The sequence below is a fragment of the Carassius gibelio genome, chromosome A18 (assembly GCF_023724105.1).
Source record: "Carassius gibelio isolate Cgi1373 ecotype wild population from Czech Republic chromosome A18, carGib1.2-hapl.c, whole genome shotgun sequence".
NCBI classification, from domain to species: Eukaryota; Metazoa; Chordata; class Actinopteri; order Cypriniformes; family Cyprinidae; genus Carassius; species Carassius gibelio.
In genome coordinates, this window is record NC_068388.1 from 7342188 (window position 1) to 7464083 (window position 121896).

Below are 121896 nucleotides of genomic sequence, written 5' to 3' on the forward strand. Positions count from 1 at the left end.
CAAAATACAAGTTTCTGTGTGAAAATAAAATTGTGGATTTATGGAATTATAATGTAATATGTATTATATAATAATATTTAATATAATACATATATAATAACATAATATATATATAATATGTTGTTAATATATAGAATAACAACACTGGCAAGAAATTTGAATTTAAGTCTTTTATTTTAGTTACAACGTTTTCAACTTCCTGTTTCGTCCTGATTCAAAAGGTCACGTGACATAGTCAGCGTGGGGATTGTTTACAGGTACGTTAAAAGGACGCTCCTCAACGATTCACATTTTCGATCAAACATATCTTGCCATTTACTCAACCTTTTATGAATAATTTATGAAAAAAATAGATGTATTCTAATTAATTACTTATGCTGCATTATGGCCATTTTATAGTGAGTAGTATAAAGTAGACGTTTATCGTATATATGCAATTTAATGCTTATAATTGTTTTTAGTCTATGTAACGTTTTAGTTTAAGAAATGTATATTATCTTAACATCTGTAATTGTTGATCAGTAATGAAAGTGAAATTAAATCAGAGAAGTAAGTGGTCACGTGTTTGCGTCGTTGTATTTCCAGAGTACGTGCTACATCCGTGAACAGATGAACATGGCGCAGGGGAAACAGGCCGTCGGTGGACTGTAAACAAGAGGAAATTTTGGGATAAGGCTGGCATCGTACCATGCACGTGTGAAATGGTCTCAAAGTCGATATACTGGACCACTTGTTCTGCTTCATTGATGATTACGAGGCGACAGATTGAGTGCAACACATCCAATTGCATTCATAAACATTTCTATAGGACTTCAAACCCCTGAGCATCCAGTGTTTTGGATATTTAAACAACAAATCCTTGTTTTATTGTGGATGGCATACTTGCATGACCAAATGGCTGCAATTGGAAAAGTCAAACGGAGTAAAGATCTTCCTCAAGGCGTCGAGAGGTTGAAAGAGGAGCACAGAAAGGTCAGGAGTAACGTTAATGTTTCCTTCAAAAACCTCCAATGCATTCCTGCAGATATTAAATGTTGATGTCCATGCACGTGATTTATTAGCAGCATCGATTCATTTGTCATATATTTTATGTTGTTTGCGGTATTACGCGTTTCGTTCTCTGGAAAGTTCTTTGTGTATCACGTGTTGCCTTTGGCTAACGTTAGCTAATTGCAAATAGATATTTTGCTTCGGTGCATGTGTGTTTCTGATACTTTGCAATAAAAAGCATGTGCATATTCATATGCAATGTATCTCAGCATTGTCAACATTTAATTATTTGTGTATAGTAGTTAGCAAACAATCTTTATTCTAACACATGTGGTCCACGTTGCCAAAGCGCTTACTGTACTGTTACAGTAGGAAGAATACATGCTGTGAAATGACTCTGTGTGAAGGTAAGGGTTAACTGACCTATTTATATTTGAATGGTATTTTTAGTGACGTGATTAGTTGGAAGGCAAAGAAACGGTTTGTTTACCTATGTATTGACATTGGAGGATAAACCTTAGCTGGCCTGATATGAAAGCTACTAGTGCTTCCTTTACAGTCAGCAAATCTGGTGAATTTTCCTTTAGAAGATCTGGAAACTTCTGTGTTGGACTACACTAAGTGACATGTCTTTTTAAAAGAGAAAATAAGAAAAACAAAACACATAATGCATGCTGTTAGACATGCTTTATATTATTTTATTGGTGGGCGAATCTCTTTAAAGACAAACCTCCGTCATGTTGAACACCAATATGAAAGACAACAATTGAAAAGTAGAAAACAATCTAACTTTTAAATGATATTTAGTATTACTTTATTTTCATGACATTCAACCACATTAACCTTGAAATGTTAATTGTCCTAATGCTAAAAGAGTCTCATTATTATTATTACTCTAATATACATAAAAACATGTTTATGTATGAGTCTACAGATTTATTTTTTTTACATTGCCATAAATACACAGGTTTGCGCTTGCTCTCTCTCCATAAACATGCGTTACAGGATACCTTCTCTCTACATCTTATTAGAAATTTACAGGACTGTCATTCTGTCTCTCTCTCTCTCTATCTATATATATATATATATATATATATATATATATATATATGACCAATTCACATTACCAGAATAATACAGTCCTTTAGCAGTGATTTGTCACTGGTTGTCTGTGGCATTTTAGGAATCTCAGCGATAATGAAACGACAAATTGTCTCTGTTTCCACAACAGGTGGTGAAAGATTGCACAAGTCAAATTGAGCACTGGTGAGTGTCCTCCTGCAATTTAACAGCTCTCTGACATGCATAACATTATTATCGTTCATTGTTGCATGATAGCTTGTCATTGGTTGTTGAATGTTTAAATTTGGAATGAAAATGCTATTTATACTATGACTCACTATAAAGATGTAGATGGTTATGACAAGATTTGACAGGCTTTTGATCTATTCCTTTTAATTATTTTAAAAAGACTTTCAGTAGGTAGGACGAAAATAGAGCTTGTGTGTCAACAAACTAACAATTTCCTTTTAGAAGATTCATTTTTGTCTTTGACTGACAGGAGTAAAGTTGAAAAAGACTATGAATCTCTTCAAGACCGCCTCAGGACTTTGCCTGACAAGTTGTCTTATGATATTATGGTATGGTGTCACTTTTCAATTACTGACGCACCCAAATTAATCTTCACACGTAGATACACAAACATTTTTCTTTGCCTGAGCAAACAAAATATTAAGTTATCATCAGAGTATTATTCACGCAGGTTTAGCCTGTTTTAAGACCTGTTTACACGAAGTATGATAACTATAACCATAAAGTTTTAATAATTTTTTATTCTATGAGAATAGTAAAGTTCACAGTTCACACCCTAACTATAACAATAGTGGCATAGAATAACAATATCGTTGGAATCACAGTTTGTTTCTAGATGATGAATGATAAAAACATTAACAGTCAATTAGAGCTCGACCATTTAAAGTGACAGGCAACTTAATTTCAGTGCATGTTTATAATCGCAGAAACTTATGTGTGTTGCTGTGGTAGATGTGTAGTTATCATGATAGTTATCATTCTTGAAGTGAACAGGTCTGTCTCTATTTCTTTAAGGCCTGGTTTTGCTCATTAATGGATGTTTTTTCAACTTGATAGGTACCATTTGGTCCCTTGGCTTTCATGCCTGGAAAGCTAGTTCACACTAATGAGTTAACGGTGCTCCTTGGGGATAACTGGTTTGCAAAGTGTTCTGCCAAACAAGCCGACACTCTTGTGGAACACAGAAAGAAACGTGAGTTTGTTTCTATTCCATTCATATTTTCCATTGACCAGTTTGGAAAAATCCATACAGCTTGACCTGATATGTGTTATTTTTCCAGATGTCAAGAATGCGCTTGATGACTTGCAGAAAGTGGTGAAGAACTTTCAGAAAAGGGCCGACTTTACAGACGATCTTAAAAAATTGACTGGTGTAAGTGTCCTTAGCATGACCTCATTACATGGAAACCTAATACTGATGTTTTCTTCCCTGGAAGAAACAATCATGTCTGCTCTATTTTTTATTTTTATTTAAACAGGATACTGAAGATTTTCTAGACATTAGAGAGGAGGTAATAAATGAGGAGGAATTTACCAAAGGTAATTCTAGTTTTTCAGGTTAGCTTTTGCGTTATCAGGTTGTTTTATCTTCTGTTGATCATTTACTCACTATCTGCTTCCACAGGAAAACATCGTCTGGCTCACAAACCCAATTCTAAACCTAAGCAGGAGTATTTATTGGAGCTGGAAGAGGACAAGGAGAAGAAAGAAGGCGATGAGGAGAGAACGACAGGGCTGCTGTCAGAAGAGGAGCTGTGGGCCCGACTTGATGAACTAGAACGTGAGGAGGAACTTCAAGATGAGAGATACCGGTAAAATATTGAATTTCCACTAAAAATATCAAGCAGCACAACTGTTTTCAACATAAGAAATGTACCTTGAGCACCAATACAACATATTAGTGATTTCTAAAGGACAATGTGACACTGAAGACTGGAGTAATGGTTGCTAAAAATTCAACTTTACATCACAGGAATAAATTACATTTTAAAATGGTAACAATTTAGTAAAGGGACCCGTTAACTGCTATTAACTAGTTGATTATTAACATGCTTGTTATTAACATATTGGCTGTTTATTAGTTCTTATAAAGCACAAACAACAAAAAGTTGTATCAACCCCAAACTTTTGAACAGCAGTGTATAAGTGAGCAAATGATACTAGCTAATAATTGTTTCCTATGGGACACAAGGTGGTGTTTCTCCAGTGTAAAGTATCGGTGCATAGCATTAAAATGCAAATCAACCCCAGATATCCCAATGAAATTTTTAAAAGAAAAATCCCAGTCGTCTTATCTGGTAATCACAAACTTTACGGAAAAGTCATGGGAAATGTATTGATCTAAAAGTGTAGAAACCCTGTTTATCATACCACATATGAATACATCTCTAGGTAAACTGAAAGTGCAATACACGGAAAAAGTAGCTGTTGCACAAACTTTTTAATAGTGTGCTTATAGATTTGTTCTATTTTTTCCTCCTGTTATACTAGATTGGACAGCACAGACACTAATGGAGAAGACACCACTTCCTCCTCAGAGGAAGAGAAGGAAGCAGAAGGTGGCAGCGGTGTCCAGGTTAATGGCCATCAGAAGGAAAATGGCTGGGTACCGTCATCTATCACAAGTCAGATGAACGGCACTAATGGCTCACACCCTGAGGATGAGGAGGAGGAAGATTTTGATGAGGAAGCAGGCAGTGGTCTTCCAACTATCTATTTTTCTCATACTGCGGAATTCAAAAAGGTTAGTACAGCACTACATAAACCCCTTTTAGATAGTCCTACATAAGATAAATGCTGCTCTTCTGAAATAATAAGACATGCTTCTTGAGCAGCATCTGAAGAACCATATGAAGACTGGAGTAATGATTCTGAAAATTCAGTCTTGTTATTACAGGAATAAATTACATTTTAAAATATATAAAAACAGAACAGAATTATTTAAAATTGTAATGATATTTCACATTTTACTGTTTTTTATGGTATTGTTGGTCTTGGTACATCTTAGAAGCTTCTTTCAAAAACATATTAAAAAAAAAAAGAATAAAAAAAGTATATATATATATATATATATATATATATATATATATATATATATAATACACACTTTTTTTTTTCTTTTTTTGTGGAAACACACAGTGAAAATAAAATCTTACCAACCCAAACTTTTGAACAGTAGTGTATATCAACTTTTTTTTTTTTTTTTGCATTGAATTATTTTCTTCTGTGTGTGTTAAAAAGAAAAAGTTTGGCATAATTCTTTCTTTCCATTTTCTCTTTTCCCTGTGAAGGTCAGGATTAATACAGGAAAGAACACCACTCTGAAATTCAGCGAAAGAAATGAACAAAAGGCACAAGCCAAGCGAAAAAAGAAAAGTGGCAAAAGTAACGGCCATTCTCCTCATGAAGGTTACAAGATCACAAGCCCAACAGACATTTATAGGTAACAGCCTAATGGGAAACATCATTCGTCTATATTTCTTGATGTATTACACTGCTTGTTGGGTTTTTTTTTTTTTTAGCGCTCCAGTTTCAACACAAGTTTTTGTTTGTAGGGTGTTTGTTGATTTGGTGAATGGAGAGCCGGTACCACGCAAGTCCATTTTGAAGTCCCGCAGCCGTGAGAACAGTGTGTGTAGTGACACCAGCGAGAGCAGCACAGCTGACTTCGAAGAGCGCCGTGCTGCTTTTGGACGCTCGTGGAGCCATGATGACGCCACACACAGTGATACCAGCGATGGCATTACAGAGGAGGAAAGCCCCACCGGAACGAGCCCCCGCACTAACGGACGCTTTGAGGTACAGAAGACTTATTTCTGCATGAAATAGAAATTCACCCAATCTTAATTCTAATTGGATGTTATTGATCTTATGGTCATTTATTTATTAACTGTAGTGGAATGTGGTTTTAAAACCCACCCAAAATACTGTAGCAACACCATAGAAATGCCCTAGAAACTACACAGAATAGACTGGAAGCCTCAGCAGGTTTCACATGGAAAAGCAGCAGTCAAATTTCCTTCATAAAATCTTGACAAAATATTTTTATTTCCTTACCAGTCCAGAATTGATATTAAATGCATTGTTATTTTTATTTGTCTTGCTCAGAAACAATACTCTCACTAAATGTTTAAATTTCTTCTTGTGTTTTAGGCTTTTACAGGCACAGTGATTGAAAAGGATCCCCTGCCTTGCTCCATCCCACACCTGACCATCGTCCCTCCTGCCTTACCCACAATCCCCGAGAGAAAGCTGGAGGAGGTGGGCCCCGAAGCTCCTCAGGAGCCACCCAAGAGGATGTCCAAGTTTAAAGCTACACGGTTGCATCAGACATGAGTTCATCTCATCAACACACAACTTTTAAATTCGGTTTTGTACAAACTAAACTCTCATAGTCATACTTTCCCACTATCTGCCCTCTTTTTCTGTCCTCCACACTACTCGTATACTGTCATCAATTATTTTTATCTTTTTTTGGTTGCATGCACCCTGGACATTTTATTTGCTCTATAAGAGTAATTAAAAGAGATTACAAATTATTTCCCTGCAGTTTGCTTTTTTAAATGCCAGATGGTTTATTTAAAAGAATAGTTCACCAGAAAATCAAAACTGTCCTCATTTACTCACCTTTTTTCTTTCCTGTTTTTCTTCTGTGGAACACAAAGGAAGTTATTTTGAAGGAAGTTGGAAATCGTTGTTTCACAGAAGAATCGATCTTCATGAGATTAAGTGAGGACAGAATTTTTTTTTTTTTTTTTTTTTTGTGAACAATCTCTTTACATTATGAAGAAGCTGCACATTTAGGTATCTTTTGTGTGTATTTGTTTCAATTAATAATTATTAAAAATAAAATGAAAAAAAAATGCTAAAATGTTTTCAAGACAAACAAAATAGTAGTTTTAGTGACATCATGACTGATGACATCATTGTCATTGTTGTGATGTGGTCTATGATCTGGATGTTTTTGGAAAATGCTTTTATCAAAGTTAATTCTCATTTTGTTAATTCGTGACATTTATGTGCAACTTTGACATATGTTGGCCATGGAATAGCTGCCAGTTTCTGTCACCATTAAAAAAAAATTTCTCTCATCTCGTTTTGTATCTTGTTTACAGAGTTTTGGCTTTGTACATCAGCTTTCTTGTGACTGCTGGAAAAATGCTGAAATGTTGAACTGAAAAGGAAAAAAATAAAATGATTTTGACTGTACTGGTGTTTTAACTGTTCAGTAGGACATGGTTTGTTTGGTGTCGGTTCTACACAGGATGTTAATTTGTGCTTTAACTTCTGTTCATGAAACGAGTCGCGGTTCTGTTGATGACGCAACTCGTTTGTCATTGTGGTGTTGTTCAGTCAGAACCATTAGAGGGCGATAAAGCCTTTTACTTTATTATCTTTACAACTCAAAGCCAAAACAAGCTGCTGCCTATGGAAAGGGGAAAAAACTATAGAATTTTAGCAGCTGAATCTAGCCCTCCAAACATGAAGTAAATGTTACCATCAATTTTTTTTTAATGCTTGTCAGATTAGGTGTTTTTACATAAGCATTCTTTTTAAATGTTATGAAACTTAATAAAATAGAGTTTTAAAATATTTAGAATTAAATAATTCAATAAATTATTATGAATAAGCTTTGGGCCAACATATATATGGCAGTGTGACTTCAAGTTACTAACTTAATCGAAGGTAATTTCTACATTTGAATTCAACAAAAGTAGTTCAGCCCTCTTGAAAACAAATGTGTCCGAATAATCCAAAAACAAGATGACCCAAGAGTGCTCCATTATTACTTATGGCATTTAACGGCAAGGATGGAGTATTTCGGAGGAGGACATTTTCATACTTTTTTCCATCAGTGCCTTTGTTTGCACCGGTATCAGTCACTTTTTGACTGCAGACTTATCCATCAGCACATTGACATTTGGATGTGGACAGGTCCTGAGTCAGCAGCTGGGCTGAACACAACAGTTCATTTCTGTCTAAAAAGACTGAATGATCAACTAGAATCAATTTTTATTCAAGCACTTCGTGGTTAAAATGACTTAGAGTTGATTTTTTTATATCATTTAGCAGGTTTATTGTGAAAAAATAGAAGTCATTGGTATATTGCTTGTCATTGGTAATTTTTAACAACCTCTGTTCACGGTTGTTCACATCCATTTTACTGAAAAGACAAACATGAACTTTCAACTAAATGTCTCTCATTTTGTGAAGAAATACAGTAAAACAAGTGAGTAAATGATGACAAAATGTTCATTTTTGAAAGAACTGTCACTTTAATTCTCACTCGTGAGTCAGTGCTTTCAGATTATTTTCTGTGTCAGTAAATAATAAATCTAGAGGCACTGTGGTGCCTTCTATTTTATTCCACTGTCTCAACAGCTTTGGGCATCTGTGTTACTGAAACTGTCACTGATAAGGATCGCACTAATAATGGCTTCTGGGCCCATGAGCTGTATAATGTCCTACTGGTCTCTCATGCTGATCCATCGTTTTAGGGGTCAGAGTCTCTCCGAAGTGGCTGAGTTCAGTCTGGATGTGTCATTATATTCCAACTATTCCAAACCAGTGCCTCAGAGTGGCCATTTCACCCCATAATTAAAACATCTGTTACTCATCTCAAAGCAACGTTATTAAAGGCAATTACACACCAATTAGTTGTGTAGTTAACACATCTAATGGAGCCAGATGCTCAAGCTCGAATGACAAACCTGCCCTGGATTTTGCTCGGCTGCGATTAGTAGTATGAAAGAAGCTGAAAAGAAAGAGCTTTTCTTTTCTTTCTTTTTTTTCATGTTTGCGATGGATCCTTGTTCCTTACATTACTGTGCATGTTTTGCATCTGGGTCTAAATATATAGCCTACTCCAATTCTCAATAAAATTGTTAAGCAATTACATTCACTCTGGAGATTTGCAAAGACAGTGTTCCACGAGGCATGTGTTTGACTGGTAAAACAATAGATCACCAGGGGCAGCTGTGTTACCTCCCTTGTTTCCATGGCGATGCTGCTGATTGACAGTTGCCCTGACAACTCCATTCAGCCACCACCTGCTAGCTGTCAATCAGACCTGCCATCCTGGGGCTATTGACAGAGCTGTCAGCCTGTATGAAACGTGCCCGTCAAAGCTTTCAACTCTTGTGCTGGCAGGGAGACATCTTTTTCCTCCATTCACATTGTCTTCTCTTGCAGTTTTCTTAAAAGTCAAATTTGGTCAAAGCCATATCCTCTTAGGTTTACATTTGCATTCACATTTATATGCCTGGCACACAGGTTTTTGTTAGCAAAGTGAGAATGGTGAACATAAGACTCCATTGTGTGTTATTGCTACCTGTATTTCCTTGTCAGTGTTGTTTGAATGCTTATTTTGATGTCATGATGTCCATACAGGACTAACAGTTAAGGCATTATCTGTGTGTTTTAAAACATTCCTTCTTTCTTCCGTCCATGTTGGTAAGCAGAGCCTTGCTCACACCTGACAGATGACGAGCCTCAGCTCGGAGGCTGACACTGCAATCAAAGTTCTGTCATACCTGTCAATATCTTATTGTCATAGCAACACTTCTTGTGAATGATGATGTGAGAGAGGGTAGTGTTGGTGGGTTGGGGTCTAGCTTTACATTAACAGTCCTCCAGATGAAACGAGGTGTATGTTCTCCAGGTTTCATAACTTCAGATCTCTCTGTTAACAATGCACTTTTTATAGGACTTTTCTTCATTTAGAGTTATCTAGGGAAATGTGCATTCAACAGTAATTGTGTTTTCCGATAATGCAGAGGATAGTAAAGTTATTCTTGTAATTCACTTCCACCTTCAACTTTAGGTGGTGATATGTATCCGTACAGCATACTACTTAACCCTCATGTTTTGTTAGGGGTTTTTAATAGCTCAAAAATATGCAATATTTAATCAAATATAAAAAATATATAATACAATATTGTTGTAATTATGGTTTTTCTTTTTCTTTTCTTTTTTTGCAGCTGATGAACTATAAAAACAATGACAGCCAACAATAATGATCCTACTTTGAAGAGCTTGAGCATTCAAAGCGGCGAATGACAAACCTGCAACAAATGCTTATAATAAACAGAATGTTATTGTGCGTTGGTGTGGAGCCTAATATAGTCAGGGCCTTTTTAAAAACATAGATATTTTACTCACAGCTAAAACTAATGAAATACTTACAGCTTGGTATAATTAGAAAAAGTGTATTCGTTATAGAAATTCCCTTTGAGATTTTATCAATTTACATGACTTTTCCAGGTCTGGAAATTACACTTTTAAAATGAGACTTCCTCATATACAATGGGGGAAATATTTATTTGATCTCCTGCTGATCTTGAAAGTTACAAGTTTCAGCTCCCTCCACAGATTTACTATTGGATTGAGGTCTGGACCAAGTCTGAGTGATGGTTGTTTTGTAATTCTTCTATTTCCAAATAATCGCACCAACAGTTGTCTCCCTCTCACCAAGTTTCTTGCTGATGGTCTTGTGGCCCATTCAAACCTTGAGCAGATCTACAGTCTTGTCTCTGACGTCCTTTGACAGCTCTCAGGTCTTGCCCATGGTGGTGGGAGAGCTTGGAATGGAAGATACAGATTGTGTGGGCAGGTGTCTCATACATCTTATGAGCTGACATTAGGAGTAAGTGGCAGGACTAATCTGTTTTCCACATAACCAATCTGTGGGAGCAAGAATTCTTGCTGGTTGGTAGGGGATCAAATACTTATTTCACTCACTTAAATGCAAATCGATTTATAACATATGGGGTTTTTTTCTATATTTTTTTTCGGTTCATATTCTATCTCTATCCATTAAAATAAAACTACTATACAAATCACAGACCCTTCATTTCTATGTAAGTGGGCAAACTTAGAAAATTAGCTGGGGATCCAGTAAATATTTTCCCCACTGTATCCTTTTTTTTTTTCAAGACAATAGCATCTGTTTCATCGAAGAAAAAAAACAATTGTTAAGGAGAAGTTTGAAAATAAATAAGTAATTAAAATAAACAATGAACAATAAATGTTAGTTGTAACTTATTTTAATGCTTGATTTGTATTATTTTTAATCATTTTAAGTCATCTTGAGCCCCCCTAACAGGCCCTGGCCCCTTGGATGAGAACTGCTGCTTGACTGGCTTTTGAGATTCAATTTTTTTCTTCTTCTTAAGAGTGATTATGCTCCCAGTTAAATTTACCCCAAACAGAAACAATGTTAATTTAATGGATACCAATCACATAAAAAAAAAAAAATTGCACGTCTGTTTTTTTAAAAAGAGACGTAAAGCTTCAATAACATTGCATTTACGGTTTTCTGAGGAACTTGACTAGACAAAATTACATTCATTTAAATTAGCTTTTATTGTTCTTACACTTATACTCCAAACATGACAACAGTGAAGTTAATCTCAACAGAACATGAGGATTAAATCAAATAGCCTATTAAAGTATATGCTCCCAAAATGGACATACAGTATGCCATTTAATGACTGTCTTGCGTTTTGTTATATATCACATTTGAAATCCCATGATTGGGTCAGTGCAGGGGAGGAAGGTTCTATTAAATCTGTCTGGATGAGGCATTCACAGTTTTAAAGACTTTACAATATCCTGGCCATATTTCAAAGCCTATCATCGGCTTCAGATTAAAGCTGACGCTGATGTCTGCCAGCTCACATTAATCAGAAGAGTGTCACAATGGGTTTTGCAGCATTTGCAACAGTCAGTGCTAATGATGTCTGCATTTCATGTTTCCTCTGCAGTGGATTATTAATCATGATCTATGATATTTGCTGTCGAATTGTTGTCTAATCATCCAAAGAGTAAACGACTTTTTTTTCCCTTTGGAAATGTTTGACTTAAAAAAAGATTCCTGCCACGCAAAAGTCCAGTGAATGGAAACTCATGTCTCCTGTGTATTTACATGACATGAAATCGAGAGGGACAGGCTGGTCCTTGACAAATACACCTGTCACAGGGTCAAGTCAGATCACATTGGCATGGTCCAGCATGTTGCGCTTGCTGCTTGGGTTTGTTTATTTCAGGATACATTTGTTGTAGTTACTAGCTAGCTTCTAAAGCAACAATGAATAAAGTAAACGGTATTTTCAGATAGTTACACTATATTACATACTTTATAATAAACAGAAAATGTAAAGCGATGAGAGGAATCTTACTATCTATTCATTTACATAGCAACATTTAATCTTACTTTTTCTATATGCACATGGCAATTTACACCAGCAGCTACAGTAGACAGAATTTTCTGCAATTGTTATTCTTTATTTGTTATTCTATATATATATATATATATATAGTGATACTTTATTTCACTGTCTACATTTTTTTATTTTTTCACAAATCAAACGTCAAATTATTATATAAATACTGAAATATTTGTATTCTTGAAATTGGTAAGCAAACACATCAAAGTATTACAAGGCTGTTTGAATTCCATGAAAAATAGACAATAATGATAATATTATACAAATGGTATGACTATTCATTTAGTAATTTCTATGAGTCATTTCATTATATAAATTGCACAGTTGTTAATAAGAATTTACTCTCTTTTAAGGCAAGTTTAAGTGGAAATAAGCTGATTTGTCAGATTACTGTGCCATAAGACAAAGACCAGGTGGAATTCTTCTTGTGAATTTTTATGAAGGGATAATATGCATTTTAGATACATGCACACGTTGTATCTTGGAAATAATTTTATTCAGATTTGCAATACTGTGTTATTGTGGAAGTAAATGGTATTTTATCTTTATTTAAATGTTTAACCTTCATGTTAAACCTTCACTAACCTTATTGACTTTGTTCACACAGGGTATAACATTAACAACCACCCAAAAATGGTGTTTGGTGAGTGAACATTGACAAAATGATCACTCAGAAACTGAGGTGCATAGGCTCTGTTAAATGAGCCCTACGACCAATCAGTTAAAAAAAAATCTTCTTGATTTTCAGCACAGCACAAGGGTTAATTTGTTCAGCATTTATAAACGCACAATGAGTCATTGTCTATAAAAAAATATAACTACAGATGTTTTCCTTTGTGAATTCTTTCATAATATCCTGAAACCAAGCTGATGGACAGAGTTGACACCTCTGTCTTCCAGCTCATGTTATTATTGGGGCATTTTTTCATGAGGGAAAGACTCACCCTGCTGAGCACACAGGCTGACGTTCACAGCTTTGACAAGATTCTGCACCTCTTTGATGTCTGTCTGCGAAGATGTATGTGTGTGTGTTCTCCAACACATTATCACGTCTCTGTCATTTTTTCTGTGCTGAACTAACATGTTGAAGGTATGGGACAGCAGCTTGAGAGACTGCGGGTGGGTTTGTGTTAATGTTTATGCTGTCTGAATGATATGAGAAGGCTGCAACTAAAATTTTACTTATATGATTGATTGGTTGAAGTAATGATCAGTCACATCTTTGTCAGGATAGTGCCATATCTAATTTTTGACAGAAATGAAAACAAGACTGTGAGGAACAGTAAAGTCAGTTCATTCAGTTTGTACTGTTAACTGTAACTTACCGATTCTTCAGCTGATGAAACATATTTTAAAAAAATGGTGGTAGTACTTTATTTTACAGTCCTGCTTCTCGTGTACATACTATGTACTTATTATAGTAATTACAATAACTATGTAATAACTAGTTACTAACCCTGAACCTACCCCTAAACCTAACCCTACTACATGTAGTTACCTTGTATTACCAGAACTTTCTTAGATAAAAACACTGTAAGTACATGTTAGTACACGTAATGTAAAATAAAGTGCAACCAAAATGGTGATCTAGGACCAGTATATAGTGCGTGCCAAAGTAAAGACTAAGAGTTTGTCCACACAGAATGTTTTACAATTTCATTGCATTGCTTTTCCATTGTTTTTCTGTGTAATTGCGCTAGACGAATGTGTGAGTGTTCGCGGCTATCATCTTTTGCCATGTTCTGTGCATGACATGGTGTTCTAAAAATGTGGTACTCAACTTGTAACTTACATTTTTTTTAAAGCGTCACACGGAACATGATTTGCCATGAAAAACTTGAGATGGGAAATGAGTAAAATGCCTTAAGAGTTAAGAGTGCTTTTAAAAGTTGAACTTTAATTTAAAGGGTTACTCCACCCCCAAAATGAACATTTTATCATTAATCACTTACCCCCATGTCGCAAACTGCGTACACTATTCTGTGTCAGCTGCGACACAAGATACAATATGTTTTCTATGTATTCTATTTACAATTTGGTTTGAACGAAAACAGCGTGGCTGACACAGAATAGCGTACATAGTATGCATTCAGCGGATGTTCTCCAAAATGCTGCTACAGTGATGCAGAGAGACACAGAGAAGACGAATTGTTGAATAAAGTTTTTTTTTTTTTTTTTTTTTTTTGTTCTTTCATGTACAAAAATTATTCTCGTCGCTTCATAATGTTACGGTTGAACCACTGATGGCAGATGAGATAGACTATTCTGACAATGTCTTTCACACTTTTCTGGACCTTGATATTATAATTTACTTGTCAGTCAATGGAACAGTCTCAAGCCTCCTGGTTTTCATCCAAAATATCTTAAATTGTGTTTTAAAGTTGAACAAAGCTTTTACGGGATTGGAACGACATGGGGTTGGGATTAACGACAAAATTGTAATTTTGGGGTGGAATATCCCTTTAAGTGTAGTGGAATGGAAAATCACATTCTGTGTGAACAGACCCAAGTCTATCCCTCACAGCCTCTTTAAATTCAGTATATCGTATAATCTGACTAAAGTCATGGTTCCTACTGGTTTAGACAGATTTTAAAGTGAAGCTTTATAATGCAAATTACTTTACCACTAGACCTTGATGTTACATCCGTTTCTCAGAATTAAACAATCATTGACTCTAGGAAATAAAATTAATTAATTTGTTCTTTAAAAAAAGAAAAACTTGCTTAATTAGTATAGAAATGGCTGAGTTGGCCATTAAATGCAGTAGCACATGGCTGGTATCTGCTGCTCTGTAATGCAGATCAGAGCTGGCACTGACGTTGAATGAGAGGTGGCCAAACATCATGGCAGTCAAACAGAAAGGCCAGACAAGCAGACAGATGTCTGATCAGTGATTTTCAAAACACTGTATTTCATCTCCCTCAACGTGTGAATAAAGAGGACAGGAAGTGGCAGTTTGGCAGCTCCAACCAGGAGTGTCATACTGAATTGTGTCCCCTGCCATCTCTGGATGGCTACCGCGGTCCAGGAGGTCGCATGAAGCACTCAGCTCATGCATTTCTGGGACGTCGCATCTAAACGCCACCTATGCATATGGCTGAGACATGCGGAGACGGACGATGGACAGGGACGAGACCATTACCACATTTCCATGAGTGGATGCCTTGTCAGTTCATTCTGAATACACAATGTCAGAAGCCATGCCACCATGTCAGACAAACTCTGGCGACGGTAGAGAGCTAGCATGCTACAATGCACGGCTTCTTTCTGAAATCGTGACAAAAATGAGGTCAGTTGAAGTGAAAAAAGATAGACAAAAAAAAAAAAAAACATTTGTTTTGAGACTACTAGTAAATACTATTCTGTTAAATGTCATGAAATTATAATCTTTAATATTTATTGTTCATTTTCAAAGTTTGAACTATTTTGCAATTTTGTATTTATTTCCAGGTTTAAAGGGTCACATATGCCACCCTACAAAACCTCATATTGAATAGAAAAATTCTTGCTAAACTCTGTCAAGAGAGGTAAGAAATAATAATAATAATAAAAAGAAACTGGATGAATATAAAAACTACTGCTCAGTAAGATTTCCAACTTGGGTTCTCTTGACGGTTGTTTGGTACACTCTAGTGTATAAAAATGAAATATGTGCTCTTATTTATACACCAACAGATCTTGTTTTAGACATTACTTTTCTTGCAAATATAGCTAGATCAGCTAGTGTGTTCCTCTCAAGCGTTTTACTTGGTCAGCACTTCGCTCCTAGTCAGAAATGTTGCTTAAGGTATCACTTAAGGTGTTGGAAAACAGGATCAAATGGATTGATACACAGCTTTTGACATGCTATTTGAGCGTGTAGCTAACTATAATTGGTCGTGTCATCATGCATTAAATTAACAATGTATGGTGTAATGCCCTGAAACGAGTGTCTTTTGCAAATCTGTGATATCATGCCAAAATGCTCTTGACAGCTGTTTAGGGAAATGTTAGTGAATAGAAATTCAGCTGCTGAAAATATTCCCTGTCCGGCTGTTAAATATTTTGGACTCGTAACAACATTCTTTAGTTAAGTTTATTAGGCAGATGGATGAAATTGATGTAATGCACCATAGTTCTTCATACTGCGTAAATTTATAACTTATGACCTTCCATGACTAAAGCAATATCACATTTAAATAATATTTTAAAACATTTAAGCATAAATGTTGTCCAGCATAATTAAAACTGACTGTACTTCAGCAGTATGACAATTTTCCCATGCTTTAAGAAAAGTAAAATGACCTTAACCCGTACCCTTGTGCTGAGAATAATTCAGTCATTGTGGACTCAGTGGGCAGCTACCTCGATTCTGTCCCATGAGTGCTCTGGAGCTGTCATACACTGTCACGTCAACTCAGGGCTGGTCACAATATGAACTGACACTCAAGTTCTGGGTGAACATAACTTCCAAGAGGCCATGATGAGATGAAGATTGTGCTAGCTCAGTAAACAATTTATTTTCTAGTTAAAATTGACTCTAAAGCAACACTACAATTTATACTAAAATGGAACTCAGCTTTACAAGGTTCAATGTTGAGATATTTATAAAAATGTATGTTTGAGATATGTCCCTTTTTCAGGTTCTGACCTATATGCTATAGTTTTTAACGTCTGACAAGCTTTCAGACAAGAAATAAGGATGACGCCAGTACAATCAGTACAGAATTTCTCATCAAATTCAAGCTACTGTTTTCACGTCAACTTTTCTTTTTTTTTGGATCGACACATGTGTCAGAATTCCTGTTCAAACTTGTCTGATCAGGTTGAAGCTTATTGCACTATCAAACGTAGCACTCTTCTCATTAGTCTGGGCCCCTTCCCATCAGTGCATGCACTCAAATTAGATTGACATCCAAACTGTTCAGATACACAAAGCAATTTAGATGATATTCATTAGAGCGATGACATAGGCTGATGCGACTCTGACAGGGAGCACTTCTTTCTCTTTCTCTCTCTTATTTTATTACCACCGAGGCGTGACTACCCCACTGAATTCACGGTACCAAACGAACAAAACAAAAAGACACAAGATGACAAAGAGTCAATACAGACATAAGTATGCATTCTTGGGACAAAAAGTGTTTTTGGACTATTTTGGATGACTAATAAAAAAAATGGTTTTATTAGAATACTGATATTAGGTTGAAATTATGCAGTTTAAAAATATTAAATGTGAAATCTATTTGAAAAAAAAAAAAAGACAAAGAGGCTTTGTTTTTTTTCCTAATTGCATTTTTTTCTTTAAAAAGATTACTGATTCTGAGCCCATGACAGATTTCTTTTTTTTCATTTACATATACACATATAGATGGCATGCCTCATTCAATGTATTAACATTCAATAAAATTGATGTAAATAAATAAAAAAGTGTCAAAAATGTCTGGCTAAATAGCCTGAACAAATCTGGCTAGAATAAAAATGAACAGGTGATACAAATATTTGGAGAAAACAAAATATATGTAAAAAATAACAAGTCAAGGCAATTTACATTGACAAAACTGTAAAAATGTTTAAGACAATTAAAATATATACAGTTCTTTAGACATATCTATAAATAAATCAGATTAAGCACAAACACACTACGTATTAAGCACAGGCAATAATTTCAAAGCCATATTTTAGAAGATATGCATAACATAACATAGTTTATCTATGTACAATGTACATTCTTCTCTAATCAGAACAGAAACTTCCCCCCAAAAGCTGTTCATCATGAGCATTCAAGAATGTTCAAAATATTAAGACAGTTTTATATATATAATAGATTTCTTATACTGTGTATCTACTTGGTAAAGCTGGTGAAAGCCACCTTAACTTTAAACAGGTTTTTAAAGTTAAATGACCATTACAATATCCATGATCGAAAAGCTTAACCTACAAGGCCAATTGTGTTTGTTAATGCAACAATATATAAGTAATGGTGTATGAATCCTACTGTCTGTTCTCAACTTGGAGTACAATACATTTCCTGCCATACCATGTTAAATGTATTGTTTTATATGTTTTTATGTATGTTACAGCACTGGCACTGGTGGCAATTGCTCCTGATATCCTCTAGCTGGCAGTACAGCGGGAATCATGGGTTTTATGGGAGGGCTTTTAGAATTCTTTGTAATCCTCTGGTTTAGATCCTTAGAAGTAAGTTTGACCAAGTCTTTTATTTTAAACCCAAGGTGGGACTCAAGGTGACATATGTAAGTAGAACGAGCTTGGAACTGTGTTGCACATTCACTACAGTAGAAAACTGGGTGTCCTGAGTCAACATTCTTTATGAACTTTGTTCTGCCTGTTCGTCTGAGCTGATATTTCACATTGGCCAGCCAGTGGCTGATGGTTGTCATTGATAGACCTGTTATATGTGATATGACCATCCTTTCCTGGGAGCTCAAGTCTGATATCACATACTTTCCATCAGCTGTCTGCCTGAGGCAGGATGCGAACTGAGCTTGCAAAATCAGCAAGTGCTGGGGTTTCCAGTGCGACTGCCTTCCCTTACGTTTATGCATCACGGATGTATCCTCTGCCTCATCTGAAGTATGGGAACCCTCGATTTCTGACTGCTCTGGCCTACATAGAAGTGTCGAGGACTTCAAAACTTGAGAGTCTGAGAGATTGCGCAGCATGTCTGATATGTCAGAGAGGGCATTTTCACGCAAAGGACTCACTGGTGTTACGATTTTGGAACTAGTTGATTCACTCACAGATGCATCAGAAACACAGGAACTCAAAGCTTTGCCTGGGAGAGCGGCAGCTTTGAGACCCTGTTCACTTTTTCCTTTGGACAAGTCTATCGGTTGGTCTCCACAAATTTCATGACAGTCAGAATGCAACTGGCTACGTTTTGCCGAGTGTCCAGATGGACCGGCAAGAGCGGCCCTTTCAGCCATGCTGTTGCTCATCCTAAGAAGCATACTCATAGGGTCCTGGACAGATCTTACTGGTTTGGCAGCTTTACCCAGATGGAGGTTCATAACAGACTGAAGGGCACTTAGAGGACTGACAGAGGGTTGTTTTGGCTCAGGGAGAGCAGAGAGTAGACCACCATCATCATACAGATCTGAAGTGGAGGTGAGGTGAGTTCTTAAATCTTGTGTCTGCATCTGAATTTCCTTTTTGTTTGTGTTACACTCAGAGACATCGCTCATAGATGTTACCACGCTCTCATGACTTGGAGATTTTGACATTAGCGATATCCCTTTAGAATTCAGCAGCTGCCGGTGTGAGGATCCCTGCCTATTCAAGTCATTAAATTGACTGTCTACTTCAAAAGACTCTTCTGTTACTTTATTTTCCAGCTTGTCCACCTCCTGGAAATTAACTGTGGAAGATCTTGATGGAGTGCTTGGAGGGATCAAATGACTTTTGTCTACGGGCTGGCCTTCCTGACTACCAGCTGATTGTTTTAAAGAAGTAATAAAGCCGGAGTTGTTTAGAGCAGGTTTCAGTTGGTTTTGTAACTGATAAGCTGCATGAATGCTCTGGTAACCGCCCCAGCTCGGGGCACCCCTCTGAGCTTTGTTAATGGCCGATGTTACTGTATTTTCCAATGACTTTAGAATATCAAAATCCATTTTAGGACTCTCTTTTAGATCATCTTCAGTTAGGTAATCAGACTTTGATGATATGCTGAATTTCTGCTTAACTTCATTTATATTTGCAGACTCCTTGCAAACGCTATCTTTCTGAGAAGTAATTTCTTGTGACTTGTTCTTGCCCCTAGTTCTTACGGATGGGAGGGACGATGACTCCAAGATTCCTGTGGCTAAGAGAGGGGAAGAACATGGTGTACCAGACTTAGACTTCACAGGCTTACTTTTGTGATGAGGAGGCTTCTCTGTCTTTTGCAATGTTTGGGTGACTTTAACAAAGTGGCCGGTCAACATCATATGAGCACTCAACTGCTGCACAGAGTCATGTGAAATTCCACACTCCATACATTTGAGGTTCTCGGACTTGAACTGTACATCACGGGTTGTCTTCTGATCTGTCAAGTCATCTTTGTTGGTTTGTTCAGAATACATCTGAAAAATATCTTTGGCCTGGTCTCCGTTGGGACTTTTTGTCTGTTCTGCGGTGTGCAAAGATTTTGCAACACCCAGCTCCACTGGAACCCTCTTCCTGAATGAAGACACAATTTTAGCAGAAATTGCTGTTCTTGGCTCTCTCAGAGGAACCTTCTGGTAATGCTTAGTCTTTATCATGTGCACGCTTAGGTCTTGCAAGGATTCAAAAGAGTGTCCACAGTACATACAGCGTAGGACTTTCTGAGCATCTTCCTTTCCCTCCATCTCTAAAAGAGAGCGCTTACGTGGCTTGGACCATGACTTGGCACCCTTACTAGCACTTTCAAGGTTATCATCACGGTAGTGGTCTGTTTCATTCATGTGAACTGTGAGATCAAGCAGTGTGTCATAAGATGCACTGCAGCTTTTGCATTGGAACTTGCTAGCACCGGTAAAGATGGATCCGTAGAGTTTAGTACTTTGGCGGTGCTTGAAAATACTTGGTTCAAGTGCAGCAGGTTGTTTCTGAGAGACCTGTTGGAGTGTCTTTGCGATAGCAGACTGATGCCAGTCATAGCTGTTGCGTCCAGGACTGCTGTTGCTGCTACTGCTACCACTGCTACTGGCCGGCAGTTCGTCTCCATGTGCTTTAGGGGAATTCAAGCTCAAAAAGGACCAGTAGGGATTATTAAGGAAGCTTTTGTAAACAGCCTTCATCTGTTCTAGGCTGTCTGTAATACATGCTGAGTCCACAAAATGGTCTTTTAGAAAGTCTGTTGTGGCCTCCTCATTTTTGATCAGGGTGCTGTCTGAATCTGACGTTGGGTCACTAGATTCACTTATTTGAGATTCACTGTCAACATCATGACCTGACACCTCAGGAGTGGGGGAATCTTGTTTATCCACTAGGTTATTGAAGTCTTCTCCCAAATCAGTTTCACAGTGCAGTTTCTTCTTGGTCACTGCGCAATCACTTCCAGTGCTTTCAGTCTGTGTGGTGGTTTCCTTAACATTCTCTGAATCATAAACTAGAGGGGAGAAAAAAGAAAATAATTAATGCCACATAAATTGCACTGAATGAGGTAAACAAACAAAACAATAATTTAGCCTAATGATTATCTTCTAGAAAATAAAGTGAATGGGCCACATCCCACCAGAGGTTGAAATGGAATTGTTCAATACAGGCAAATCATCCTGGGAAATGAAGTGTTCCTCCACCCTGGCTAACAAAAGTCAAAGTCTTGTGTTCACATTTGAATTGCAATTATGTATCCTGTTGTCTACCACAATTCAAATGCAAATCAATTTCTGTAATGTAATTGGAATCTAAAAGGCATTTATTCAATTCTGAATGGCACATAAGCACTTGAAAATCCACAAACAACTTTCAGAGGACCAAGATTAGTTCTATAACCTAGATTTGTTCTATAACTACGATTGGGAACTAGTCTGGTACAGTCTATGAACATCAAAGAATTTTATATATTTGTTTACTATTAAGCACATAATCAGGCCATTTACAAGAGGCTGCACCTGCTGCCATTTGGCTCGCTTCTCCACATGTCCACATTTCAACACACCTGTGCACATATGAAGAGACAAAAAGATAAAGGGAAAAGGTGGACAGATAGATTGAGAGGTTAAGGGGAATGGCATAAGATGGCGGCACATAAGCCACCTGTCACTTTGAATCCCACCTGACGACTGTTCACCTTGGACAGGTGAAGTGTTGCGAGAAAGGTGTCTGCTCGAGCACCTCCAGATGACAGATCCAAGGGGACACGGTCGCCCTTCTCTCTGCCAGCTGCCCTCACACCCTCAAAAGAGCCCACCCACCACTGTCCTCCGGGACTGACGATCCAGTCTCCTGACAGCCTGTCCCCTGCTAGTTTGACACTGTCACTCTGACTCCGTAAGTGGAACAAATGCCCCCTTGAAAGCCATACCCCCCCCCCCCCCCCCCCAGTATCTGTTCCACTCTATTCACTCTTGTTTGTGTGTACATTTGTGATTATGTTGCCCATGTCAAAAGGAAAACGCTTGACATGATAGATGTTTGAAAATACAGCAGGCCTTGCATTACAAGCTAACATGGAGTGCCGCCACATGTGTGATTCAAATGCATTGACGCATGGTCTCTCTTCCTTTCTCTCTCTTACAAGATCCACCACAGTCTTGACAAGAACGTTAAAACACAAATAGCTCTCATTTCAAATGATAATACACAATCTCACAAACCTGCGCTTCTCTTATTTAGCCTCTCACTGGCTGTCAGCCAAGCGGACTGCAGGATTGGGTCTCTAAAGGATAACTGGCAGGTGCAGGCCAGTCTTATCCCCTCTGTAGATTTGGATTGTCACTAGGTATCCATTACTTGCCAATCTCCTCTGATCATGCCTGACAGCCTTGATCAAAAGATGTCATTTGAACGGCCTGATTTGGCATGAACTCCAAAGCAGCTCGTAAAGAGGGTGAACCAGGTGTAACTACAATGACACGATCATTTTCCTGCCCTCTCATATCCCTGAGACAATTATGCTAACACACTGAGGGTCCACAATGGCAAATAGCTTTTTTCTCGCACAAATGCCAAAAACTACAAGTGTTTACTTTTTTTTCTGTTTGTTTTTTTTGTTTTGTTTTTTTGTGGGTGGAAATGTTCAGAAGATACTCCTCAGAATGTAACCTAAGAAGAAACCATATACACTCACAAATGTGTATGTGTGTACCAAGTCCCAAGCCCATGAAATTTGAACACAATCTTTAACCTTGAATGATTTATAATCCATCTCAGGAGGCACCTACCATAACCAGTTATTCTCAAAAGGCTTGATTGACAGCCTGGGTGATTAATTAAACTAATAAAATGTGATGTGTGCAATGAGCTCTAGCAGAACAAAAATCCAGGAGACTTAAGTGGCACTTGCCTAATGTGATTAATGTAACTATATTTACTATATATATAACTATATTTGTCTCCATATGATCAATCATTAACCCCCTCCACCTTATAGACAAAAACAGCACCAATGACACTTAAATTGAAACAAAGTTCTATACATAATAACATTTGTTTAATGTGCATGCATAATTGCATACTTTAAGACTGTACATGATTATAGTTCAAAGTTGGCATATTTTGTAAATCTCATCTAGTGTGATCCTCTAAACTATCTCGTTCATCATATTTTTACATAAAGTGAAAATCAGGTAGCTCATCTTGACATCACTGCATTTAACCACTATACACTGTTCTTGTTAGGTAACTTTGCAATAGTAACCAATAAGATGATTGCTCAACTTAATATTTTGCGGTTCATAAATACTGTGGGCTTTTCATCCTTAGAACTCACATGACTCACACACAACCTCATAGCAAGATACAGATTGAGGTTGACTGAGATTTATTCTTGCTCGAGGCCATGCTTTTGTGCAACACATGACACTTTGACCAAAATAAATCAGCGTTCAGGCAACATGTTGAGATGCCCCATGCCAAACATTAGCGTGTTCTTCCTTTTCTGTATTGTTTCTCTTTCTCTGTTAGAGAAACTTAAAACTGACCATTTACAGTAAATGTGGGAAAGCAAATCAGGGTAGATGTCTCTCTAATTATCACTCCGTGTGCCTTTGATTCCTTTTCCCCCTTGACAACAGTGTGTCTGATGTGCCTCAGCTGCCAAGAGTGACTGGCAACAATTCTATGTGTATCTAAGCCAGCAGCTGCTGAGATGATGGCCCAGCATCAAAGAACTCCACGAGATGGATGGTACTCATAATTCTACTCTGCAGGGACAAGGTGGGGGAGGTTGGGGGCAAAAACCAACATCAAAAAAACCCAGACTGTAACCCACCCACCCCCAACCTTTCAAGCAAGGCTTTGTCCCTGAGTTACCTTCCTTTAATAAGCTTCCGATAACTAGGAATTGGGTTCACTGAGAATACTGGAAGCATTCGTTGGGAATGCAATACTGAACTCCCAATCTTATCCGGCAATGACCACCCGGTGGACAGATGGTGTCTCTTAAACACAGAGAGAAAGCAAAGCTATCTATCATAGAGAGGACATCCAAGACCCTGTGCTCTGTCTATGCCTCTCTAACTCTCAGGTTACAGGCTTACACAACCATCCAAATAATATTCACTGTGATAAATGGTCCTCTAAGCCGCCTACCTCTCATTAATCTCTTTCTTTAAAGGAGCATCCATCATGGAGCAGGGCTAGAGCTTTGGGAAAGAACACTAGAGTTCATTTACAGGCCAGCTGAGCTTGAGTGATGCATGTCATTTTAAGCTTGGACGGGAATGCGCTTATGAACACACAAATGTCCACATACATGAATGCCCACACACAAAGGAGGATGCATGCACAACTGTGCATTCTTGACAAATAAAGTCAGTGATTGATGGATTGATTTATTTCTATTTTACCCTAAAGTAAAAATGATCATGCATTAAGCTACATTACAACTTATTTGTTACTTTAATTGCTCAATACGCAATATATCTGTCTGTCACTGGCTGAGGTCTCTACCCAAACAGGGCTTTATGACCCAACAGCTTAACTCAGCAGTGCAACAATTTATAAAATTTTCTCGCATGTGTCACTTTATTTTAGTCTAATAACAAACACTACACAGCACCGCCTCCACTTTGCTTTTATACATTTGACCTGTATCTCTGACTTCCCAACTCTCTTCCCAGCCTTTTCTGTCTAATTCTCAAAAATATTTCTTCTTTCTTCCCTCCCTCGGCATCTCGGAAAGCCTGCGTGATAGATGACATGTGTCAGGACGCCAGAAGTAAAGGGTGGCAGTGTGATTAACGGCTCTGTTGAAAGGGTAATTGACGGTTTGGCATTGTGCTGATCTTCTCCACCAGGGTTTGGTTTCTGGACCCCTGAGGACCAGACTGACTCATTTTTCTAAAATGGACTGCCAGCTAAAAGCCACCTCCCATGAGAAAGGAGATGGATTCTTGTCTTCTTAACAGAAGATTGATTTCTTCATTGTCAACACAACAAAGTAACATTCATATAAGTTTACAACCACAATAGAGTGCTAGTTCAAATGAGAGTTTGGACAGTAGGTCAGTGTTTTGTTTTTGTGGGGGCATGTAGTGATACAACTGTTCTTATAATCACAATTAAGAAAACATTTAATTAGAAGATATATATGGCATCTTTTATTATTATTTCTAGTAAAATTAAAATATTTAGCTTTACTGTTTATTAAAAAAAAAACTTCTGTCAAGGTCAATAATTCTCTTAAAATCAAATGATAATAATAAAAAAACATTAATGATAAAGAAATATAAATTAATATGGCGTGACTCATCAGAAACTATTTATGAATTAATAATTTATAATATTTGTAAACAAGAACTTAATTCCTTGAAATATATATTTTTTATTTTTTTATGTGAAATGATGATTAAGATGACGCTTAACATGTATTCAAGGCACAAGTACGCAGGAATGTGTTTGATTACTTTGATCTTTTGTCTCAGCTGCTGTGTAAATCAATGGTGTTCTAGCAGATTTGTGTTGGCTGTGATTGCAGGCATGCCTGGTTGGAGAGGTATGTTGACACTGGTTGGGATTAGGGAATGGTGGGCCTCCTGCCCTTTCATCACCACCACAATCAAGCCCCGTTCCTGCGTCACATCCATGCATGACTGATGGCCGCTTGTTCGGATGACCTGCCTCGCACCTTAGATCTGACAGCGACTAATTTTACCCTTAGAAAGAGGGAGAAGGCAGGACCTGGAGTCGCGCCCAAAAGAGTTTGAGAAGCGAGAAGCTTTTTGGCCAGGGTGGCCTATGGGATTTGCGGAGGCGTGTCTAATTAACTCACATTATCCACCCACACACAGATGAAGAGAGATCTAACTAACAGAGTTGAGGCAAAGTACAACTCTCAAAATAGATTTGATGTCTATTCTGTCATTCCAAATATGGTTCAAAGACAGATGAAAATATTAATTTCAGAAGGACTGCGTCTCCACACGTTTGTCTTCTCAAAACAATTCGGAATCGTCTAGACTCAAGACAGACACCAGAAAGCTCATATGTCACGGAAAGGTGTTAAATTGGGTTACGGCAATAGGAAAGGCCAGCAGGAGTGACTAATATCAACTTGATTACATCAAGACAGCACAAACCTAATATGACTTGGAGACAGACGCATAGCTTGTCAACTCCAATCATTACATCTGTCAGGAATCAATCAAGTTTACAGCTAATTAGGTGTGCTCAAATTAATCAAAGCAAAAAAGAAATTTACACAGAGCTGTGCAAACCTTTAAGGCAAGAGAGAACGATGGGGAAAGAGTACATTTCACCTACAAGACGTCTTAATGAAAGATCAAGATCGCGATTGAGCTTTACATCACCTATGAGAAACAATGCATCAGAATCAATATGTTAAAAGTAACATTCTTATTTAAGTGGCTCAGTCTGTGACCACATCACTAAATGTGTTGTTCATACCTGTAAACCATAAACTCATACTTGTAAACCACACGGTCACCACTCTGCACAGCGCCCATGAGTGAAGTTTGGATGAGCATACTGATGAAATAAAAGCTCAGGCAAGCTTATGGGAAAAAGAAGGAGAGCACTCACATGGCCCTGCTCTGATTGACCATTAAAGCCTTTGATGGATGAGGCTGTCACAAGGATAACAATTAAATCCAACATGAGACAAAGCTGTTCTGACAGGCCAGTCTAACAGAGCAAGCCATACCCCTCCATTAAACTCCACATCATCTCTGCCTCAAACACACACACACACACACACACACACACATACACGAACAGTGAAGAATATATAATAATGGTTTGTATCTCTGTTTCAAAGAGCTCTGCTATAAATATAAAAATGCCCTAGAACATAGCATAGGATCTATTTTATTAGGCGGACAGATAATATTTTAGTTAACATTAATGCCGTTTCAGTAGTTCCCATCTCTTTACAGAAGTTAAAAGTCTGAAATGGTTACATGTATGTATGTGTCAGTGATGATGCATAAAGACACAGATCTGAGCTGATAAAAAGGACACATTAAAAAAAATCTTTTTTAATTATTTTAATAATTACTATTTATTTTATATCTACTTTTCTATCATGCATGTTGAGTTCCAAACATTAAGTTTTATTAGGGTTAGTCCATTTGTCCTGTTCAAACAACAAACTTTTCACAACAAATATCCAAAGGAACAACAACTTAATGTCCTTAATATGCAGATGAGAGTCTAAATGGGTCCTTTCTCGTTTATGTTTTTCTTGTCACATGACAACAAAATGGCTTCCTGGCTGTTTGTCATGCCACAGAGTTTTTCAAATATGAATATTTTTTAAACAAAACTGCTTTGCCCCATTAAAACAAAAAAAAAAAAAGTCAAATAACTTATAACAGGACTTCAGGATCTCTCTCAGCAAATTTCTTTAAAATATATTTTTATTTTCTTTCTTTCTCAGTGTCTAAGTATTTATTTTTTTTTTTTACAGTATCCAGGGTTACACCTTAGACACACAAATTCAATCAAAATGACTTGTAATTAAAAATGTAAAGCATGGTCATAATTCAAAAGCTGTATTCAAGTATCTTTTTAGAAAATGGATTTTGTGGCGAAAAAGTATCCATCAACACTGAAAAAAGGGAAATTAGTTATACACGAAAATAAAAATCCATGCAAATACGATTACGAGTCTATATAACCTAGACCAACCCAGATAATGTTCTTTATGGTAGTTTGTAATTGCAGTGCACTAAAAACCAAATGTAGCCTACATAACAGTTTAAAGAGAATAAACTCAAGAGGACAGATGCAAACGAGCATCTTAATAAAATCAGTTAAGATAAACTTACCTGTCGCTCGTTTTGGCGCCTGTTGTTTTCTCCTCGGCATACTTGCGCGCAGATTGTGTGTCTATAAACGCAACCTGAAACACTATTCAAAGATAGCTATATGCTCCCAACCAGATGTATCACCATTAAAGAACAGTGCGGCGCAGTCACAAAAGCTACAACACTTCGCATTAGGAATAGAGGAAAGCAAAGGTGCTCCGTGTTCATCTGTAGTCTTTGTTTAAAGCCCGTCTGTTGGAATGATGAGGAAAACTGCACAGCAGGACAGTAACGCCTAGCCGCTCGCATGCTACGAGTTTGTCACGTCACTCAAAAGTCCGCGGCAACCGATCCCCTCAAAACACAAAAAGTGAAGAGGCGTCCACACGTCCGGCTGCGTTCAAAACAGCTAGATGTTGTGAAACGGACTGGCGATGAACACAGCATTTTAAATCGAAATTAGAAGTAAATAGAAATTACACGCCTTTAAACTCGACAACGCGAATGGCTATGAGACATAAGAGAGACACAACCAACCAAAGACATCATGTGTGGATTTAAAAAAAAAAACTAAACAATAACTGACGCGTCCTGTACCCTACTCCTATCGGTCACTCCCGTGCTCACAAAACGCCCAAAATGCAGTCTAAGTAGGCAGCTCATACGGTTTTGAGACACTGCCAATATGTCACTTAAGAGGACATTAACAATACCGCTTACACTGTCAGGAAGGAAGGATGTGACTTAACTCTTTAATGGACACAAGCAGGGAACAACATTTTTTTGGGGGGACATTAACAACCAGCAGTATTTAGTGTTTTTAAGCATAGGCTATACCAAATGAATGATATGTCGGTTAATGGTTAACATGTATTTTTCATAATTATCCATTGACTTTAATTATTTACATCGAAATAAGACGTTTATTTTATAATCATTAGGCTACACTATTTTAAAACTGATTTGAAAGTGCACTTTAACTAGATATCTCAAATATATTTTATCAAATTTACTAAAGAGAAGACCTCATGCTGTTGCTGTGTAGTTAATTGGATCCGCCCAGCAAACCCTCTGAAATTAAATTACATGAAAATATGATTTCCACACAAACAAAAACGATCCCACTAGCTATGATTGATCTCAGTATTCTATGATGCTTGTGAAAACAGTGTATTCTTTCAATTCTATTCTACAATTGTTTTCATAAATCAAAGAGTGGTTAAAGGGTTAATTAACCTTCCCTGATTATACCCTGATTAAACTGTTAAAAATAAAATAAAATAAAAAGCTGTAAAAATATTGCATCTTTTATATTCGTTCAGATATTTATAAATTATTACAAATTTTGATTTAGGCCATGTTATCAGATGTTCATATTTAAATGTACATGAACTGACCTATAAAACATTTAGAACTTTATAGTTATTATAAAGCGTTTAAGAAAACGTTGAAATATTTGCCACTCATACTTCCGTAAGAATATGCATGATTATCCTTATTATTCCATAAATAATAGTTCTTTTATGTTTTGAGAGAAAAAAATAGAAAACAAATCTAATTAATGACTGCCGTTTTAATATTTTAATGTGTTAGACATATTTGTAGAAATCAAACAAATGAGCAACAAAATAATTCAAAATGTGAATTTCTTTCTCAATGTTTTGCTGTTCTGTAAGCCTCTCAATGTTGAATTCTACTGAAAACCAATAAAAGAAGTTTGTTGTGAGTGTCTCCATTGTATTTTCTGCAAACAGTCTCTTGAGTAATCAAAACTGCATGACCGAAACTGTTTGCCCTGAGGACTTTCTTTACAAATCAGCACTGTCTGAGGATGTCTTTTTAAGTACTGTAAAGTCATTCAGATGTGGGGTCAGAGTTCTGACCGTGCCATTAAAACGCAGGCAGAGACATAGTGCTCTCATTTAACTGCTCGGCTGCATCATATATCATCCCACTGCCACAGAGCTGCATTAGAGAGGATCTTTGATTTTTACTTTTAGAGCAACATAAATCAAATGCAAGGCGAGGTCTGCCAGTGACATCCTTGTATTGGTCCTCACGGAATGGGATGGAGAGGGTTTGTTGATTGAGGTCAGGAGCAAACGGATATGTTGTGCTAAACACAAAACAGTTGCAAATGAGCAAAAGAAAATACTGCATAATAAATCAAAATTGGTTAGTTTTCATGAAGTGTAATGGTTGTTACATTTTTAAATGTAGCAAACGTTATTTAATAGCTCATTTTCAGATTTCTGTTACTTTGGTAAGTTCATTCTGTTTAGCACTCAAAAGGCCTTAACTAGTCAAAAATGTCTTCTTGTGTTTGTGCTTGTGCAACGATGTCAGAGCAAACATTAAGGAAGCAACTGTCTCATTACCCAGACTGCTTTGGTCTTCCCCACCTCAGAGCAATCTTGTCAAGCAGCATCTGAAATTAGAAGGGACATCTGCCAGCAGGACACCCACCCTCCCTACAGCTCACAGGAGGGTGTATTTGAGCCACATGTCCATCAGTCCTGTTGTGAAGATTTCATTTTATCTCCTCCTGCCCGCTCTCCTCCACTGTTTTGAGAGGTGCTGTCCTCCACTTTGATCTATGATGAACAGATGACCTTTTTCCCAAGTCAGGTGTCTGACTCTGTAACATCATGTTCTAACATTGTGTCAAAACAGCACAGCTCACCTTCTCCAACTCCCCTTATTTGTCTCGGATAGACTCACAAATCTGTTTTGAAGAGATCTATGGTGAGGTGAATGTGTTGGGGATGGCAGCACAAGGGTATATAATAAATGTTAAAAAAAATAAATAAATAACAGAGGGAAGGTGATGATGTTGATTAAATCAAACTGGACAAAGAATCTGCAAATACTTGTTTTAGCAATTCATTCTGACTCGGTATTGATCAGGTAGAGAAATTACAACCCTTATCTTCTGAAAAGTTTTGATCACTCCTTAATCAGTGACACAGTCAGGATGTTTACTCTTAACCCTGCAATAATTCAGTGTATTGTTTTAGTAGGCTGTAAAATGAAACAAGTATTGCCTCCAATACAGCAACATGAATATCTTTAGGAACATAATTGAGTGGCCAATTTATGCAACAGGTAAGACTGGGGTTTCTATCTTTGTTACTAAAAGGTATGGAGTTACACAAATGTTGGTTTCATACATCTGGTTCATAAACCTATTGCATAATACTTGGATAATTCTATGCTACTGTAGAGACAATATTTCTCATTCTCAGTGGGAAAAAGCCCACTGAGCTGGATCGACATGGAACAGCACAGTTTCCCATCGAGAACTGTTGGAGGGAATAACAATGGAAATGCACTTTTGGAGCTTTTTGAAAGACAATAAGCTGTGCTAAAACAGCATTCTATATGTGTGCTTTCTTCTGCACTGGAAGCTCTTGTCACCAAGTCAAATTCCTTGTGTGTGTAAACATACTTGGTAATAAAGCTCCTTCTGATTCTGATTAATTTAGAAAGATTTTTAAAACTATACTGTTTTCGTCCCTGGTGTGAATGGGCCTATAAGATGCATATACAGATATAAAATATACCTAGCCTGAGAAATATTCACTAAATATTCTGTATAAATTATTCAATATGACTGTGACAACTTGCCCCAGTCTTCCCTATTAAAAGACATTTCATTTATGCAGTTATCGCTGAGAAATGTTTCATTAATATGACCACACCACATTCACATTTCCACTAATCCAACTTCCTCTCCGGGATGACAGCAGAGGGACGGTCATAGGCCGCTCTGAATAGATAATTAAGCCTTGATCTTAAAATATAAATGTACAGATGGAGCTTATGGCAAAAATGGAAATTTTTCACCTTTAACCACCATTAGTTTGACAGTGACGCAGTTTCCCCTCAGCGAGAGATTACAGTGGGCCGAGTTCAGTCAGGTGAGAGGTGACAGGGCCGTATGGTGGATCTCCTGCCAGTGACAGGCTGTCATTTGGAGATGTGTGCCATGTGGCTGTCTCTCAGCCTGTCTTTGAGCTGAAGGATGACCCCTGCTCATTGGGGCTTCACTGGCCATGCCCATTCCTGTCTCTCAGCTCAAACATCTGACAGGAGACATGACATCAGAGACACATCGACTCCATCTTCAGGTAAGCCTGTCTTGTGATTTCTGTGATAGTTCAGGAAAAGAGAAAATGAGAGAGTGTATTGTGCTTAAGTCTAAACGAGCTATGGCATTATGCTTTAGAAATTTGCATACTGAAAGGTATTGTGTCTTTCAAGCAAGTCTGAAGTGTTTTGATTAAGGTGAAAGATATACTTATTAACATTGGGAAGATATTATTATTTTACCAAAAATCCATCATCAGTGACATAAATGCATTTTTGTAATTAACTGTCCTTGCTGATGGAGTAATTTCACTTGATTTGTAGCTACTGGCAGGATGGAAAAATGAGTATCAATTCTTCAATAACAAATACATCACAAATGTAATTTTATCACAAACTGTTTAGTAAATATATAAACATATCCAAGGACATTTATGGATCTCATATTATATTGTGTGTAATGTACACAAGCATACATTATATATTTGTGTTTTGGGTCTGTCAGTGTAATATAGCATAATGATAAAAGACAGGAAAGATTCAAGCTACCAATTATCACATACTGCACATCTTCAAATAATACCCATCTCAAACTCAATCTACCCAACCAGCTCTCGAGAACTTCCTGAGAGCTTTCTGACCTGCTGCATCACAGTCTGCTGACAGCTGCACATCCTCAGACGAGAAAGCCCTTCAGCGGGTAGTCAAAACTGCCCATCGCGTCACTAAACTCGGCTACTGGCCATCGAAGATCTGAACAACAGTCGCTGCCTGTAAAGGGCTCTCCATATCATCATTATGGATTCCATCCACCACAGCTACAGTCTGTTTTCTTCCCTGCCATCTGGAAGCCACATAGACACAAACACAGACCACAACATTTTCATCCCTTGAGGTGTTGCATAAGCTACTTTGATCTCTTTTTCACTGTCATCTGACTTAAACAAATCCTCTATACAAACCTAGTACCAAACCACAAAATACAGATGCTTTATTTTATTAAAGCATCATATATCACCCCACTGCCACAGAGCTGCATTAGAGAGGATCTTTGATGTTTACTGTAATTGCAAAACACACACACACTATATACTGCATAAATAAATCTTCATCCCACTTTTTTAACTAGCTGAAAGTTAAAAGTAATAGAATAATAAGTTGCTAAATGCTTTTGAAATGGAATTAGCCTAATCATTTTCGAGACAAATGTGAATTTGTTTTTCTTTGCATATGGTCCTATAGCAACAGCCATGAAAAAAAAAAAACATAGCGGAAGTGCTCTTTATTAGATAAGCTTTCTCTCAAATGAATTGCTTTTTAAACTATATTCTAGACTTAATTAATTGACAAGAGACACAAAAGCAAATGGGTTAAGAAGGATAGTGAGAAACAGGAAAATAAGATCATACAGGAAACTGCTGCCTATAAACTATAATAATAACTACTACTTTTAATATTATATTGTAGGGGAATTTACAGTTAAAACCCAAGGACCAGATATGTCGCAATGAAGACCAGGACTCAGAGATGAGTTCAATTAATAATAATAATTTTACTTGAAGAAAATAGTTTGCAATTTCATCAGCAGAAGTCAGCTTCAACACTCTCGAAGGAGTTCGCAGGCCGCCCCCAGTACAATACAAAATCAAGCACAGTTATACCCTGACAGAGGATACTAATTGCGTCAATACATGAGTCAACAAAATTCTGATTGGTTCCAAAACCTAGATAAAACTCTCCAAAGACGTAGATCTGATACGCTGGACACTGGCAGTTGATTGTTTGTCCTGGGACTGTCTGAGCTTCTCCCTGTACAGACAGATACTAACACACATACACAGAGAACTTATCTAAAATTCAAGGCTTTCTAGCACTGGCAAGTGTCTTATCATTACGGTTGGATACACACACATAATATGTGGACATTAATCTTGAGGAAAAGAAATACAGCACACATAAGGTTACACATTTCACTCTTGCTATAACTTGATTAATAGTCAAACAAGAAATCATGTATAATATAATATAATATCAGTATGAAGCAGACATGGGGACTTGGTCCCATCTCTGGTATGAAGGATATGGCAACTCGGCATCCACTCCTTCAGTCCCCCGTTTTAGATCAATGTGGGGTCTAATACCCCACATCTGGTCTAATAAATGAGGTCAGGTGTCGTTGTGATGCATGCTAAGAATGCAGACTGTTGGTCAACTTAAACATGTGCATACTTAAAATCTCTGGTACTGGCTGACATTTCTAGTAATAAACACATTATTTTGTACAAAATACTTCCCATATACATTCTTATTTCCCATATACATTAATCTACTTACTTAATCCCACAATATCGGCACTTGCACTAGTCTTTCTTCACATAATGTCTTTTCCAGTGAATCATTCTGTGTGTCCCTCTACCTGGAAAAGTGTCCTCACTTTCATCAACATCTCTTTGTAAATACCTCTCTTCCTACTACAGCTACTTCACACTTACCCTCTAAAACCAAACATTTATCCAACAGCCTTAAGACTAAATTTGCATATTCATTAACCAGATTTAACAAATCATTAAAGAAAACCGCATACACTATAACCAATTCAAAAAAAAATTTAACCCTTAAGAAGGATATTTGTCTTATTTGTTTTCTTTTAACATGTCTTATACAACTATGATGAATTTTAGTTAATTTGGTCATATAGTAAAATAAACTCATTACAATAAACGTATATATATTATTCTCTGGAAGCCGGGCTAAATGAATAACCACTGTTATTGCATTCCTGACATATGTCAGACCCTCAGTCACCTCACAGATACCAAATACAGACATTGCTTATAACCTAAATCCCAGTAAAGATACCCTTATTTTATGAAAATCTATCATTTTCCCGATCAATGGTACAATTATAGAGATTGAATATCCATTTTACCCTTTCATTCCAAACTTGGTGTTAAAAACACAAAAATAAACAAACCAAAAATAAGTATCTTTAAAAATAAAAATAATCATAATCATTATTTCCTCGAAAACCTAGAGCAGTTCCTAGTTTATTACTTAATAGCCCTTTTATTAAGCTTTACTTTCACCACACATCCATTTGCAGTCATCATAGTTCACATGCTGTTTAAACATACATGAACCATTAACCTTGTCATTGTTAACACATTTGGTTAAAATTACATTTTAAGTATCGAAGTGTCTAACTTTTAAAATACAACTAACCTATCCACTTATTGTCATGCATGTATTTATTTTATACCATGACATTACTGTTAACCATACTCATTGCCTTATTATTACCTTTTTTTTTTAAATGCAAATCTTGTCAATTATCATACCATATTACTGTACTCAGACTATATTAGCGACACATTCAGAAGCAAATCCTCAATACTTAGTATAAAGTCAATTTAGTTCTCACTGTTTTGTCAGTGATAAATGCTTACAGGTCAGCTACTTGATCAATGTCTTAAAAACCCTCGTTCATGTTTGTCATTTGGCAGTGATATTAATTTACTCAAAATTATTATAAACTGAAAAAGAGCAGACAGATTTCCCAATATTATTACTAAATGAACAATACTATTACTTAGTTCTAAACAGCCAAATATTTATTAAAGAGACATCCTCAGTTTCTGTAAATCTGTATTGAAACAGTATACATTATCAAAAAGACCTGTCAGTGTTCACAATATTAATTTGACTTGACAAGTGTTCATAAGCAGCTCCATAGAGCCTATTACAATTGTGTTGTTTAAACAAAATTTATTATTATAATTTTTTTTTTTGCTGTGCTATTTCAATTAATTCAAACCTCTTGTTATGGATTTGCTCCATTAAGGGGCCATCCACACGTTTTTGTTCAACTTATCTCTGTTCTACATAAACCACTACATAAAGCTTTTGCACTATATTACACAAGCAGGATTCACTCCTTTGTTTTCCCACCAGGCTTCTTTATGTGAGGGTGCTCTCTGGATAATTTGGTTAGTGACTTGGCCAATCTGTCACTGTTTTTCTGCCGTCAAGTCTAAAATATTTACCTTCACCATTCAAACAACAAAGTGTTAACTTGTTAAAATTTAGACCCTCATTTAAATTTAGGCATGGATTTTAAACCCATTTTGGACGGCAAACTTAAATTTCACAAATCCAATCATATAAACACTCTTTAACATATTAATCCAGAGAGTGATTTAAATCAGTATTATAAAAGACCAAATAAGTCATTATTACCAGTAGCAGACAGAGCTGGATAACCAATCCTCTTAAAGCTTGTCCCATGTTCGGCATTGTCTTTTCATTAGTTTCACTCAGAATTATCGACTTCTGTAAAGTAATTTCACTCAACACATCTGTAATGATAAAACACTCTTTCCAGAGGTTAGTAACTCAATTGAAACAAAACAGGAACAGAATTGTCCCCCAAAAATTTATAGTAGCCATCCTTGTGCATGCACATACTTAACACATTAATATTTTAACAGCTCATATTTAAGGTTTGCTTTTGCAATTAAATCAGAAGGATTTAAACTTAAACATTGTCTGTGCATTTTACCTAGTTTGAACCTAGTCTCTTATCTAATCTCAAAGTTTGCCTGTTCATTAATGATTTTTATTTAGAGTAAAATCAGCTTGGTTGTTTTGGTCTTCAAATCATTGCTGTCTTGGTTACTCTGACTTAGCAGGCCAATAAAAGAAGAAGAGCACCATCCCTGCCTCCACTCAAGCACTCTCTCTCTCTCTCTTACTGTGCAAAATATTATTTATTTATTTTGACAATTTTTGCCAAACTTTAACTTAGACTATAATATCAAATTCATTACAACATATAACCCTAAATCATTCAAATAGGTTAAAAATGTCAAAGTTTCTATATCTCAAATCTCAGTTTAAACTGTTTAAAATACATAATGCTAGGAAAATTTCTTTAAAATTATTTTTACCTTACATGCTTAATTCCCTTAACCTGTGTTATCTAAACCATCTCTTGATTAAGCAGAAGCAGTCTTCATTTTTAGCCACCACCATATCTTGTAATCATCTTATGCCATGCCTAATGACCTGCATGAGTAAAGACTATGATATTGACATATTAGTTCAATATAATTTTAGCCTCATAAGAAATTTTGTCTCAAAATAATGACTGTCATCACATGGTCTCAGATGGTTCTTGACAGCCCATTGCCATTAACTCTTTATAAATAAGCCTCTTTTCCTCAGGGTTTGATCCACTGGCATAGTTGCATCAAGTTGTGGATGCTTGTCACAACAATCAGTCAAGGAATGCGGTTGCTGGTGATCAGGTCTGGAGGAGCTCACATTTTGAGGCAGATTGCTGTACTTCATACAGTTCCCCTCTTAATGATGCTCTAGGCCTATCAAGCATCCGCTCAACTCCACTACCATCTCACATATAACACCTCCCTTCAGGGCAGGTGCCCAGTGGCGGTGACCCCCTGCCTTAGGTTGTCCCCTATTGGCCAGAAGAGGATCTTACCCGTCATTGAGAAATCACCTCATGCACACTGGTAACCACTCTTTCCCGTTGCAACATCCTCGACAGTCTTCTTCCAGAATCCAGTATTTCCTGCAGCTTAGGAAAGGTGCACTCAAGAACCATGAGAGCCATTGACAGCACCTACTAGTGTTAAAACATTGAAAAAGGTTAATCAAACTAATATTTAATCGCTAAACTCAATTGGATACCTCCAAACTATCATGCTGAGATTACTCAGTGAATTTATTTTTCGCACCCGTCCATTCATTGTAATTTTCTGTTGCTTCTGTAGCTGGAGCCATCAGGCCCTGTATGATGGTGAAGACTAAAAATAAGACAGATAAGTTACTGGTCATAGAACAAATAGCAATACAACTGTTTAACTATTCAAAATTATTTACATCTATAGCTCAGGGTCTGTATTATGATTTTAAAGACCTCATGTCTCTTCAACAATTGCTCCTAAATTGTTATTCATTATTTTAATAATCTCTTATTTCTTACATGCATTGGGCAGTTGAACATTTAACTACCAATTGCCCTCTTAATGCATTAAATCTGAACTCGTTTTATCATGTCCTTTAGCATCTCAGTGCCTATGATTTGACTGAAACACTGTGCTGTACTATAAATATCTTATCACTTAAACACAGGCTCAGATAATGGCATTTTAGCTTACTTTGAATGAGAGAGAGAGAACTCTGAGGGATTCAGGACTCGTAACAATGCATTTTCATTCATTTTTAACAATTTCATCGTACTATCATTTTACTCTAGCCCAGTTTAAAACTTGTCAGAAATTATATGCATTTTAAAAATAAACATCTTTATATTTGTATTTTTACTTTATTTTCGCAACTCAAATGTTTCTCAAAGTTCTTTGCAGTCATTGTCATTACTTTTACATCAACTTGTATTTATCCATTCACTTAATTCTGGCCATTGCTTCTGAATTTCAACATTGGTTTTAAATCTGTCAGAGGTTATCTGACCCAGGTATATTACTTTGGGTCTTGCTAGCATGCTGTCTTCAAAGTTACTTTGAAACCCCCGTTTATGTTACTTGTTTACAACTTTATCATCTCATAAACAAAAAATAATTTTCTTTTCTCTTCTTTTTTCTTTTTTTTATGATGCTGCGTGACTACAATTTTGCAATCCAACAATAAAATTACTCTTTTGGCCAAACATTAGTAAATATAGGAATTACATTTTTTTTTTTTTTTACTCAGAACATGTCTCTGGTACTTTTAAAGCTTAAGCCAGAGTCATGGTGGGGGCCAGCATGAGATAAAACAACGGCTTCATTGTAGTCAAAGTAATTTTATCTTTTTTAAAGCAAAACATAAGCTTCTAAGTTTTTCCAAAATGCCACTGCCAATTTGTGTGCCTTCAGTTGTTTTTTTTCACTAACCCAGGATTCTGTTCAGTATTCCTTGTCAGGACTTTCAACAATTATATAGCACTCAGTTACTTCGGGGATTATTTTTAACAAATCGGCACATACATTTATAAATGTTTATTTCTCTGGTTCTGTCTTTGTTTAAAGCCAATAAATTTTTTAGTTTTAACTTTCCAATCAGAATCAAAGCTCAGACTGACCATTCTTTCAATGAATTCAGAGAATATTTTTAAAGTCAGAGCTTCAGAGCCAAACTGTTTACAGCATTTGCTCTCTTCTGTTTCATTATTTCTATCAGGGCTTACCAGGTTACCTAATTTGTCAGTCATATTTCTATCATAAACCAAAAACATATTGAGGCGGCGATCTTACCAACAGCACTTGACTTCTGCGTGATGAAACTGCAAAGTATATTCCAGAATTTCCATATACTGGTCCAATCCAATCAGGGTCATGAAAACTACATTTTAGCTCTTTTGGGGTTGTTCCTGAGGCATCCCAGATCAATCAATACTTTCCCTTTGCATATATCCCTATATTTTTTATAGGTGCACATATGAATTATCACTATTTATTTTTAAACACTAATTTTGGATACTCTGTTCCCTAACCACTGACCTGGCCTATTTCTAAGCTCGGGGCGCCCCCGTCTGTAATGGTGGGTGATCGAGAGTTGGAAGAGCGAGATACGACTAGAACCCCCGTCTAGCGTCTTACATTCTTCTCGGGATTTCCCATACCCCTACTTTGGCTTCCCTGGCCGTAAATGCACTGCCCTTTATGGCCTCTCGTGCTTTTCGGCTTTCTGTGCTTGACCCAGCACTGCCTATTTACGGCTCTATGTGTCCCTTGTCCCTCGGTGCTTGACCCAGCACTGCCCTTTACGGGTTCACATGCCTGTTAAGAATGCGTTTTTGTCCCCCCCTGGACTGTGCACACCTAGAAAATTTTTACGTCTCTCTCTAAGACCTATAGGTGTGCACCTGTTCCCTCTGTAACTGTACACATCTCTAAATATCTTATATCAAGACCTACCGATGTGTACTTGTACCCCTTATACTCACAAGGTTACTTATTTACAGGTATATTGTGACACCAATTTACCTTACTCCACCCTGGAGCTGGTGTCTACCCCCTCACGTCTGAGTGAGTCTATCGTTCCTCCTTCTCTCGACCCCCTCCACTTACAGACAGTCCCTAACCAATAATATTAAATCTAAAATCTTTCCTACCTTGGTTTGATGATTGATCAGGGATGTCACCAAAGAACTATTGCCCGCCGATCCTCCACCATTAACTGTAGGGGAATTTACAGTTAAAACCCAAGGACCAGATATGTCGCAATGAAGACCAGGACTCAGAGATGAGTTCAATTAATAATAATAATTTTACTTGAAGAAAATAGTTTGCAATTTCATCAGCAGAAGTCAGCTTCAACACTCTCGAAGGAGTTCGCAGGCCGCCCCCAGTACAATACAAAATCAAGCACAGTTATACCCTGACAGAGGATACTAATTGCGTCAATACATGAGTCAACAAAATTCTGATTGGTTCCAAAACCTAGATAAAACTCTCCAAAGACGTAGATCTGATACGCTGGACACTGGCAGTTGATTGTTTGTCCTGGGACTGTCTGAGCTTCTCCCTGTACAGACAGATACTAACACACATACACAGAGAACTTATCTAAAATTCAAGGCTTTCTAGCACTGGCAAGTGTCTTATCATTACGGTTGGATACACACACATAATATGTGGACATTAATCTTGAGGAAAAGAAATACAGCACACATAAGGTTACACATTTCACTCTTGCTATAACTTGATTAATAGTCAAACAAGAAATCATGTATAATATAATATAATATCAGTATGAAGCAGACATGGGGACTTGGTCCCATCTCTGGTATGAAGGATATGGCAACTCGGCATCCACTCCTTCAATATAATATGTGTATAGAAATATATATAGCTTATATGTATGGTGAATTAAACATTAATGAGACAAATTATTAATCATCATGAACAAAATGAATGCAGAGCGAGATAGTCAAACAGGGTGTCTTTTTTTAAAAGATGTAAGCGCATTGTCCTCCCCTGCTGCAATATCAGAGTAGCTGGACATATTTGCATGCTCAGCGCTGTGTGTCTGCAGTAATTCATCATTGGTCTCTGAGGTATTGAAAGCATCAGCATCCGTCAGCAAGCTTATGTCAATGGCTCTGTTTTTAAAAGAACAAAAGAATTATTTCTCATCAGTAGAGCACTAGATTTTAAATAGCCCGTTTTATGTGTCTCCAAAAATATCCCCAACTGCAATGTAGGAAAAAAAAACATACCTAATGGCCTGTAAGATTACAATATTGACAAAATAATTAGAAAAATAATCAATGGTCAAACTGTGTAACTGTGGAATGAGATTGTAGCCTTTGCCTATTGCTACAACAGATCTGCTCTAAAATCCTATTGACAAGCAAAGGTTTATAGAAATAGATAAAAATTACAACAAAAGACCATTTATGCTCTAAAACCCTAGTTATAAATATAAAAATATTATTACACTAATATTCTAAGATCTAAAATGCATGTTTTAACAAGTGATTGTGAATAAATGATAACTTTATGTGCTCTAAAAAAAGAAATCACAGAATTTATATACTGGCACAATGACATGCACCGTTACTGAAGACTTAACTTAGGCTTTTGTTTTTTTATTGCACATGATGTGTGGGTTTTAAGTCTGATTTTCTATTCAGTTTAATGTACTTTATTGACATAGTTTGTGTCTAATATTTCATATTATTACCTTGTATATATGATCGCAATTATTCATTTTGTGACATGCTTTAATGTAGACACAAACTATTTTAATAAAGTACATTAAACTATATTGCTGTCTGGGTTGGGTCTGAGCTATAAAATGCTCAGGTGTGGCTCAGTTTTGGGGATTCAGGTTTACTTAAGGCTGAGAATTGGCACCAATAATAAAACCTGTTTTGGCCCAGATCAGGGCCAGCTAAGGCTGATAAACTGGCTGAGATTCTGGCCGGTTATGGCCCATGTGTGGCCCGAGTCTTTAATCCAGTTCTGGGCCAATTCCGGGCCGTCATTCTTTGCGGTACTTGGGCCAAGGGAAAAGTCATTGTGTGGCAGACAGACAGCCTTAAAACATTAGATTCATCTGCGCTGAGGAGCCGTGCCGATGCACAACCCACGTAAAGAAGATAATTCCGCAAATAACTGCAATTCCAAGTTTCAAACAGAGATGGCAACAAAGAGGCATAATTTATGGACTTCAGCTTAAAGACATAGTTCAACCAAAAATGTTAATTCTGTCGTTAAATACTCACCCTCATGTCATTTCAAATCCATAAAACCTTTGTTCGTCTTCAGAACATAAATTAAGTTATTTTGGATGAGATCTAAGAGCTATCTGACCCTACATAGACAGCAAGGTAACCACCACAGTGAAGGCCCAGAAAGGCACCAAGAAGATCGACAAAATGGTTGATGTGACATCAGTGGTTCAACTGTAATTCAACTGTAATTTTACGAAGCTATATATGATAATAGCTATATTCTTTGTGTGCAAAAATAAATAAATAAAAATAAAACAACAACAACAATGACATTTTATTTATGGGTGAACTATACCTTTAACTTCCACGTTCTTGAGGTAGTTCTAGTTCGTCGCAGTAAGTTGGTGCTTCTAGAGCAGTTAGCGCTACACCTACTTGTTTGTTTTCGACAGAAGACAAAAGGCTTTTTTGCCTTTTATTATTTTTTTTAAATGTGTAATTCAATAATCCAAAATGATTACTTTTATGAATACTATTATTTAGTTTATTAAGTTTAATTTATTTTAGCACATTGTGACCAAAGACCACATATATTAGCCTACCTTTAAAGGGACTTTGACTGATTAACTTAATCTAACTTTAGTGAAATTGCAGGACTGTTAAAATGTGCATTCAGTAAAAATAAAAAAATAAAAAATGACATCGTGGATAATCACAGTTCCTTTCTAAAACCCCAAATTACCCCATTTAGTTTATCATATAGCACGGGATAAAATCTCATCCCAAACGTCCAGTATTGCAGAAAAGGGTAAAAACCAAGCTGTTACTCAAGTGTCCCTGTGCATAAGTGCTCTCTGTCCCTCTCTAAACACCCCCCATCCTCCAGATCAGATCAGATTGCTCAAGATGTGTTTATTTCTGCTGCGCTGTCTTGTTTGCAGCGTGGCTCCATCAGTATACAGTCATGTCCCGCATTTGCAGCGGCGGAGGGTGGTAGGCAGACGAGCGCGTCTGTCAGTGAAAATGACACGCGTGCCACTTTTGCAGCGCGACTGACAGCGGGATGCGCACCAGTGTCACATCCCTGTATGTGTAGCCCAGAGCGGAGTGTGGGGGTCCCGTCCGTCAGAAAGGGGGAGGATGACCGAGACGGGGATGTGATGAGTGAGTGAGTGAATGAGTGACTGGAGCCGAGGCTTTTGCCTCTCCTCATTCTCACGATCTCCAGCTGCCACATCAAACGCCTCCTTCAGCCCACGTCCGGCTCTTTATCCCATCAATTAGATTTAATCGCAAGGATGGGTCACATAAACCCTACATGCGGGTAATCTCTGGCCCTGCTGAACAAAAGTACAAAAGATCAAAAGAGCCATTGGTAAGCACACCTTACCATACCAGTTCTGTGAATACAAAGTGCACTAGTAGTAAGTTTACTACCCTGGCCTGACAAATGACAGAAGTGTCATAGTAAAGTATGTATCAGATGCTGCTTTGATATGTGCTACAGCATATGATTAGCACTTTATTTTATTATAGCCTGCATAGCCTAATTAGATGCAGTAAACCAAACCCTAATCCTAACCCTATAAGTACATCTTAATTTAAAAGTACATTTAAATTAAAGCAGCCTACAAAAGAAATCTGATTGCCATTGTAATATTAAACTGTATTTACATAGTATCCCATTACATAATGAAAGTAAACCACAGTATTACCATGATACTGCATGTAAGAAACATGCCAATACTATGGTACTTTGATAAATAGACTACCATAGTATACTATTGTATGACTGACATTTTCATATGCTACATAAATTAAGCAACTTACACCACCTGCTGGACAATTCTGAAATAGAACCCACGCCTTTAAAATCGCTCACTAGTAATTTATTCAACAAGAAAAAAAAATTCTGGTCTAGTGGCTACAAATGATTTGCTTTATTTGGCAGTTTACAGCATGTGCAGAGATTCCATTGCATGGTCCATCTGAGACTGAGCTGCGGTATAAGCTGTTTTGTGCATCTTTTCAGCTGAGAACAAGACTTTGGCTTTTTACAATAGTTACACGTGGGAAGAGAAATGTCTCAAAAACATAGCAGTTACATAGAAGTAACACGATCATAGTCATCACAAACTGCAACTCCAAAAAGGAACAAGTGGCATAACCAGCATGTTAATACACATCTTAAACATTACATTCTCATCCTTCAGGCCATAATTTGTCCATCATAATATGTCTGTCAGAGATATTAGTCCAAATCTGGTGAATATAATTACACAATAATAGGCCGGATGAGTATTGTGTCCATACGCACAAAACAGGTAACACTGACACTGGCCTTTAGTTGTTAGATGGCAGATTTTAACACTAAATTATAAAAAAAAAATACGATCTTATATTTCCACATAATATATTGCTCTTCTTTATTCTGAGAGTCTGTAGCAATAGACTTAGCAGGGTAAGCGGTACTAAACTATCCCAAAATCCTCGGTGCTGATCTGTCATTGCAGGTTGCTTTCCTGAGTCGCACTCCTCTGCGGATGGTCTTCAACATGTCTTCTCCTTCCTGCTCATGCCCTTGATCTTGCTGGTGGCCCTGGCTGGCCTGAGAATCCGTGGGAAATGGGAACTGGCCGTCACAGAGTGCGTGAGCATTAGCGACCAGCTCTCCAATCTTCTCCACCAGACTATGGCGATTGGCGGCAAGCATCTGCTCTTCTTCTGAAGTGAATCCCGCAGCTCCAGTTTGCTGGGCGTAGACACTTCCACCACCAGCTCCCCACGTTGGTAAACTCATTCGCTTGGGAGAAGCTTTGTAGTCCAGAATTTCGAACGCTTCATCACTGTACAGGTTTTCCTCACTTCCATTGTGCACAAGAGGAGAGCTGGGGAATCCAGGTGAGTCTGGGACAGTCGGGGTCTTTACAGGGACAATAGGCGGTCGAATAGGGATGGGACCCACACTGGATGGGGTGCGTCTCGCATTGGTTTTAGATGAAGGGGTTCTACGAATGGTGGCTGTTCCTGAGGCTATGACACCACTTCCTCTCCCTTTCCCATTGGTTGTTGGGGCTCCCTGGGCAGCCAGTGCTCCATGCAGCCCTGCGGTGCTGGCGGGCCGCTTGGTCTGGATCATACGGCGGTAGTTCTGAGCCAGGTTGCTATGCCGAGGGACGGTGCAGGACTTGTCAAAGTCTGTGTGGGCATCGTTATAAGCATCCCCATTCATGGAATAACAATCATATTCGGATCCTGCAAAGAGAAAATGGGAAGAGTACTCAACTCTCTCTGCCTTACAAACACTGTCTTCATGCAGTGGATTGTTTTTGTGTCTGTTATAGGTCTCTAATTAATTGATAACAGTTTAATAAATTGCTAAAAATGTGGCTGTTTCAAAACATGAGTGAGATTTGTGGCCTATTTTGGCGCGATTTTAAAGCATCATAAGCACACTCCAAAACTCAACAGCTGTTCCAGAAAATAAGATACCTTGTTTTGGTGAAATTGTACACTACCGATGGCTTTAGTACGGTTTTAAAGTTAAAAAAAAAAAAAAGTCTCTTTTGCTATCAAAAATACAGTAAAATGGTACAATTCTGAACTATTTTTACAATTTAAAATACCTGTTTTCTATTTTAATATTTTTAAAAAAAGTTATTTATTCCTGTGCTGGCAAAGTTAAATTTTCAGCAGTCATTATTGCATTCTTCAGTGTCACATGATCCTTCAGAAACCTTTCTAAAATGTGTTGTTGTTCAAGAAAGACACGTTTCTTATAATCAATGTAAAAAAAAAAAAAAAAAAAAAAAAAGTTGTGCCGCCTTACAGTATTATGGACAATGATTATTTTCAGGATGAAGCTCAATAGAACAAGCATTTATTTGAGAAGGAAATCTTTTGTAATATTATAAACCTTTTTGCTGTCACTTTTTAACTACTTAATGCATCCTTACTGAAATAACTGATCCCAAACTTTCGATACGTACTTATAGTTCATTCATACTAAAAATATCAACAGAAATTGTTATATCTATTTAAAATGGTTCATTTCATTTTTTATGATTAGATTAAATAGCATTTTGTGTTTATTACAGTATTGTTTCATTAGCCATTTGCATCTAGTGAAGGGCATTATTTGTAAGCTGTATAGAGTTGTTGCCTTTTACAGCAATCCAAATTGGTCACTTTTGTTGTTTAGTTCTAACTAGTTTTTGAACAAGAGCCTGTTGGAAATCTTAGCTTTTGTAAGTATGTATTTTTCTCTAAATGAAATGGACAAGTGTTGTAAATGCTGTACCTACTGTGCACCTGTATTTAAAGTGTTTGTCTGTGTGTGTTTATTACCCTGTGAAGGGATAGTGTCCTCTGAACATGATGGTGTCGTGTTCTGTGTGCTGTATCCGCTGGAGTACTGCAGAGAGTCACAGCTGCTCTTCTGCTGCTGTTCTATACTAAGCCCACGAGTCAGAACCATAGCCAGCTCACTAGCAGCGGATGACACTGGCTTACCATGCTAAGAGAAAAAGAGAGAAAGAAGTCAAGTATTTTTGTGGATACCATGATATACTACCATTCAACAGTTTGGGATTATTAAGATAAAAAAACATCATAATTTTATTCAGCAATGATGTATTCAATTGATCACAGAGGTGACAGTTAAGACATGTATAATGTTCCAAAAGATTTCAATTTCGAATAATTGTTCTTCTTTTGAATCTTCAGTTTATCAAAAATCCTAAAATTTCCACAAAAATATTAAACAGCACAGTTTCAACACTGACAATCCTAATAATCACAGGAATGATTATTAATAATTGAGTACCAATAATAACTGGCAACAAATCAGTGTATTAGAATGATTTCTGAAGGATCATGTGACACTAAAGACTGGAGTAATGGAAATTCAGCTTTGCCGTAACGGGATGAATTACATTTTAATTTATATTAAAATCGAAAACAGGTATTTTAAAATGGTAATGATATTTCACATTCACAATATTATTTTATATTTGTAATCAAATAAGTGTAGCCTTGGTGAGAATAAGAGGCTCCTTTAAACGCATTTGAAAAAGCAGAACTTTTGGTAGTGTATATAAGTATATTTATAAAACAAAGAAAATAATAAAATCATAAAGTTCTCAATTTTATATTAAAAATCAATTCTCAATACCTTGGCAGTGATGTCTTTAGAATTCATCCTAGCCAGCATATAAGGATCCTCAGGGTGAATTATTCCATTTCCTCCCGCTCCAGCAGAGGGCTCTGCTGCCTCCGTCCTGCGCTGCCCGGTCACAACCGTCTGCTCATAGTGACCTGCCATCGACCAGTCCTGCTGCAAGAGGAAATAGCTTTTTTTTTAAGGTTATGGAAATATAATCAGAATAGGACACAGCCTGCTTTTTTTTAGTAGATGTTTTTTTTTTTTTATCAGCAAAAATAACCAGCAAATGTAAGGATGTTGGTTAATAGTGAAAAGGAGATGATAAACAAATTAAATGGGAGATTAAAAAAACAAATTAAAACTAATCATGTTTTGTAAAGAATAACAGAACATAATAAAGCAAATAAAGGCTGACCGAATGGTCAAAATGAAAAACAGACCTTCCAGTAAGGAATCTTTGATGTGGGTGAAGGGGAATTTGATCCTGGGGATTGATTATAAGAAGGGGACGCAGGAAGTAAGTAAGAGTGAGGCCTGATGGAGTCAATAAAACAGTGAGCAGGACGGAAGGTAGCAAAGGATGAGCTGAACTGTGGAAACGGAATGACAGGACGGCCCAATCAAATACAGAGATCATTACAAAAGCTTCAGTAAATACCCACACCAAATAACAGTGCAATATTATATTTAAAAAAATCGTTTTTTATGCATTCTATACATACATACATAAACACACATATATATATATATATATATCATATATATATCATATATTGACATTTTGCTTAAAAGTGTTAAGTGTTAAATCAAAGGAATATGTTAAGTGCAAATTATGAAAAATAAATAAATAATGACAGAAAACAGAATTCTGTCAATTTAACAAAAATATAACAGAGCTCATTCATGAAAGTTTAAGATGTTGGGGGCAAGGAGATTAATTAATCAAATAATGTATTAATGACATTTCCTGACTGATATTAATACTTACTATTGTGGGAGAGCCGCACTCACTGACTGACTGGCAGGTTTCTGAAGCCTCTGAGGATGCAGAACTGGTTGACTTCTGTTTACCAAAGATAGTTACAGATCAGTGAAATGGATGTGGAAATAAGCATGAAATGAAACAGTCAAAAACAAAACACCAGATGAACTAATAAAGACCTGGCTAGTGATGTCAGACGGCATGGGGGAGGGAGGTTTGGAGTGCACATTGGCATCTTGAGAGACAAAACCAGAATCATGAGAAGAGATGCTGCTCAAACGATGTCCGCTGCCTGGTGGCAGATGCACCAAACTGAGACGAAAACAAAGAACTCATTAGTGTTATTCTTGAAACTAGCAAATAACCAAATAAGAATATCCAAATGCAACTAAAATTGTTGAGACTACATATGGCATAATAATATCATTATAAAATGGTAGTAACTTTAACTTTAGTAAATGCAAAATCTTAATTCTGTTAAAAATGATGAGACAAGCACCTGCAAAGGCTGCTCTTCCTGGATCCAACACTACTGGGAGAAGAAGGTGGGGTCTGGTAGGACCAGTTGTAGTCAGACCCCTTAAGATCCAAAATCACCTAGTGAAATCAAAATAATATGTCATTATTATCATCTGTTCGTGCATGTTTGTTAAATGCTTTTCATAAATGTGTTTAAGCACCTGTTCACTGGCCTCTGGGAGTTTATGAGGGTCAGTGGTCAACACAGTGAGGTCATCAATAATGGCCTGGAGGTGAGTGACCTCTCCCAGCATGGCAATTTCACCGATCTATGGAAAGATAATGCCACTTTATTGTAAATAGCACTAAGCACTCCTCTCTTTCATTCACATACATAGGGGAGACCAGGGCTTGTTTTTTATTTTTTTATTTTATTTTTTACATTTTTTTACAAGTTAATACATTTTTATAAATAAATTAAAATATATTATCTAGAAGTAACTTCAGACCCAGAGCCTTTCATTCTTACCACTACAGGCTGCAGGAAGCTGATGAAGGTGCAGTAGCGCCCCCTTTCCTCCAGGAGGGCTCGGCGCACAGCCTGCTTCTCGGTCTCCTCCATCAGAAGGTACATGTCACTCACATCCTGCATGGCACTGTCCAGCTGTGGCTTCAGTCCTCCTCGACCTGAGATGAAGAGAAAGAGGCTATAAAGCAGCGTGTGGATGAACAATTCATGAAAGGAAAATTACACTACTCTTCAAAATCTGGGGTAAGAAAGATTAAAAAATTAAAAATTAAAAAAGAATTATTCAGCAATGATACATTAAATTGATCAAAAGATACATTTAATACAAAAGAGACTTTTACAATGCTACCAAAAAAGTCTGTTTCAAATAAAGGCTGTTCTTTTTAACTTCCTGAAAAAAAGATATCATGATTTCGACAAAACATTAAACAACATAACTGTTTTCAGCACTAATAATAATGTTTCTAGAGCACCAAATCATCACGTTCGAATGATTTCTGAAGGATCATGTGACACTGACGCCTGAAGTAACAACATCATCAGCAATAAATTACATTTTAACATTTCTTAAAGATTTTTAAATAGCAATTTTGCTTTTAACAGGATTTTTGATCAAATAAATGCAGCCTTGGTGAGCATAAGATAATTCTTTTAAAAACATTAAAAAATGGTACTTTCCCCAAAGTTTTGAACAGTTGTTTACACCAATATTAAAAAACGGGATAATCTGAGAAGGCTCAATTTAGCATTTTTAACACATGAAATGTTTAATGTAGATGTCAACACAGATGTCCCATGGGGCAACACAACCAAAGACGGATTAGGGTGGATAATGTCAACACAGCAACCTGGCATTGTCAGACTTCATGCAAGGAAACCTTCATGACCATATAATGAAAATAAATGACAGAGTTGATGCTACGAACCTAAACACACTTCACATATTGCATGATTGTACATTGTGATTTCACAACACAGATGTTATTATGTCTGATGGAAAGAATGACAATGAGATGAACACATTTGGCAAACGATCTAATTTTGTGTTTGTAAAGGAAACTAAAACAATCTCTTTAAAACACACGCAAAACGCCTCGGACGAAATTAAATCTATGTTAGTCATGCTGAACGTTATGAACTATGATGGAACTGCCTGAATACATACCTGATAGTTCTACAGTTTATAAGCAGAAGCCAAGCCAATCACAGTATGAAAGACAGAGAGAAAAATAGAATTGCCTTGAAGAAATTGCAAAGGTGTGAGGGAATGCAAAGGAACGTAAATCACAGGCAAGTCTGTTGCCTCACAATATTTATGATACATTGCGTAATTATACACTTTTTCATTCAACATTCTTCAAAATATCTTCTTTTTATGTCCCACATTAGAAAGAATGTCAGAGAGTAAGTAAATAATGACAGAATATTCATTTTTGGGTGAACTATTCCTTTAAAATCAAGTGAACACTATGGAAGTATTCTTCATTTGGATAGTAGTAGAGTTCACCATCATCTGATTCAATAGGGCTACCATGACATTTTGATCCAACTCTTGAATTTTATAATCTGTATTTGACCTAATTAATCTTGGCATCAGAAAAAGTAAGCATGCAAGTGAAGTGGGTGAGTAAGAAAAGATCCCAGCACGACACAATTTCACAAATTATTAAACATGCAGTAATCCTCTGATAATAACACAGAGAGAGAGTGTGATAAGGAGAAGGAATCACTGTGCTACAGAGAGAACAAAAAGACTGACCTTTTCTGGCTTTCTTCTGCAGCTTTATTGTGTCAGATGACTTCTTCTTGATTTCCTGCCTAGAGCGCTTGTACTCTGGTGAACAGAAGGAAGGTTTAGGTTTACAGACATTACCGGTAGTAGTGCATTGACAGCGAGTATAACCAGGTTTGCATATTGACAACTCTGATGAGTCAGTTCCACCTTTGGCATGGTCTTTATCAAGCAGCGCGGCTGTTTTCTTCCACTCTTCTATCTTGTCTTGGAGTGGGGCAATCATTTTTTCCATTAGAGCACTGAGTGTAAATTTAAAAATGGCAAGCAATTAAACAACAGAAATAATACAGTATTTAAAATGGTCATCCAACATTATTTAAAGAAGAAAAAAAATAATAATAATGAAACATGCAGAACTCTATGATTATATGCGAAATATACATGAATTATGATTATACTACTGGTCAAATTTTAGAATAATTAAAATGTTTCAATGTTTTTGGAAAAATTCTCATGCTCAAGACGCCATTTTTTTGTATAAAACAATACAGGAAAAACCATAATATTGTGATATTACAAATATTGACATATATACATGCATACAGGTGCTGGTCATATAATTAGAATATCATCAAAAAGTTTATTTATTTCACTAATTCCATTCAAAAAGTGAAACTTGTATATTATATTCATTCATTACACACAGACTGATATATTTCAAATGTTTATTTCTTTTAATTTTGATGATTATAACTGACAATTAAGGAAAATCCCAAATTCAGTATCTTAGAAAATTAGAATATAACTTAAGACCAATACAAAGAAAGGATTTTTAGAAATATTGGCCAACTGAAAAGTCTGAACATGAAAAGTATGAGCATGTACAGCACTCAATACTTAGTTGGGGCTCCTTTTGCCTGAATTACTGCAGCAATGCGGCGTGGCTTGGAGTCGATCAGTCTGTGGCACTGCTCAGGTGTTATGAGAGCCCAGGTTGCTCTGATAGTGGACTTCAGCTCTTCTGCATTCTTGGGTCTGGCATACCACATCTTCCTCTTCCCAATACCCTTCCTCTTCCCTGTACAAGGTCAGGCGAGTTTGCTGGCCAATTACGAACAGGGATACCATGGTACTTATACCAGCTACTGGAAGCTTTGGCACTGTGTGCAGGTGCCAAGTCCTGTTGGAAAATGAAATCTGCATCTCCATAAAGTTGGTCAGCAGCAGGAAGCATGAAGTGCTCTGAAACTTCCTGGTAAACAGCTGTGTTGACCTTGGACCTCAGAAAACACAGTGGACCAGCACCAGCAGATGACATGGCACAACAAACCATCACTGACTGTGGAAACTTTACACTGGACCTCAAGCAACGTGGATTGTGTGCCTCTCCTCTCTTCCTCCAGACTCTGGGACCCTGATATCCAAAGGAAATGCAAAATGTACTTTAATCGGAGCACATAACTTTGGACTACTCAGCAGCAGTCCAGTCCTTTTTGAGGCGAGACACTCCTGACGCTGTCTGTTGTTCAAGAGTGGCTTGAAACAAGGAATGCGACATCTGAAACCCATGTCTCACATACGTCTGTGCGTAGTGGTTCTTGAAGCACTGACTCCAGCTGCAGTCCACTCTTTGTGAATCTCCCCCACATTTTTCAATGGGTTTTGTTGCGGCTATCCCTATTGCTTGTGCACTTTTTTCTACCACATCTTTTCCTTCCCTTTGTTTCTCTATTAATGTGCTTGGACAAGAGCCAGCCTCTTTTGCAATGACCTTTTGTGTCTTGCCCTCCTTGTGCAAGGAGTCAATGGTCGTCTTTTGGACAACTGTCAAGTCAGCAGTCTTCCCCATGATTGTGTACCCTACAGAACTACACTGAGAGACCATTTAATGGCTTTGCAGGTGTTTTGAGTTAATTAGCTGATTAGAGTGTGGCACCAGGTTTCTTCAATATTGAACCTTTTCACAATATTCTAATTTTCTGAGATACTGAATTTGGGATTTTCCTTAGTTGTCAGTTATAATCATCAAAATTAAAAGAAATATATCAGCCTGTGTGTAATCAATGAATATAATATACAAGTTTCACTTTTTGAATGGAATTAGTGAAATAAATCAACTTTTTGATGATATTCTAATTATATGACCAGCACCTGTACATATACATTTACATATATATATATATATACACATCTAGAGATATTTATTATTAATTAATATTAATTATTAATAAAATTAATTATTAAAGTTTTTGCAGAAACCATTAAACATTTTGTTTCTGGATTCTTTGATGGATTGAAAGATCAAAAGAACAGAATTTATTTGAAAACATAACTTAACCCAACATTTAAATTGCAGCCTTAATTAGCATAAGAGACTTCTTTAAAAAACATACAAAATTGTCAATTACTTTCAATTTTGACCAGTAGTGTACAAACACACACACACACATACAGTATGTACAACAAAAACAGAACTATATTGTTCCTGTATGAATTAAAAATTTAGAAAAAAGGAGCAGTGTAAAGATTTTGCTTGATATCTCCTTTTGTGTTCCACAAAATAAAGAAAATTATATCAGTAGTTTGGAAAGAAAAGAGGGTGAGTATGATATAAGGAAATGTTAACTTTTTGGTAAACTATTCCTTTAAGGTCAGCATTTGAAATCTATGAGCTGTGAGCTAATTTGGTATCTCTGAAGACAACACATTAAAGCCTTAGAGCAGGCTGATTGAGCTATGAATGTTTGCTTATCTCCACAGTGGAAAATCAATTTTAAATCCTGTCTGTGCCGTCTGACTGGCTGGGAGCAAAGCATGAAGTAATCACGCCATGGATAGGTCGATCACTCACTTGGAGAAGTAGCGCAGTTTGGCTTCGATGCTGCGGTGTCGCATGCACATCCGGGTCAAAGCTGAGCCAATATCCCTGGTGGCACCTAACAACAAGACAAATCAATGTTAAAAGAAGAGGTGGATATCAAAAAAGAACATTTTGTAAGCTGAGTGTAACTTGAGCATTAACATCATGAGCCAATATTTTTGAAAACATTAGACAAACTTGTCCACATATAGATTTAAATCGCACATATAAAAATGGCCACAAGAGGGCAACCTAATCAGGAACACAAAAGCAGGCCCATAAAAGGGAAAAAGTATGTGCTTAGTAATAAATGCAAGACAAATGCACCATATTCCCAAGAGACAAAACTTCAAATAGCACAAATTGAACATTTGCCTAAAAGAATGGCTCTGATCCATAAAGAAGTGCTCACTCGCTTGGTGACCTTGAACACAATTACTTAGTGGTGTTAACTTTCCTCTCCTGCCAAGTGTAATTAAAGTGGGGTCTTAAGCTATAAAGCCTTGCCTGCCCGGGCCTTAACACAACCAGCTCAGCCAAGATTTCCCCCAATCTCACAGCCAGATCTGATGAGATTGAACTCTGTCAGTATGAGGGCCAGTAGGTTACACAGGCTAGATGGGACAAAGTCTCCACTTACAGAGTTCAAGGGGCCAGTGGATATAAGGGGACATCTGATTGATTATGATAAATAGGAATTGGAAACATAAAGAACTAAATGATTCTGGTTCTGGTTATGATCCTCCAATGATTTGTTTAATATGTGGATAAAAGAAATGCATTTTTATTGGCAAATAATAAGAAGATTATGAATATAAAACTTTTTTTTTTTAATCTTACAAAAGATGTGATTGCACAGATCTTAATGCATATTCAATGTTATTGTGAACAATTATTCCATGCATGTTATAGTTATGCAACCAGTTGCTCAACCTCCCAAATAATTTTCATTCTCAGATGATGTCTCCAAGATCAATGTCAAAGTGAAAGTGTTGCCATCATTTATTGACCTTCATATTGTTCCAAACTGTATGTCTTACTTACTTTTGCAGTAGTCATAGACTGTTTTTTGTACACCAAATATAAATTTGTGTGTGTGCAATAAGACAGGAGTAGATCTTCATCCAGCCAGGTCCAAAGGGAAAAGGAGGGAACCCGGTAAAGGGATATCCCTCCATTCTTCCACTCTGTATCTGCCTTTCCTGTCTGCTCATGTTTCCTAAACACCATTATTACAGGAGAGAATGGGAGAGGCCGGCAATAACCTGCTCTCCTGTAACCACACAAATACACACAACAACACACACACACACACACACACACACACACACACAGCTACTGAAAACCTTCAAAACAAACAGCCTCCTACATAAGAGTTCATTGCAAAGAGGGATGTCAGTTCTTCTGAGACTTCAAATATGAGTAAAGTACAAAGATTTGAAGATTCTTGAGTTATTCAAACCAGTGTTATTTTAGTATCATTGATATACTATTATAGTTTTTTTTTTTTTTTTTTTTTTTACATTTTTCTGATTTAATTTTTAATTTCAGTTCATTCTTTAGTAATTCTGTTGTGTTTTTGTAATTTTTCATCTTCTTTTATATATTATGTATATATATTATATTATATTAATAAATGTTTAGTAGGTAAGTAATGGAAATGTTTTTTATGGTTTTAGTTAATGATAATAACCCTGCTTCAAATTTAATCCATTTGACATATACTGTATGACATTTACATAGATACATGATATTATGATATTTTTTGCTATTGATATATGTTATCAAATCAGCATTATAAAAAGCACCTATGCTCACATGACAAGTTGTTTTCCTTCTTTCAAACTGGAGCAAATGCAGTTTTCATTGGGTGGGACACTGACAGATTGAACGGTGGCCAAACCAGGTGACAGTTAGAGGGAAGGAAGGTTAAAGATCAGCCATCTGATCTTCAGTATAAATGGTTGTACTTAGGAAAAGATACTGCAAAAAAATAAAAAATAAAAACCTGTGTGCAATTTGGCTCTTACCCACAGGTCCATCCTATACGTATATGTCTGAGAGAAAGGCCTACTGCTAGTACACAGTGTGCTTGTCCAAGAGCATGCACGTCTCACATTCTATTCTCAAAGGCCTTTGGAAAGGCAAATCAAGTTCAATGCCACTGGCGTTGAGACTTAAACAGAGCTGTTCCTGAATTGACCTGTGCACACACACACATCTATTTGCATGGCTCAGTGCAAAGCTCACAGCTGCACTTTCGCTCAAATGCGAACGCTTTTCTATTTCAAAAACAGATCTTCCGAACGTCATGGTTACAGTCAGAATGATATGCAACACAAACACACTCACACACCTGGCAGCATCCTCTTCCCTTCCCTTGAGGGATCAGCTGGCAGCTCCATCCTGAAAGCGTTCACAGATTTCCTGTATCCAGGAGTCCCCTGGCCTCCTACCCTGACCGGACACTCACGACTCCCACAGCCTTCCTTCAGATCATGTGACCCAGAGGCTTCAGATGCTCCATTCAGCCAGACTCTCACTGCCTCCAACACCTGCCCACAACTGGGAAGCTATTTAGCAGATCTGTGAACCCTTGAGGAACTGCTCATGTGATCAGAGACTGTTTAAAGGGATAGTACATCCAAATATGAAGACTTTATCATCATTTACTCCACCTCAAGTTTCAAATAACTGTTTTTGTTCATACAATAAAAAAAAAAACATTTGACTTTCCCTATAGGAACAAGAACAGACACATTTTTTCAAAATATATTCTTTTATGTACTGCAGAAGTAAGACATACAGGTTTGGAACAACATGAAGGTGAGTAAATGATGACAACATTTTCACTTTGACTTTAAACTTGGAGACATCTGAGAATGAAAATTGTTTGTAAGGTTGAGCAACGCGTTGCATAACTATAACATGCATGAAATAATTGTTCACAATAACATTGAATATGCATTATGATCAAATTTTCATGTTCAATTTAAAAAGAACTGGTTTGTGATTACAAGTGGTAGGAGATGAGAAAAATAATTTATCTTCACAAAGAGATTTTGTTCTAGGCACCTTGAATGTGACATTATTTCAGTCAAAATATTTGATTGATTAACAGCCTTTACATCCATCTGAACTGAGAAGTAGTTTCCACGGGTCTCTGACTCTCACATGTGCCCTTTCTCTCTCTGAAAAGATATGTGTGCAGGTGCAGAAGTAGTTGGCAGGCTTTGTTTGAATGGCTGGCAATGCAACAGTTTGTGCAACAGACTGTCCCCTGAAAAGACTTTCATTTTCAACTAATGTCACTTAGGCTGCACTATAATGTTAGCTAATTCATTACAGCCAAATATATTTTTTTTTTCTCAAATTATATTTATGGTTTGGTTTAAAAATTTTATTTAAAATTTTTATTTAATATTATTTTTATTTTTATTATTTTTATTTAATATACTTTTCCAAAGACAAAAATATGCATACAAGGTAAAAAGATTATTTATTTTAAAGACCATACTATACTATACAATACATAAGCCAAAATATCACTTAATGTAAGTCATACTTTTTATAACTGATTTTCACCATAAACTAAATTTGCTATAAAATAACACATTTATTAGTCAATGTTTAATTTAGTTTAATTACTGTAAATAATGTTTGAAAGACAGTAATGTTTATCGTGATGTCTTTTTAATTTAAATATGTATCATATTTTATTTTATGTTCTACAACACCAAAAATGAATAAAACCCACAATAATTTCTGCAGCTAGTAAAGCTAGCCAGAAAGTGTTCTCCACATCAACACTTTGGGGTCAAACGAAAATACTATTTAAACAACATTGTTTATTTAAAAGAAAAATCTGTTGGGATGTTTATTTGCTTTTAGACAAATGGAACAAAACATATTTAAACCAGAATTAACAACATGTTTGTTTGACTTTTTCTTCAGTGTAGGAATTGTTTTAGTAAACTCATATTTGGTCTGGTTCCATTCTGGTATCAAATGGGGACTCTCCAATCAAGTCTTGATGGATAAAATAAAGCCTTGCCCTACCTTTCACTTGGAAATGCATCACATTAGAAAAGTGTGTTACCAATGAGGATTCACTTTACATTTAAGAAATATCTCTTTGGTGCCATTGTAGTGTGGGATCATACAGAACATGAAGTGCTGACATACACAATTCTTTTAATGTAAACACTCTCACGCAACCCAACGCTAACCTCAAACCTAACTGCACACGAGCAAAAACAAACACATGCATAGCTCTTTCCCTCTTCTCACGTTTGTAGCTGCAAATCATGTTTTTTCTGAAGAAAGTTTCTGAGGGCTAGCCTACATAATGATCTAATAAACCAGCAGACTAATAAACAGAAGGACTCAATGTATGTATAAAAAATACAATTAAAAAAACGCTCTCACGTGTTCATTTTAGCACGAATTACGTGAAACGATAGGCAGAGACGGAGACAGGAAGGCCAGTGATAGCAAAGTTGAGTTTGGCCCACTGCCCTAACTCTATCTGTTCTCAATTACTCCAGATTTCCCAGGACTCTCTCTGGCATGAGGAGGGGACATTAAGAATGCCTATGTGTGTATGGCTTAGTGTGCGTGCGTGCGAGCGTGCGTGCGTGTGTGTTTACAGCCTCTAAGACTTCCTGTCTGGGGGACAGAGCACTGCTGCTAAAAATACTCCTCAGTCCTTCTCACCAGATGTGCTTCATATTCCAGCTTCAGCAAAAACACACTCACACATTTGACTAAAACAGACATAATATGGACCCCTCCTCTCCCTTTCTCTCTGTCCATCTGTCTCTCTATTAAGGGCGACAGTAGTTCGGTCAGGCGTGAGTTCAAGATAATCAGTTACTTTTCCCTGACTGCTATTCATCATCTTCTTTTCCTTTACATCACAGATTCCCAAGGTACTTCTGGGGGTACTGGGACACATGTGGATTTTGAACCTATTTAATGGTAATGTCCTTTCCATTATGACGTAGAACATAGTGTTCTGCTCTTTTAATGCTCTATATTGTTTTGAAGCGTCTGTGCTTGTCTCACGCAACTGAACATAACTTATTCCACACTAAATGTGTTGATTCTGGAAAATTCTCAATGCACTCCAGGTTTCCTTTCTATTGTGAATAATATTTGTGGTAAAGACTGTTATAAGAGCCACTCAGGGATATAAAACGTGTGGTTGCTTTTACTAAATACAAATAATGAAAAGCAGTTAGCTTAACAACTGTTAGTTCTTCATTTTGTCTAACTTTAAAGCTTCCCCTCATCACAGTACATTAAAAATAATACCATAATTTATTGTATATTGCATCTTACTCAATATTAACATTTTCATGGACCATGATGCAGTTTAATAAAACCATTAAGCACCACGTTAACAAAATCATACACAATACATATACAAAAACAATGTTTAGCCATTGATAAATTCTTCGCAGTATTGAAAATAAAACCATCATGGATAAATAATATCATCATAAAATAAAATTGCCATGGTAAATTATATGTAAAAATTGATAAAAAAAAATTTATAGCCTCAATGCACTGTAAGTCGCTTTGGATAAAATTGTCTGCTAAATGCATAAATTTAATTTAATTTAATTTACTGAATCATCATGTCAATAAAACCATGGTATTACCATCTCAGATAATAACATGACACCATGTTGACAAAACCATGGTGCTGGCATTTTACATATCCAAAAAAAATATATATATATGGTAAGCCATTGAAAAATATATAAATAAAAATTGTGTTGTCATGGTACATGTCCAAAATCCAAAGTACAGTTTTTGTTTCTAAATTATGGTACTCCAAGGTTAAGAATCCATCTTTATGCTACCTGCTAATATTTATACAGCACTATTTTATTATATAAGTTACAGTAATAGGATAAATCTATATTACACCAACATACAATGTAAACACATCAAGTCTAATTTAAGGCCACATATAACCTTCTTAAGTGCTTTAATAAATCAGTTGGGAGTTGTTTGGTGACCCACAGACCTGACAAAAAGGTACGTTAATAGAAATGGGTGAAATGTGGCAAGTGTGAATCTGACAGTTTAATCTCCGGTGCCAAGTAAGGCAAATTCTTGCCCATGCCCCACACTCCAGATGGCTGGAACGGATACATGCCATCTGCCAGTCCAGAGCTGCAGGGAAGATTAGCAGCCCACTGCGTCCCACTGACACTAACATGCACAAACTCAGTCTGTGTGTTTCACAACAAGGTAAAGAGGATTACACATCTCTACCTCGCCACTGCAAGCCGGGTGAAATCGCTTCCAAGCTCCTTCCATGTAAAGACATATACACTCATACATACACTGAGAAGAGCCTGTCATCAGCATAGATGGAGAAAAACACAAATACATACAGACCCAAGAGCCATCATTAAAACACACCTCGCTCCAATCCCATGACAGAGAGGTTTGTGACCCTCTCCCATGGTGCATCTCTCACAACATAAGAAATTACCTGCGGGATCCAACTATACACTTCCACAACTAAATCACTAAGGGGACGGTGCAATGCATAGTGCAAGCACTGACATCATATGACATCATTGACTTAGATGTGTTTATAAAGATCTAGATGAACAACGCATGTATCATTACGTTTGTTTTCCAGTAAATATCCCTCCTCTAGCATTCATCACTGGAAGTGAATGCAAGCAAATGCTGTTATTTTTGGAGGCCAGACATCAAAATGCAAGTCAAACACAGACATCAAACACTTCCATGCCTGTCTAACACGTGCACTAATAGACTGCCCACATCTGCTCTATAAAAAACCTGACCATGACGCCATGACTATAAACATCACAAACAAGCCAGACTGCTGGACTCCTTTGCTATCAAAGGAAGAGAGTCATAATAGAAGAGAGAGTTATGAGAGAGAGAGAGAGAGAGAGAGAGAGAGAGAGAGAGACTATATAATTTTCTTCCATATTGAAGTTCCCTGTATTGATATTCCCAAGCCTACTCATACTTAACTTAAACTGACCTTAGCATGACAAATACTTCAATCCTTTGCAAGTATAGAAAAACAAGTTTCTCCAATGAAACTTTAATACTGCTCAAACTGACACATCCAGGTAGTCGTGAAGATGAATGAACAAGGTTGTACATTTGTAAATGTTCCTAATGTTCAATCACAGCATTTATTAATCTCATTTAATGGTTATTTATACAAATAGTGAGGCATATACAGCCATATAAATTAACATTAGTACTAATGTATTATGAATAAACATGAATTAACAATAGTATGTTTGATTTTTTTTACATTATGATTTAATTTATTATTATTATTGCATTATAACATTTATATAATAATACATTTGCATTAATCTAGAGTAAAACAATAATAATTAGTTAGTAAAAATGCTGTATTATATTATATTATATTATATTATATTATATTATATTATATTATATTATATTATATTATATTATATTATATTATATATATTTTTTATGAACATTAACCAATTGTTGTTCATTTTTTTCAAGATACAGTTCCTGGATCAAAAAGGTAAAACTCCCATTCAAACACTTTAAACATTCAGGCCACTGAAAGGCTGTGCTTGTTATGTGACTGTCTGGAGTGTGTGTCATTATGGGCCTGCTAACTGGGGTGATGGGGGGGAAGAATGTGTGTCACTGGAAGCCAGTGAGACGAGAATCCGTCTGATGTCAGTGTTTTAGTGAGATCCCCAGCTGTGTCAGTGCCCCCAGCCTGTCCCTAATTCACAGAAAACGCATTGCCTACTGTTGCTGACACTTAATACTGGGGATTATATACTGCCCTCTCATTGGTGTACAGTGGATATCATTTTAGTGTGGCGCTACTGGAGGAGAAATAAAAAAATTAAATAAAAACCAAGGCCATCACAAAAAATAAAAACATAAAAGTAAGAATCTGGTAATGAATTATTTTCTTAAAAAATAGGACATTACCCAAAGTTTCTTTGATACACTACAGTGTATAGCGTAACTACTTGCAACTCTTATATCAATGCAAAGTGATAAACAACAGCCAGTCCAGATGTCAGAGGTGAAAATGCTGCAGTGACAGCCATCCACTAAAAGTATTGACAGTTCACTGAACTAATTTATGGCAATGCTGTATGTTTGGAGTCCTGAACAGAACAAAGCGCTCCCGCAGGACAAATGGAATCAGTCTGGTTCACTGGCATCTGGTAATGATTCTGAACTGAGCAGAAGGGTGAAGGTGGATAGGTAGCTGTGTTTTTGGGTAAAGACTTTTGCTATTAGCCTTTACTAGACAGATACAAACCGAAACATGATATAGTCTGTCTCTATAGACTCTATATTGTTTCTGTCTCTAAATTTCTTGATACTGCAAGTATGCTAAATTTCAATTTTGGGGGTAATGCATTACATGTAACGCAAGTACCCTAATCAGATTACTTTCCCTAAGTAACAAGTAAAGTAATGCATTACTTTTAAATTTACCACAAAATATCTGAATTACTTCTTTTTAATATGTAAGTTGCTTTGTTTTCCCATTTATTCACTGACAGCTCTCTTGTGCCCGTGTTAAGAGACAAAAAAACTATTTATGAATATATTGAAAAAATCATATTTATCTAAGAAATAGATATTGGACAGGATCATTACCCTGATTGGGCCTGCCCAAAGCTTTTCATGTGTGTCTGGTCTCTAGTTACTGTAGATTCTGTGCAAGTGCTGTAACCTTTCAGATTTTGGTAGCCAATAGCAACCGGTCCCTTTGTCTACAGTAGCTGGTTGGCGCTAAGACACAAAAACCCACGCACACTACACAGGATGCAAAGATCCAGTGCATTCAGCGCTTGTGTATATGTGGAACAATTTACAAGACCGATACAAATGAGTGATTCAGCTCTAGGCCGAAAGCTATGCCTGACCCACACCCTTTAAGCATGTCGATGAAGACTAGATTTCTTTAGCCTTGTCTGGTCCCTGCAGGCAGTAACTAGAGGATTTGAATGGCACCAGAAGGATTCGGTTTCAGAGACTCTACAGCAGCCAGCTAGAAGCAGAATTAAACTATGATGAAATATGACTCTCAAGCCATTTCCTAGTTATCAGAAAAAACCCAAAGTGACCTTTCTGATGTAATCATAAGAAAGTAAACTAGAGCTGCATGATTAATCAAAATAAAATGGAAATATAGTCCACAAAGTCACAAAGGCTGCAAATTAATTAAATAAATACATGCGCTTTGTGTTTCAGACTAAAGTGCGACACACTGTGCTTACAACTCATTATCTGCCAATGTTTGAAACGTCTCAGAGCATCTTGATTTGCAGTAAATGCTGCTCCACACAAACTCCATCTCGAGTTTGGGGGGTTTTAACTTAGAAATGCCAACCATATTCCTGCACATGTAATAAGCACTACTCAAAAGAGAAGCTAAGATAAATATAATTTTTCTATTATATTTGTAATTTTATATTTATTATTTTGCATTAATATTTGTATTATAATTTTCCAGCTGAAATTATTATTACATAATTTTTTCTTAACTACTATTTTTTTATTTAACATTTTTATATATATATATATTTTAGTATTAGTAGCAGCAGCAGTAGTAGTAATTATTATTTTCATTATTATTATTATTATTATTATTATTATTATTATTATTATTATTTTATAACCACATTGATTTATAATCATGAAAATGTGTCCAAATCATATCATACAGCCCTTGAAACAAGCACAGCAAACTTGTTTTTTTTTTATTATTATCAGATTTTAAATCAAAATTGCAATTTAGCTGAACAATCACATTTTATTCCCAAAATCATGCAGCCCCACTTCCAACTTCCTTCCAAATGCATACATAGGGATGAAATTGTGCAATTTGACTATGCAAATGTTTATTACAGCAACCCAAAAACTGTTGATCATTGTGATCTCAACATTTGAAATGTACCTCTCGTGTTGGTTGCCATGTCTGCCACCTTCTGAAAAGCATCAAGAAATGCTGCAGCCGCAAACACTGTGGTTCTGTGAAGGAGTAAACAGCAAAACATTTAGAGTCATCAGCACCAGTGCTGATTAGGAACAGTGACAGGACTCCTGAAAAACAATCTGATTCACATCTTGAGAATGCAGATTAAGGCCCTGTCCCGAATTAAGTGCTTGACATGAACTGACCATGAGACCTTAGGGTGTCTCATTTGTCATTTTATAATTCAGAAGGGTGCTCATCTGGCCTTCTGTCAATCCCACACTGATGCAGAATATTATCCAACAGTCCATGCAGCAAAATGTAGACTGCACAGATAGACCGCATGGGTTGAGAGTGACATTTGGAACAAGGCCTAAGGCAAGTATCAGTATCTCCAAAAAAGGTGAAAGAAATAACTAATAAAAGACTTCTGAAGTGTTAAATTACCTTAGCTGGGAGTGTAGTTTTGTGGCCTTTGCAATGAAATCTTCCCACACTGGGTATGAGAACTAAAGGAATGAAAAAAGACATATGAGAGTGTTAGTAAGGAGATAAACTACAACATTAAACTGCACACATATAGGTAACCCAAAACAGACACATTCAGAGCTCCAAAGAACTCTAAAGAGAGCAAAGCACTTCAGATGAGGACCAGATGTCTCGCTTAATACAGACGCTCATGACACACTTCCATCTGTTTTAGAAGAACATTCTCTACACAGGAACACCAGCAAAGTTTTGTCCAGGTGTGCTGACCCTGTCTGTCATCATGACTTTATATACTGTTGAAATTACCAGCATATGCTGTTCCTCAATTTAGGATTCTGGTGTCTTCACAACAGGTTTCTTCTTTGAAACCTAAATGAAGACATTTTGAAATGTCTCCGTGTGGCACCAGTCAATGGGCATCAGAACTGTTTGGTTACCAACATTCTTCAGAATATCTAAGAAATACAGATTTGGAACAACATGAGGGTGGGTAAATGACGACAAACGTTTAATTTGTGGGTGAACTATCCCTTTAGTTTAACCAGAAATACTTCCTTGGTCAAGTAGAACCTTTGTAAACAGTAAACCCTAAAAGAAGTTTAATTCCAAAATAATTATTTATATTCACACACGAGACGCATCTTTTATACAAAACAACTGAAAAATTCATCATTATGGGCTTTCTCACTGGATCAATTCAAGAGAATGTCTGTTTTTAATAAACTGAAATTCCTAGGGACATTTAAAAAAATGACAGCTGACAGCTCTTGTTAAAGGGGATGGAGAGGTTGGAATAAGGTTGTTGTTGCATGGTCTCTGATGATCGTGAACAAATGATCTTTCAGGCAGAGGTTTAGAAATGCATGTGTTTTAAAATTCTTTGGCTTTATACACATTTTTGTAAAACAAATTGGTCAAAAACCACTGAATAAGCGCATTCTGGCATCAGCTTTGCTGACACAAATGCTAAATAGGGAGACAATAGGCATCTGGTAGAAAAATTACAGTAAACAGTAGTTTGTTATTATCTCATAAATAAACAAAACAATGCATGAGAGTCTGAAATATTTTGTTTGTTGATGTTGGAATAGGTTTTCTTGTGTTTTGGAAGAAAATGTAATTTTGCTCTGCAGCTCAATGTGCAGCTAAAATTACAACCTCTCTTTCTACTCTGTTAAGAGGTCTATCTTTGGCTTATGAAAGATAATGTTTAAACATAAACATATGACTAGAGTAAAAACAAACATAGGACCACATAGAAATATAGTGCCATTCTAAATTTGTAGGTCATATAAGTCTCTTATGCTCACCAAGGCTGCATTTAAATTTAAATTAAATTAAATTAAATTAAAAATTAAAATTATGCATTTACCAGTCGCTTTTATCCAAAGCGACTTTCAGTGCATTCAGGCTATCAATTTTTACATATCATGTGTTCCCGGGGAATCGAGCCCCCAACCTTGCGCTTGCTTGCTTGCTTGCTAGCGCAGTGCTCTACCAGTTGAACTACAGGAACACTATTATGCATTTATTTGATCAAAAAGTTAAAACAGTGAAATCGTCAAATGAATACAATTGACAAATGATCCATTAGAAATCATCAAGAACCATTTCTTATTATTATCAATGTTGATAAAAAAAATTAAAAAAGTTCTGCTGCTTAATATTTTTATGCATACTGTTAAACACCGGAAAAAAAATTGATACAAAAACAACATTTACTTAACACTGTAAAGGTCTTTACTGTCATTTTTGATCAATTTAAAATGTCCATGCCGGATAAAAGTATAATTTAAAAATAAACATAAATAAATACAAAAATCTTACTGACCCCAAACTCGTAAAAGGTACTATACAGAAATCATTCAATACAAAAACAAACTCTTCTAAACAGTCAAAGCTGGTATATTTAAAACCCACAGGTGGTTAATTAGCTTTCAAGTAACAAGGACAAGAAGGACACGAGGAGATTGAGTCTAAAACAGATGAACAAAGAAGGTTGTTGCAGGTTAAGAGGTTAAGAACAGTCTGCAGTTGCTGAGATCAGTTCGCTTATTGGCCGTAACCAACAACAGCTTAATTCAATAATATGATAATTTTTATAGACAGAATATTCTAGAGTAATGTTAAACATGTTTTTCATTTTCATTTTAGATTAACAAAAACATATTTCCATCATCACAGTTTTAAACATTTAATAAATCTGATCTGCTTTAAAATATAATGCAATAATGTAATGAAATATTTAAAAATGAACTGATATCCAGTCATTTCAAAATCAAATCAGATCGTATTAGTTAGTTAGAATTAAAAACAGGTATTTCCTGCTAAACATTAAAATATCATTAAAATGACATGCATTTTGATGATGAAAGATGAAAAAATTTCTGGTATTATGATTGGAATCAGTGACAAAGCAAGATAAGACTTTGAAGATAAAAATCATTTTGTGGTTATTTCCTAGGCTCCATGCTAGTTTGTGGCAGAAGTGCAGTCCTTGTGTGGCCAGTAAACACCTTCAACAAGATGACAACAAGTCCTTACATTTCAACTCAACTGTGACCTTAAAGATCTTATGTGTATGGTCAATTTTCATATCAGCCATTGAGCCAATCTGTAGTCATAAAAGCTATCACAGTTAAAAGCTTGCAAACACCAAAAAATTTGAACATGCTGAAAATAAATTCAAAATGCTTTTAAAATTTGTACAGACAGGAATTTTAACACTGAATTATTAAAAAAAGATATACACATTACCTGTGATTAATATAATTACTATTTCTTATTTAATTTAACATTAGTTTTATTCCATTTTATTTTATTTTTAAAGTGAAAGCAGCATATGTTTGCTGTGTTTTGTATCATATTATGCAAACAAAAATAGCTGTGCTAAACCTTTGACTGCGGCTCTAAAGTCTTTTATACATCTTGGTCTGCCAAGTGAAATCACAGAGTAGAGAAATTCTACAATATGCAAATTTTTTGGAAGAGGAGATTGCCCTACCCACTCGCATCATCTGTGACATTACGACTCTCTCCAGCTGCACCCTCTTTATGAGTGTTGATATACTGCGTGTCAAACAAGCTGAACCTTGCCAGGGTTGGACCTGAGCCAAGTCTGGAGCCGTTCACAATATATGAACTCCAGATCTGGCATCTGGCCAGTGAACTTCACTCAAACGCCAACTTTCAGCAATACATTCACTGCTGGAGCCGCAAGAGAACATGGAAACCATTTATGGAACAGTACGTTCAACCACAGGGTTCTGCTCCAGCAACTCAACAGGCTGGAAAGCGCTCCAAAAAAATCACAAACAGCTAGGAAAAACAGATCATATCTGAGAGATGGCCACGAGATGTTTAAATGTTACAGGTTAACATAAATAAACGTCACTATTATCACTTATGCTTTCTTATATGTATGAATACCAATATTTTAAATACTGTATTCTGTACAAAAAGCTGTATTAAAGCTGTTTTTTTATTTCTTACTTCACTGAAAAGGGCTTTGAGCAAATGAGAGTTTAGTTGAGCTCCACATTTAAGATCACTCTGATGGATTTCTATCTGTTTTTGAGCCATGCGTAATCCCTGCACATTAACATCGCATTCAGTCAATATGAGGGTCAACCTGAGAGATGTTCTGACTGGAGTCCAAAATAAAGGTAAATGTCTTTTGCTCATTAGACAGCTTTGAGCTAGGCAGACTTTTAGTGCACCATTTTCAAATTTGTGACTATGTCAAGTACAATGAATTAGGTTAAAATGGGATTAGACATGAGTCTCTCTGTGAAATAACAGATAGCGAATACAGCACAAGACTTGACTATCAAAACAATTTCCCAAAAAGTGGGTGTTGCCCATGCTTCATATAAAACCCCTCTGTTTTGGATAAAAAAATATTTCTGAAGGATTCTGAACATTTCTAAGCTACTAACTAGATCTATATTATTCAGTGAAAAAAAATAATTATCTCTCTCTTTACTCTATCTTCTACATATTGCTTGTATGTTTATCTAAAAAAAAAGCACAATAAAAATACTTTACTAAATAGCAGGTTTTACTAACATCTACCAAAGAGTCCAATTCTCATTTCACAACAAAGCCCTCTATGCTGAGACCCCCATGCCATTAATCACAGCATCAGTGGTGCAGGCAGCTGGACCCCTGATGAAAACAAAGGCAGTAAAACACAACCATCTTTTTTTGCTAAATATCTGCATCAATAAAACAGTCGTGGTACCTTCATATCGTTGACGATCGCCTGAAACAATCCACCTAGAGCACCGCACTCCTTCTCCACACTCTCCATCATGTCACACCAGGCTCTTGATTGTTACAATACTCTTTCAGTAAATATATATTAAAAAAAAAAAAAAAAGATGAAATGTTCTGTTCCAAATAAACTGATTTCGTCTTCAGGAATTGGTATGAAAGTGGTCCATCACCATCCTAATACAGAGCTCTTGTTGCATCGGATGCAAATGTGAGAAACATGCAGCAGATGTCGGCGAGAGGAAACAACAGTTGAGGCTGTAGAGTAGTAGAGTGGCTCTGTGCCCGTTATCCTGGGAATGATGGCTGGGGTCAAAAGATTTGATTATCCCCTCCCAACCCCCGGCTTAGGATACAGAGGACGATTTGTGTATCATACTAACAATCTGTGCTGTCAGATCCACGTGGACGAGAGGCTTCAGCTTAAACAGTGCCGCGATTTTTGGATGAAAAACGGAATCGAGTGATACAGCGAAAGACAGACGTGATATTCGATCCTCCGGGTTGGTGGGCGGGATCATAGGGATGGGGGCGTGGCTTACGGGTAGACATATGGCAAGTTGGTGTGTGTAAAGGGAGAGGACAATTGAATGGTAGACCTTTAAAGTAGCTTTAACGTGTCTTTGTGTGGCAGGGACAAAGTTAACAGCACAGCTGCCACTGCATGCCATTAAATGGACAGTGCACTTTTTTAACCCCTTTAACAGTCACGACAAGAAATATATTTAAAAATGTAAAACAAATAACTGTTTTTTTTAAGAGCACCTTGCACTTTTTTGAAATTCTAATAATAATAATAACAACAAGCTTTTTCAACTTGCTTAAATGTGGTTAAAAGTTTCTGATAAATGCATAAATGTAATGTTAAATGACGACATTTTATAACATTTTAATCAAAGTTTTATTTAAATGTTTCACATTAATAGTCCCACATAAATAAATATTCACCCAATTTTCTTTCTGTTTTATTAATAATATAGGGATCTTGGTCTGTTTCTGAATGCTGAATATTGCTAAACATTTTTGAAGTCATAACTTTCATTTAAAATGCACTGGTGTGATTTAGAGAAAAATTATGAATCTAATATCTTGGATGTGGGAACTTATTAGAAAACTGTTAAACATGGAAAAATTCTGATTAGCTGATTTTAAAACTCCTCTTTAAAATCAGCTAAATGTACTTAATTTCAAATAGTTTAGAAATGTCCTAAGCAGAGAAAGCAGCACATTTTGCAACTCTAATGAAATTCCTAAACAGTGGACTGTGATCTAATTGTATTGAGCAAAGTGTATATCCTAAACGTTGACCTTGCTGCTGGACACTGTCCCTTGAGAGCTACAGTAACTGAGCAAAGATTCATTCCATTCCTCTCTTGCACAGCGTAACATATATCCATCTACATTCGCCCTGTCATCTCCACAAGCACATCTCATACGTACTGTTGCCATACTGTATGCAGGTATAAAGCTATTTTACCATAAAATTCTGATTTACCTTCAATCCCCAAATCCTGTAAAGGATGTTATGTAAGTATATAGTTATGTAACCTTGCCGTAGAGAAATAACAGGAGAGGTTCCATATCAAATGAACACTTTCTGACTTTAAGCCACTGTTTTCCATCACAGTTTCTACAAAAGCACTTAACAGGATACACAAGATAGTTTACAATTAGCAAGCATGTTGTTTATATATACATGTGTTGTTATTATATTGTTTACATCATTTTTCTTTAGCATTAAATTTTAAGGATAGATAGATAGATAGATAGATAGATAGATAGATAGATAGATAGATAGATAGATAGATAGATAGATAGATAGATAGATAGAGCCTAAAATTTATATTATGTTTGAGTTTAGTATTGCATTTTTATCTTTATACATGCTTGGACATTGATATTTTGGCTTTTGATTTTGGATCAATAAAACACACACACACACACACACACACACACACGCGCACACACACACACACACACACACACACACACACACACACACACACACACACACACAATAATAATAATCAAGAACTTGCCATAATCTGAAACTGAATGTCAGCAATAACAAAGTATTCTCCTGACAAAAGAACAAATGTCTGGTGAACCATTGAAAAGCTGTTTTGATATACAGTTAATTTATGAGTCAACTGCTTATAACTGACCACAGTAAAACCACGACCAAAATTTCTTGGAATACTGCTAAAAAAATCTAAAAGTCCCCCAGAACTTTTCCAAAGCAGGAGTGTGTTGTTGCATTCTTCTTACATCACTTCCAACCAGGAACATTCTGTTCTTTAAAACAGCTGAATTTCTCCAAGAAGATCAAATCAAGCAACCACACCTGACCTTCACAGTATTTAGGCAGCTGAAAACCTTACAACTTTGACAGGTTTGGTCGAGCCAAGTCAAGTGCAACCTTTACATATGATGACTCTCTAGGGCCTTATGGATGATAAAACACATACAATCCATCAGAGAACACTTAAAGATGAAAAAGACAGCATATACTGTGCTAAATATTTTCTGAAAACAGTCCTGATGCATTATAATCTGCGATATGTGCACTCTCACCCTTTCTTTATTATTCTTCATCAAGAGAATTATGATGTGGAATGAAAACAATAAAAACTTCTTAAGATCATGCACACGTTTTGGGTTACAGTTATTTTTATGAGCATGGTGATACTTAAAATACCATTCTAACAATAATGTGTCTGCTGACTGGAGGAGAACCATCTGTGGTACAGTATACCGTCAGGTTCATTCCTCCTGGGCCCTCGCTGAGTCTGCAGGGAGTCCGGGTTCTTGATCCACACTTGAGCCGGTGGAATTTCCTCTTGCACAGTCCGCTAAGCCAAAGGATTCCTCAAGATCAGCTAAACATTGAGGAGGCACGTGCATCTCCCTGTGCTTGTGAAAGAGACAGAGAGAAAGTAAACAGTAAAATATGCAGTGAGCATGAAGCAGGAGAGTAAGATAGACAGTGTTGCACAGTGCAACTAAGACTGCTTATGAGATTATTAAATTCAGAAACAGTTTAAAATGTGCTCTGCTATTCAAAAGTTTGGGGACAGTAAGATTTTTTTCTAATGAATGAAACAAATTAAGACCTATAATCAGCAGAATCCATTAAATTGTTTAAATGTGACAATCTTCATAATGTTCCAAAAGATTTATATTTAAAAGCATTTTTTAAACTCTATTAACAGGCAAAATAGCTGTTAATAATAGCACAATATAAATGTTCATGAATGAAAATAATTGTTTAATTTGTCTTTTTTTCATTTATTGAAAATACACCATTTACATTCACATACATTTTTTTTTTACTGTGTTGTAGTTTAAAAATTTTGAATCTACTTTGAAATCTACTTTGAAATTTTGAAAATACTGTACATATATTGGTATTTTTGTCATGCAGTCCGAATATATTACCATCCAAACTGTTTATATCGTTGGGGTTATTACTTTTTTTTAAGAAATTAATACTTTTATTCAACAAGGATACAAAATTGATCAAATTTGACAGTAAAAACATTTATAATGTTACAAAATATTTCTAATTTCTATTTTAAATAAATACTGTTCGTTTGATTTTTCTATTCATCAAAGAATCCTGACTCATAACAATAATAATAATCAAGCAGCACAAATGTTTTCAGAATTTATTATGGCAATAATAATAGTTTTATATAACTGTAATTTTGATCAAATAAATGCAGCCTTGGTCAGCATTAGAGACTTTTGAACAGTATTGTATATGTTGAGAAAACCAAGCCAAATTCACTTATGCAATAATATATCTAAACTATGCAAACATAAGCAAGCAATTAAATATTATGTTAACCCCATTTCAGGAGTGTTGCACAAGATGGGAGGCTTTACAGGGACATCCTACCAGTTTATTCACTGGGCATAGTTTCTCAGTCTAAAGAGATATCTGTGAAATTGTATATGTATAAACATTCAGTAGCCTCAGCAAGCATTTGGACACTTAAAAAGTCTGAATGTAATTGCATTAGAAATAAAGTATCTGTATCATCATTCAAATTATGCCCTTAACTGGAACACATTTGGAGAAATTTTGCATTACGCCATTTGTTAATGAATGGATGTTCTGCAGTTGAATGGCTGCTGTCAGAATGAGAGTCCAAACAGCTAAAAAAAAAAAAAAACAATTCACAAAATAGCCTAATTCACGTGTCTAATCCATGAAAAGCTGCATGTTTTTAGTAATTTTGGTGAGAACCGTTCCTTTAAAACCTTCTAGATAAAATTTTGTAGATTTAATAGATTTTGAAACGGCTTTAAACTTCAGTGACTTATTGGTATTCAGTTCTATGCTGTTCAGACACTTTCTAACAAACAAGGAAAGATATTTGAGTCAACAAATCAGAGAAGTTCTTTAAATAAACCAATGAGAGAAGAAACTTTGCAGGCTTTGCTTGCTGTCTTCTCTTCCTCTTTCGTTCAGCGTCAGTACATCTGGCTGCCAAGAAGCAAGCAGGATGAAAAATGTATGTTTCCCCCTCTGTTTTCCTTGAGGAACAATCTCTGACCACATGAACCACACAAGGACTCTAAACAGAGGCCAAAAAAGGCCAGGTATTAAAATACGGGCTACAGGAACAGAGAAAGACTCACATGGCACAAGGAACTGTGTCCCTAAACTAGAAGTTCAGTGGTTAACTGAGCACTTTGAGCTAAAAAACAAACAAACAAAAAAACTACAGTACATACCTTCACAGTATTGGCATGTAGCATCAATACTAACTACTAAATTAATTACATGAGAAAACATTTAATAAAATAAATAAAAACAGAACTTCATATGAAACGTTTTTACAGAAAATGCAGAGTAAGTGTAGATGTCGCCCTCTGCTGGATTTCATGAGACATTGTCCAGAATTCCATTTAATCTCAAACAAGTTAAAGTACAACCATCAAATACACAGAAATATAGTTAAAAACAACAACCAAGAATAAGAATTAGAAACATCACAAGCAGGAAATGTATTAAATTATCTTTTAATCATTCTACCTCTCTTTTTCTGTAAACCTGATTTAAAAATAGAATACCATAAACATTGATAGTGATTTTTCTGGACCGTTTTAAAATGTACAGTTATTACTCTTGTAGACACTGAAGTATTTGGCTGTGGGGTTTGGCAAAAACCTGAAACCTGTTTTTCTATTTAATTTTTTCTATTTTAGGACTAAACATGAACCATATAAAACATGCACTTATTTATAATGCAGCATTTCAGTGAAATTATCTCCAGTGTATTGGTGTCAGAATTAATGTTTGCTAGTGATGTGATTTGCTTGAGAAAATACTACTAATAAAAATAGCTACTTTACATACTTGCAAAGATTTGTAGTAAAATCTCCAGCTCACTCAAAATGATGCTAGTCTGCCAATAGTTCAGTTGTGCCAAACACTAGCAAACAACAGGATAATAAGCTACAAATAAACGGCATACTCACTCACAAAAATAGTTCAAAGTCTGTATATGGAAAGTGGAAAAAAATAATAATAAGTAAAGCCTGGATGATGTAAAAATAATCATCTCAGAGAGCCGTCTCTTTAGATTCTGCCACCGCTGGTGCCGGATAGAAGGTCAGAATTTCAGTGAAGGTGAGTTCTGGGGTTAAAGAGGGAACAGAAGGAACAGAGACGGACAGAAAAATAGACAAAAAAGGAAAACCGGTTATTTCTTAACTCTCTAGAATAAACTTTCCCATACATAAGAGTAAACACTAAGGTTGTCTCATCATTGTACCCAGTGAAAGGGTGCCGTCAGCATGTGTCCAAACGGCTGATAAAAACATCACAGTAATGCAAAAGTAATCCACTCCAGTCAATCAATTAATGTCTTGTGAAGCGAAAAGCTGTCAGTAAGTCAAAAAAGTCCATCACTTGTTGTCCTCACATCAAAATCCATCAACATATTTGTTTATCGACATAACTATTTTTGCTTACACAGGGATTGATCTGTGCATATTTCTTTCCTGATTCAGATGACTTTTCACTGGACAATATTACGGACAGAGGACTAAAACTCAACAGAAGTTACAAATGTCTTGATGAATTAGTTTATTACAAGAATGCAGCTTTAAACTTCACTAGACTTGAATTGATGGACTGGAGTCATGTGCATTACTTGTGGAATCTTGTGATGTTGTTATAAACTGTTTGAACTCTCATTCTGACGGCACCCATTCACTGCAGCAGATCCATTGATGAGCAAGGGATGAAATGCTAAATTTGCTCCCAATCTTTTCCAATGAGAAAACAAACTGAACTAATGAGACATGTGACAACTGGTTGCCTTATTCATTACACCGTTACTGTGAATTTAAAGTCACTCATATAAAGGTTTTAAGTTCATGTGTGGAACAACCCCAAACCTACTTTTCCATTGCTCCAATGACTGCTCAGCCTCATCCAGTGAATGGTCATACGGTGGGGCCTCGGTCTCCTCCTCTGGTTCACGAAAATCGGAGAAGAAAGGAAGCGCCAGTCCCTCTGCTGCTGTTATTCTATTTTCAGGGTCCAGGAGCAACATGCTCTCTAACACATGAATCGCTGAGAAGGAGATCAAAACACCGTCGATGACAAACAATTATGTGACATTCATACTTGTTTACATCAAATGCATTCATGAAAGATGTACTTGGATCAAATCGTAGTTGCATTCCTTGGGAAACCAATTCACGACAGTCATGGGTTGTCAAAAGTTGCTTTGAATAAAACGTCTGCCAAATGCATAAATGTAAATGAAGTTGATAAAAAGCTATGAACATTTTATACACGTCAACATTTTAGGTTAACATTTTCAATTTTAACAACAACAACAAAAATTCACCTCTTTTCTGCACAAGTTAAAAATGGTGGTTTTGGTGGTTAATTTGTTTTTACAGAACAAATTTTCAATGTAATCTCAAATTGCATGCATTTTAAATGAAAATGCTTTTTAAAATACTTTCTCATGAGTAGTTATAATAATGATATCTCTACTACATAATATATGATAACCCTGATTAAATTCATTTGAAAAATACACATTCATTCCCTTTCTGCATTAAGCAAGAGAGACACACTCTTACCTTGTGGGTTAACATTTGGTAACATTGCCCGGAGATCTTTCTTTTTAAGTTTTGGCAACTTTGCTATGTAGCTTCTAGCCTAGAATAAATATCATGTGGTTTAGATTTTAACGTCTCACGATATATCTGGTGAGAGGTCTGCAAACTAGTCTTAGTATGAAAATATGATTGAAACGCACATCTTCAGACTGGAGTTTGGCTGTGAACTCTTTTGTGGGCGTCCCTGTAATCTTCATGATCTCCATCAGCTGATCCAGGTCTGGTAGAAAATGGTCAAGGATTCAAATATACTGGGGATGAGATTTAGGGAAATAAACAGCACATCAGAAATTCAAGTTTATTTGTATAGCGCTTTTTACCATAAAAATCATTGCAAAGCAACTGTACAGAAAATTAAGTTTCTACAATATTTAGTAGTAGCTTATCAATGGTGACTGTCAGTTTATGTGCATATGGCAGAAGTTTTTGGAAAAATCAATATTCTTCTAAATTTGTGCATAAAATCAACAGCTTTCCTGCGAGGAAGGATACGGTCATTTCCTTTGAATAGTGGTTTCCCTAGCAGCATCTCTGCCATGATGCATCCAACTGACCAGATGTCCACTGATGGGAAACATTTAAACACAAACATATCTCTGTATTATCATCAGTTTGAATAGCAATTGTGCATTATTTCATTAATCCAGAATTTTCTATATAATAAAATAGACTAACACTGATCTCTATTTAGTATTAACATTTGTTTTTAATCAAAGTATGGATTAGTGTTTCACAATACAGTACAGAGCAACCTCAGTTGATACTCCAAAAATGCATGCAACCAGTTAATCCTAATAAATAAAGATATAAAGATTAGTGCATGCAACATGGAACTAACCGGTCTTTGTGTAATGCATCCAGCTAAGAATGACCTCAGGTGCTCTGTACCAACGTGTCACAACATAGCCCGTCATTTCACTGTCTGCTTGCCGAGCTAGACCAAAATCCAGGATCTGTAATATAAGACATAAGGCTTTATCTCTACAAGAGGCACACAGCATGAATATGCAAATACCACTTCATTGCAAGATACCTTAAGCTCACACTCCTCATTTATTGCCAGATTGCCTGGTTTGAGATCCTGCAGGTTTTAACAGATGAAGTCAGAGGTTTTGCAATGAGAGATACATGTGTGCGTATGTATTTATGATTAAAACAACCTTACGCACCCTGTGAATGATTCCAGCAGCATGGATATACTGTGAACACAAACAGATGTATGGGAATATATTTGACAGAGCAAGTAAGTATCAATAAAAACATACAATACTCACTTTGAGTCCTCTCAATATTTGGTAGACCAGATACTGGACCCTGTCCTCTGATAGTCTTTCCATTTTCATTAACTTTCCTAGATCAGTACCCATGAAAGGCATGACCAAGTAACTGTGCAAAAGATGGGGAGAATCAGATGATGGCCATGCATCCAAGAATCACAACACATCCAAAACAATCACAGCTAGGCCAAATGGTCAAATCACTTGTAAAATACTCACAAGTCATGGAATCGGTCTAGAGAAAGGTCTGCAGTGAAAACATCCAGGAGCCCAATTACCTGTAAGGGTTTAACCAGAGAAAGTGGTTGTTGAACACAGCACAGCATGAAGTTGCAAATCTGTTCATTTATGACAGGTCATATGAGAAACCCTCATCATGGAGTTTCAATCTTTGGTGGCCTACATTATCATGCTTCATGTGTTTGAGCAGCCGGAGCTCCCGATAAGCTCTTTTGGCAAACAGGTCAGATTGGAAGGGACGATGGAGTTTCTTGATGGCCACTTTTGCCCCTGTCCTCCGGTCAAATGCATAGCTGAGGAGTAAATCACACAATTGAAAATTGTATATTAAATAAATTAAATGCACAGACTGAAGTAGTTTAAGTCTTTGGTTCTTTTAATTGTTATGATTTTGGCTCACATTTAAAAAGAAACCACCAACTCTATAAGAATCAACAAATTAGAATATGGTCACAAGCCAATCAGCTAATCAACTCAAAACACCTGTTAAGGTTTCCTGAGCCTTCAAAATGGTCTCTCAGTTTGGTTCACTGGGCTACACAATCATGGGGAAGACTGCTGATCTGACAGTTGTCCACAAGACAATCATTGACACCTTTCACACGGAGGGTAAGCCACAAACATTCATTGCCAGAGAAGCTGGCTGTTCACAGAGTGCTGTATCCAAGCATGTTAACAGAAAGTTGAGTGGAAGGAAAAAGCGTGAAAGAAAAAGATGGACTACCAGCTGAGAGAACCACAGCTTCATAACGTTATCAAGCAAAATCAATTCAATAATTTGAGTGACCTTTACAAGGAATGGACTGAGGCTGGGGTCAATACCTGGGCTTCCATACCACCTCAACAGTGCCGCAGACTGATCACCTCCATGCCATTCCGAATTGGAGCAGTAATTAAAGCAAAAGGAGCCCCTGCCAAGTATTGAGTACATGTACAGCAAATGAACATACTTTCCAGAAGGCCGACGTTCACTAAAAATGTTTTAAAAAAATGTTTATTGGTCTTATGAAGTATTCTAATTTGTTGAGAAGTAAATTGGTGGGTTTTTGTTAAATGTGAGCCAAAATCATCACAATCAAAAGAACCAAAGGCTTAAACTACTTCACTCTGTGTGTATTTCATTTATTTAATACACAAGTTTAAAAATTTGAGTTGAATTACTGAAATAAATGAACTTTTCCACGACACTCTAATTTATTGAGAAGCACCTGTAGCTGTTATGTAAACCAAAGTATTATCAATTTTAATGTTTCAAAAACAACAACAAAAAACAACTAAGTAATCAAATAGTGACTAGTGAAATTACTATTTAGATACTGATTCCCGTAGTGGCTAGTGTCTATTTAATCTATCCCTCAAGTTAAAACTAGTGTCTACGACAACTAGAATAGACACTAGAATTTGTTTAAATAGCTACAAGTAAAACTGCAACAGGTTCGAGGCGAGCGTCTGGAAAACAAACAATAAATATCTAAACCAGAGATTCCCACAGAATTCAATGGCAATACAATTTGTTACCAGCAAAAATGAAATAACTTATCACTAACAAGGGTGGTGGCAGGTGGCAAAGAAATAAAAACTATTATGTACATTAATTTCGAACTCATAATAGAATTTACAACAAAAGAAGCTATTGGTATGGCAAGCGCTTAACTAGCTCTCCACATCGTTTGTTTTGAATAGACGCCAGATACATGGATCTGCTAGAGTGAAGTGTTTCTGAAATATAAAGTACGATTCTTTCCAGGAAATACAGAAAATGAGAGTACACTCACCATACTGTACCATATGCCCCGGTCCCCACCTGTTTCAGATCTCTGTATCTCTCCGGTACCTCCCAAATTGTTTTATTTACGTCCTGGCGATAATACCCAGGTCTTGATAGGTCAGACATATTGGTGAATGGCGCTTTAAATCTGCTTCCTCGAGTACCGCGACTGTGATTTCCAGGTTAACCTGAACTCTTGTTTATAGAACTCTACCTGTGCGCGTTCATAGACCGTGCGTGTCCGCGTAACCGCTCCCTCTCCGGCGTGGCCGTGTGTATGGCAAGCAGTTTTGACATAAAGCTGTTGTGTGTAAACCAAAGTTACATCCATTTTAATATTACCAATACTTTAAAAAATAAATTAGTAAGTATCCAAATAGCGACCAGTATATTTCACAGTTTTACTAATATTCTAAGATAATAGGGTTCACTTTCCGTGGCAAAATAAGGCACAAGGACACAAATAATCAGTAAGGAACTCATAGCTCAACAATAAATCGTAAAAAAACATGCTCAAGTATGCAGTGTTCGAACTATACCGTGTCCTCTGGGGGAGCCCACTTTTTTTTGGCGCGGGGGGGGGGGGGGGGTGCCTCAAATAAGGACAGCTACAAGTGTATGCACTATTATTATATTTTATCGACACGAGTGCCTCAAAAAAGGACTTACAATGACTTACAAAGATATATAACAGCTACAACTGTATATGCATTACTGTGTATACTTTATCGACACAAATTGATAGGTCAAACAGCAAACAAACAGCCACCCACAAAAAGCCTGTTTATATATATTTTTTCTCAACTTGTTCTGAGCAGCGTTGCTTATTCCCCCATTAATCCACTCCTCAAACAAGTGCGTTCCAGGTAACTTCTCAGACAGAAGAATGTTTTTTGCATCCTTACAAGATATGCACCCCAAGCTTCTTACAGTCTCTCCACTGCTGGCTGTTCAAGTTTAATGGGAGAGAACACTCGGAGCAAGAGGAGTTAGGATCGTGACCGGTGTAGCAGTCGATTCTGTTCCCCTCGGAATGTGTTTCCCTTTACGCAAACATACTACAATTCTTGCGTAGTTGCCGAGTTACTATACGTACGATCAGAACTAGCGTGTGCAAGAAGCATGACTGGATATACGGCAAGTAAAATAGTTCAAAATACCATCCTAAATCCTAAACTTGAAAATAAATTTAAGACGAGAGGTTTTTCAACTTGAAATGTAAAAACATAAGACAAAAATGACAGAACAACTGCGAGATGAATAAAAAAAAACAGACATTCCGAGCGGAACAGATTAGACTTCTACACCGGCCTCTGACGAGCTATTACGACTACAGCCAGAGATAACTTTTCTTCAGCTTCTTGGTTATCACAGTGAGCGCGCGGCGGGAGGTCTAATAAGTGTTTGCAGCAGGTGAATCAGTCGTGCTATTAATGTCATCACTACACAATTTCTTAATAAAACCAAAATTAATTAAACTGCCTTGTTTTCTTTTTACCATTGCTATCATTGCTATGATGCTATAACTGCAGAATGAATTAAGTACTTTGCGCGTGATAAATGGCCTCCAACGTTTATTTTTTCTACGAATATATGACGTACTAACGGGGAATTTGCCGCGCCCCCACACCTTGATGCTCATTACAAGAATAGCATGTATAGTAATCTTTATTGAAGTAAATTAGGTTTTAATCGCCGTCATGCATGAATGAATAATATTTTTGCTATTTTACACTTAATAATCCATCATGATCACATTGCACAACTGAAATTGCACTTCAAAATATTCATATTGTCAATATTTTTTGAGACCCCCCCAAAATTTGCAATTTCTCGTTTTCAGGGGAGCCCATGTCTTATTAAGGGGAGCCGAGCTCCCCCTAGCTCCCCCGTAGTTCGCACTATGCAAGTATGTAAACTTGCAGCAGAACGCATTAATATTGTTATTTTAAATTTGATTATAATTATTATTATTATTATTATTTACAGTTTTGCAGCTGTTACCTTGATTTAATCTCATCATTTTTAATATATATATTTTTTTATTTGCTTGAATTAGGACTACATTATGTAATCATTTGTCCAATTTTAATCTAAACAATTTAGCATTTTGTTTTACTTTTTAAAATGCCAAATTGTATGACATATATGATTATTTGTTTATATATATTTGACTAATATCAATGATAAATTAATAGGGTCTAACATTAATTATATTAATTAATAATATAATAATTTCTACCAAGCTCTGATTTTAATAAAACATTAGGCCTATACCTTTAGAAGCAATTAATCATGGATCTGTCACTTTAAAGGTGTGGTTCATACAAAAATTTAATTAGTCATAATTTACCCAGGTTGTTCTAAACCTGCATAAAGTTCTTTCTTCTGTTGAACATAAAAGAAGATACTTTGAAGAACATGTCTCAACTAAACAGCTGATGGTTGTAGAGTCAATGGGGACCAGAAACTGTTTGGTTACCCACATTATTTAAAGTATCTTCTTTTCTGTTCAACAGAATAAATAAATTATTATAGGTTTGCAACAACTTGTGGGTGTATAAACGATGACAATTTTAACTTTTGGGTGAACTGTCCCTTTAAGTCCACCGTAAGCAAGCTTCTCGGCAAATTGTGCGTTCATCATTAGTTACTGAGCAGATTCGTTGATAACTTTCCCATTCAGCCCTACAGTTCATCTTGTGAGAGCCTTGTGTTCAAAGGGAAGATGTGATCTCTAATGTTTTAAACTGTGCTTGTGTGAAAAGGCTTAATGGCACTCCCTCTGGAGACTCTGTCACTATGGAAACAAAGACACCAAAACCACCCACAAATTAACTCTTCTTAAGGTCCGTTCACACCAAGCACAATAACCATAAAGATAACGATAAAGATAGAGTTCTAAATATCGTTCTCAATATTAAAGAATAGCGGAGTCCACACCAAAACTATAACAATAAAGGCAAAGAGAAACAAAATCGTTTGAATCACTTTCAGAACAATTTTTTTTTTCTGATGAACGATAAAAACATTGCCAACCAATCATAATCAATCCTCCTGTAATGAGCTCGAGAATTTAAAGCAGCAGACGCACATCCGCTTAGAATACACAGACAATATCGTTCGCTGGTGTGGACGCTAGTATCGTTATTTTTATAGTTATCATTCTTGGTGTGAACGGCCCTTTATACTTCTTATGAAATTGATTTAATTATAATTGTTATTAGTATTATAAACTGAGCAAAATACTTATTTGTTTATTGAAATAGGTGTTGGCCTCTGTAAAATATGGGCCAAATTGCTTCTATTTAAGATGCAGTATTTAAAGAGATGTGCTGCATTTTTTTTTTTTTTTTTGTGTTGAAAATGCTGCTATGTAAACACTCTCTCTGAAATTAACAGCTGATATCTGAACACAGATTCCCAAAGAAGTAAAAATGAGATAATTACTAGTGACAACTAGTAGTAATTATTATTATTATTATTATGTAATTAATATGTAATACTACATTCTAGATGCTAACAGAATAAATACTTAGTATTCAAATTAATGTTAGCGAAATTGAAAATGTCTTCTAATCATTATTAAATTACTTACTAGTAATTAAAAAAAGGATGCGTCATAAAATATATGCCAGTTGGTTTAATGGAATAAATGTCAAAACAGCTTTCCATTCATGAGTAGCGTCACTGAGACAAAATAAGCAAGAACATGATCATCCTTCAGTGAATGTGTGAACTGATGCATGTTTGTTATTACACAGCTTTGAAAAACATTAAAACGAGGGTTTTAGGAGTTCAATGTAATTGACACTGTTGAAATCTGCCTTATTATATTTAGGAGCATATCTGAACCTGTGTTAACATGTTACCTAAGTACTGGGCCCCAGGCACAGACAGACATTCCAGCCTAAATGAAAATAAAAGAAGCAGCTTTCCCATAAACTCTCACCCAAATGTCTTTTACAACTGCAAAACATCATCTTCACAGAAATAATCGTGGTTTACAAAATTAGAACACATAGCTGCTATTTGTTATGTTTATTAAATGAGTACTTTATCTTAGAAATATTGCATATTCATAAGGGAAGTTCATAAAAATTACATAATGTCTGAGAATTTCTTCACAGTTGTTGAAAATCTATTCTTAAAGACATGAAAGTTCTTTTAATTATTTAAAAACAAAATGGCATTTCTGGAATAGACAGATCATATGAAAATACAGTGCTACCTCTGTTGGCTCCAAAATTAAAATGTAAAAGGTACACTTCTAAAGTACTTAATCAATAAATCAGTGCTACATTCATATATAACTACATTATTTAAAACGAGACCCTTTAAGTAAGTGATTACATCTGTTTGTGCGTTTAAGCTTTGGAACTTGGTTGCTCAATGGCTTGTGCGTTTCACTTCAAATCTAAAGTAAAGGCATAATAACTTCTATCTTTCAGACTCAGACCTGTCATGGTTAGACTGGGGGTCTAAGTCATCATTTGAAACCAGTCAAATATACAGAGATAAATGTGCTGAATTATCATTTAGCCCCCTACACATTATCTTACTGCATGTTTTTAACTGGTAGACAGGAGTTTAATACCTCTTTTAATACCTTCAATGACACCTCAACAGTTTCTGCAGGATGATTCTGCTTAAATGAGCAGGTTAGTTGTCATGAAGGTTTTATGATGATCAGGTGACACAGATCTCATTGGCCCACACGGGGGGCTTGCTGTCATATGGGACGAGCACTCGAGCCTCTGCTCCTGAAGTATTCCCTTCTTCTCCAGTCTCATCTCTTTCTACTGAATCCACCACTCCTCCTCTTCCCACCCAGCCTGGCTTTTCAAGACCTTCCTGCACGGAGAATGGCTTTTCCAACACTTTCAGAACTCTCTGGACCTAATGAATTTGAGAAAAAGTTTAAATGCAGATTTTTAAGACTTTATGGAATTTATTCCATACAATAACATAAATTGAGAAATTATAAAAATCACAAACAAAAAACATTAACTTAAAAGACACCATAATATTTATAACCTTTTTTTGTGTGTTTTTGAAGTCTCTTGATAATATTGTGAAATATTACAATTTACAGCAAATGTTTAAACGATTTTGATATATGTGACCCTGGACCACAAAACCAGTCTTAAGTGTCAATTTTTCGAAATTGAGATTTATACATCAGCAGAAAGCTGAATAAAAAATAAATAAATCAATACTTAGAAAATAACATTAAAAGCTGTCCAAATGAATTCTTAGCAATGCATATTACTAATCAAAAAGTTTTTATTTTTATGGTAGGAAATTTACAAAATATCTTCATGGAACATGATCTTCAATTAATATCCTCATTATTTTTGGCATAAAAGAAAAATCTATCATTTTAAACCATACAATGTTTTTTAGGCTTTTGCTAAAAATATTCCCCAGTGACTTAAAGGGTTAGTTCACACAAATATTAAAATTGTCATTAATAACTCATCCGCATGTCGTCCCAATCACATGAGACCTCCGTTCATCTTCAGAACACAGTTTAAGATATTTTAGATTTAGTCAGAGAGCTTTCTGTCCCTCCATTGAAAATGTATGTACGGTATATTGTCCATGTCCAGAAAGGTTATAAAAACATCATCAAAGTAGTCCAATGTGACATAAGAGGGTCAATTAGAATTTGTTGAAGCATCAAAAATAAATTTTTGTTCAAAAATAGCAAAAACGAAGACTTTATTCAGCATTGTCTTCTCTTCCGTGTCTGTTGTGAGTGCAACTGCTAAAACAGTTGATGTACAACCCTGCTGGCGTGTTTTCTGGTGCCCACAATAACAAAGATAACACATCAGCAGCGTCACTGCAGCGTTGTGAACGCGCTCACAACAGACCCTGGACATGGACAGTAGACCGTACACACAGTTTCAATGGAGGGACTGAGAGCTCACAGACTAAATCTAAAATATCTTAAACTGTGTTCCTAAGATGAACTGAGGTCTCACGGGTTTGGAACGACATGAGGGTGAGTCATTAATGACATCATTTTCATTTTAAGACTGGTTTTATGGTCCAGGGATCACGCATGTTAAAATGCAATTTTCAGCAGTCATTAATCCAGTCTTCAGTGTCACATGATTGTTTTATTAAAAAAAGTTGTGCTTTGTGTGTTTATTTTATTTTTTCATTTTTATTAGATGAACAGATATATAAAATAACAATTTATTTAAAAAAATCGTTTATAACAAATGTAAAATTCCTAAAATGTCACTTTTGATCAATTGAATGTCCTTATTGAATGAAAGCATTCATTTTATAAAAAAAAAAGGAAAAAGAAAAACAATAGTGCATGTCTCTTAATAAAGAGTAAAACTAAAACAAAGCTTGTAAGGGCCCACCTCTGAGAAGTCATCATTTTCAGCTGCCTCTACTGCATTCTGGGCGATGTAGTTTCTGAGAACCACATACGGGTTGTTGTTGTTCATCTCGCGTACTCTCTCCTCCTGCAGTTCTTTCATATCAAGCCCTGATTCACACTCACAAGCAAGCCGCTGCCTTCGGAATTGGAGAGACAATAAGTGCAAAAGCACATTGTAGCAGGGAAAAATACTTATTCAATACTTTGAAGAATTCGATACTTCTTCAAGTCCTCTTAAGGTCTTGAAAAAACATTGCTTTACAATATATATATATACAGTATTGTTCAAAATAATAGCAGTACAATGTGACTAACCAGAATAATCAAGGTTTTTCGTATATTTTTTTATTGCTACGTGGCAAACAAGTTACCAGTAGGTTCAGTAGATTCTCAGAAAACAAATGAGACCCAGCATTCATGATATGCACGCTCTTAAGGCTGTGCAATTGGGCAATTAGTTGAATTAGTTGAAAGGGGTGTGTTCAAAAAAATAGCAGTGTGGCATTCAATCACTGAGGTCATCAATTTTGTGAAGAAACAGGTGTGAATCAGGTGGCCCCTATTTAAGGATGAAGCCAACACTTGTTGAACATGCATTTGAAAGCTGAGGAAAATGGGTCGTTCAAGACATTGTTCAGAAGAACAGCGTACTTTGATTAAAAAGTTGATTAGAGAGGGGAAAACCTATAAAGAGGTGCAAAAAATGATAGGCTGTTCAGCTAAAATGATCTCCAATGCCTTAAAATGGAGAGCAAAACCAGAGAGACGTGGAAGAAAACGGAAGACAACCATCAAAATGGATAGAAGAATAACCAGAATGGCAAAGGCTCAGCCAATGATCACCTCCAGGATGATCAAAGACAGTCTGGAGTTACCTGTAAGTACTGTGACAGTTAGAAGACGTCTGTGTGAAGCTAATCTATTTTCAAGAATCCCCCGCAAAGTCCCTCTGTTAAAAAAAAGGCATGTGCAGAAGAGGTTACAATTTGCCAAAGAACACATCAACTGGCCTAAAGAGAAATGGAGGAACATTTTGTGGACTGATGAGAGTAAAATTGTTCTTTTTGGGTCCAAGGGCCACAGGCAGTTTGTGAGACGACCCCCAAACTCTGAATTCAAGCCACAGTACACAGTGAAGACAGTGAAGCATGGAGGTGCAAGCATCATGATATGGGCATGTTTCTCCTACTATGGTGTTGGGCCTATTTATCGCATACCAGGGATCATGGATCAGTTTGCATATGTTAAAATACTTGAAGAGGTCATGTTGCCCTATGCTGAAGAGGACATGCCCTTGAAATGGTTGTTTCAACAAGACAATGACCCAAAACACACTAGTAAACGGGCAAAGTCTTGGTTCCAAACCAACAAAATTAATGTTATGGAGTGGCCAGCCCAATCTCCAGACCTTAATCCAATTGAGAACTTGTGGGGTGATATCAAAAATGCTGTTTCTGAAGCAAAACCAAGAAATGTGAATGAATTGTGGAATGTTGTTAAAGAATCATGGAGTGGAATAACAGCTGAGAGGTGCCACAAGTTGGTTGACTCCATGCCACACAGATGTCAAGCAGTTTTAAAAAACTGTGGTCATACAACTAAATATTAGTTTAGTGATTCACAGGATTGCTAAATCCCAGAAAAAAAAAATGTTTGTACAAAATAGTTTTGAGTTTGTACAGTCAAAGGTAGACACTGCTATTTTTTTTAACACACCCCTTTCAACTAATTGCCCAATTGCACAGCCTTAAGAGCGTGCATATCATGAATGCTGGGTCTTGTTTGTTTTCTGACAATCTACTGAACCTACTGGTAACTTGTTTGCCACGTAGCAATAAAAAATATACTAAAAACCTTGATTATTCTGGTTAGTCACATTGTACTGCTATTATTTTGAACAATACTGTATATATATATATATATATATATATATATATATATATATATATATATATATATTTTTTTTTTTTTTTTTTTTTTTTAATTGTCAACTGGAAATGAATGCATCACATCAGAAGAATTCAAAGCTTCCTTTCTGTACCTGTATTTCTGTATCCAGCGGGACCAGTCTTCAGTCTGCTTGGCCCTTAGTTGTTCTGTAGTGGTGTCCATCAACTCCTTCAATCTTGAGAGCCTTTCCAGCTGCCTGGCGACTGTCTTCCTGTCTGAAATCATCTGGAACAGTGCAGGGTTACTCTGAGCCATGGAGAGCAGCATTGCAAGTTCACTATATTGAAGGAAAGAAAAGATCACTCAACATAAATATGCAAACAATTTATTTTTCATTTTAGACCATATTATCAGTTAGTTTTCTTTATATACTATTATATATACTATTATAGATATTGTCAGTCTTCATTTTAATTTTAGTTTTACTAATTTTGATGAGTGCTTTTGTCACCTAGTGTTTTAGTTTTTATTCTTGTAAATATTTATGTTTCTAGTTTTAGATTTATTTTCTTATTTCAATTGCCAGAAACATTTAATATTTTTTTACGTCAGCTTCATTTCAAATAACAAATACTTCGAAAGGGAAATGTAAAACTGTTAGTTAACAATAAAAACACTTGATTATTTTAGGCAAATCTGAAGGCCTGCCCAAATCTTTTTGCTCTGAACAGCAGTCCAAAAGTCTATTCCCACTTTAAAGTAGACGATGAAAACAGTGTGCCATTCTGCTTTTAGTTGGTAAAACACATTTTTTTACGAGCTTGAGGAAATAGTTTAATACACAATTAATCAATTTACATTTTATATGCTAAACATTTCTAAATACATACATTAATCTAAAGGTCTACGGTTGGTTATTTATTTTATTATAAAAAAAAAAATTCAGCAAGGATGCATTAAACTGATCAAAAGTGACCTTAAAAACTTACAAAAAGTCTTTTCACAAAAACATTAAGCACCAAAACTCAGCACCAAAATTCAGCATTAATAAATAATCATTAATAATGTTTCATGAGCACCAAATCAGCATATTAGAATGATTTCTGAAGGATCACATGACACTGAAGACTGGAGCAATGCTGCTGAAAATTCAGCTTAGCCATCACAGAAACACATTACATTTTAAAATATAGTAAAATATTATTTTACATTGTAATAAATTTCACAATATAACTGTTTTTACTGTATATTAGATCAAATAAATGCAGCCCTGGTGCGCATAAGAGCATGATCTCTTTCAAAAACATTTACAATTCTTCATGACTACAAACTTTTGCATGGTAGTGTACATGAGAATATACCCTGAGGTGTTACCGTGGATCCATGGTGGGTCTGTTTGCAGTTTTGAGCTCCTCTAGAGAGGCACACTGCTGCAGGAGAAGCTCTGTGGCTTGTTTTATAGCCTCACTTTCATCTTCCCCCTCCTGCTGTGGTGGGCAGGAAATCTGACTCAAGCTACGGAAAGTGTTGGTGAAATCCGCACCTAAGAGGCAGAAAAGGTAGAGAGAAATCAAAGACAGAATAAAATGATCCCACTTTTCTAATATATTTGACACATCAGGACATTTTACAGAACCGTGTATAACACAATTGCTCAAGGATGATCGTTCCTCATACTATCTTCATACCCGTGTTATGCATAGTCTGCATAAGCTCTGTGATGAGTGTCTCGTCCTCTGGTTCTTCCTTCCTCAGCAGACCCAGTTTCTTCCTCATGTTGCTCAGATAGAAGCCATTGTATAGAGGCAGGTACTCATCCAGCACCTGTTCGGCCCGGTCCGGAGGTAGATCAGGTTCCAGGGCTTCAGCGAGCCGAGCTAAATTCCAGCGGCAGATGGCCGGCTGGGCTTGGTAAGTATACCGGCCTGAAGCATCGGAAGCATTACAGATGAAATCTGGGTCAAAACTAGAAAGAAAAAAACAACAACAAGGAAATTGATGGTGATGAGCGCAAATGATTGTTAAACAGTGGGAATAATGTCAGACTTTACCGGTCCATGAAGCCGAAAGGCCCATAGTCCAAAGTCAGGCCCAGGATGCTCATGTTATCAGTATTGAGGACTCCATGACAGAAACCCACACACTGCCACTGAGCCACCAGCCTCGCTGTTCGTAAAGTAACCTAGTAATAAAAGTGCATATTCAAGTACATATAGAAAAGCACAATAAAGACGGAAAGTTATCTCTGATATCGAATGATTTATCTAAAATTCCCATATAAGATCCCATTATATCGTGTCTTATCTAAGCTTGATCTGCCATTATAAAATTAATAGACAAATAAATATTTTAGGGAAAAAAATAGAATAAGAATTAGAATGAAACATTGAGTTAGTATTTACACTCAGAAGCAAGTCACAAATAAGTTTCAATGTACAATAGTTCTATTTAAAGGAAATCAAATTTTTTATTTATTATCTTATTTAATCACTGCTCAGTGCTAACATGCTTTAATATAGCCTCAGTGGATAAAAAGCTAAATCTGATGATGTTAGCCTGTCAAAGTCACCCATGTAAATAAGGTCTTTGATTATAAGATGATTGCATGAGACCAACAAACTGCTGGAATAATAATAAAAAAAAACTATTATGTGGAGTTTAAATGGCTCAGTACCACAACCGCTGCAATGGTATTATTAAAAGCAATAAATAGACCTCAGTCTACCTCTCTGAAGAAAGCAGTATTCCTCTCAATGCGGTCTGAGTGGTTCTGATGGATCTCTGGGTAGAAGCTCTCTATGACATAATCCAGCATCTGGGTTCTGATCTCATCGTGGCCATAGCTGGGACCTTGACGGCCAGTGAACTCATCGGCTCGTTTGAAGATCTCGAACGATCCAAACCTACATCAAGAATCAGGTTAATATCTTAACATCTAGATTCTAGAACAATGACGGCTAGACCTAAAATACCTTTACAAGGGACACTATTTCAATGATAGATCTAAAACTGTAAGTACTGTAAATCAATGTCAAAAAGAGATAGTTAAGACAGTTGTTGTTATTATTAGCCAAAACGATTTCAACTAATTAAATAAAGCTGAAATAAAAACAGAAACATGAATATTTGATTTGAAATTAAAATAAGACAATGTTCCTTGAATAGTAAATTAAAATAAGTTCAAGATCTAAAATTAAAATGAAAAATGATATTGAAGAAAGCACATAAAATTACTAAAACCTTAAAACATACACACATTAATAAATAATAATAGTACATAAATAACACTAAAGTAACACTTACTCTAGAAAGCATTTAGGTACAAAAAACAACAAAAGATTACCTAATAAAGCTGGGAGCAATGCGCAAGACCACAGAGCATCTTTCCATGCGTGGATTGCCATCGTAGAAGACATCCCTCATGACTCGTGAATCTGACGTCACTACTGACCCAGCTCTTGTTGTTGGGACGCCCAAGGCAAAAATTGCCTCACTGCACAGGAACTCACGTATGCTGGAGCGCAAAACCTTTCGCCCATCTGCCTGTCTAAAAAGAACACAACGGACAAAATTTTACAAAGAACTTAAGAAAAGGAAAGAATAGTAAAGTGGAACTGACATCTCCTGGATTATCATTTCGAACAGTCAAAGAAGATAATCAACATGATGTAGCACATAAAATGTTGACAAAGCAGCGGTGAAAATGCAATAGAAGGCTTACCGAGAGTATGGTGTCAGTCCAGCACCCTTCACCTGAATCTCCCAGTGTCCAGTGGGATTCTCAAGCAGTAATTCAGGGCTCTGATCCACCGGGGCTTTCACTTCTCCTAGATAACATGCAGCTCCGTCCCCAAGCTGTCCTGCAAACTGTCCAAACTGGTGCCCGCAGTAGCAATGGGCAGCAGGCTCTGATCCTGGCATCACTTTAGATCCACTGAGATACTCTGGGCCTAGTGGATCTTTCAGAACCTCATCAGCATCAAGACCCAGCAGTGCCAGAGCCGGACCTGAGACTGCCACAGACTTTGGGTTCTTGAGAGGGGTGGGTTGAACTCTAGAGAAGCAGGCCCCCCGGACCTGTCTGACCCCTAGTTCGGTGGAAGGGTCCAGTGGAAGTTTTTTAAGAGCAACATTGTCAAACTCCAGTCGCTCAAGGCAAGAGCGGCTCGTGTTTACGCCCATGTCTTCCATCCCCGCATGTGAGAGCGATCTACGTAAAACAACACCGGAACATATAATTGAAAGCCGCGTTAAACGCACTCCAGCAGGAGCCATTAACACTGTACTGATCTCTAACAAAGCTTGTTAGTTAACCAGACTAATGAAAAATTACAGTCATCCTTACGTAACTGCGAAGAGAACCAAGACGTCCTCAAACGTCCAGGCTGCAGACAGAAATCTGGTCCGTCGTTGTTTTTGTTCCCCCTAGAAACAAACACATAAGATTAGAACGTTTATTCAGTCCGCACTTAATTTCAACGAAAAGTGAAAATTACAGCATTTTGCTTTGTATTTGTTTATAATATAGAATGTGCATGTAGATGTCATGTAAATACATTTGCAAACCATGCTTCTGAATTTAGGGGTATGAAACAAATAATTATGTAAATTACTGGTGATGTGTTGCTGTGAAACAAGGTCGTCATACTAACTGTTGATACTGGAAGTCTGAACAAAATTATTTTAAACCTGGAAGACTTGGGACTTGTCATCTTAATGCTGTTTTCATGTTTACAAGTGTTTGTTCATGTAATGATTCATGTAATGTATTCCCAAACCTCTTTGACAAAATATTTCCTTGGAATCTCAACAACGCATTCACTTTGGATGGATTCTAATTTCTTTCTCTTTACTTTTAAGTACATTTAATGGTAAGTTTAAAACAAGTCAAATGAAACGTTATCTAAATATTAGTCGGGATACATTATCTAAAATGAGTAACCTAGATTACATAACTAACTACAATTTTCATCATGAAATCTGTAGTCAGTAATGGAGTATAATTTGTAAGTAATCTACCTAGTACTCTCTCTCTGTGTGTGTCTATATATATATATATATATATATATATATATATATACACATGTACATTATATAAAGTACTTACCGTACAAATTTAAGGTCTGAAGATACGAAAGACAAATATAACATGTTGGAAAATTTATTTAAGAATGTAAGATATACGAGATATATTTGAGCATTAACTATTTGGCTTCTAGGAAAAAAAAAAAGAAAGAATAAAAGATAGCACTAATAAAAGTGGGACCATATATTCCCCATTCCCACAGTTAACAATGGTTAGAAAAAAAAAAATGAAATTGGAGCAGTAAGGCTGAGGGATGTACAAAAAGATGCATCAAATACCTTTGACCCTGGCATTTCTCACCCAAAAGTGCAGCAGATCTAGATGATCAAAAAGTAAAACTGCATGGCATTAACAGGAAGACCGTTTTAGTTTTCAGGAAGACATTCAGGACAAATGTTACAGCTGGAGAAGTAGCCTATACTGGGTCAGTGGATCAGAAGATTAAAAAAAAAAAAACATTGTATTAAATTAATTAGTTTGTCAACCAGTTTAACTAGTTTGCGACCACCTTGCACTATTTAAATGCAGGGACTGGTGTTATGCAAATAGAAATACTCATTAAGCACCAGGGCACTGACAAATATCTCAGAATGCTAATATATATTTAAAATCATTACAATGTTTTAAAAACTAAAATTAAATAATCCCAACAAATCATCTACACAAGAAATCATGCAGATACATCCATATAGTCATTTCCTTCTCCAGCATACCTGTAAAAGCACAAGGCATGCATGCAAAGCTTTAATCACAGCTTAATTTGAGCCCACAATAGTTCAAAACAGAACCATTTCCATTCAGCCTCTAAACATTTAAAAGAACAACAGAAGGCATAAGCATTCCTCACCACACTCGAGTGTCATGTGCTTCAAATGTGCCTGTGACCTAGACGCCACATTTACAATAGATTTTCAGTCACCCTATAAGACACAGTTGTAAAAAGCTACATGGAAAAACAAAGTCAACATGTGGACCAGCAATTCCGATTCTATAAGGTCTTTACATTTATTCATTGGACAGACAAATGAATTAATGTAAGAACACAAACAGCTGAAACACTTTTCCTACATCCATCCATAAAAAGAATGATTCCCAAATTGTGGCCTGATGGCCCATGCTAGTGATATATTTTCCGTTAAAAGTTTTTCTCGTCAACTTTACTTTCTTTAATGGAACTCTACACTTTCTCTTAGTTTCTTGCATTTGTTTATTTTGCACTTAATAGTTTCAAGTCATTTTGATGTTCTCATGTGACTCACGACTTTTGAGTTAGTGGTGAATTACTATGTAGAATGAATAAAAAATATACAAAAAGGTCATATTTTATTCTGCGTGTCAGAGTAATATCATACTGTAAGCGTTAACATTAACTTGTTTCCAATAAGTGAAATTAACCTTTATGCAACTCAGCTTCTATGAACAGCAGCAAAAGACAATAATGAAAAATACTTAAATTCGGGGGAACAGCTGTTTGTTTCGGATAAAATGATTGGATATCTATTCTTACACAAAAAAATATTGAATAAACACATGCAGCTTGTCTAATTGATTAAATAATTCACTAGTTAATAATGTAATAATTGCTAGAAACCATTCCTTTAGCGAGAACCAATTATGAAAACGTGTGAGTGAAACAGTGGACTCCAGATTTAATAGTACCATTTATTATGACCATATGGAGTGAGAGCAAAGCATCCTGATCCGTCTCGGTTTCTTTTAGCCCTGTCCAGGTCATGTAGTAAAAGGCACTTAAAAGGGTAGCCAGGGCAAGATTTATGTTGGGCTTATCAGGTAACTTGAAAGACCAAGCACCCATGCATCCACTGTGACTTGAAGCTCTTAAAACACTGCACGGTTGTTTCAGTTTCACTCATTTTAAGCCTTTTTGTCAGAAACATAAATTCAATAAAACAACAAATACTTTGGTCATAATTTTTCCAATGTGCATTACATGCTTTTATCAAGTCATACTTTCAATAAAATCTTTAGTTATGCTCTTCTTCACAAATGGTCCTATTGCACAATTCAGGTTTCTCTGGGATACTGTTCCATTAATAAAAAAGGCGGCTGTACCAATCACTCTTAATAAACTACAAATTATGGTAGGTTGCAGACTGCTGAACGCCACCTGCTGGGAAACAAAATGCATCAACCACTTATAGGAATCAACCAAAAGAATAAATCATGGCCAAAAAATAAAAATAAAAAAAAGACCCTTCAATTCAAATTGAATGATAACATGGGAAATCCTGCTGCAGTTAATTTCCTCATAGGTCATACTTTAAGAATGAGAAAATGGGGAAAGAGAGCACGGTCTGATTTCTTTGGCAGTACATCTCTGCCTCCACAGGTACACAGAGCAGATGGACAGAGAGTTGAGGAGGTAGAGAGCTAGTTAAAAGCTTCCACCCCATTGTTTATCTCATATGAGATGGAGACGATGTTTGCCTCTATTCTTCCCGTTTACCCAACCACCATCCTGTAGTTAAGGCTATTGGTGTTCAGTGTGATATCTCACTGCGGAAAAGTCTGCTCCAATAAAAGAGGGGTCAAACAGAAGGTTTCTGTACATTTTCAAGAAACGATTGGACTGTTGGGAAAGAGAGTAACGCCCTCCCAACACCCTTGCTGGCACGGAAGCAGGTGTAACCCAGAAGCCCCCACATGGCTCCCTTCAATACGTTGCGTACTACCCAGGCAAAGCGAGACGGTGGAGCCACGCTAAGAGAAAAAGAAAACGATTTGTTATGATACTTTACAGTACTATTTAATACCAAAGTACTCGCAATTATGTCAGCGTGTACCTAATGATCTCATGAATATTGAGCTCTTTATCCCAGTTCCTCTCAATTCCAGGAACATGACCCATCCCGACCACTCCAACCACCACAGCAGGCACTTCTGGAGGGAAGAGCATCATGTGACAACAAGTAACATGACTCCAAATATTTTTCTTGAATTATTATAGCATTATTCACATCATATATATTGACTACTTTGAATTAGCCATTCTTTTAAGATTTCAGTTTTCATTTTAAATTTAAGTAATTTTGTTACATGCTTTTGCCATTACTACTGCTTTTAGTTTTTATATTTAAAATATTTCTCTTTAATCCAGGTGTAATATAGGTTTCATTCAGGTTTTATAAATTTTAATACTTCAAATTAAAATAGAACCATTAGTTACCTTTTCTAAGTTTATCATCTAACATTTTATTTCAGCAATAATATTGCATGTGATTTTTAATCTTTTTTTTTTATAGTTTTAGATAAAAGTATAGACCACCCAACATTGAAAATTCTTTCATAATTTACACATCCTCATGTCTTTCCAAACATGTATGACTAATTTTCTTCTATGGAACTTAAAAGATGTTACAGTGGGCAAAAATACAATGGAAGTCAATAGGAACCGAAACCATATGGTTATGAAAAAAAAAAAAAAAAAAATCTTCTTATATATTCCAAGAAAAACAGTCATAAAGAACACTTTAGGCTGAACTATCCTTTTAATAAAAACAACAGCGGAATATTTATTTGTAAATCAAATGAGCATCATTAGTACTTCACAGCAGAGCAGTGGAAAAGACTGCGGCACACAGTACTCACTCTCAGCATTAGGGGGCGCCTCCACACAGCGCGCTGCTTGTCTAAGTGTGTGTGTGAGGTAGATGTCTCGTTCTGCAACAATAGTGCGGTGGAGGGCTGGAAACTCGCCGATCATCTCTGACATGGTCTGCTCCAGAAGATCCTTTTGTTTGCACTTCTCTACATCCTCCTTGCTGATAAGAACAAAAAAACATATAAAAATCTGATTAATAAAATTTCAATCCAAAAAAAAAAAAAAAAAAAAAAAAGAGCATGTCCAGGCCATATTTCACCCACAATAGGAAAATTTTGTGCATAAACAAAATAAAGCCAATACTTAGGACCATTATTTTAACAAATTATTGACTGTCTTTTTTATGTTAACTTATTTGGTTTACATCTTATAATTAAAGATAAAGTTATTGCTTCCAGCCCACACCAATCAATTTGGCAAAACTTTAATGTACGCATGCAGACTGGCATCTTTTGCTGTCATGTCCTGGTGTTTTTCCGGTTTCGGAACCATATGAAGTTCCAGATTCCAAGAGACTACTTAAAAATGTCAAGGAGTGATCAATGTGTACATAAAGACTAAGTGGTGTAGAATTGTACCTGATGGGGTCAGAGAGGAAGCACAGTCCCCAGGCCAGACGAGCTTTCTGCCACAGGCTGAGAGCAGCTATTGCACGCTTAAAGGTTACTGGAATGGGCCGATCCCCAAGATGAAATTTACAGAAGGGCACTTTTCCTGCCTGCATTGGGTAGAACAGAAGGAAATGCATCTTTTATTTATGCAGATCAGTATATGCTGTAGCATGCACTCCAGTCTCCACAGGATTCATGTTTCTTGAATATGTGCATTTATTGTTCTTTGATAATGTGTGACATCTGCTAGGAGTCGAAGTGCATGAGTTACAGTGCATGTCAGGACCATGAGGACTGCGTGAGTGAGCGAGCGAGCATGTGCATTAACACTGACCTCCTTAAAGGCTTCTCTAAACTCTCCTCCGGGGGCCATGCCCAGCTGTTCTGTAATGTGAGCCGAGACTTTGAGCAGCAAGATCTGCATGAGGCCAGACATCACTCCATTCTGACACGAGAATTGCAAGAAAAAAAACAAACGAAAAAAAAAACAAACAGAAAAATTAGGTTAGACTAGTTACACGTCGATAAATCAATGCAGAGGACTGTGTTTGACAATTTAATAACTATGTCAGTACAGTCTTGGGTTTTGTGGCTGACCTGTTTAATGGCTTGCTGGACCTTCTCCAAGTTAATGTCTTTAGCCTCTTTTAGCAGCGTTTTCTCATCCATCTTAAGCATGGATACTCTGTACTGGCATAACTCCACCACCACCACATCTGGCTGGACTGCTCGGATCGTCTAAAAACAAAAAGCATCAAATCAAAACAGCATTTAATCTATCAGTAGAACACACTGACTTTGATAGTAGGAAAAAAAAAACATTATATGAAAGTCACTGGGGACCAGCAGCTGTTTGGTTAGATCTAAAAATAGGCTAAAATATCTGTCCTTCTTTTTTTATTTTGTTACCTTGTAAGGCTACGTTTTTTAAAATAGGGAAATTAGTATAAGTGTATAAACTTATAAGTGGTTTTACGTTCAAACACTGGTTGTTAGTCCATAAAAAGAGAAAGCAGTGGCTTACAGTGGCAACATCCTTCTTGCTGCTGTCGCTGAAGTGGGCGGTGCCAACCAGGTACACAATACTGCCCTCAGGTGTGGTGAGACGGGTCACAGTGTCCGGCAGATCAGGCTCCGTCTGCCGCCGCTGGGTACGCACTTGCCACAATACTTCCACTGCTTCTGAGTCCGCTAAATAGACAAAAACATTTTCATACCAAGATCACAAATAAAAACAAACATTATTTATCCCACGTACATAATAGGTGGAGCAAGTACAATATTATTATATATACTTTAAGGACACAGTAGAGGTAAGGCTAAATTTTTTTTTTTTTTTTTTTTAGAGAACTAGTTTCAGCACTGAAATACAGTATTCTTTTCATGAGATTGAAAAAAAAAAAACATTGCATGTTAACCAGACAACAATGGTAAGATTGGTCATGAGATCTGCTTTTCAAGCAGTACTGGAACACGAGGATGAGGTTTAGAAAGTAGCTGGTTTGAACTTTTGTGGTGGTGTGACATTTGGTTTAAGCAGTTAAATGAGCTAAATGATCTAAACTAAACTAGAAACTAACTAAAAGGGCTAAATCAGTCAAAATAAACAGCCTCTAAAATATAAATGAGAAAATAGAAAGTAAAATAAATGATGACTTAAAAAAAATGGCCACAAATTAATTTTGGTTTTTGATACATGGCATATTATGACATTAGAAACCTTTAAAACCCTCTAGCATTAAAAATGAAAATGCAACTGGACAGGAATAATACTAGACTGTGCTTAATATGAAATTTGTGAAGCACTAAAATACAACAACTAAAAACAAAATTAAATGAAATTAGAAAACCGAAAAGTCCAAATCTAAGAATGATAAAGTGAAAACTCACAATAACTGTACACTTAAATTATAAATAAATAAACATACATTCAAAAACACTAATAACCCTACACTGGACAAGAATTTTATTTTTATAATACAGTATAACATCTCTAATTTATTATTAATTTATTGAGGACTACACAGCACCATTTCTTACAAAAAAAATATGAAAGAAAACTTGGATTCAGATCTATTATTTTGTAAACTTTAAATCAGAGAGTACTCACAGAGTCCGAGAGGAAATGGAGGCTGTGCATCATCTTCTGCTGGGCCAACGGAGTCATCCTACAAACAGAAATCATGCATTATCATCTACATATTTCACTGTATGAACGCATTCTGAAAATGTACTGTACACAAAACAGGTACGAACAAGCTTGGCATTCACTATGAGGAACTGCCATTTCTTTTTTGAGGTTAAGCAGATGATATCATAAGCAGATGTGAAGCTTCAGTAAAACAAAAGAATGCTGTACATTTTTCTTCATCTTGGGAAATGCCCACCTAAACAAACAAAAGATGATTATCCAATACACCCAGTACCCACAAGAAGGCACTAGAGAGACTACATGTACATTAAACCATAATGAAAGTAAATAAAAAGCACAAGAAACTGAATCACTGATGCTTTAACTTTCTCAAAAAAAAAAAAAAAAAAAAAGCTTTCCTTTCACAAATTTCCATTTAACGAACTGTGTTCATGGCTTGAATCAAAACCTTCTTTAATATTCACAAATAAACCACTACAATCATGCAAATAAATTAGTTTCTAAATATATCTAGTACATTTCTCACCCTGCCAAATAAGAGAAAACAAAATGTAGAAGTTCTTAATTCTATACCTCTGAGTTGCTGTCCTGTTCCATTGTCCACCGTTCAGTAAATCTTCAACCTGGAAGTAAAGATAATACGAGTCAGATGCCAAAAACAACACACATAATGTGACTCCACAAAATGATCTTGAGATATTCAACAGATTTGAACACCTTTAGAAGACAGTGTACAGGTCTGTTGGAAATAAATGCCTCAACACTAAACCAGACACTGTTTAATTAAAGGACTTCTAACTTTTCTGACTTCTGTAGTTGGGTTGGTTGAGTAAAGTGAGTCATCAGGCTTGATTATCAGTCTGCCATCTTGCCTTGTGCAACTAGACCACGTATGCTTTAAAAAAAAAACTATTGAGATTCCAGCACAAGAGGATTAGTTTGTTTTGCTGTGGGTTTAGATCTTATAACATCTTTTAAGTGGCACAGCGAAGCATTTTTATGTTGACCATATAACAGATCGAATCCTACAGAAGTCAGACATTAAAGGTGGCAACGTGATGTCATGAGACCATCGGGTTAGCACATCAAACTCAATTCAGACAGCTTATCGTGTCTAGCTTATAAACAGCTAAGTAAAATTTGGTTTAATTTATTAGCAAATCCGCTGATCTCGTGCCCATTTTCAAATCAATGTATTAGTCCTTACACAATGCTAAACTAAACCACAAGATCTGATGGACTAGCAGCAATCTCAGCCACCACTTTGAATAAGCAGCAAATATAAAAATAGCTCTTACATTTGACTTGGCAGAGCGATTATCCACTTTTCACACAAATCGGATCGGAATGTAGTGCGGGATGGTTCTTGACAAAGTAGTTCGGCTACAGGCTAACTGCGTACACATACACCCAGCTGTTAGCCGATGCTATGCTAATATAAGCTAAGCCCCTTTAAAACTTTCAACTGACCAACAATAAGTAATTTATTTGACGCGCCGTGACGTCTATAATATTTAATCGTATTAGAGAGAGATCTAAACAATCTTAAAAGTAACTAACTGACTGTAGTTTGTTTGCTAGCCTCGGCAAAAAATGAAATGATTAAAGTTAGAGCTACTGTCAGCTGCTGGCATGAAGTGACTCTGTGCTGTAGCGCCGGCCCTTACTGCAATGCATTCTGGGTAATGTAGTATTTAGGATGATAGAGACTGAGGCCTATCTATCTATCTATCTATCTGTCCATCCGTCCATCCGTCTATCCGTCTATCTGTAATCTATCCATCCATCCATCCATCCATCTATCCATCTATCTATCTATCTGTCCATCCGTCCATCCGTCTATCTGTAATCTATCCATCCATCCATCCATCCATCCATCCATCCATCCATCTATCTATCTATCTATCTATCTATCTATCTATCTATCTATCTATCTATCTATCTAATTACAAAAATAGAGTATACTTTAAATGTTACCCTGTTATCTCATAACCTTTAAAGCTGTTAACCGTTACCTAAAGGGTTCCAGTTTTGGGTACGTTATTCTAAAAGAAAAATTAATTACTAATTTTGTAACATGAAAAAAAATACAAGTGAAAGTAGATGGAACTACTTCGACTCACGTTTATACTTTCTGAAACAAAACGTGGTTAAAACCCGAAAAAACTGTTCTGTCTTTTTTGTTGTAAAAGAAAAAAGAGAGATACATTTTATTCAGCTGAAATAGCCTACATCTTTGTTTAAAACAGATTACGTTGGTCAATTAAGATTAAGTTATTTGTTCATTGAAATTTTCTCTTGACATTCAGATAATATTACAACTGAAGACAAAGTTTTAAAACAGTATGTTTATTATGGTAACTACAATTCATTACCCTGGTGACCATCATAACCAATGCGATGTCAGTAAGCCCAAACGTTTCATATTAGCTAAAAATGCTGAATGCCTTTAACAGAGCTTATGTGGGATTGTTACAGAGACAGGTGGGATTTCTCATTATACTGGTTTCAGTGTTTTGTGAGGTAGTAGTAAGCATTTTATGCATTATATTAAAAATGGTTTACATCATTTTACAACATTGGGACCCTTATACACTTCTTTCTGAGGATCACGTATAACAGAAATATCTCATCAAACAAATATTAGAGACAGGCTAAAAAATGATAAAGGGCTGATAAAGATCAAATAAAGACTCAAACTCATGTTTGACCCATGTAATTTGTGTATCATGTGTTTAATTAACCATTGAACATGCAGTATACAACCAAATGTGATAATCTAACATTTGTTTTTTTCTTTTTGGCATAGATTAATTATTTTTTCTAAGCAGGTTACTTGGTTGAAATGCTGCAGTTCCATAAATATACACATATTAAACATAAACATTTGTCAATAATTTGTGGCACAAAATAGACAAAAAAATTAAATAAAAAAGAATGAAATGTCACTTCAAAACAATTATATTTCCGCTAACGCATGAACAAAATAAACATGGCCATGGACTTTTATTCTTTTAAAACACTTTGTCTATCCATTTTAACATATTGGCTCAAAGACCGGTTGCCATAAAGCTTTTCAAGTTTGAGATTAGCACCCTTAACACCATCATATTATATTCTCATCTAAAAATTCGAGGCTGGAAAATCAGGTGCAGTGCCTTCCCCTCTAATGGTATTGCCATTCATGATCTGTGTTCGCTGTATCACAAAATCATTATCAAAATATTGCACTTTCGATGCATGATATGTGCTTGAAAAACAGTGAGCTGCAGCTATCTCTAATATCAGTCTCATGCCTTGTGGTTAGAGGTGCTCTTGGATACTAATTGTGTGCTTTTTGTATTCACTCAAAATCACAAAAGTATGTTTTGGCAGGGCTTTTGTTATACTTTATCCCAAAATGCATAAGTGAATATCAAGGATTTATAAAGGTGGAATGACACTTACACAAACTGGTTCATGGTGATTTAGGTATCAAAAGCATGAATTCACTTTAGTTTGAAAATCCAGCTGAAGAAGCTGAAATCTTTCCGTCAAAACGTTTGTTCAAAACAGCTGGTATAAGGATCTATATTTTTTTCTGATGATCCGGAGTTGAATGTCTTTGAGCACTTAACCCAAAGACCCAGAGTGATATTGTCTCATTTAATAAGTGCACCAGAGGTGTTTGGATGAACACATCATGTGACAGTCTTTTAAAAAAAAGAATGCCTAAAATCTCTCATATTATATATATTTTTCTGTACATCTAAGTATATACATTCTAAATGTGCATATTATTGCCACAAAAAAACATGAGGTTGCATATTTTAAGAATACATGTATTGCGTCGGATACCTTAAGACATCTATATGAAACAGACATTGATTGTGAAAAACAACATGAAACGATGTAGACATTGATGATACAGGAACAAATGGTGCTTTGTGCAAAATTCTGACGTGCCTTGCCTTCATTTGGAATGTCATAGGGAACTCGTTAACCCATATGGTGAGCACCAAGGTCATGGGTGATTTTATTTTCCCTCAAACTACACACGTCCTAATATGTGAATGTAAGGCTGGGAGATGATTTTGAAAGGTGCACTTATTTCTTACACAAAGAAATTAACAGTTTTTAATAATCCAGCAGTAATTGAAAACTCCAGTTTAACATAAACAAAAATAATTAAGTGCACCTTTAAGAGTACAAAATAGGTTACACATTGGCTGCCCCAATGTCCCATAATCTTCATCTCTGGAAATGAAATAATGTGAGCTCCTCCACTCATAATGGAAAAACCATTAACATAACCCTAAAAAAGGGCATATTCCTTTGTGCTTCAGTTCATATTCTAATTGCTTTTGCATTTGTGTGTGTGTCGTTGTGTATCTAAATTTTTCTTCAACACTCTCCAGCAGCAATCAACTCTCCCGGTCTGGCTAGTCTGTCCCTTCTGTTTTGCTCCTCCTCATCCTCATACAGTGTGTGATGGATGCTCAGCAGGGGGTGTGAGGGGTTTCGACTAAAAGGCCCTGGCTGGCTCTCAGGCTCTGTCTCTTGATTGAGAGGATCTTTGACATTCGGGGAGTCTGGAGGTTGCATGTTGGTCGCTCCACCATTCATATATGATGTTGTGGAGAGGGTGGCTGTGGAGAAGGCAGGGGTGGTCAACAGTGGAGGAGACTCTTTCTTCTCTAAGGGGACAAATGGTGATATAGAATTATCAGTAATACAAATATAAACCATTGTATATAACACATTGTTTTATGTCTGATATTAAAATGCAAATTTTTCTAAATAAATAATAATAATAAAATCTAAAATCAATTATTTTAAAGCCTACAGGTCAATTTATACATCACAACATTTTAATGTACTGAGTAAAAATGGATAAATTCATTTTGAGATTTGCTTAAGATTTAACAAAACATGTTATGTGTTATTAAATTATTACTGTTTTTAAAAATGAACTTGAAATAAGCTTAAGTGTGTGAATAAAATGAAGAAAAGGTAATGTAAAAATAGGAAAATTAAAAAAATAGGTGAATATTGGGCGATCTATTGAATGTGCAATTAAGTACTGCAGGAACGGATTACTAAAATTCTAATCTAAATGCGTTTTTGCACTTCCAGTTCCATCATCCCAAAGTCAAATTATTATTATTATTATTAATTTGTTTGTTTGTTTGAATGACTGAAATAAGGTCTGTGGTTAACACAAGTTCAAGATATATTTTCAAGTTTTATTCTATGGCATAAAATATACCAGTAATATCACCTCATGATTTTTAGGCGTTTATGTACAGTATATTGAAAAATGCAAGATGTGTGGCTAAATAGACTATAGAGACATCCAGATGTCTGAGACATTTAGAAGTGTGAGACATTTAGATGTCATCAGACCAAACAGAAAAACTCTACCCAGTAGACTGCTTTTACAGCCTCATTATGTTTATATTTGTGCTCTTGCAAACTATTTTAATTCAAACTTTCCAACTTGTATAATTTAAATAAAGATTTTTTTAAAGATTTGTCATGCAACTATAGTGTAGTTAATTTATACTGTATTAAACTTTTTACTTCTGGTGATTGCATTTCACTTCAAAAATTCATAGAAGTTAAATTAATTTGTAAAGATTACCTTAATGAACAAAATGTGTAATAATATGTATGCTAACCTTTGTGTTGGCCTACAAAAATACAGCATCCCTGCAGCATACTCTAACAATTCCAATATGGCACCAATCAATTGTGCATTCCTAGAGACAATCCTAGCATACCAGTATGAGAAGAGGAGACATGGACAACTGTATGTGGACCCTCAATATACACATTACTGAGAGCGTGCTCAACCGGGGGTGGCTCAGGATCGACCGTTTCTGTTTTTGCTTTCTGGATGGTTAGCATGTAAGGATGAACATCCAGCGAGAGGTTAAGAGTGTGTTTCTTCTCTATATTATTTGTTTCTGCAGCTGAAAATATAATTTTTTAAAACATGATCAGTAAAGGATTTTAAATGACATTTGCTATACTAACCAAAACCAGGTTTTACGACGCCAGTACCTTTGTTAGTAGGAGGATGTTGTGTGCTCTTGCTGTCCAGAAGTGGAGCAATAATGCTATCTGGTACATTCTTCCTTCGGACTGGTTTAGGTTTGTCTGCCTTTATACTGTTTTCCAGTCTGGTTAGATTCAAGGGTTCCTGTATAAAAAACGGAGAGATATGAGGGACATTTCAATAATAGAAGGACCATTCGGCAAGTAAGCTTAACTAAATGAGTATGTCCTACCTTAAAAGGTTGTGGCAGAGGGTTAGATGAGGGGATCCACTTCATCTTCTTGCGGGGTCTCTTGATTACTGAGGGCTCTCCTCCCAATTCTCCCACACCCAGCATTGAGGGGTCCAAACTGGGGTCAATAGTCTGGTTCCCAGAGTCTCTCACAGTCGGAGTGGCATCGTGGTTGGATTGAGCCAATGCTGCCAGCAGCTGCCGCACCACGTTATCATACATGAGGTCACTCTCGTTGGTGATAAAGTCCAGTCTGTTGAGAGACTTAATGTGGTCTCTGTTCTCATTACAGAACATGGCCAGAATGTTAATGTCACAAAATTGTGACTTCTGCCAGCGCCGGCGAGTTTTGATACCAACTTTGTGCAGCTTGTCGAAGACGAAATTTGACTTCCGGACTACAAACAAATGCAGCAAGTTCACAAGGATAATGAGGTTCATAGTACACAGCAAAGCGATGTCCACTGCGGCCATAATGCGCTGGAGCTGCACAGCTGGGAGCTTGCAGTTAACATTCAGCCGGAGTTCAGGGATGCTGCTAGTGTCCGGCGGCTCGCCAAGCGCGCAAGTGAACTCGTTCTGCCTCTGACGGGCATAGTAGGTGCTCAGGTACGTTATGGGTATTGAGCTGAGGCAGATGATGGCTAAATGTCGCCCCAAATACAGCTTAGCCAGAAAGTTACTCTGCCCACGGCGCTCAAGATACTTCTCAAACAGGTTCTGCTCGGGGCTCTTCTCCTTCTCTGCGTTCTCGATGATCTCCCTCCGCTCACGTTCTGTAATCCCCGGCCCCTTGGACTGGATCTGCTTCTCAATCTTGGGTGCTCTGCCTTCGGCCGCCCTGTGGTAGCAGTTGTCAATCTCTTGAAGCAAGAAGTTGAGCTCAGAGGTGAGTCGAGTGGAGGCCAGGAACTCCCATGCCAGGGCAGGTATGTACATGATGCCTGCGAAGGCCAGCAGAGCGTAGGGCAGAAACTTGTGCTCAAACAAGGAGGGCCGAAGCTGGGGGTCGACTCCAGGCACTGCATCCCGCAGCTCTGTCCAGCAGTAGCCTCTGGCATACAGGGCCTGGTCGCGTGTGAAGTTGTGTGGGGTGTAGCAATATATAGATTCCTCTAAAAGTGAAGGAAAATCCCACTTCACAAAATATTTAGGATTTCTGAAGAGCTATCAATTAGATACCACAAGTGTCCATTCCAAGAATGACACATATAACTATAAAGTTTAAAAAATCTAATTATAAGACGATAATGAAGTTCATACCACAGCTATAACGATAATGACACAAAGGAATGATGGGTCTGGAATCACTTTCAGAGCAATTTTTTTCCAGCTGATCAACAATAAAGTACTGACAACCAGAATTCAAGTTGAAGAACTAAAATTGCTATAAATTAAACCTAAAATTGAACTGAAATGAAAATTAATCGTAATATAAAAAAAATAAAAAATAAAAATATAGCTAAAACACAAGAAAAAAAAATTACAATAAAAACTGAAAATATAAAAATAAAAAGCTAGCTAAAAATAATACAAATATTAGAGTAAATAAATAATACTAAAATAACATTGACACCAAGATACTTTTATAGTTACAATTATTATTCTTGATGTTAACGGTAGAGATTTTGATTTCATCAACTACATTTCTTATTATTTTTGTTGCCAGTGCCATTCAGTCAAAATCAATTTAAGGAATATTGTGTGATGCAATATTGACTAGATTTAATAGACCAGATTCTCATCAAAAGATGGAAAACTGCAACTAAAACTGTGTAAAAATTAACACTGGATATTACAACTGTCTCTATCCAGGAAAATCTGGCAATTGGTTTACCCAGCAGGGATTTGTTTCTTGTAACGAGCTGTCATTACGTTGGAATGGGTTTTCTACATAGTATAAGGCAGCACAGGCCAATAATGATGAATCAGTGATAAAACAAATGCTACATTTGTCTGTGCCAGTTGGACAAAGATAGAGGTAATTCTTTCACAGCTGCTGTAACTCCTATACAGTAGTTGCTTCGACCTTATTTGGGGATTATTCAGTGGATTGCACTCCTGCACAGAATCAATCATGTTAAGAAAGGTAATATTGTCATTAGCTCTATTTACTTAAGCAGACTTGTGCATGTTATTATTTGGTGTGTCTAGATAGAATAAAATCTTTAAAAAATAACAGGCTGTAACCATATTTTGTACTTTTAAGTTTCAGATTGATTCAAATTAATATCCTTGCAATTTATCCTAAACAGCCTCAGCCAACACAACAATGAAGGCTTGGCTTTCACTTAACCTCATTCCTGCTGTATAAGTATTCCTATTACAGAAACAATTATTGCAATGTAGCAGCCCTCAAATGATATGGGAAGGCAATTTAACTGCAGACTCAAAAGAGTTCCTACTACAACCTTTCTAAGCATTAATGCATCTCCAACATTTATTCAGATTTAAACCATACTGCTTGTTTCTGCCCAGCAGGGTTCTCAATGTTCAGTCACAGCCAGTTGGTGCTGCTATGCAGTAAGACTGACTCAGCATTCAGAGTAAACCCCTCCTACCACCACAACCTCTCTTTATTTCTCTCTCTCTTTTCCTACTTACTCACCCCACAATATCTCTAGCTAAAATAATTTAACCACTCCTTTGTTGGATAGCAGAGGACCGCAGGAATACAGAAAATCCCATAAAATATAGCAGTTAATAATAGCTCAACTTAATACAACTTAAATCTGGCACTTCTTTCACCAGTGTCACTCACTGATTTAACATTTTAAGCCATATCATCAATTCTTTATATGCATACATGTGTTTGCCCTAAGCATGTTTACATCCACACATTTTTATGAAAATACATTTTGCATAAAAAATACTGAATGGAAAAATATGAATGTGAGTGTGCACAACAAATATTGAGGCTTGAGTCATTTTAGTATAAGCGAGGTTACTTTTTATTTTTACATTTTCTGTTTTCAATTTATTTTAGTTTTAGACATTTTTTGTGCTATTTGTAATTTGTATTAATTTTTCTTTATGTCAATATAGTTTTTATACATTTTTATTTCAGTTCAAGTTTTGTTTATTCTAGTACCATTTTAATAACAAGTTAAATAAAATTAATATGAGAAAAGCTGAATAGCTGTATATATATATATATATATATAAAATATTAGTTTTTATTCTATTTTTTATTCGGTTTTAGGTTTAGCTTTAATTTCAATTTAAGTTAACTATAATAACCCTGATGTATGCTCCTTTGAGGAAGATACATTTTTTAATTTGTAAGAAGTGCATAAACTGATGAAACACGTGTACCACATAAATCCCTAGACATGCATCAGAAAGTCATGTGACTGAATAATTTACTCAGATTTTTGTCTGCTATCACCATGTCGCTGCTCACTGGCATAAAGTCGAGCTCTGTTGTTCCTCACATCCTCAGAAATCATCACCTCATGTTGAAAAGGAATGGCTTTCAGAACTCTTTCTCGCTGCAAACTGTAAGGTGTTTACTTCTCCAGACAATGCTGCGTAACACCACTAACCTGCAAAGTTCCGTGTGAAAACTAATGTGACCAGCAGTATAGGGATGATGACAGTTCCTATGGTGACGACCCGGTCAAAGGGCAACTCTAGTTTGAGTTGCACCATGAGACCCGCCAGTACACCGCTCTTCTCATCCTGTGTGGAACCCGGCAAGATCAACTCCTTCAACTTCTCACCCGCAAGCAGAGCCGTGGCCATGTCCAAGTTCTGCTCGAGGATGTTCTGCATTCGGCACCAGCAACCCGCTCACCACTAACCTCACAACACTCCTGATGGGACCTGAAGCTCCTCCTCCTCCCAACCCGTCAGCCACTGGATTGGCTTTTCCCTGCAACAATATAATAAGTGTCACAAAGGAAGCTTTGTGGTCAGCCTGAGTTAATGGGTTATTAATGGCTGATCTCGTCAGAGGTAGATTGAAGAGAGGAAAAATCAGAGTTGATCTGTTGCTTCTACTGACAGCTGGGATGAATTTCTCATCATATCTATTCCACTTCTGCAAAAACCTGTAAATGAACAAGAGAATCAACAGATTACAGATTATCAAGAAAATGTAAACCGTAAAGATAAACTGTAAAAGTACAGTAAATTGCATTTGCTTCTGCATGTTCAGACTATGAAAGTGCATGTTCCTTTAATTCAGTAACCAGTGGAGTGTGTCTATCTGCAGAGTCCTTCGAGAGCGTGCAATAGTGACAAGGACAAAAAGACATCCAACTAGAGGCTTAATCATTCAAGACAGTCCAGATTAGATTACAAAGATGGTACACTGTTGTTCTTTGACTCATTGGACAGATTTACAGCATTATTTCCAAATGACAGATGGAAGCTTGATATGTTGCAGAGTGTCTTTGCCCACAGTATAAAACACAGACAAGAAAATATCTGTTGCACATTTAGAAAATCAATATATCTCGCTTTGAGCTCAAGAAATCAATAAGGAACAGCTTTCTAACAAATGGAAAGAGCAATACAAATGGCAGTAACCCCACGTTGGTAAGTAAACTTTATTTTTGGGATGAAGTAAATAAGTTTTTCAACTGAATGACTATGTTAATTGTTTATTTAGAATTTTAACAAAACAATGGTCAAGGCTGTGGCAAAAAAATGTTGGTGTCTTTGTGATTGACTTTATTTCGGCAAATATATAATAATATTAATTTAATTTAATTTAATTAATTTGTATTAAAATATTTAATCAATGCAAAAAGCCAAAAAAAAAAAAAAAAAAAAAAAAAAAAAAATTATATATATATATATATATATATATATATATATATATATATATATATATATATATATATATATATATATATATATATATATAAGAAATTACATTTAATACATATTCAACCTGTAAAATAACTTTGTATTAAATGCAAGGTTAAATTTCTATGGGTAAAATTTTTAATTGTATGTTATTTTATTGGATGTTGAGCAGTACACTCACTCTATCCGTATTAAAGTAAAAAAAAAATTGCAATGTGGTTGAAAAATCATGTTACCATGCACCTAGACTGGTTGAGAATCATTAATTTGGCCGATAAAGTATATTGCACCCTGTTACATATATAACAGACACTGCGGTCAATATATTATGATCTGTTGACTTGCATGTTTTTCAATTTCGGTTTTGAATTATTACAATTGGTGCTGAATCTTGAATACAATATGTGCTGATATTGATACTATATAAGACACTGATATAAGACACTAAAAATGTACTTATGCCAGGCACAGATTAAGCTTTTATTTGTCTCTAGAAAGAGCATCTTTGGCCTAGTTAGGGACAATATAGATCACATAAGAGACTAGAAAGAAGACTGAAAACTCCTTTCACAGCAGGTTTGTTAAAACTCTGAAACAAGTTGATAGTTATTAGGAATATGCCATGCAACAGCATGCAGTATCTTTTAAGGTAAAACATCCTCAGATATAATCTATTTTCACTGACAATGCTGTAATGACACATTCTGACAGTGAATGTTTAGGAGCAATAAGGTCATGCGGTGCACATCACTTACGCTCGGTCGAGGAGCTGTCCATCACTGGATCATCTGGCTAGGATGACACACAGCGGCTTAAGACATAGATATGATCAAATATACGTTACTATATACGACATGAGCGGGGAAAAAACAGACGGAGAGGAGAGGAGAGGGTTGCTTTGACTCTAATCTTCATGATGTCACATACCTGCAGTCAGATTACTCGATTATACCGAGGAACACACAGAGCCTGTATCCTATGATAAAATCATCAACATCAGGAAATATCTCCTCACAACGACCAACAGATCCCCCCAAAAAAAACAAAGGACGCGGATGCTGTGACTTGTGCTATTACGCTGAGCATCCCCGGCGTCTGAAGAGTTAATCTGCAGTGCGGGCGAGCCGTTTCAGCGTGTATCCGGACACACACCGGTTTGTTCCGCCTCTCGCCGTCCCTCTCACCCTCCCCTGACAAACCTCACACACTTCTCCGGTTTCCACCATCATCTTCACACAGACGTTCAAGGACATTCATTGTCAACGCATGTTTGAATTGCAGGAGACTACAGTAGGCTATATCGTTATTACGCGTGCGTGGAAACGCAAATAAATTTGCTTAACTAAAAGTTACATTATGGAATTTTGAAGATATGTATTAGATTAAACTTTTTTCTATATGGTCTGCTGCTGTACTGTATTTTCCATCGGTTTTGTTTTATATTTTGCTGTATGTTATTGTAAATAAAAATCCTCCAGCCCAGGCATAAGATTCTATTCTATTCTATTCTATTCTATTCTATTCTATTCTATTCTATTCTATTCTATTCTATGTATCATGTTAATGTTACTGAAGTGTGAAATCTGGAAAATATCTCTAGGTAACAATGTAGTACCTTTATTTTTGTCACATCAGTTTTATTATTATAACAAAAATGTTATATACAGATGTGGCAAAATAATTTATGTAAAAAAAAAGACCATAAAGAAATTTGTTAATGTAATAATATAAATATAAAAAGGCAGCTCTAGGAACCTTTTATTCCATAATTCTACAGCTATATGCAAATACTTTTGATATTCTACAGCAAGATAAGAACATTAGTTATGTAGTGTTTGTTTAATCCCTTTTGCAATTTCAGAAAAGAAATTATCTGAAAAAAGTATTTTATTCTAGTAAATTAAAGGGATAGTTCACAAAATAAATAAAATCATTCTAGAATTATTTACTCATTCCAAAAATGTTCGACTTTCTATCTTCTGTGCAACATAAAATAAGACAAGACATTTAGAGTTTTTTTTTTTTTTTTCAATTTAAGGCATTCACCAAAATGGTGTGGTGACCAACATTCTTAAGGGTGAATAAATTGTGAAATAAGTTTCATTTTAGCATGAACTATCCCATTAACTGTGTCCATCTTGAAGATTCAGTGTTAGTATACATATATATTATACATATACATACATTGTATATTTTGCTGTATTTACTGCTCATGCTGAGCTTTTAGGTCACTTTCTGGAAGAAGTAATTCACATTTCACATAAATAATATTTTACATTTTATTGATCTACAATAACATCACAAGACTTATATGTATACAAAAATAAAATCTAACAAAATAAAAATGGTTGCATGCAACATGGCATTGAACAATAATATGGTCCAAAGTGTGTTAGAATTATTAAAAGCATCATATATTAGGTCCCCTACTCTTCCAGCTTCTGACATATGGGTTTAGATAATGCATTACAAGTGCTATAGATTGTACATGCATGATGTGTTCACCATTTATTTGCATATAAATTTGCTCAGCTATTCGCTCATCACTTATGATTCTAATTTCAAACTGGTCTGGTTGGCTATATTCATGATTGTGTGACACAAGTAAGGATCTTTACAAAAGACTTTCAAAAATCAATCACACATTTTGACTTGTTGTTTTATTTCCTGACTAAATAGTCATTCAGTAATACCTTTGACAGATACTGTAACGTTCAAAAATCTGTGGTCAGTATGATTTAAAAAAAATGTATTTGAAAGAACTCTCATGCTCCCCAAAGCTGCATTCATTTTATTAAAAACTGTAAAAAATTATGAAATGTTATTAGAATCCAAAAAAATGGTTTTCAGTTTAATATATTTCAAATGTAATGTATTTCCAGCGATGGCAGCGCTGCATTTTTCAGTGTCACATGATCCTTCAGAAATTATTCTAATATGCTGATTTAGTGCTCAAGAAACATATTATATATGTTGAAAAGAGTTGTGCTGCTTAAAAATTGAGATTTTTTTTTCAGGATTCTTTGATGGATAAGAAGTTCAAAGGAACAAAGTTTAGTTGTCTTTCTTTCACTTTTGATCAATTTAATGCATCTTTGCAGAATAAAAGCACTAATTTCTTATAAAATAAAAAGTTTTAACCCCAAACATTTGGACAGCAGTTCATAAATATGACAGGTCAGCTAACAACAATGACAGAACAGTAAGTTTCATACCCAAAAAACAAAATGAGCCTGTTTCAACTGACATTATAATCCTCCATATCTGTACCTTCACTTTTATTCTCTCTGTTTTTTTTCCTTCTGGTGCCTGTATCTTTGGTCACTGGGCCATCTGGACCACCACTGATTTCCATGCCTTCTCTCTGTCAAAATCCCTTAGTGTGCCATTTGATGTTTGTTGCTGTAGGAAAAGAATCAGACAGTAGAAATGAGATGACCTTAAGGTCTTCCTTTGTTAATCACAACACCCTTTACGTGGGTTTTGACGAAATCACAGAGATGGAACAGCTCTGCCATGCTACAGCTGGCACTGTACAGTACAGTTTTCCATTTTTTTTTTCTTGGCTCACATGTGCACAGCCGTAACACACACAGTATAAAAAAACATATTTTACTCTTAAACTGACTTGTCATCTAATTCACAGAGTGTATGCTTGTGTGTTTACCTCAGAGTGTTTTTTGTGTAGTGTGTCCCATTCAGTGGCTCCTGTGCGGAGCTGGCTCTTGTAGGAAGCACACTTTACTATGGTGGCTAATGTCAGCACCGCCTGCACCAGCAGCAGCCCCATCAGCACAAGCAGCAGTATGTCATTCAACTGCTGCACGCACAACATACATTCAAAAACGTAACACATTTTGAACATCCTTCAAGATGGGTGTAAAAGGGAAAATGTATAAAGCCGAAATAAAATATAAATACTAGATGAAAAAAAAACACTGCATAAGGATGAGTCAGTTTTCATTTTTGCATGAGCAATCCCTTTAGGGGTCAAAAAGGTCAAAATCAGACATTTTGGAACAAATTTGATTTGATTGGTGTCGTGCACAGAAATTACTCACCTTTGTTAATGGCACTTCAAGCAGAAAGATCTCAATAAAATTAATCATGCTGTAGGACAAAAATCCAGAAGCAGAGAAAAGCAGTGGTGAAGTCACACTACTTATAGCAATCAGCATTTCCACCTACAGCGTTAAAATTGAGAGGGGGAAAGAAAGAGAAAAAAGAAGGCAAGATATAGTCTTTAGCGGGGCTCATTCTACAGAGAAGGCAGAGAGACAGCTAAATGAGTGAGAATGGTGAATTTCCTCTAGGGATGTTCGATTGCACTGCTTTATTGCTGGAGAGACCCTGATGGTGACTCACCAGATGCTTGCTGGGATATTCTGCCACCACATGGCTGGCAATGGCACTGGGGAAACACTGCAGAGGAATCACACACACAAACAATATCAGTCACTCTGGATAGTTTATAATTTGAATGATACTAATATTTAATATAACAGACTGAACTCACAGCTACTAGAATCCAGAAGAAAGTGACAGAAAGATATGGATCTGGGAGGAGAGCACCCAAATTGAGAGCAATAATTCCGCCAAATACAGTGGAGATGCCCACTATAACCTCAATTACCTGCACCAGAGAGAGAGCAGCAAATCTACAGTGAATGTCATGCTGATATACAGTGCATACACACACATACACACAATCTCATTTGTAGGCAACTCACGGCATAAGCCTTGAGAAGACGAGTGGGGAACGAAGCCGGGGTCACCACCGCAGGACCATCAGACACTGGCTGGAGGAATGAGATGGATGATAGCAAGGAGGAAAAGAAAAAGAGCAGAGAGACATGAGCATATTAAATGTAATTCATACAGGTGCTGGTCATGTAATTGGAATATCATCAAAAAGTTGGTTTATTTAATTAATTCCATTCAAAAACTTGTATATTATATTCATTCATTACACACAGACTGATATATTTCAAATGTTTATTTATTTTATTTTGATGATTATAACTGACAAATAAAGAAAATCCCAAATTCAGTATCTCAGAAAATTTGAATATAAATTAAGACCAATAGAAAGAAAGGATTTTAAAAAAATCTTGGCCAACTAAAAAGTATAAAAATGAAAAGTATGAGCATGTACAGCACTCAATACTTAGTCGATCAGTCTGTGGCACTTCTCAGGTGTTATGAGAGCCCAGGTTGCTCTGATAGTGGACTTCAGCTCTTCTGCATTGTTGGGTCTGGGATATTGCATCTTCCTCTTCCCAATACCCCATAGATTTTCTATGGGGTTAAGGTCAGGCGAGTTTGCTGGCCAATTACAAACAAGGATACCATGGTCCTTAAACCAGGTACTGAAAGCTTTGGCACTGTGTGCAGGTGTGAAGTCCTGTTGAAAATCTGCATCTCCATAAAGTTGGTCAGCAGCAGGAAGCATAAGGTGCTCTAAAACTTCCTGGTATACGGCTGTGTTGACCTTGGACCTCAGAAAACACAGTGGACCAACACCAGCAGATGACATGGCACCGCAAACCATCACTCACTGTGGAAACTTTACACTGGACCTCAGGCAACGTGGATTGTGTGCCTCTCCTCTCTTTCTCAAGACTCTGGGACCCTGATATCCAAAGGAAATGCAAAATTTACTTTCATCAAGGCACACAACTTTGGACCAATCAGCAGCAGTCCAGTCCTTTTTGAGGCGAGACACTCCTGATGCTGCCTGTTGTTCAAGAGTGGCTTGAAACAAGGAATGCGACAGCTGAAACCCATGTCTCACATACGTCTGTGTGTAGTGGTTCTTGAAGCACTGACTCCAGCTGCAGTCCATTCTTTCTGAATCTCCCCCACATTTTTCAATGGGTTTTGTTTCACAATCCTTTCCAGGGTGCGGTTATCCCTATTGCTTGTACACTTTTTACAAGCACACAATTTAAAGGCTTTGCAGGTGTTTTGAGTTAATTAACTGATTAAAGTGTGGCACCAGGTGTCTTCAATATTGAACCTTTTCACAATATTCTAATTTTCTGATATACTGAATTTGGTATTTTCCTTAGTTGTCAGTTATAATCATCAAAATAAAATAAAATAAATAAACATTTGAAATATATCGGTCTGTGTGTAATGAATAAATATGCAAGTTTCACTTTTTGAATGGAATTAGTGAAATAAATCAACTTTTTGATGATATTCTAATTATATGACCAGCACCTGTATAAGCTAGGGACAAATACAGTTAGTAATCCTGCTGGCTGGGAGGCACCATAAAAGGATTTTGCAATCATATTGCAAATTGAAATGAAGCTGAAATAAAAGTATATTTATTATCTGAAAAACGTAACCATAAAAAACCATAAGAAACGTTGCCTTGGCAACTTACAGAACTGTTAAAGTACTGAAATAACTAAAACTAAAATAAAAAATAAATAAATGAAAGCAAGAAAAAGACAAGTTCATTTAGCATTATTAAGATTTTTTTTTAAATCACAGTATACTATATGTCTCACGCAGAATCAGTTTCTTAAAAAATTAAGGCAAGATATTACAGGCAAAAATAAACTAATCAATTTGGAAACATCAATTTGCACCATGCTAACAGACAAAATTCATTATGAAAGATGTTAGATAATTATTTGATATAATATTTATTTCCTGACTGATAACACAATTTGTGTAAACACAGGCCAAAATAATTGTAACGCAGGCAGTCTATACAGTATATACTCCCTCACACACAAACCTTTCCATGACTGCAGCAGTTGTCCACCGAGCGTGCTGACAGGATGACAGTACTGGCCGTGAGCACCTCCAGCACAATAAGCAGGAGCAGGTTAAAGTTAATCTTTAGGATGACAAAACAGCAGTAACGGGTTTAATAGTATAGATGTTTTACGTGCACATTATGGTTTAGTATTTAAGCTATAAGTCTACAAGATCCTTTAAAATCTGCTTTGCTATTGTCATATTAGACTATATATTATACTAGACTTGAGCCGATCCATTTAATTGTGAAGGACATATTTCTAGGGTCCCAGACAGATATTTTAGGGGCATTAGAGTTGTGATGTTCTCACATTGATGGCTGAGGGACTAATGGCGAGTTTACAACCGAACCACACCAGACACGTGGTTGTCACAGCAAAGGATGACACGTACACCATTTGAAAGTCTGAAACCTGTAAACAAAATGTACGTTACACATTGTTTTTGTAAAACAGTAAAGAATTGTTTATCTGCTATAGAAAAAAAAAAATCAATTGGGCATCTCAGTTAAGGTGATTAAACACATTTATTTACACTAAATATATAGCACCAATTCAAATAGAAAACTCTATGATTTATATATGAACTGAAAACTTGACTCATGAACAGTGTTTGACAAAATGTTTAAATATTGTCTTGGAAAAAATAAAAAACACATATTCCAATAAAGAATTTTTAGAACATTTTATCTGAAAGTGTTTATTACTTGGTTGTATAATACAATATTACCAAAAAAAAAAAAAAAGAAAATCATTTCACTTACTGCAACTTGTCTGTTCTTGGCAATAGCGAAGCTCACCACTGCAGCTGGTATACTCTGCAAACCGGAAGCAAAACATATATGAGTGTCAATCGGACCAGTGGCCTCTTCCATGAGCATATGAGTCATTCAGGACAAACACTCACAGATCCAGCTGTGCAGCGCAGGTAGTCCATGGCATCTGGAAACACATTACCCATGTAGAGGGAGAAAGCTGCCACTATAAGCAAGCTGCTCTGGGGATCAGATCCATATTAATACACTCAGACGTTTGAGAAAAGCAGTGTGTTAAAGGATTATTTGACCCTAAAATGAAAATTGACTCCAAGGTGTAGATTGGTTTCTTCATCAGAACAGATGTTGAAACTTTTCACATCACTTGCTCACCAAATGGATCCTCTGCACTGAATGGGTGCCATTAGCCAATGAAAGTTTAAACTGCTGATAAAAACATCACAATAATCCACAAGTAAAACATCAATTAACGCTGCATTTGAGAAACAAATCCATCATAAGTAGTTTTAACTTCTAGCTGAAATACCAATCCATAATCCATAATAACCTCTCAAAATCCACCAACATATTTGTTTAGAACTGTTCAAATGTGCATGATCTGTGCATATTTCTCTCCTGGTTCAGACAAGATGACTTTTTCACTGGAAAAAAGCAATATTATGGACAATGGACTTTACACTTTACAACAAGCCGCTTTTCCACCGCACTTTACCCAGGAACTAGGGAGTAGCAGAGCCCGTCTACGGAGAGCCTTCCCACTCCCTATTAAGTCCTATTGTACCGAATTTTGGTTGCAGTACCACCAGAGTTCCACTGGGGGCGATCGCCATGAGTGCGAAATGAATGGGAGTCTATGGGGCTAGACGGCTAAATTTGTCCCTTTCACCTGATTGCCATTGAGAAATCTCAGATCTGATTGTAGGTTTTGCAAATTCAACATGGGTTATAGGTCGAAAGTTGAATAACTTTACATCTCAGGTGTTTAAAGACTCCATTTGACCATTAATTATTTTTAAAGAAACACAAAAATGTATAAAAGGCTGGCTAAATTGGTTAAATTGGTTAAATTGGTTAACGATTGCATCCTAACCAGCGACTCTCTGTCGCACAGTAGAGAAATTACCGTATGGACAGGAGGAGAGTTTTTATCAGTTGTTTGAACTCTCTTTCAGATGGCACCCATTCACTACAGAGGATCCATTGGAGAACATGATGCAATGCTAAATTTCTCTTAATCTGTTCTGATGAAGAAACAGTCTCATCTACATCTTGGATAGCCTGAAAGTAAGTACATTTTTAGGAAATTCGAATTTTTGGCTAAACTATTTTTTTTAAGTCTCTTAACTACGGGAGTGAAAATCTGTTGAGTCAAAGCTGTTACCCCTATAACGATGCTGTAAAGCCAGACTCTGTAGCTAAAGCAGGGATGTAATGGCCCGGGCTGACCCAACTGCAGGTCACTGGCCCTGACATCCACTGTGTAGCTGTCTCTCTCCATCCTCTCCCGCTCCAGATGCCTACTCAGAGTTCCTACTCCACTGTTTCGCTCCAGGGTGGACATCTGGGCATAGCTGAACACTTCCTGAGCTGATGCCTCCTCTCGTTGCATCCTGATATCCATGACCCCTAGAAATCCAATCCATATAAATCACATATATTGACTAGGTGAGCAAAAAATGTAGTGAATGCAAACATTATCAGAAGCAGAACATCTAATACTATTCACAGTTTGCTATGTGATGCTTTTAATGACACTCAAACTTACATCAGTTCGCCAAAGCCATTGAAAGGAATACAACACATTATACATTATACCTGTTACTTTTCTCAGAGCATTTGAATTCCATGAAAAATATATCTCATGTATTCCCAGGGAATGCATAAACTGAGGATCTGATAAAATGCATACTCTGAATGTAATGCAGATTTGTTTGGGATAAAAGCATCTGCCAAATCCATCAATGTTAATCTTACAGTTACATTAAAAATGTTAAAAATTTAATAACATTGTTAAATGCAGTCTTTAGCAAATCTAATTTTTATATTGTATATTCTGATGTGCAGTTTCAGTTAATCTCTAGCATTTAAAATGATCAATTTTAGTTTTCAGCATTTCATTTTTACTTAGTTTATACAAAATTGTGTATAAATTTTGTTTTATTTTACAGTAAACATTTTTTCCTATTGTCAACTAAAACTAAAACATTGTTTTGTTGCCCTTTAAATATTATATGAAGAACTTGGAAAATAACTGAAATTAAATTAAATTGAAGTACTACAATGACCAACTAAAATACTACTTCTCCTAATAATAATGACAAAAGCACATAACAAAATTACTAAAAATGTAAATGAAAACTGAAAATATTAAAATAAAATCTAATACAAAATATTAATAAATTCTATATATAATAATTATCTGATATAATCTTATATAATAATTACTACTACTACTAGTCTTATATAATAATTACTACTACTACTAATTATTATTATTTATCAATAGAATATTTTTTTAATTAAATATATGTTGTTTTTATTATTACTGTTGTTGTTGATATATATGGTAATTATCGCCTTAACGGTATCGGTCAGACATTTTAATATCATCTCCTACAGTCTTCTCGAACAACAGAGAAGTTTCACAAAAACGAACTAATGATATAAACACATGTTTATATTCTCCCCAATATTTTGCTAACATAAAAAGTGCCAGACTGAACAGATTTACTTTCAGCATATTGCTTCATTTAATAAATTTACATAAAAATGTCCTTAATTAGGCACAGCTGAAAAAACATATGGAGCAGAAAACAATGGCTTCACAGTGACATAACCGCAACCCCGCTGCATTTTACACTCCGTGACAAGCTTTTGAAAAATGCTTTTTATATTTTTACGATCTGAAGAAAGTAGGGCTTGAAAATGCTCCAAGAACACAAAAGTGTGCTAAAAACACAATTTTCTGCTTTGCGCAGATAAAATAATCAAACAAGACCTATGGGCTCTCAGTGCTACATTTCACTAATAATTACCAATATCTCTGCATCCAGGGAGAAAAAAAAAAACATTTTGGTCAACAATGAAGATAAAATGCAATCAAACTGTTCCTACTTGAAAACCCACATGCACAATGAATATAAAGCATGTTCATGGTCTTACATAAACAGCCACAGGAACACAGTGTAATAAAGAGGATGCAGTGCAGGGATAATGCATGAAGGCAATGATTCATAAATAAGTTTGAAACACATGAACCCCTCCTTCAGCCTCTTCTCCTCAACTCCATTCTGAGCCTCACTTGCATTCATTCATCTTATCTCTCCAGTGCTCTTTATCTTAATATTTGCTTCCCACTCACCTGCCTCTAGCTTCAAGACACTGTTTATTTCAGCTTGGACCACCTGTTCCTGTGGAAGGTATTAGTTGTACTTTATCTTTGTCTTCTTCCTCTTGTTCCTCTCCTCTCTCTCTCTCTCTCTCTCTCTCTCTCTCTCTCTCTCTCTCTCTCTCTCCACTCCAAGTCAATAAAAAAAGTTTTGGAACGCTTCAAAGCCTGGAACAGAAAGTTGAGAGTGTTGCCCTGCCAGCCAGTTTTAGCCAGTGAATGCAAATGGAGCGGAGAGATGGGGCTCAGATCAGGGGCTGCTGAGACCAGAGCCTCTTCCTGCTCTGTTCATCTCAATGAGAGAACTCACACATAAATCAACAGCTCTCGCTGCCATACACACAAAAACACACACAGAAAGAACACACAAAGAGTTTTCCCATGTACACACAATCAGGCACCCACAAATGTTTCCTTTCTTCATGCATGTGATTGCTTTCCAAACAAAAGTAAGAATAATTAATACATTTTTGAGTTTTTGAAAGCAGTCTCTTATGCTCATCAGTGCTTGTTTTCAAAAGTAAGAAATATTATGAAATATAAATGTAATTTATTGTTAGGATGGCAAAGCTTAATTTTCAGAAGCTTTTCCTTCGGTCTTCAGTGTAACATGATCCTACAGAAATCATTATATATATATATAAATCAATATATAAATAGTTGTGCTGGTTAATGTTTTT

General features: G+C 36.3%; 8 protein-coding genes across 18 annotated transcripts; 1 reads left to right on the forward strand and 7 right to left on the reverse strand.

The window, feature by feature from the left end:
- The first annotated feature begins 208 nt into the window (after positions 1-208).
- Positions 209-7290, forward strand: LOC127934580 (unconventional prefoldin RPB5 interactor 1-like). The gene is made up of 12 exons (XM_052532059.1): positions 209-257; positions 586-972; positions 2222-2256; positions 2552-2630; positions 3139-3274; positions 3363-3454; positions 3561-3621; positions 3707-3893; positions 4573-4825; positions 5373-5524; positions 5637-5880; positions 6235-7290. Exons 2-12 carry the CDS (start codon positions 874-876, stop codon positions 6415-6417), a joined length of 1521 nt encoding a protein of 506 aa, XP_052388019.1. The 5' UTR covers positions 209-257; positions 586-873; the 3' UTR covers positions 6418-7290.
- A 9076-nt stretch (positions 7291-16366) lies between these two features.
- Positions 16367-28885, reverse strand: LOC127933856 (teashirt homolog 3). The gene is made up of 2 exons (XM_052530881.1): positions 28227-28885; positions 16367-21382 (listed from the first exon to the last, which is right to left on the reverse strand). Exons 1-2 carry the CDS (start codon positions 28264-28266, stop codon positions 18366-18368), a joined length of 3057 nt encoding a protein of 1018 aa, XP_052386841.1. The 5' UTR covers positions 28267-28885; the 3' UTR covers positions 16367-18365.
- A 15535-nt stretch (positions 28886-44420) lies between these two features.
- LOC127934696 (protein MTSS 2-like) lies at positions 44421-69474 on the reverse strand. Of its 5 annotated transcripts, none has more exons than XM_052532231.1 (15): positions 68957-69474; positions 64672-64733; positions 64207-64280; positions 54216-54300; positions 51572-51663; positions 51389-51463; positions 49630-49787; positions 49322-49429; positions 49141-49238; positions 48821-48953; positions 48648-48722; positions 48100-48249; positions 47669-47827; positions 46843-47011; positions 44421-45750 (listed from the first exon to the last, which is right to left on the reverse strand). In XM_052532231.1, exons 1-15 carry the CDS (start codon positions 69026-69028, stop codon positions 44972-44974), a joined length of 2289 nt encoding a protein of 762 aa, XP_052388191.1. In that variant the 5' UTR covers positions 69029-69474; the 3' UTR covers positions 44421-44971. The 5 variants fall into 5 exon arrangements, with proteins under 5 accessions (XP_052388191.1, XP_052388190.1, XP_052388193.1 ...); XM_052532230.1 differs by having other exon boundaries at positions 47669-47830; XM_052532233.1 differs by lacking the exon at positions 48100-48249.
- Positions 69475-73889: 4415 nt separating this feature from the next.
- LOC127934697 (mitogen-activated protein kinase 12-like) lies at positions 73890-80912 on the reverse strand. The gene is made up of 12 exons (XM_052532236.1): positions 79433-80912; positions 77821-77950; positions 77637-77695; positions 77415-77526; positions 77310-77339; positions 77174-77221; positions 76979-77093; positions 76633-76704; positions 76281-76360; positions 76102-76180; positions 75407-75580; positions 73890-74636 (listed from the first exon to the last, which is right to left on the reverse strand). Exons 1-12 carry the CDS (start codon positions 79549-79551, stop codon positions 74563-74565), a joined length of 1092 nt encoding a protein of 363 aa, XP_052388196.1. The 5' UTR covers positions 79552-80912; the 3' UTR covers positions 73890-74562.
- Positions 80913-83048: 2136 nt separating this feature from the next.
- Positions 83049-92202, reverse strand: LOC127934698 (protein adenylyltransferase SelO-1, mitochondrial-like). 4 transcript variants are annotated; one of them, XM_052532238.1, is made up of 10 exons: positions 92064-92202; positions 91440-91928; positions 91062-91265; positions 90444-90621; positions 89770-89900; positions 89407-89684; positions 89093-89261; positions 87870-88055; positions 85809-85965; positions 83049-84324 (listed from the first exon to the last, which is right to left on the reverse strand). In XM_052532238.1, exons 2-10 carry the CDS (start codon positions 91907-91909, stop codon positions 84106-84108), a joined length of 1992 nt encoding a protein of 663 aa, XP_052388198.1. In that variant the 5' UTR covers positions 91910-91928; positions 92064-92202; the 3' UTR covers positions 83049-84105. The 4 variants fall into 4 exon arrangements, with proteins under 4 accessions (XP_052388198.1, XP_052388200.1, XP_052388199.1 ...); XM_052532240.1 differs by having other exon boundaries at positions 92069-92086; XM_052532239.1 differs by having other exon boundaries at positions 91440-92101.
- Positions 92203-92863: 661 nt separating this feature from the next.
- LOC127934699 (traB domain-containing protein) lies at positions 92864-100848 on the reverse strand. Its single transcript, XM_052532241.1, has 10 exons — positions 100488-100848; positions 99763-99812; positions 99148-99205; positions 98062-98228; positions 97635-97775; positions 97372-97482; positions 97005-97144; positions 96414-96586; positions 95609-95705; positions 92864-95525 (listed from the first exon to the last, which is right to left on the reverse strand). Exons 2-10 carry the CDS (start codon positions 99784-99786, stop codon positions 95354-95356), a joined length of 1083 nt encoding a protein of 360 aa, XP_052388201.1. The 5' UTR covers positions 99787-99812; positions 100488-100848; the 3' UTR covers positions 92864-95353.
- A 1046-nt stretch (positions 100849-101894) lies between these two features.
- Positions 101895-111469, reverse strand: LOC127934700 (pannexin-2-like). Of its 3 annotated transcripts, none has more exons than XM_052532244.1 (7): positions 111204-111469; positions 111032-111087; positions 109007-109513; positions 105462-106576; positions 105235-105373; positions 104952-105143; positions 101895-103817 (listed from the first exon to the last, which is right to left on the reverse strand). In XM_052532244.1, the coding sequence occupies exons 3-7, from the start codon at positions 109233-109235 to the stop codon at positions 103573-103575; spliced, it is 1920 nt and encodes a 639-aa protein (XP_052388204.1). In that variant the 5' UTR covers positions 109236-109513; positions 111032-111087; positions 111204-111469; the 3' UTR covers positions 101895-103572. The 3 variants fall into 3 exon arrangements, with proteins under 3 accessions (XP_052388204.1, XP_052388203.1, XP_052388202.1); XM_052532243.1 differs by having other exon boundaries at positions 101895-103865; positions 111032-111068; positions 111204-111468; XM_052532242.1 differs by having other exon boundaries at positions 101895-103865; positions 111204-111468.
- A 1072-nt stretch (positions 111470-112541) lies between these two features.
- On the reverse strand, positions 112542-121483 carry LOC127934702 (membrane protein MLC1-like). 2 transcript variants are annotated; one of them, XM_052532246.1, is made up of 12 exons: positions 121190-121483; positions 119210-119454; positions 117960-118049; positions 117817-117870; positions 117365-117466; positions 117031-117132; positions 115007-115075; positions 114793-114909; positions 114642-114698; positions 114338-114460; positions 113944-114093; positions 112542-113678 (listed from the first exon to the last, which is right to left on the reverse strand). In XM_052532246.1, exons 2-12 carry the CDS (start codon positions 119447-119449, stop codon positions 113598-113600), a joined length of 1185 nt encoding a protein of 394 aa, XP_052388206.1. In that variant the 5' UTR covers positions 119450-119454; positions 121190-121483; the 3' UTR covers positions 112542-113597. The 2 variants fall into 2 exon arrangements, with proteins under 2 accessions (XP_052388206.1, XP_052388205.1); XM_052532245.1 differs by having other exon boundaries at positions 113944-114096; positions 121190-121480.
- Positions 121484-121896: the final 413 nt, after the last annotated feature.

Excerpts from the sequence above, each read along its gene's own strand:
- LOC127934700 (XM_052532243.1), bottom strand. The coding sequence starts at position 109,235 with ATGCAGAACATCCTCGAGCAGAACTTGGACATGGCCACGGCTCTGCTT. Across the intron at positions 106,577-109,006 it reads TTTCACACGGAACTTTGCAG|AGGAATCTATATATTGCTAC; the intron begins GTTAGTGGTGTT and ends CTTCACTTTTAG. Across the intron at positions 105,144-105,234 it reads ACATCCTCCTACTAACAAAG|CTGCAGAAACAAATAATATA; the intron begins GTACTGGCGTCG and ends TTATATTTTCAG.
- LOC127934702 (XM_052532245.1), bottom strand. The coding sequence starts at position 119,449 with ATGGATATCAGGATGCAACGAGAGGAGGCATCAGCTCAGGAAGTGTTC. Across the intron at positions 117,133-117,364 it reads TTAGTCCCTCAGCCATCAAT|ATTAACTTTAACCTGCTCCT; the intron begins GTGAGAACATCA and ends GTCATCCTAAAG. Across the intron at positions 113,679-113,943 it reads TACACAAAAAACACTCTGAG|CAACAAACATCAAATGGCAC; the intron begins GTAAACACACAA and ends CTTTTCCTACAG.
- LOC127934696 (XM_052532230.1), bottom strand. The coding sequence starts at position 69,028 with ATGATGGAGAGTGTGGAGAAGGAGTGCGGTGCTCTAGGTGGATTGTTT. Across the intron at positions 48,250-48,647 it reads AGTGCGGCTCTCCCACAATA|TTCAGCTCATCCTTTGCTAC; the intron begins GTAAGTATTAAT and ends CCGTTTCCACAG. Across the intron at positions 47,012-47,668 it reads CTAAAGACATCACTGCCAAG|CATGGTAAGCCAGTGTCATC; the intron begins GTATTGAGAATT and ends TTTTTCTCTTAG.
- LOC127934698 (XM_052532237.1), bottom strand. The coding sequence starts at position 91,993 with ATGGCTCCTGCTGGAGTGCGTTTAACGCGGCTTTCAATTATATGTTCC. Across the intron at positions 89,262-89,406 it reads GCAGACTATGCATAACACGG|GTGCGGATTTCACCAACACT; the intron begins GTATGAAGATAG and ends TCTGCCTCTTAG. Across the intron at positions 84,325-85,808 it reads AAAATGATGACTTCTCAGAG|GTCCAGAGAGTTCTGAAAGT; the intron begins GTGGGCCCTTAC and ends CAAATTCATTAG.
- LOC127934697 (XM_052532236.1), bottom strand. The coding sequence starts at position 79,551 with ATGTCTGACCTATCAAGACCTGGGTATTATCGCCAGGACGTAAATAAA. Across the intron at positions 77,951-79,432 it reads GGGGCATATGGTACAGTATG|CTATGCATTTGACCGGAGGA; the intron begins GTGAGTGTACTC and ends TTTACTCCTCAG. Across the intron at positions 77,340-77,414 it reads AAATATTGAGAGGACTCAAA|TATATCCATGCTGCTGGAAT; the intron begins GTGAGTATTGTA and ends TTGTGTTCACAG.
- LOC127934699 (XM_052532241.1), bottom strand. The coding sequence starts at position 99,786 with ATGGAACAGGACAGCAACTCAGAG. Across the intron at positions 99,206-99,762 it reads AACAGGACAGCAACTCAGAG|GATGACTCCGTTGGCCCAGC; the intron begins GTATAGAATTAA and ends TTCTGTTTGTAG. Across the intron at positions 98,229-99,147 it reads TCCATTTCCTCTCGGACTCT|CGGACTCAGAAGCAGTGGAA; the intron begins GTGAGTACTCTC and ends TTGTCTATTTAG.
- LOC127933856 (XM_052530881.1), bottom strand. The coding sequence starts at position 28,266 with ATGCCGAGGAGAAAACAACAGGCGCCAAAACGAGCGACAG. Across the intron at positions 21,383-28,226 it reads GGCGCCAAAACGAGCGACAG|TTTATGATTCAGAGAATGTT; the intron begins GTAAGTTTATCT and ends TCTCCCCTCTAG.
- LOC127934580 (XM_052532059.1), top strand. The coding sequence starts at position 874 with ATGGCATACTTGCATGACCAAATGGCTGCAATTGGAAAAGTCAAACGG. Across the intron at positions 973-2,221 it reads TGAAAGAGGAGCACAGAAAG|GTGGTGAAAGATTGCACAAG; the intron begins GTCAGGAGTAAC and ends TTTCCACAACAG. Across the intron at positions 3,894-4,572 it reads CTTCAAGATGAGAGATACCG|ATTGGACAGCACAGACACTA; the intron begins GTAAAATATTGA and ends CTGTTATACTAG.